At 42.1% G+C, this 144,179-nt stretch overlaps 3 protein-coding genes across 6 annotated transcripts; 1 reads left to right on the forward strand and 2 right to left on the reverse strand.

The window, feature by feature from the left end:
• Positions 1 to 7,268: 7,268 nt before the first annotated feature.
• On the reverse strand, positions 7,269 to 8,613 carry LOC122698756 (uncharacterized protein FLJ30774-like). Its single transcript, XM_043910253.1, has 2 exons — positions 8,216 to 8,613; positions 7,269 to 7,978 (listed from the first exon to the last, which is right to left on the reverse strand). The coding sequence occupies exons 1-2, from the start codon at positions 8,574 to 8,576 to the stop codon at positions 7,770 to 7,772; spliced, it is 570 nt and encodes a 189-aa protein (XP_043766188.1). The 5' UTR covers positions 8,577 to 8,613; the 3' UTR covers positions 7,269 to 7,769.
• Positions 8,614 to 8,778: 165 nt separating this feature from the next.
• KLF7 (Kruppel like factor 7) lies at positions 8,779 to 105,584 on the forward strand. 4 transcript variants are annotated; one of them, XM_043910250.1, is made up of 5 exons: positions 8,779 to 8,903; positions 9,119 to 9,358; positions 49,636 to 50,269; positions 95,234 to 95,357; positions 103,235 to 105,584. In XM_043910250.1, the coding sequence occupies exons 2-5, from the start codon at positions 9,257 to 9,259 to the stop codon at positions 103,284 to 103,286; spliced, it is 912 nt and encodes a 303-aa protein (XP_043766185.1). In that variant the 5' UTR covers positions 8,779 to 8,903; positions 9,119 to 9,256; the 3' UTR covers positions 103,287 to 105,584. The 4 variants fall into 4 exon arrangements, with proteins under 4 accessions (XP_043766185.1, XP_043766187.1, XP_043766184.1 ...); XM_043910252.1 differs by having other exon boundaries at positions 8,789 to 9,358; positions 49,636 to 50,064; XM_043910249.1 differs by having other exon boundaries at positions 8,793 to 9,358.
• Positions 105,585 to 127,982: 22,398 nt separating this feature from the next.
• LOC122698947 (ubiquitin-conjugating enzyme E2 variant 1) lies at positions 127,983 to 128,660 on the reverse strand. The gene has a single exon (XM_043910621.1). The coding sequence runs from the start codon at positions 128,627 to 128,629 to the stop codon at positions 128,186 to 128,188; it is 444 nt and encodes a 147-aa protein (XP_043766556.1). The 5' UTR covers positions 128,630 to 128,660; the 3' UTR covers positions 127,983 to 128,185.
• Between the last annotated feature and the right edge of the window lie 15,519 nt (positions 128,661 to 144,179).

Here is a 144,179-nt window from a genome sequence, read left to right on the forward strand (position 1 = left end):
CAAAATAGGTGCTCAATAATTGCTGAGTAAATGAAATGATGAAGCTTTAAATGAGACCCTCTGGGCACATCTTAGTGGGTCCACCAGAAGTGAAACATATGAAGTTCAGTTTTGCCAGCTTAAAAACCAAATGACTATGTTCACAGAGACAAGATTCTGTGCATTAGTTCACACTAGGCAAATTTACAAGGAACTAGTTTATAAATAAATCTTGATCACCACTTAATAGGAGCTACAGCTGGATTGATAATGAAGTGAAGTGAGGTGAAAGTCGCTCAATTGTTTCTGACTCTTTGTGACCCTATGGACTATATAGTCCATGGAATTCTCCAGGCCAGAATACTGGAGTGGGTAGCCTTTCCCTTCTCCAGGGGGTCCTCCCAACCCAGGGATCAAACCTAGGTCTCCCGCATTGCAGGCAGATTCTTTACCAACTGAGCTATCTCCTTCTTTCCTGATACTTTGGTACTTAACTTCTGTCTTTTCTTTAATGCTAATAGTTTTCTGTATTATGTTTCCTGTGTTTTAATATCTTTATTCATACTTCCCCTCTGGAAGTATAAGAAATAATAAAAAGTAGGTAAATAAATAACATTGATACCACATGTTTACTAAGGGCAATCTTATATAAGTTAGTCCACTCAGAAGACCAAATTACAGATCACAAGGTTGCCATGGTAAAGACAAGTCAGAAAGGGGAAATTCAAGGTTGACAAATCACTTACTTTCAAGCTGCTAAAGTAGATCTTTTTCTATTCTGTCTAAGTGATCTTTAAAGGTCATTTAGCATCAAGGCATCCTCTGCCTCAGGTCAGTATACAAGAAACTCAAATTTAACAAATTCCTATTCTCCAGCTTTCTTTCTGCTAAGGCTGTTACTAGTTCCCAGAAAAGTCTGTTATTACATCACTTTGTGAAATGTTACAATAGTCAAGATTACAGTCTCTCTTAAAATGTAACAAATGTAACAGTGGCTGTTTCCTGATAGACCAGGTAGCACTTTGTTTTAAAATATACTTTATCTCTGTATACCATATTTTTTTTCTCTTTCTGAGTTACTTCACTCTGTATATTAACGTGTATATATGGAATCTAGAAAATGGTATTGATGAACCTATTTGCAGAGAAAGAATGGAGATGCAGAGGTAGAGAATGGACTTCTGGGCACAGCTGGGGAGGGAGAGAGTGGGACAAATGGAGAACACAGCATCAACATATATATACGATCATGTGCAAAGTGGATAGCTAGTGAGAAGTTACTGTATATCACAGGGAGCTCAGCCTGGTACTCTGTGATGACCAAGAGGGGTGGGGGTGGGGTGGGGAGGAGGAGAGGGAGGCTCAAGAAGAGAGGATATATGTATAATTACAGCTGATTGGAGTTGCTGTACAGTAGAAACCAACACAAACTGTAAAAATTAAAAAGAAAAAAGTTAAAGGAAACTAGATACCCCTCAAAAAATACATTATCTCTGAATCACCCTGTAAAGTGGGTTCTTTGACAACGTATCTCATACACTTTATGCAGATTTTGGTATTTTAATTAGAGAATTTTGGGAGGAGCCTGAGATCTTCCTTTCTCTTTCAACCACATTTGACATCATTTGAGATAATGCCATTTTCTCCTGCTTAGGCCAACCTAACAGAAGCCAGTGTAAACAATACAATGCCCTAACAATACTGGGGAAAGAGTAATATTGTTTTTAAATTTTACTAAAAGTATTTTGCATGATCTTTTAAAAGTTAGTTTTTTTTTTTTAAAGCTTGTGTTTATTGTAACAGATATTTGATTCTCTATAGGGAGATCAGACAAATGTTCCCTAGGAATTTATAATCTCAAAAGGGTAATAATGTCCATGAACATGGGGAAAGGACAATAACCTTTGAGAGGGGTTTAACATGGACCTACACCAAAGATCAAGAATGGATGCTGCAGAAAAGCGAAGGACACGATAATGCATGGCACAAAGGAGCCAGGTCGAATCTCACATTTTAGGCAAATTGGGTGGAGCGAGAAAGTCTCTCTCAATTATACTGAATTTTGGTCTTCATCAAATGGGATTTCCCTAGTTTCCCAGCAAAGAGGAAGAACATGTCATATATGGGACTAGCTTGAGTGAAACCAAAATGTGGTGACCCTGATGACTGCTTAGAAAAATCTTCGAGCACTGCAAAGCCGTAGGGGGAGATGATGAGAGCTGGGAGACGGTTTGTGAAGTGTCCTGAAATGGACACTGAGGTGTTTCCTACACATACCTCCCCCATTCTGGGCTGCATAAATGGATGGTTAGGGTATCTGCCTTCTTGTTGTTCAGTCAACAACATTAGTTGTTGTTGCTAAGTCGGGTCCGACTCTTTGCAAGCCCATAAACTGCAGCATGCTAGGCTTCTCTGTCCATCACCATCTCTTTGAGTTTGCTCAGACTCATGTCCATTGAGTCAGTGGACATGACTTGCTTACTCCTGAGAAAAGCAGTAACCAGTATTAAAAACTGTGACTCAGCTGGTTCTCCTAACCATTCAAATAAGCATCCTTCTGGTAAAGAAAATTCAGTGAAATTCAAATGAGCAACCAGTCAGCAAGAAACTGCTGCTGACATTATTAATCTTCCAAACTACTCAGATCTATCATTCACATAAAAACTCATCATTGGGCACTTGTGGAATAGGTATCCCTCACTTAAAGGAATGGGCATTGTCAGCAAAGTTTGTGGTCCAGACTTTCTATCAAATCAATCTTATTCTCCCATTGATTTCCGTTACTAAATCTGAGATGCATTCTGCTGTTAAATCCCATTAAGTGTATACCAAACCCTTTGGAAATGGCATGTTTAAAAGAAAAATGATAATATCCTGAAAAACACTGACAGTGATATTTATATATTAATAGTAATGCTGGGCTGTATTCACCATGTCACAATAGAAATTGTTCAGGATGAAACATGACACAATCCTATAAATTGCCTCACATACTGCAAAGGGCAATAATCCCTAAAACATGAGCAACTTAATTTTTCACTAGCTTCACAACTGCCTTGGCATTTCTATCATTACATAGCCAAAGAAATCCTTCTTTTCATTATTTAAAATCTTTTCTCATTTTCTATTGGCCTCTTTTCCAAAATCATTGTCCAGAAACCCCTGAATAGCTTGTGACTCTATTCTCAGATGGGGAAAATTAGCCAGACTCGATCGTAGTGGTTTGCCTGCTGGGATTTACCCATCACTGGAGCATCTCCTGGAAGGAATGTTGTTGAGGGAAGCGGTAGCTCTGTGAGAGCAGGACTAGAGACTTCAAATGCTTTTTTCTCATGTCTGAGATACAGTTCAACTATCTGACATTGGTAAAGTATATGTGCTTACCATTCTATTTTCAACCCATGCACTTTGTATAATATATGTTAAATAACCAAATGTTTTACATAAGATATGCTGAACGACTGAATGTTTTGCATAATATATGTTTAACGACTGATTGAATTTAGATGATGATTTTGCTTTTCATTAGAAAATATTGACACTTCTGAGTGCTGGTAGCTCAGGCTGGAAAAGTGGCTGTAGACATTAATCTTCATAGGCATTACCTAGCAGAGGTCATAATGGCATTACATGTCCAACAGTCTAAGGTCTGGACAGGAGATTCCTGACAGTGATTTCTTGCTGAATTCTTGAATTCCCTACCTATATCATTATGGTAAGTCAATTTTTATTAAGCAATAAATTGACTACTTGAATCAGAGCAACATGCCCATCACTGGTGATGTACCTCAGGTGTCCCCTTTAATTCCTTTAGTATAATCCACTGCAGTGCAGACTCAACATTCAGGGCCGACTTTAACATCTGATTAAAAAAAAGAAATGCCTTTATTAAACTATGACATACCCACAGAATTCTGAAAAGTCAATGGCAAGAGGCTACATGTTAATTTACCAAGAATTTTTTTTGTTTGTTTCTGTTGTTTGTTTTTTTACTCATCATATCCACAAACCTCAACATGTAAGTGTCAAAACTGGACACACCCAGGGAATCAGACCCATACTAACTAAACTCACAAGGAACACATGTACAACTAAAAGGATGTGTGTGGACAAAAACAACCAGAACTGTCACAGTGACCACCAGACTCTTGTGGTTGTAACCAGCACATTCTTTCCCTGGAGGCAGAACAAGTAGGAAGCCAAATTATGAGCTGAGAGTAAGTAAAGAATAAAAACAAGAAGAGATGTGTATTCTCAAGGAATATTCTGTCCAAAACATGAGAGGCCTGATGAAGCTGCCATTTTTTTTTTTTCAATCATGAAATAACTCTCTGGTTGTATGTATGTATGTCACTGTGTGTATGGCCACATACATTTTCTTTCAGATTCAAATTGCCTCTCACAGAGTCTCTTTGGCACTCTTTGGCATCTCTATTTCCATCTCCTTGGCACTCTTGTTTTCTCTGATACAAGCAAAGCCTGCTTCCTAAGTTCACATTTTCTTCCATTATAGTAAGACTGTAAAGAGAAGCAAAAGTCAATACTATATGAAAGTATTATTAATGATATGGCCACTTATACATTACTGCCCCTTCAAACATCTCTTTTAAACACCACACTCCTCGCCCCTCCCCCCATGATGGTAAACATTTATAGTACAATGCAAATACACTCAATTCTATTACAAAGTGAAGGGGCAAGTCTTGCAAAAGGTACAAGATCAATAAAAGTGAGATCTGGCAAAGCTGGCACATGAGGATTTACAGAGTTAAACAAACAAATGAAGGTAAAATCAACTGGGATGACTACATGGGTGCTTCAGAAGAGAATAGTTTGAATATCAAAGGATTAACTGAGACCCTTGGGAAAACTGAAGAAGCTCTCACACATTTTTACAAATGTTTTTGATTATCCTATTTTTGATTATTCTCTAACAGTCAAACATGAAATAAAGCATGTTGTTAGGTGCTTCATATTGTCCAGGAAAAATTAAGCCAACAATCCTCATCTTGATGTACTATTTATTCATTCCACAATTTGCATCTAGTTGTACTTATAAATTTTGTCCAATATAGGATAGAATGTGTTTTAAAAATGTTGAGTTTTATTTTCAAAAAAAGTCTTGGCAAACCTTTTTTCACTAATTGCTCTGAAATTTTGTCTCTGCTTTAAGTAGACTTACTTTAAGGAAGCTTTCTCAGTGCTAATCACACTAGGATAATAAGCACTTCCCGTACTTACGGCACATAACTTTTCTGGTAGTAACAGTCCGACATCTTGATTGTTTCTATTTACATATAAAATTTTTACTATTTTGGTCATCAATATCCTCATAATAAAATAAACATTATTTACTCTTAGGTGTTTCCTATACGATGATTTTCAAAGGGTGATATTTTTAAAAGTATCATCAGTGTCTTCTAAGGCAACACATGTGGGGGACGTAGACTTTGGAGTGAACTTGGAGTCAGACCTATATTTGAATCAGCTTTTGCCACTGAGACATGTGACAATGGGCAAATTATGTGAACTCTCTGAATACCCTTTGATATTTTCATCTGTGAAAATGGAGCAATAATAGCTCCCTCAAAAGACTGTGGTGAAGATCAGACTCGGACACGTTTAAAATGCCAGGTATAGAGAAAGCATTCAGTATGCAATAGTTCTAGCAGTGCTACTTATTTTTGTTTTGTTTCTTGACTGCCAAAGTTCCCTTGTGATCTTAATTTGTTGATTATTTTGTACCTTCCGATCCTTTGCATGTGCTTTGCAATGTGAACCAAGTGTCTCTAAGCTGTTAAAGTTAGCTAAACATGACTAATTTTGAAAACGTGCCTTTAGGAGAGCCTTGTTGGAAAAAATCTCTTAGAATGAATTCTAGAAACTTTGAAAAAAGTCATAATGAGGGTTTTAGGATTTACACTAAAATTTTGGTTGAATTCTTCTATTAGTATGACAATTTACATGAGAAAAACTTCAATGGAAGCCTCCCTTTTCCACACTGAAGAAGTTTTTTATAAACAAATCTTGACTTAAAACCAAGAAACCCAGTCTTTTACCTTGCAGAAAGCCCCATTCAGAACACAATCTTGGAAGTCAGGTGTTCCTAGGTTTGAAACCCTGTTTGACTGCTTCCTGGTTGTGTAACCTTGAGCAACTTAGTATTTCCAAGCTTGGGTATCTTTATCCATAAAGTTAGGGATAATAAAAACACTTACCTTGGGATTGTCATGAAGATGAAAGGTGAAATTGCATATAAAATGTTTATGTGCCCATACAGCTTGGCACATCATGCTTAATAAATATTATTTGCAAAATCTTTGGACTCCTAAATTAACAGGTATGTCATATTTTGTTCAAAATGGTAATAGCATAATACAAAAACAAAAAAATTTCACTTGAGTTTCCAACATCAAACATTAGGTTCTTTGGTCTTCCCTTGCCTTTTGCCTCCTGAGTTTCCTATATTTGGCTTCCTTTTCTTCCCCTATTACTTTTGAACATATCTTCTGCCCCAGTATTTCTGGGTGGTCTCCTCCCTATCCCCACCCAATCAGAATAGCATGTGGGGGGGGGGGTGGAGGGGAGACAGTATTCCAAATAGGTAAGAGGTTTCTATCTTCCTCCTTCCCTAAGACTCTGGTATATCCCCCCATGAGCCTGATTAGTTCAGATTTATGTACTCAGCTAAAGCCATGAGATAATAACAGCTAACATTTAGTATTCATCTAATAGCATCAGATACAGTATGTCAGGTGTGTTACAAACATTATTTTAGGACATCTTAACTGTTCATAAGGATCAGGCAAGTAGATACCACTATTCCTGTTTCTGAGAAAGGTAGCCAGAGGGTCTGAGCCAGTAATTGGCTCAAAGACACACCGCTAGTAAGTGGCACTATCAATGGTCATAAGGATCCAGTTAATGCATTAATTGGGGTGTGATGGCTCTAACTGGTTTTCTGCTTACAGGAAAGGCCCACATAGCCTTCGCATACTGGCCCTTATATGTGCGCTATCATAATATCACCTTATTTATGTAGGACTTTTAACCTTTTTATACCACTTATCTCCAAGCACCACGAATGTGTATACATAACACTAAATGCACCAAGATCCTTGTGCATTTCTTGTACATACACTTGCAGTAAGCGCACCAATTTTATACACATACACTGGATGCTGTAGATTTGACCAAGAGAATTCAGGACATCAAAAAGTAAATAAACTTTCCTCAACTCAACAATTCCTGTTTAATTTCCTCTGGCAAATATTGAATTTCAAATTGTGTTCGTCCTATAAAGTAGAATCTTTCAAATATTGTGATATGGAGTTCCACATTGTCAGAAGGAGACAGTTGAGAAGGGCGATTAAGACGGATTTGTTTCTTCCATTATGAGTTGAATTAAGCTTCTCATTTCTAAGTACCAAATTCTGCAATCATTCCAAAAGTGGAAGTTCAGCTCACAGTGCATTTTGGGGAAGCTTCAACCACACTAACCATTTAAGGTCAAACAAACAACTGGTCAACCCTAGCAACTGGCATAGTGTAGAGCTTTCAGCTAAGAGTCTATACATCTCTATATGTTAGCTGTATCGAAAACACAATCTGGGTTCTCCTCTCACCACCGCAGCTTGGCTGTCTGACACTTTCTCTCCAAGTCACAAGGGGGGCCTCACGTTTAAGACCCCAAACAAGTTGCCTGCTCCTGCTAGCACCTCACATCTACCCGGACTCCCTCTCTTGTCTTTAACACACACTTCTTGTACTATGTCCCCTTCCAATCAACTCTAACTGGGACTCCGACCCTCGCCGGGTCCCCAGCGTTGGGGCTGGGCAGGGGGTGGGGGCGCGGCGGCGCGCGCCGGGGCGCCGGCGGGCTGGGGGCGGGGCCTGGCGCGGGGCGGGCCCCGGGCCGCTGTCTGCGCGCCGCTCCCCTTTGTTCTGTTCCATTGTGTGGCACTTCCTCCTCCGGCGCTTCTTCTCTGCACCCTGGTAGCTGGTGGGGAATTCGTGAAGGGGTTTTTGGTGACTTTCCCCCCCGCCCCGCTCCGGTTTATTTTTTAGGAAGTGTGGAACTCTTCTGCGCTGCCCCTCCCGCGCGGTTCCCCGCCCCCGGGCCTGGGAGGGAGGCGGAGTGGGAAGTGGCTGGCCCTCTTCCCCACGCCGGCTTCCTCGTCCTCCCTCCCTGCTCTTCCTCCAGGAGGCATCCTAACCCCGCATTCTGGACTTTCACCTCCTGACCGGCCGCGTCCACGCCAGAATGGCGATATGCGACCCTCTCCCTTCTGAGGGGCGCCGGCTCCGGCCGCCCGGGGCTCCATCTGGCACCAAAGCGAAGGTCGAAGGCCGGCGTGCGGCCCGAACCCAGCCGCCTCGGCGTCCCGGGAGCCGGCGCGAGTGTCGCCGCGACCCTCCCCGTCCCTCGCGCTCACGCTACCGGGCCGCTGTGCGGCCGCCTCAACCCCCTTATATAGCCCTCTAAAAATAGCTCGCCTCGCACCGCCTTGTAAGGCAGCGGGGAGATTCGCAGCTCGCCAATCGGCGCCCGCCGCCAGGGCCGAGCCCCGCCCCAGGTCCCGCTCCGCGCTCCCCATTGGTCCTGAGTGACTTCATGAGCCCCCTGTTTACCTTACATGGTCACACGCGGCCTAATGGACGCCCTCCTCCGAGATCCCACGGCTGCGCGGAGAGCGGGGCGGAGGGAGGGAGTTTGGGGAGGGGGGAAGAGCAGGAGGAGGAGAAAAGGAGGAGGAGGGGGAGAGACTACAAACTAGCAAGGATGGGGTGGGGGGTGGGGAGGGAAGGAGAGCGGGGGGGAGAGAAGCGATCGCGAGAAAAAAAAATGCAACCTCCCAAAATAAAGAGCAAAGATTGCATTAGGAGCGAACAGCGCTGCAGAAATAGATGGCAGCTTCGTATCAGTGAGTTTGCATCCCCCTTCCTGATCCACGAGCTGGAGTGATTAGAGCCCTGGAAGGGAATTGTTACTCCCGTGGAGAAGTCCCCTTTTCCTGGCAGCCGTCTGCACTGTACACGCTGGATGCTTCTCTCCATCCACCCCACTCAGTCTCTCCTCTCTCAGCTCCTCTCTCCCTCTCTCCTGCATTGATTTTTTTTTTTTTTTTTTCCTTTTTAGTTGACTGAAACAAAACAAAACAAAAGGGCCACTGGATGTCTGCCTTCTTGGGGGGTGAGCCAGACAGACTGACAAACAAACAGACCCAACTGTGTTCGGGGGAGGGTTTCTCCTCCCGTTTTGCCCGGCAGCAGCAACATGGACGTGTTGGCTAGTTATAGTATATTCCAGGAGCTACAACTTGTCCACGACACCGGCTACTTCTCAGCTTTGCCATCCCTGGAGGAGACCTGGCAGCAGGTGAATGATTTAAATTACTTGTGTAAATCGTGTGGTGGCGGCGGACTCGCAGGGGCTGCGTTGGTGTGGGCTTGGGGTTGAATTTTTTTGTTTGTTTGTTTAATTTTTTTACCCCCTTTTTGGCTGTCTGTTGTTGAAAATGTTTTCGGAAACAGTCATATGCTTACCTCTCCACCCACCCCCTAACCCCGTATAGTGTGCCGAGCTGAGCAGCCGGTCCGAGCTGCCTGCGTTTCAGTCACCAACACACATCCTTGTGCACATTTTGTTGGGCTCACTGTCCCCCAACAGAGACCTGCCTAACTTCTGGGGTTCGGAGGAGCCGGGTGGGAAGGTGGTTTGGGGCTTAACGAGCCATCGCAGACAGCTACCGCGTCCCTACATGCTCTAGCTGTACCTACTTGGTACCTTAAATCAGGTTCATCTCTTTCAACTGGTGCTGACGGCCGTCAGATGCGGGGGGGTGGGGGGGCGGTAAGAGCGAAGCGGGGTGTTTTCCTAGTAATTAGCGAGTGTCAATAAAGAATAGGAACTTGATTTTGAGATTAGAAGGTGGGCAGGAGGACGAGGAACCCAGTTATAAAAGGTACTCAAGGATATCTTGGAGGAGGACGGGAAGATACATCTATCTAGTGCTGACCATGCATTGTAGGTTTCCCCAGTGCAAGATCCACGGAAAGAGATCACTCTCTGCGTGTGTCCTTGCTTCCCTCTCTCGGTTGGTGCCCCTCTCCACTTAGCACAACCTCCGACAAAGGGTGGTGTGTGCTTCCATGCCTCTGACTTTGTCTTAGAGGACTAGTTAAGAAACTCCTAAGATGCTGAAGGGCACCAATGCCAAGTTGGCTAGATGTCCCAAGGAGGGGGAAGTGGGGCTGGTGACAAGTTCACTGGGCTTTGTGAAGTGGAATAATGAAAGTGCTGGTCAGTGGAAAGTGCTAGATCTGCTGCAGAAACAGTGGTTTTTCTCAGTAAGGATTGGGAGCTGCTGAGGGGACATTCTTCAGGAAAGATGGTGGATGGGGGGAAGGTGGAGGGACACGAGTATGCTTTAGTATTCTTTCAAAATTCTACAATGTGTATCATGGAAAGTCCAAGAAGACAATTCAGATTTGCACGGTGGAAGTGTGAGCGTGCACAGTCCGTCTTGGAGAAACGTGCTTGCCCTTGGGGAGGGCTGTGAGAGGCTTGATGTGTGGCTGCTCATGTAACTTCTCTGCTTCGTGACAGCAGCTTGTTAAGGCTAATGAACGGCTGGATTTCCTCTGCCAGGATCCAAAGCGGGATTTGCCGGCTGGAGTCTAAGGATGTAACAGTCGCTGCTTTAGCCAGTGAGGTTTGGTTTTCGGTGTAAGGAGGTGATCCTCTGTACCATTGTTACTAATTGCTGTTACTCCCCTGATTCTTCCAGGCTGGAGTTTCTCCGGATACTGGTCTCTGGTGTCTGTGAGTCCACACATGCATTCCTGCCTGAGGATGCTGGCAGATGTGTTTGACTTTGTCTTTCTCTAAAGGCACACACAGCGCACACTTTTTTTTTAGCATAAGGCATTTCTCCAGTGCATCCTTTCCTCCATCCTTGATGAGACTGCCTCATGAAGGGTCTCACTGGAGCTTTTTCCTCCTTTTATTTCACATGCTAATTAAACCAAAAGGTTGCCAGAATTTCATTTTCAGAAATAGTCTTCGTTTCACACTGTCAGCCCACTGGTGTTGAATTGGTTGCCTATTAACAACTGTCTAGACTGGTTAGGGAAGAGAATCTGTTGACTTAGGCAGCCCCTGTTTGTGACTAACTGTTAAGTAGGGTTGGAGGAAAGAAAGTTGGCTTTATTTGTTACAACGTTCCCTCCTGATGAATCACCCAACTTTGTTTTCCTTCAAGTTTTCACAGTAGTAAAGCCTGCTTTTTGGGGAAGGCCTCTCCAGAGGAAACCTGCCTTTCTAGATCTGGTTAGACCATCCATGAGAACATCTAGATCTATGAGGAAACATCATTGGTTTGATAATTAGAGGATGTATCAGATCTATTGTTTCCTCAGACGCCTTCTCTGCTTTTCTCTCCACCTCCCAACTCCGCTCCTCCTCACTTCATCTCACCGCCTTCAAGGAACCTCTAGCTTAGTTTCTATCTGTGGGCAAAGGAATTTCAGCCCACTGCACCTCCTTCCCTATTTCTTGCCTTAATCCTGTCCTACTGCCTGTTACCCTCACCTTCAGATCGTTTACCATGCTCTTTCAGAAGCATGCTCATCATCCATACTGAAATGTAACTTGTGAGAACACAGTCCTAAGTGAGCTGTCACTCCAAGGAGCTTGCTTCTCTGGACTCCTTAGTCACAAATGCTTTCTGTAAAGATGACTGGGACCCCCAAGTTCATACTGGTGACATACCTCCAACTTCTATCTCTTCCTCTCTCCCTACGCCCTCCCCTGTGCCGCTTCTGAGTATAAAGGAGGGGAATGTGGTTACATGCAACTGTTGGTTCCAAATCAACCATCAGATGGTGAAATTGTAAGTCTCCTTTGCTCAAATCAGCTCAGGAAGGTTGCTACAAAGAACCCCAGGCCGGAGGAAGTTTCCTGATGCTCTGGGGTAATCAGATTTTAGAGGTCAAATGAGGAGCAATTATTAGATGTACTTCTGAAAGTGAACAGTGTACCTTGAGGAGATGAGCGAAATGCAGAGATTCCAATAATCTGATTTGGTTCGTAAGAAAGACTGGCTTGGATGATAAACCCAAGAACATCTGTGCATTTGAAAATTAAGGATGGAGGTTTTATTTTAAACTTTTGCCTGAGATAATTGTCCTGCCTAACAGTCAGTGAGCTTGTCATGGATCTCCTGTCACAGGGATCATCATTTTGACATTGGGTTTTGGGACAATCATGTCTTAGCCACATCCAGTGCCAACTCTGAAAATCGTTGCCGGTATAATTTTTAAATCCAGATGGACATCCTACAGTAACAGCTCTCCATTCCTGGGCTCTGACTGCATACTTAAGCACTTGGCTCAAGTAACATCATCCCTGCCTGTCATATAACTGTAAATTACGCTGTGCTTATGTGGTCTATTATTTTATGGAATTCAGCTGACGCACAACTCCTAAGGCCACCAGCCTTAAGCCCTTCAGAAACTTGCAGGAAATTTTCCAAGAGCTGTCTGAGCAAAAGTAAAAAAAAAGTCAAAGGTAGGACAGAAGCTAGCGTAGTGTATAGGGTACCACCTGATGATGGATAATGGGGGACCCATTCATGAGCTCTGTCGCCATCAGAAATCATGATTTTTCTGGATGCGCTGCTGATTTGGAAGATGAAGAAGGATTTAATACAGTATTGATGGTTATTTTTCTTTGGGAAGCTACAAACACTTTTAGAATTTGGATATATTCTTCACACCTGGACTGCTATTTCATGAGTGCAGGTCAAGTAATGATGTTCTAAGTCTTATTTACACTTAGCCTTGCTTCATGCCATTGAGGAGCATGGTGTGTTTACTGGAAAACTCTTATGGAATTATGTTTGTTGTTAATGCTGATTCATAATTGGCAGATGGGGTCAGTTGCAGGCCTCCCTTGTGCTCAGAGAAAATTTTCCACTGCTACTGGAAACAAATAAATAAATCATAGAACATTCCTCCCTCCTCCCCCACTCTCCCATTGTTTTAAACTAATGGCATACTTGGCTACTGTAAGAACTGCAGCGTCCCCATAACACTGCAGTTTCATCTTGGTGACAGGCACCCTGAACCACTTTTTGCAAGGGCCTTTGGTATGAAGCATCTCTAGGGGACAACCTACAAAAATGGTTGCCTTCCAAGAACAGCCTCATGGTGCAAGGGATAGGGTTTGGTCTGTGAGCTACACTGCTTCTCCTGCACAGGGATCGTGCCTTTGCACTGCCTTCTACAGGCCTGAGCAGCCAGGTGCTGGCTCAGCCAGAAGGACAAAGCAAACTGCAGGGTCCCTGCACCCGCAGGTTTGCCTCTGTCCCCAGTTTGCAGAAAACCTTGTCGTGAATTAGAATTTCTTGGCAACAGCACCACCCAGGGAAATCTGTAGACACAAAGGAGCCTTGCTAACCACACTGAAAGGATAAAATAGCTGGCTTTTTATTTATTTATTTATTGTATGTGATTTGTGCGTTCTTTAGTTACCATAAGCCTATTTTTTTAAAAATTTGAAACAGTGACTTGGCAGATGAAAAAAAACAATTGGAACTGCCCCTGTTACCCAGATTTCCTTTATAAGGATGCAGTCACTAAATAAATGTAGCTTTACAAATGAAAGCACATGTGAATGCCATCAATCACACACTTAGCCTTTCTTTAACAGATTTATTTCCATGTTCTTCTAAATAGATACATCTCTGTGTAGATTTAGGGTCTCTCAAACATGATCATTAAGTCTACCTATTTCAGTTTGGTATTTTAAAGTGAATGAGTGTTACAATGCAGATTTTTTTTTTTTTTAACTACATCTGTCTTTAGTTGCGGGAGAGGGGGTAAAGGAAGTGCTGACTTCTTTGTTCTCCATGTAACCCCCACCCCCACTCCCTACCCTGAGGAGAATGCGATGTTGGGGTCCAGTCCATTTAAAGGGCAGAGCAGAAGATGCACTGTGACACCTCACCCTGAAATGATTTATGTATGGGTATGTCAGAGACCTTCAGTGTTCAAAATGCGCTCTTCCTCCCTCTCAGCCCATTCTAAATATAAATGCCAGTGGGGGCTATTTGCCTCTCCACTTAAATGGAAATAGTTTAGAAAGGGTCCTAATGGAGCTTTTAGTTGCCATTCTCTTATAAATCTTCAGATTCTTCTCCCATCAGAGAATTCCCGCATTTTAACTTTCTGAGTACGAGAAGGCAATGCAGAGTTCTTTAATCAGCCTATGCTTATTGGGGAGGGAAGGCAGTTTCCTCCAGCCAGCCCCAAATGACTCATGTTGATAGGGTAGCTGGCCACATGGGGTGGCAGACACCCCCTATCTCTGCAGTTTGGCAGTAGCATGCCAGGAGTTTTCAGTCACCTTCACTGGCCTCCATGATTGGCAAATGCAGAGAATGCCTCTGTGATTCTGGTTCACTCAGTCTATCAGTTAGCATGTATGTTGGGACAGAGATTTGCTGAAAGTTTAGGACAGCTCCCCAACGTAACCTGAGCAGTGCCAGAGGGTGAGCGGTGGAGATGTATCTCTCTACAAATAAACGCCTGTTTTCCCAGATCAGCTGAGTGCTTCCTTTGCATGAACAGGTAGAAATATTTTAACCCAGGTTGCCAGATCTTACCAAGAACAGTGATTAGGAAGCTCTACAAGCACTAAAGGTGTTAAAGTCAGTGGAACAAGAAACAGCAGCTAATCATTAATGTTACACGCAACATCTGCAAGTTAAGAAATACTCCTCTGCCTGGATACATTGTGTGCTTATTTTAGAACATCACAGGCCCACAGGAGAAACTCTCCTCATTCAATTTAAGTGTTCCCCAAATCAGGTCCTGCATTACTAGAACAGGTTTTTGCCTAAAATTGGTCATCATCGTGTTCCTCTCCCTTCTTGTTCTTTCACTTTTGTTTTCTGCTGGAAATTTGGAGAATCCTTTCTCCTGCCTTGGTACCTTTTTGTTTTCCTCACTTGGTATTGTGTTGTGACCCTGAGAACTTGGTCCTGCTGAGTGTATTGTGTCTGCTGCACTCTCCATTAGAGCAGCTTCCAGCTGTCCCCATCCACCACGTGCGTGACATACAGAGGGACAGCTGAGGGTCCGCAGCAGCTTCGAGATCCGTCTAGGATCAGCCTGCTTGACATGGGAGTGACTTATGATTTCATAGTGATTCACACTGCTGACTGAGCTGGTCAAGGCGCTCAGTCACACCTCGTGGGCTTTTCTCTATTTATATGAAAATATGGAAAGTATTTCACAGTCAGTACTTCATTCCTTTACTTTGGTTATGTGCAAAATACTGTTTGGGTGATATGAATTTGAATTGGCTATAGGCTCTGCCCTGTCTGAGCTTGACTCCAGTAGGGGAGAGTGAGCGTGTTCAAAATTAAGTCATGCACTATTAGAACACCATTGCCAAAAAAAGAGATTTTAAGTCCAGTATTTGAGTACTGACCCATGCCTCTCTATATAGCCTCACCTTGTTACAATCTTGTTTATAGAACATACTTGAGATTTACTAAGTTCTGTTGTGCTCTTGTTTTTTAGCTAATGGGGTAATGGGGCTGGTGGCCCTTTGAGGGCAGATGAGTAGACAGTGTGAATACACATGTCCGTAATGGCCAGGAAACAGCATCCATGTCTGTGTCATTCGGAAATGATTATAGGTCATTAAAATAATTAATGTAGAGCCCTATGCAATATCTATTTCTGAATATGGGTTTATTGACATTTCCTAAGGGTCATATTGAAAGTCAGGCCCCCGGCCTGGTATCAAAGCTAGATGCAGATAATCTTAGAATTTCAAATCCTGAAAGAAGGCTCTTGGTTTCTTTAAAACACCAGGCTAGGACCAAGTGCTTGTTGAAGCCAAATGAAACACTGAACCTTCCAAGGTCCCCCAGCTGTTGTTAACATGGATGGCGGTCCTAGGCCCCAGACTCTTTCAGATGTCCACATGATCCATTTGTTTGCTTTTCATCATGTTGTTCTGAATATATTTTGAGTTACTTCTCATCTTTCCTCCTCTTTCCTTCCCTGTCTCCCCTTAAAAGGAGGCAAGAAAATCCTGTTTTTACTTTGAACAGTACTTGTAGATGGAATTTGGGGATTGTCTGGGCCCTAAACCAAGCTATTGAATATCTTGGAGACAGCTTATGTGTGTCATTTTATCTCTTTTCCACTTTTAATAATGTGTGGTAACCTGGAAAATGTACGCTGTATTAAAAAGACAAAACAAAAGCCCCCAATTACAACTCCAGCCCTATGACAAAAAGTGCTGTCACTTAAATGATAACAAATGGAGTGAGAGTAAGGAGGTGCATTGAGATGGATGTGGTAGGGAGCTGGATGGATGGTGGAACTGGGGTTTTATGTGGAAAGCGTCAAGTGCAAAATGGTGAAATGCTTTGTCTCTGACAACTTGCCAACTAAGAGACTGCGTGAAACTGTAGCAGTTATCATGTGCCAATTCAGGAAAAGCTTTTCTGAAGTGTTTTAAGATTTCTTGAGAGGGTTGGATGGGCAGTGAAGTTGTAATGTTTTACAAATTTAAACAAAAAATATTGCACATTGTGATAAGCAGTTGGGAAGAGAGTCACTTCTTTGTGTTTTTAAAAAAGTCCTGTGGGGCTGGAAGGATGAAGCTGGCCTAATTTTCAGTGACCCTAGTGAGGAAAGGAAACTCGGTGTGCTCTTCACGCTACTTCCCTGCAACTTTTGGCCGTTCTCCACCCAATCTCTGGTAGTGATGATGGTGAAAATTCTCTGTTGGAACTTGCCTCACAGACTGGCTTCACCTCTAAGATCTTAGAAACTGAAGTTTGCTTCCCAAATGGAGACTTCTTTATTTTGTCAAAGCTGTAATCTACATGTCCAACTCCGGTATCTTCCTGAGTTCAGGCTCACAGTTTGGAATTGGAAACATGGGGCTGACACTAAAAACTTCTGGGATTGTCCCATGATGACCTCAGCTGAATGTATTCCCAAAGTGTGAGCTCATCCAGTCTGTCCTCCTTTTCCTGGCTTCCCTGTTTCTTTTACTAATCTCCTCTCTTCTGGGATCCAGGTTTGAAGGTTCTATCGTCTTTGGCTCCTCTCTTTCCCTTGACTGTAATTGCTTGAAAAATCCCCTTGATTTGATTCTTACAGTACTGCACCTAGTCTGCTTTCTTCTTGCTCTGCCATTGCCCCAGGACAGCCTGGCCACCTCGCCTGGATTGACTTTCTACCTCAATCACCATGTTTGAAATTGTCAGTGTTTCCCTCTTTTGCATATGATGAAGCCAAGCTTCTCAGAGTCACAATAGTCCTAGACTGAGCCTAGGTAGTAGTCACAAGTCTCCCCCCTGTTACCATGTGAGCTGCCATACAAATGGGATGATTGTACTTCTTCTGCTTCTGTCTTCATTTATGTCATTTCCTTCAGCCTTTTCCCTTCTTTTTCCTTTTCCCCCGTGAGTCTCTTTGTCCAAATTCTACCCATCCTTTGACTTTCAGATGGTTGCCACATTGTCCAGGAAACTCCCTCCCTTTCCCTTTGCCAACAGTAATTGCTACTGTTTCTACACTCTTGTGTAGAACTTTCTACTTCCTCATGATGCTTTTCAGTTCTGTCCTGTAATATAGTTTTTCTTTTTTCCCCATTACCCTGTTCTTCCAGTTAGATTGTATGATTTGGAGCAAAGTCCATGCCTTGGTTATAATTCTGAGAATAAACTTTTAATACATAACCCTTCAGGTTCTTAGAAAGCCATGCACATGGTAGATATTCAGTGGATATTTAGGACTTAAGATATGACTGTGACTTAAGATTTGCCTATGTGTGCAGTGATGATTCACAACTGTGGTTGTACCCCAGAATACCAATTATATCAGTATTCCTTTGGGTGGAACCCAGGCATCCGTGGTTTTTTGTTTTTTTATAATCTTCTGGGTGATTCCAATATGCAGCCAAGGCTTTGAGCTATTAATCTATGGAAGGTAGATATCAGATATATCAGAATTGTAGTTGGCTACTCCTTATATGGAAATATTTTTTTTCTTGTATAACTTGAAAGCTACGTGTAAAAGAGGTTTATAATAAAGCAGGGTAGTGGTGGGTATACTTTATCCAGCTCCTTGGTTAATAGCAACTGTCCAAGTGTTGTTTGATCTTTCTTGTTTTGCTTTCCCTTACCGTAAAGTGTTGAGTACAGTCTCATTTAGCTTACATTTCCTCTGACCCACTAGAGGTTTGCTTAACCTGGTCAAATTCCATTTCTGGTACCTTTGTGGTGGTGGGCACTAAACTCCAGCCGTGCCGTGCTTCAAATAATTCATTCTCGGCAGGCTCTCGACCATGATTTTCCACTTACCTCAGCCCGCTCTGTGGTTTTAAAGGGATGGATGCATGCATGAACATCTGTTGGATGATGCTAGATAGGTATTAGGTAGCAGTTCAACAGATTTCTTCCTGACTTTACTGTTTGCAAGTCGACTCTGTTTATAAAGAATTTCAAAGGACCTATGTTTCTAGTAAGAGGAGCAAAAATAAACTGTAGAAGAATTGCCACTGAGGACATTCAGGCAAGGAGGCCGCCTCCTCGTCCATAGAAGGCTTTAGCTCTTGTGGTAATGACTGTGGGCATGTGGTGATGTTCACAAAGAAACCTTAGAAAGGCCTCGATTTCAAACTGTGATGTTTGCAAAAATGTATGTACTGTAGCTGCATCCTTTCATCTATAAACTGTCTTTGATGGGGGTATGGTTGGCAAGAGAGAACATCAGGAGAGGAGCGCAGAGCTCAGGGTTGAAGGATATCTTTTGGAAAGCTCAACCCAGCTGTGAAAACGGCAATTAGCCGTGGAGCAATCGCTCGGCAAGGGAGTGCCTGCCTGCTCCTGACCCTGCGTTCACGCTCACCTTCCAGAGCTCAGGTTGCGGGAATTCAATGGACTGGTCACAGTGCTGGCTCTTATTTTTGGAGAGGCGGCAGATTTGCTTGGCATACAAAGGAGTGGAAATAGATGGCCCCATCCCTCCCTTTTGAGCTCTTAGTGTTTGTTCCTAGGGCCGCTGTAGACCCTGTTCAGAGAGCACAGCTCCTGTCTATGGGGTGAAGGATGTCTTCTGCAAGGAGCCCCCTGTGCAGAGCTGATTCTCCCGTGAGCTCCCTCAGACGCTGCTTGCTCAGTGTCACACTGAGTCTTTGGCTTTGCCTTCTGCTTTCCAAGATGACCCGGCCCTCCCCTGTGCATTTACCTCCCTGTATTAAGTTTCTTTCTTTAATATGGACCAAGAGATGGTTTCCTCTGTGTTGGGGTTGTTCATGTTGGCTTGTAAGAGTCTAACAGACATCTGTATTGAGCTTTTGCTCTCAAGGACTCAGGGTGTTTTGATCAGGATCTCTTGTCGCTGGCACCTTCTTTCTGTAACTAAGGAACAGGCAGATATTACAGAATTTCCCATTCAGAGGTGAGAAGAATGGGGCAGAGGAAGATGAAGCAAGTTGTCTTCGTGCGGCTGCAAAGCAGATGAGTTGCAAAACCCGTGGTGGAACATTCTTTCCTCTTCCTTCTTTCAACTTGGCCATTCTATCTATCACCATAGCAAGCATCGTAATAATACCTATGCTAAATTGCTTCACTCGTGTCTGACTCTTTGTGACCCTGTGGACTGTAGCCCACCAGCCTCCTCTGTCCATGGGATTCTCCAGGCAAAGAGTACTGGAGAGGGTTGCCATGCCCTCCTCCAGGAATAATATCAAATAGGTATCAGATACTTCCTAGAGATGATCTCATCTGAGCACGTTATATACATCATTTCATTTAACCCTCACGTCAACCTGGTGAGACACATGTTCTGCTTAATCCTCCTTTTACAGATGGATACATTGAGGTGAGAGGTGACTTGCCAAAAGTCACACAACTTGGAAGACTGGCTGAGCCAGATTGGGCTCAGAATGAGAGCAGGCAGTATGCTCAGGACTCTGAATTTCTACATTTATACCGACTCCTTCTTAGGAAAGAGACACCAAGGCAGAATCCAAAGGTCATGGCTTGGGACTCAATGGAACTGTATGGATTTGAAAGCTTTCTGGCCTGTCTTCTTTCTGGGACTTGCTTTTCTCATCTGAAAAAGAACTGGATTGTTCTAGGGCTCCTTAAAGGCTCAGATGGTAAAGAATCTACCTGCAGTGCAGGAGATCCAGGTTTGATCCCTGGATCAGAAAGATCCGTCATAGAAGGGGATGGCAACCCACTCCAGTATTCTTGCCTGGAGAATCCCAGGGACAGAGGAACCTGGTGGGCCACAGTCCATGGAGTCACAAAGAGTCGGACATGACTGAGTGACTAACACTTGTGCTAAGGTTTCTTAAGGTCTTAGTGTTTGTATTAGTCAAATTACATGAGGTGTTGAAATCAGGCAGAGTTGGAGCCTTGAGAAAGTCACCCAACACCTCTGAGTCTATACTGTCGTGGGTGGAATGGAGACAGTAATGCCTAAGTAAGGGCAGACATGTTGGCTCTCTGGCCCAGTGTCTGGCACATAGGATCCACTCAACAAATTTTTTTCCCATTTTCAACCATCCTTCCTTCCATTGAAAACAGTGCAGAGTATCACAATGCTCTTTTTCTAAATAGTATCAGTGGTTTCTCTAATGCCCTAGTCATCTTGAGTGTCTAAGAGAAGGTGAATGATGGAAAGGCATGGTATTTTCTTTATCCATCCCACTAGAGCAGCTTTCATGAAATCATTCGCGCTTACTAGTGGGGAAATATTTGCAATATCCATTGCCCCCCCAAAACTCAGCCTCCTTTGATACCCTTGAAATTTGCTTGGCTTGCTCACGCACATGTCCAACTCCTTCCCTTTCTTTCCAGTCTTACTTATGACTTTTCCTAACTTTTTCCAGCATGTGGATATTTTTCTTTGTGAGCCAGAATTAGGCACATATACTGTAATACAGTGCCAGTTACTACACCTGCCTTTTCTGCCTTACCTGATGACTGAGCTTACAGCAGCTTATGAGAGTGAATCAGGTTTTATGAGATCTATAAATATCTCCGATAGGATTTTTATTTCATTTTCCCCCTTCAAATAAGACATAATGGAAGCACTCACATACACAAGGAATATTCTTTCTGTGATAAAGTGGGTGTTTTTGAATTGGCCTCTGAAAAGCAATAATTTGATGTGGTTGTTCATGTTGGGAGTTTTATGGGGGAGGGGGAAGAATCATGCATATGCTGCTATAAAACTCAAGGATTATTTCCTCATATTGAAGGTTTAGCCCAGTACCTATGGAGAGATTTATGTCAGAGACGCAAGCTGTGTGTGCAGACTGCATCTCCTCTTTCTGAGGAGTGTCTGTGTGTTTCTTAGACACAGAAACCAGGGAAGGAAAGTCCCATTGGCTGGCAGAAGGGGGGGCTCCCAGAAAGAAGATTTCCAGTTCTTTGTCTCATCTGCTTCTAGCTGCCCCACGGGAGGATCTCGTCATCCTTCTCTGGACTTCATGGATTTCCTGGGGAGATTTCACACCACTTAATATATCTCAATGAAATTTTTTCCCTTGGAATTTCACTTTTTTTTTTAAGGAGTCTTAAGCTTACCCAATTTTTTAAAAAATGTACATTCCCCAATACCAAGAATGGAAACGATTTTTCTTACCTTGCTTTTTGAGGAGTATCTAGAAGGAACCTTGAGCAGTAACTTTAAAGAATCCTTTAAAAATAAAACCGTGTGGGTTCTATGTCCCTCGTTTTTACTGCCTGGATGATAGAAGTCAGGAACTCCACCTGCCATCTTACTCAGGACTGTTGTGACAAAGATAATTATGGACTTAACACTGGGTTTTGAAAAACTGAATATCTGACTCTGACTACTTAGGATTTTTGTTTTGTTTTTTTGTACAACCTCTCCTTGCGTACATCTTCCCCCAGTTCTCAGTAGCTTTATGTTTTAACTAGATGATAATATAATTTGGCCTCTGAAAAAATAAACCATGTGAACTTAGTACACCTGACCTAAAGGCATGCAGGATTTTTGACTTAATGTCATTTTCATTTTTTTCCATTTAACATCATCTTGGTGTATAATATAATCCTTGCATTTTGGCTCTGCTACACGCAAAGACTATTGCGTGCTTATCATCAAATGATATGACTTCTCTGGTCCTCAGTTTCCTCATGTGTAGACAGTAGGGTAGAGTTAGGAGCAGTCAGATGATCAGATACAAACAGGAAGCTCCTAGGCTAAACTGGCTTCAAGAGCTGTTTTATTTGGCCAGCATACCTATTTCAGTTTTCTTTTTAATTGGAATGCTTTCAGACACATCATGCACTTTTCAATTAACCTTGTCTCCACTATTTCTACCTTGCTTTGTTTCTGATCTCTAGCCAGGTGAGCATGCATTTGAGTTTGTGACCCCCAGACTGTTAGCTCTCCAGTCACCTTCCCCTCCAAAAATGCTGTGATTTGGGGGACAGACTTTATTTCTTCATGAGTCTCAAGCTGGCTTGATTTCTGTTCTTACTCGGAATCCATTTTCATTCCTTTTTAGACTTCTCTGCCTTGTTGAATGTCTTTGTTTGGAATTCTATTTTATAAAGCAGATTCCAAATTGCATCTCAGTTTCTCCAAGTCATCCAGGTTCTGTTGTAGATCATCGAAATCTGGGTTGGAAAGACCATCTGGTGTACCCCTCTCCCCGCCTGGGCTGAGCAGTTGCTGCCTAGCATGTTTATTCCTTATTGGTATTTGCGACATTTTCCAATTTGGAAACTGACTCTAAGTTTCCTGAACTTGCAGCCTCTTCTTGGTGGAAATGGGAGTGAAATGAGACAATACCAAAAAAAAAAAGAAAAAAAAAGAAAGTTTTTCTGGTCAGATAACCCTCATTAACAAATGACTGCCATTGTCTGGGTTTCTTTTGTCACTCATGAGACACAACTGATCACTGGTGGGGAAAAGTCCTTTTTGTGGAAGAAAAACGTGTATCCATTGTTGAGGTTTCATAGTCTTGATATAGAAGCATATTGTATAGAACCCCATTATCTGCTTTAACTGCTAATTTTTTGTGGAAGTGGATTTTATATGACTTGTTTCATTGAGGAAGTGATGCTTTTTGTGTGAAGAACTCTGGGGCATTATAATAAAGTACTTTCCTGAGAATCAAGTAATTGGCTTTTTTTTTGCCCTTGGCACTCAAATACTGCCAGCAAGGCACTTGGCCTTCATTTTTCTAATGCTTTCAGGATGCTATTCTACATTTGGGGTGTTTAAAAAATTTTATTCTTTTGTATTGGCTCCCTGATATTACTGAAGATATCATTTAGGTTGACCGGCTGGCGATTTTCAAGTCATTTTTTTCCTGTTAAAAAAGCCAGTCATTCCATTGAATTACTTGATGCTGGGCATACCTCCTTTGCTACAATCTCCAGCTGCTTTTTCTTTTTAAAAAACTCTGAGTGTTAAGTAAAGGTCCAGCGTCACTATCTTGTTAGCATATATATTAATTATTAATTTTTAAAAACTTAATTGTTGTTTATCTTACTATATGAATTGACAGCTATTAAAATATTTCTGGAAAGTATCTTTAGAAAGGAAGAAAGAAAGGTAGAAAATAAAAGAAAGAAGAAAAAAGCACGCAGACTTTTATGTGGCCCTCAAATGTCCTTGCACAGTTCTGTGAAAGAGAAACAGAATGCAGATCATTTGTCTTCCTATCCAAGGTGTGTCTTTTCTTCTAGTTTCTGCATTCATGATCTCTTTTTTTCTGTGCCCTATTCATAGAGTTTAAGATTTTACAGATATTAGAATCTGAGGATTATTAGCTATCTCATCGCAATCTCTTCTCTTTCTCCTCGATTTGCAGATAACCTGCCTGGGCTCTGCTGTAGTTTCAGTCGCAACCCCGTGAACTGCAGCACGCCAGGCTTCCCTGTCCTCCGCTGTCTCCCGGAGTCTGCTGGAAAGCCTGAGCTTTAGAGAGTGCTATTTAAGTCCAAGCCAGTATTGGACCTTCAAGTAATTTGCTTTACTTGAAATACTTTATTTAAAAATTTTTATTGTAGTATAGTTGATTTGCAATGTGGTGTTGGTTTCAGGTGTATAGCAAAGTGGTTCAGATATATATATACATGCATATACACACACATACACACATATACACACATACACACATATACACACACATACACACATGTACATTTTTAGACCCTTTTCCATTATAGATTGTTATACGATACTGAGTGTAGTTTCCTGTGCTATGCAGTAGATCCTTGTTGGTTATCTGTTTTATATACAATAGTTTGTATATATTAACCCCAAACTCCTAATTTATCCCATTTCAATATCTCAGAAGCCTTCCCATGGTAACATAATGCATGGTGAAGCATGGCTCAAGGCAGGGCTTCTCAAATGTGAGCTACCCTCTGTGGGCTCAGGAGCACAGCGTTAAATAACAACAGAATCACCTTGGGAGGCCTTATTATTATTCCCCTTTCAGTTTTCTTTCAGTCCTTCTGACTAACTAGGAGGAAGTCTCAGCTTTGTGTCCTTAAGGCTTGTTAATCTTTTCCTTCTCTTCCCCCTTCTTCTCTGTCCTGTCCTCCACCCCTCCCTCTCTTTATTCCTTCCTTTTTTTCATTTTTCTTCCTTTCTTTCTTTTTAATGAAGAGAAAAGAGAAACCAAACCCAGAGTTTTTGACAGTCAAACATCCAGCTAAAAGTTAATATTTATCATTTTGGTTATATTGTTTTTAATTTTATGATTGATTTTTATTGATGATCATTTATAGGAAAAGTATTTTAAAATGTATGCAGCCTTAAATTTTTACTGTAGTATAGCTGGTTTACAGTGTGGTGTTAGTTTCAGGTATATAGCAAAGTGGTTCAGATATATATACACACATACACACACATATGCTTTTTCAGACACTTTTCTATTATAGATTGTTATAAGATGCAATGCCTTCATGAGGCATTGTAAGTAATAGGGAAATGATTATACAGATGAAATGCTGATTTGGTCAAAATGTATGAAAGTGGGATGAAATGAAGTATGAAGAATACTGATGTGGTAGAGAATTCAAGGGACTTGGAGTCAGAAAACTGGAATTTAGTCCTGACTTTGTAAATATAAATCAGGGCAAATAGCTAAACTGCATTTTCCCATCTGCAGTGTGGGGTTTATAATAACAGGATTATTATAATCAAATGATATATGACTGTGAAAGTGCTTTGTAAACTGTCATATGCTACATAATGTTATTGTTTTCTATTCTGTGGTAGCGGAGGCTTTAGTTTCAGACTTAAACTAGCGCTCTCTGTTGACTTTCTTCTTCCTTATGATTTCTATTCAGTGTTCTGAGCACGGATATAGTAGCTTCTTACTTGTTCAAGTGGGGCTCTTGTCCGTTACTTACAGCACTTTGAAAAATCTTCCTACTAGTTTTCTGACAGTGGGGACATAATTTCTAATTTCTTTGTGTGTGTGTGTTAGCTTTTAAATAAATTTTGAGAAAGTAAATTTAGTAAATAGTTTATAGTATGTCAAAGCTTCTAGATTAAAATAATACATTTGGCTTAATTGATTCTTTTCAGATAAATTTTTTAAACTTAAAATATTTTATCACACTCATGAAAGAATTGTGTGTGTGTGTGTGTGTGTGTGTCTGTCTGTGTGTGTTGATGCCCAGAGATGAAGGGTTTTGTGTAGAAAGGAGAACCCTGGGGGCAGTTTGCTCCTGAAAGTAGAAGTCTGTGTGGCTAAAATGACTCATTAATGTCTGTCACATGTGGTTCGATGGTAAGATGGGGACTTGGCCTGGTTAGGAAGTCCTGGACTTACCAGGAGCATTCAGCTGACTTCCAGAAAAGCCTGGCTTAAGCTGCTCGGGGATTGGAGTGACAGAGCAGCACTCAAGTCTCACGGACGTGGACTTTGATCCCGCCCGAGGCAACCCTGGTCAGAGATAACTGTAGATGAGAAGGGAGGTTGATCTCTCTGACATGAGGACCACACTGACTGTGTTGGTCAAGCTCCATGAACTCTTCAACTCAGGATGCTCAGATCTCCATGCTGCTTCAGATGGGTGCCACATTGACAAGAATTTGGGAGCTCAGAGTGTGACGTCCCAAGGCCCTCTCTCATACTGCCTCATCCGGAGCACTGGTGGAAATGAGGGAGTATCTGGATCCCTGTCTAAGAGAGGGCCACTAGGGTTTTAGCCCATCCCTGTTTTAGGGGATGGAGTAGCTCTGTCCTTGTTCAAAGACATGCATTTAAAGCGAAGGCTTGCAGGAGCAGCCCATGTGGTGGCTTGGCACAGGCCTCTCTTACTCTCTCTCATCTGGGCTGGATGGCAGACATGGCCCTCTTCTCACCCTTGAGAGAGTTAAGGGGCTCCTTAAAACTCACAGCTCCCAGTTTGCTCTTCTTCAGACTTTTAAGTGGAAATGGAGATGGAGAGGGACAGGAATCTACTTCTGTAGGGATTTGTCAGGACATACCTTTGGCTCAACCTCCCACATGAGAAATTTGATTCTGGGGTCAGGAATGTGACAAAACACTTGAGTATGCAGCTGGATTTTTGCCATCAATATGATTTGCAGGGAAGTGTGGCCATAAAATGCTTGAGATCATGAATTGGATGGACTCCCCATCTGGAGAGCCATACCTTTCTCTGCAAACTTAAATATTTATGTACTTTTAAAGTTTAGTTCTGATTTTTTAAAAGAGGATAGAAACTTACTCAGCTATTAAGAAAAAAACAAACAAACATAAATTGCTTCAGATCTACTGGTAACATTTTCAAGTTTGCAACAAACAGTTTTATTGGAAAACAATGTTTTGTTCTTTAAAGAAAATCAAACCTGTCCTAAGACATTGCAAGAACTGGCCGATGCTACAACCCTAGACAATGAACATGGCGGAAAGAAGCAGCAGAGGCCGGGGCTGATGTTGGCACATTGTATTTTCAGGTTCTTCCACTGTGGTTTTCCCTGTCGAGTGCTAACTTATTTCATTTTAAAAATGCTTTTTATTTTGAAATAATTGCAGACTCACAGTAAGAAATAATACAGAGTCCTGTGTTCCCCACGAGGGCATCTTACTCCATAGCCATCAGATGACTTAGTTCTTTTTGAGGGACTTGCTCTGAGGGAGTGGGGTGGGTGTGGTAAGTGGGGATACCTTGGAATACAGGGATGATGTTCTTATGGGGCAAAAGGGGCTATGGGCAGAAGGCAGGGGGAGTTGAGAAGGAATCCAGGTCATACCTCCCCAGCTTGTTTGTAGCTGGGGCCTCTCAGCTGTTAAAAAGTCAATTAGCTTTTGTGTAAATGAGAAAAAAAGAAATAAAATTCTCTTTCTCTCTCTCTCTCTCTCTCTCTATATATATATATATACATACATTCAAATAAAAGGATATACTTATTGACAGTTTGAGGGAGAAGGAGGAGAGGGTGCTGGGAATTAGAAAAGGAGATTTTATTTTTTAAACCTTTTCTGTTCTGTTTAAATGTTTTTGACCTTCACGTGTGTTCATTACTTTCAGTTTTTTAAAGAGCAATCCGGTGATGAAGTGATGGGCCACTTGAATTTTCTTTGTGATTTTTTTTTTTTCTTTCAGTCTTATGTTCTTTTAAAAAGAATACCCAGCCTCTTGAGAGGATCAATAATTTGGACTGCTGACAATTGTCTGTAATTATAGCATGATTGCTCTTCTTTTAGTGGGGCCAATAAATTAACTCCACGTCTCCCCTCCCCAACCCATTTGAGAAAATAGATACAGGAACCAGGCAGATTAGAGGTTAAATATCAGGTTTCAAGTGGATAAAACTGGATTGGGACCCAGTTGGGAAGTGCCGTCTCATCCTGGCGTCCCAGTAGCTGCTGCGGTATCCTCTCCCCACCCCCACCCCATGGCTTGTAGGCTGCTCTTCCAGGGGAAGGAAACGTGTGTTTAACTGAGCTTTAGGTCGCCAGCACCGCACCGCCTACCTGGCCCCTCCGGGCTTCCCCCACAGCAGGGGGCAAAGCCTTCCAGTAAGGGGTTAGGATGACGAGAGAGGAGCATGGGCTATAATGTTCTTTTCTTTTTTCTTTTCTTTAATCTTTTCTCTTACAGTATCTTTCTTGGGCAGGAGTAAGGGACAGTGATAAAAAGAAGCTTGGAAGCTTTACTTGCAGGACATCCTGGGAGATACTTGGAAGAGGGAGCCCCCGTGCCTCTGAGGAGTTCCAGCGGAGGAAGGGAGGAGTCCAGTACAGCACGGGGACAGGCTCCAGCCTAGAAGGAAGACAGGAAGCAGCAATGATGGTTTTATCTTGGTCTGACCCAGGGGAAGGGACTCAAGGGACCGTGTGGTCCTAGGCCCTGCTCCTTGAGGAACACTGGCCAGAAAGGGACTGGGAGCAGCTAGGGAAGAGGAGTGACCCAGGGTGTGTTCAGTTCTAATCTGTCCTGAATTCCCCAACCTCACCCTGCAAGTAAAAAATGGAGAGAATTTGAGGACTGCAGGCAGGTAGCCTCAAGGAAGAGTTGGTGGGGGTAGAGAGATGAAAGCAGAACAATCCCGTGTCTCCAAAAAGGCTGGCGTGGAGACTGCTTTGTCCCTTACCTGTCCACCTGTCCATCTGCCTCTTCTTGGCCACTTCACATCAGAATAGAACTCATCCTAGTCCCTGAAGTCAGCTGGCTCTTGCCGGATCAGAGTCTGTCGTCCACCAACAAGGGGTGAAGGGGTCGGAACAGTCATACTCCTCCGTAATTAGCCATTGGGATGCTTGAGAAGGAAGTAGGGAATGCTCAGCGTTTGTAGTTACACTTCAGTTTTTTTCTGTGATTTTCGTTTGGTTCTCTTTCTTTGTGATTGACTCAGTTTCTATCTGATTTCTCAGATAACAACTATTATCTCATGAATAGTTGATAGTTGCTCTTCTTGTGAAGCCAGGAACCACCTATGTTGCTATCCTGGTGACATCACTCCCTTGGTTCCTTTTCTTTAATTGATTAATTTAATTCATCCCTCTCTCCTTCTCTTCCTTCCTCTCTTCCTTTCTTGAAGGCTTTTGATATGCCAAGCATTGTACTTGGTGCTGAGAATGTATTAATGACCCAAACAGATACTGTCCTTGCTAAGAGTTTAGAGGTGGACCCACAAGCTAAATAAATGTGGATGTATGCATTGTGATTGGCATATAAGGAAAAGAACGGGGTGTCAGGAGAGAACATTTCTTCAGTGACTTTCCTGGTCACATCTGAAATAGTTAAGGAATTTTCCTGCTCATCTCATAGCTTTTTTATATACTCCCCAAAATGTTCTTCTCAAAACTTTTTCCTGGAAGTGTGTAGTTGACACTCAAAAAAGAAATCTAAAATGGAACAAACATTTTGGGTTTAGTATACTTATGATCTTTATTTCATTTATTGCATGTATTTCATTTATTATGAGTCTCCTCTTGAGTGTGTAAATTCTCTTCTGTGTGTGTAGCTGGAGTTTTAATCTTGCTAAACGAAAAAGCTGTCACACTCCATATACTATATGTATTGTCAGTGTTTGAGTAAGTGTATTATCGTTCGAAGGTTTTTTTTTTAAACCTTATCTTCTTTTCCAATAGATTTATTTTATTCCTTTCATAGGAAAAAGTGAGGGAAGTAAAGAAAAGGAAAAGCTAATGGTCTTTTCATGTCACATAGCAAATCATGGCAGGCCGGAGATTCTGACTAAGCATGTCAGTTAAAGCTTTAATGGTATGTTACTATGCAGCACTTCCTTATAAAATCTGTATATGTAAAAGCAGTAGGTAATTTATGGTCATCAGTGGTGGCAGTGTTAAAAAATATAGATATGATAAGCATTCTGTTCCTTAAGTTCTGCCCTAGGACTGATTGGTGAGTTGCCATTGTGTCCTGTTGAGTGATATGAATGATACCGATGAACATATCAGGTGATATTTGTTTGATTCTAGCTAAAGGAAAGAAACCTTTCTGGAAAGAGTGATGCTTCTTTAACAGCAAATGGATTGAATTGATGTAAGTATGGTTTGCAACAAGGGATATTTAACCTGTCTAGAATCAAATGCCAGAGTCAGAGACGCTGAAGACAACAATGACTTTACAGAGAAGACTTGCTTAATCTGCATGATTGGAGGAAGGCTTTGGGGATAAAGACGTATCTAAAAACTTACTTTGCTTACCTTTGTGCTGTGTGCTTAGTCGCTCAGTCGTGTCCGGCTCTTTGCCACCCCATGGACCGTAGCCCACCAGGCTCCTCTGTCCATGGGGATTCTCCAGGCAAGAATACTGGAGTGGTTTGCCATGTCCTCCTCCAGGGGATCGTCCCAACCCAGGGATCAAACCCAGGTCTCCCACATTGCAGGCGGATTCTTTACCGTCTGAGCCACCTTTCAGCCTTGTAGTGACAGTTACAGTCATACCTGAAGGATGGTGGTGGGATACTGTAGAGACCACGGTACAGCCTCACATGAAGGGAAGGATGAAATGCACCCTGTTCCACAGGCGTGCATGAAATGTGCTGGTGACGCTGACTTGGTGATAGAGGCAGTTGAATTAGGTCATGTGACCTATGCGAGGGAAGCCGTGACCCAGCTGGTTGGGAGTCCTAAAGCAAATCAGAAGGGACACAAGGATGGGGCTGGTGGTTTCATTTCCATGCAGGTATAACAGAGGCTCTGTGTTCTCTTCTGCTGACATTTGAAAATGTTCATTTTGGTACTTGTCCGTGACCCAGGAAAACAAGGTGAAAAATTAGCAACAGTGGGATGCTCTAAAGCTTGTGACTGAACATTTCTGTGATGTTTTTGAAACTTGCCTTGGGTTAGCCCCTTGGCGTGACTTTTTGGAAGTCTAAACCAAACAATAACTCCTTGTCATTCAGACCTAACTTGTCTCCCTCTGTGACTTCTCCTTGACCAAGGGCATGATTTTTATGGGAGTGGAGGAGGTGCTGTATCAATACTGGGTTCATCTGTAGAGCTTAGACGAATTTGCCTCCCGAGAGTTCAGACTTTAATGAAGCATCCTTTCCCTTGGAGCCAGCCTGCCTTTCTGCTGTCTTCACTCTCCACTAAGGCAGAGAGCAGAGCCTTCTCTTATGATGTTGCAGAGTTAATAATGCTGCTCTATTGATTTTGTGAGCCGCTCAGTCACAGGGGAATGTGGGGGTGGGGATGGGTCCAGCGCTCATAGTATGCTTCCTCCAACTCTCTTTCCAGCCTGGAGCTGTTGTTTTGAATCTGGAAGCTTCTCACCAGGGCTGGATTTCCAAAGGTCAAATGTGCCTGCACATTTTGTCCTTAATGAGTTAGCTCTGCCCTGGAGCCCTCCCCAAACTTGCCAGCGTTCAACCTGAGCGTAGCAACAGCAACTTCATAACCAGGTCCAATTGCTTGACGCTCCACCCTTGAGAGGTGCCAAAAGGAGCCGCTCAGTGTTACTGGCCAGGAGAATGTGGTCATAAATGCATGTCTACAGGAATGGGTGAGGTTTCCTCTTTGCTTAGAAAGCCAGAAAAACATCAACAGACAGGGGCTACAAAGGAGAAAAACACATCCAGGCGCTGAACCTTTGGTCCCCTCACCAACAAAACATTTGATGGTTTTAATGAGGAAATTCCACTTTTTTTTTCCTTAAAAAAAAAAAGGGAGATATACTTTTTAATCATCTCCTTTTTTCCTCTTGTTGTTTCTCTTTTATTCCATATTTTGTCTTCTTCCAGCTCTTGCTTTAAACCTGGTGTACACAGATCAACCAAGGAACTGATGTTTCTTTTTCTTGATGATGAGAGGTTCTTAACTTATTGTTGATCATTTTGCCTTGGCTACCAGGAAACTCAGGGCTGAATTTCATTGTGTGCTTGATATAATAGCATTTTTTAAGCTAAGATTTCTTTTAATAATATTTATCTCTTCTTTCACTCTCATTTGAAGGCTTCTTATATGTGTGTCTTAAACTAGGAGTATAAATCTGAAATGGAAAATGCCTCAGATGACTTTGTAAAACATTGGGTTCAGAAGTGTTACTTGGTAGCATTAATATGACCATTGGGCCTCACTAGTATTTTTTGAGCTCTTCGCCTTTCCCTGAATTGTCCTGGATGCTCTAAAGAAACAGCCATGGCTGTTTAGTAAATTACACTGGTAAAACTCAGCCCAGAGCAAACAAGCGGCGTCATTTTCAGCCAAAGACTGTGTTTTCTAGGCCCTGGAGTTGCGTTTGTTGCCGCCCCTTCATAGCTGCCCCGTGTATCAGGACCATCAGTCTGCTGACCCTTTTTCCAGGCACACAGCGGGGCTTTCGTGTGTCTGCCTGCTCTTTCTAGAATGCTATTATTCCCTTTCTCCACTTAACAGAAGCCCACTCATTTTTCAAGGTCCGGCTCCAATGTGACTTTTTCACGTGGCCTTTACCAACCTCTCCAGGAAAGTGAGTTGGTTCTTTTGCTGTGATGCCATAATATGTCGTTTGTCCTAATTATCAGTCACACACATACTCTCTTTAGTTGGACATATTTCTAACCCTCTGTCCCTGTTATACTGTGGGCGTCTTGTAGGCAGATATTGAGCCCTAGGACTCCCTGAAATCTCTAGCAAAGTGTCTGATGTAAAGCAGAGATTCAGTAAATAATTGTTCAGTTAATTTAAAAGAAGGACAAGACACAGTACCTGCCCCTGAAAGGCCGACAGAGTTCAAATGGGTGTAACCTGCATATATGCCAGCAAAGTTCTTTCTCCCTGGCTGTTAGCCTGCTTGACAAAGCTACCAGTTTGATCTGGTCACTTCTGAGAAGAGCACAGAATGATAAGTAATAGTGGCTCCTAATCAAGATTTTTTTTTTTTAATTCATTTAAGAAGAATTTACTGAGAAACTACTGCTGATACCTAGCACTGTGCTTAGCCCGAGGGAAGTTTAAAACTTGGTGCCTGGCCTCCAGGCTTCTATAGATTTGTCCGCGCTCACCCTCCCCTGCTTGACATTTCATGGCGACACCTCTGCACATTTCCCTTTCTTGTGTCAGGATTCTTCTCGAGAGCAGGGATTCCAGCTGTGTGGTGCTGGGCAAGGGTAGCTGAGCAGAAGATGAATGAAAGTGCTGCTCATTTGTGATTTCCTCCAGATGGGTCTCTCCTCAAGTAAGCAATTTCATGGAAAAACTCGGTGGAAGGTTTACTGCAGTTCCCACCCATCTCAGTTGTCATATTCTTTACACTAAATCCTGGCCCCTATATGTGCTTGAGTGTGTGAATCCTGACCTAGATTTATCAGGAAGGGCACTGATACCTACTCAAAGTGTGTGTGTGTGTGTGTGCACGCACATGTGTGTGCATGCTCAGTTGTTCAGTCATGTCCGATTCTCTGTGATCGTATGGACTGTAGCCCATCAGGCTCCTCTGTCCATGGGATTTCCCAGGCAAAAATACTGGAGTAAGTAGCCATTTTCCTCCTTTAGGGCATCTTCCTGACCCAGGGATCAAACCTGGTTCTCCTATGGCTCCTGTATTGGCAGGCGGATTCTTTACCACTGAGTCACCTGGGGATCCTTAAAAACAACACCTGTCTACCCCAGCACCTCAAGGACAACTATGTGGCCTTGTTTCCTGGGATTTCACCTGGGAGATTGGGCAGAAACTGCGGTCTACAATCTGAAATGGAGATACCTGAAGACTCCTATAAGCGGAGGGATCAGAATAGTAAAGTTTCATCTTCCACATGCTTTGCTTCCTTTAGACCAGCAAAGATTTGGTCATGGGAACCCAAAGACCAAACAGGAGGGGACTTGAAGAAGGCCACAAAGTTAGTTACATGGGAGGAGCTGGTTAAAGTCCTCCTGACTTCAGTCTGTGTTCTCTCTGTGACCCCACAGTGCCTTTGATATCTGTAAAAAGTCCCAAAGTGGAAAGGTTTTGATATCCAAGATTGATTACGAACCCCATCCCAATAAGATGCTTAATTACTTGATTTTTTAATAAAGATGGTCTTCCATGACCACACCTTTCTGAATCACAATAATGTTGCAGCCATCTTTATTCTTAGCTGACTACCAAATGATTATAGACAAAACCACTTTAAAATTAAGGTTTAGTTTCCATGTAGGGAGCAGGGCCAAGTGTCTGTTTTACCCTTGAGTTAATTTGCTGTCCAAAGTTTGATAGATCTCCTTGGTTAGAGGCGTGTCACCTGAGAAGAGGTATTGGCATCCAGGATTTTTACACAGGAATGAAATGCTTGCTGTTCATCTGTTTTGCATGCTGCTATTTTTCCTCCTCTTCTTGCTGCTTCTGTTCCTTCTGTGTCCTTTTTCAAGCTGCATGTTTTATTTGAATCTTATACAAAAGAAATGAGTGATTGATAGTACTGGTATTGAAAATAGCTTAAGGTTGAGTATTCTGAAGGGCACTGGTTGAGAGGGATGTTGAATCTGGTTTAGTCAAATATGCATTTTTATGTTTATTAAAACTAGGAAAATTTTTCTTTAATGTTGAATGGCAGGTTCAACTACCCCTTTTAAAAAATGTATCACTTAGAGTTTCCATACATTTGTCATTAATCCAATAAAAAAATAAAGCTGGGTTCTTAGTAAACCATAGTTATAAATTTTCTTAGTTCAGATCTTAATGATACTGATTCCATTTCTTTCTGTCTCATTGATGACACTTGATGTTGACAGATTGGAATGACTAAAATTCTAATTACTTTTAACAATCCAACCAAGGTTTGGAACAGCCAGAGAAAACTCAGAAATTTCCTGATAAAGGGTGTCATCAAAACTAAGACCTCTTGTTTCCTTCTTACCAGGAGAAATTACACAGAAATTACACAAATAGTTGAAAAGCTTGTGGAATGAAATTTGGGTATTGTGCTTACAATTTGGGAAGATCCTGAATCTTTGTCAGGAATCCCATTCCTTCAAGCGTACTGCAGATGGTTTGTTGAACTTTTCTATGTTTTGAGATCATGATAGAGTGTTCAGAGTTGGACCAGAAAAAGAGCCTAAGGGAAAAGCCGAAGAATCCTTTGGTTCTGTTTCTGGTTTTGTTGGTAGTATGGCTATAGAAGTATGGAAAACCCAGTTTTATTCACCAGAAAGGCTTCACCATTAATAGGAAGGGGATTTTAATCCTTGTTGTCCTCATAGGAGGACTTTAAGGTGACATGAAAACATTGACAACCATTTTCAGAAGCTTTGCACAAAGCAGTTCTCTATAAAAAAGTTATATGTCATTTCATGTGGATTGGATTGGAAAAGACCCAGTTTCACCTGGCTGCTGTCTTTATGATTTGTTCCTGATTCTGTCAGCCTGTTTTCTAGAGAAAATGGAGGGTTTCTATGGATCTCTGATTCTGTTAATCGTGGGTTCAGAGCTCAGAGTGTGTTTTCAAGAACGACATAGATAATACATCCCTGCCTCAGCAAAAGTAATCCTTTCATTCATATAGTTGTTTGCAAATCCTGATGATGTGGACGTCATTTTTATTTTCTTTTTCCAAAAAGCACATTCAAGAACTCAATTTGTTGAAGAGCAAGCCAAATATGACCAAATTTTATGACAATTGCAAATATAGACACAACATCAGAATATCTCCTTAATTAAGGCTGTGGCTCTGCTGGGGCCCACATTCCAGGATTCTCAGTTGAGAAAACATGTTTTCTTTATAGGGGAGTTTTATTAGCAGCAATGTTCCGGTATGTGATTCAGGTTAATTAATGATGTAGTCACACTGGTGTCTTGCCATAAGTTTTATCCCAGTAAGCAGGGCACTAGGAAATCTCATTGGCATATCCTGTCATGCCAAAATGGAATCCTTAATTTGAAGCATTAAAATACATCTCAGTGAGGTCTGTCAACAAGGTAGTTTAAGAATTTTTAATGTGGATGCCACCTTACACTGAGATTTCATCCGCCATAAACTATTAAAAAGTATGTGCATTGATGTCAGTGAATATATGCCATTTTGAAATATTTTGTTGGCTGATATGATTGAGATCTCACAGACCGAGACCACCCACAAGCTCTGGTGGAGTTGACCTTCAATTGTGTGAGGAGATTTGTACCAAAAACCACCTTTTCCCCATGAGAGTTTTTATTAATTTTAAATCACAGTGGCGTTTTAAAACTTAATTTATGTTGTGCATATGTAGCAACCTTCCTTGGAGGTTGAAACAACAAAGCAACTGGATTGGAAATTAGATTTTCCCCCTTATGCTGCTAATGTAGTTCTTGTTCCATTGGGACTTCCCCTTTGCATGGGCTGATGATTTCTTTGAAACTGTATGGAAATTGGTTCAGACAGGAACAAAGAGGAGAGGGGATGGCAGTGATGATTCAAATTAGTGTCTCTTCTTCAATGAGAAGAATGTGCGCCTGAAAGTGCATGTCATGCAGTACCAGGCGAGCCACCTAGGGTTAAATGAGATGCCAGAGCTACTGGAAACCAAACTTCAGGGCCTCAACACTTGATTCTTCCCTGTCAAGTTGGGTTGAATTGTTAATTTGAAATCTGCAACATGGGATTGTGGTTCAGAAATGGGCCGGGCACAGTTTTTCTTTTCTTTACTTGATGGAAAACCATCTCTTCCTTTCTCTCTCATCTGTTCCCAGCCATCATTGAAAGCTTCCTATTGCCTAACATAATAAACAAGAAAGAGAATGTTTCTGGGACTCTGGAAACAATGATGAGTTTAGGGAAAAGCATCTGAAAGACATGAAAAAGAATTACATTTCATTGTCAGTGACACGTGCACATGCTCACATACACAGGGACCCTGTACAACTTATATTCAATATTTTCACCCTTAGCTCTTGCCTAGTTCAAACACCATACCCTCTTAATTGGATTTTGGCTTACTTCCAGGTTCAGTGTTTGAGGGCTCTGTATCTCTGAGATGATCATCCTGAAATAAATAGTATCTCTCAGTAGAGATATCTTTTTATGTAAAAATCTTAAAGGGAATGGAGAGGAATGAAATGTTTTGTGTTTAGGAATTTAGGGGAAAGTCACCAGAAGGGGCCAAAACAGGAATTTCCCAGGACCTCACATATGTAAGTGGAGAGTGAGGCTATTTAAGATGGCAGAAAACAGGATCCTCGCTGCCTGTGAAATTGGAATGCACTCTTTCATGGAAAGACCAGTGAATATAGGGAGACTCATGTTGGTCACAAATGGATGTGACCCTCAAGGGCTGCAGAGACCAGTGGCCAGAGTTGCCTTTCCCAGGGAGCCCCTTTTGGGTGTAGAAATGGGAATAGATGATAGAAGATGCTTGAGCCTCTACCCTCAGTGTGTTCCCTCAGGGCACCAGTTAACAAGCACCTGTTGCGGAAGCCAGGAGAGGAGGGTGGGTTTGTTCATCTGAGTGACACTCTGAACACATGATGCAATACCGACTTCTGAGAAGAAATGCCCTCCTTGCATCTGTTTGAAATGGGCAAGTGTGAGGACCCAAGACTGATCCCTTTGTCTTGAGCAGAGACTCTGTTCTGCTCAGTCTGATGAGAATGAATCATCAGCACGTGCCTTCCCAGTGCTAACGTGTGAACGGAGGAGAAATGTTGACGGAGCCCTTTGACCTCGTGAGGTAGACTTTTTAGAATAGATTTCTTGGCTAGAGAGACCAGCTATCATTCTCCGTGGAATTCGGCATTGACTAATGGCTTCATTGATTCCTTTATCCATTAAACTAGTATGTGTAGATGGCTTTTCCAGGCCCTGTGCTGAGTGTGGAGATTCACTGGCACATAAGCTGGCGGTCCCTACTCTGCTGGAACTTCCTTAATAGTAGGGAAGAAAGACAGTAAACATGAAAACAAATACTTTGGATCTTTCCAGGGCTTGGCAAGTAACTGAAAAGCAAATAAAACAGGGTAGTCTGATAGAGAATGAAAAGGATGTTTGAGTAATTTAGGCAGATCAAAGGACTCTGAATAGGTGGCAGTTAAACCAGAACATCATAGGTTAAAAGAGAGCAGGTAATAGCAGGCACTGTGGCTCTGAGCTTGGTGTGTTTGTGTGCATGGGAGAAGGGTTAGAGGTGAGGAAGGCAAGACAAGTTCACGTAGGATCTGATTGGCCGTGGCACGTAAGTGTGACGGCAGACCACTGAAGGATTGTCAGCAAGAATTTGAGCTGGAAGGAGTCTTTGCGAGGAGGAAGTGAACTCATTTTGCGGAGAAGGAAGTGAACTCTCTGCTCAGGGCTAGTAGTTTAGTGGGAAGGGGAGAGGCAGCATCAGAAAGGGAGACATTGAACCTGATTCCCAGACCAGGCTCTTTTACCAGCAAAAAAATAAGAATTGAACATAGCAGCTTGTCCACTTGTGTTTTTCTGGCGTCTCTTCCTGGTGGTTTCCGGAGGCCAGAGGAGAAAAGATGAAGTAGCCAGAGGAAGAGGAACATTCTCTGAGATGAGGAAATGACTTTTACTTCCTACACAGGACTGCCCTATGGCCTTTTAGGAATCTAAATATGCCTCTCATTTAGGAACGCTGGGTGTATCCCAGACAGTAAGCATTTAAAACTTTATTTTTTTAATGAAAAACATTGAAGAGACAATATCACCTTTAATTATTAAAATACTGTGGAATCCTACAAGGACTGTTGTTGATTATATATACATGCATCTTGTTTCTGATGTTCTTTTGGTGAAGGAGGAAGAATTTTTGGCTTTTATCATACTCTTGGACCCCTGCCTGACCAGAATTTTGCTCAAATATGTTGACATTTTGATGGAATTGTTTGAGAGTTGCTTCATTCACTTATTCATTGCCTCATTCATTCATTCAACAAGACAAACGGATCATGAGACAAAAACAAGTCCAGGTGTCTTTGAGGAGTCCACATTCTAGTGAAGATTAAATGCGAGTGAGGCCGATACCCATGGTGAACCAGAGGATTAGTTTCACAGTATCTGGAAACATGGGTTAGTGAGTGTCATCAGCTTCATGAGTCCCTTGTGAAGAGGCCAAAGACCACCTTTTTTCTGGGTTCTCAGCCTCCTTCCTTTCACCAGCCACTTGGGCAGCAGAGCCACATGTCTGTTCCTTTGAACCTGTTCTCAATGAGCCGTTCCCACCTTTCACCACTTTTACCCTTTCGCCACTGTTTCATGGCATCCTGGACCCTCCAGACGAGTAGGTTCCTAAGACCCCGAATCCATTCACCTGGTAGGTGAGAAAACAGCCCCATGAGGTACGTCACTGAATCTTTTCTGCTCGACAGCGTTGCTTTCCCTTGATGATTGTTTGCTGTTCTTCTTTTTCCTTTCCATGCCCTCCGTGTTCTTAGACATGCAATAAAAAGAACACATTATACTGGCTGCAGCATCCAGAGAGAGTGTTTCAGGCCCTGTTCTAGGCACTTGGCACTTGAGAGTGTTGTAGGTTTTTTTACAGATGAGGAAACTGAGGCAGAGGGGTGAGTAACTTGCCCAACAGTGAGTTGAGCTAGTAAGTAGCGCAGCCTGATATTGGACCTCCGCAGTCTGTCTCCAGGGCCAACTCTTAACCCCTTCTCTTCTGCCTTTCAGAGCACTCAGGGCCAGTTTCTTTAACTGGGGTGAGCAGCCCAGTGGCACACTCACGCTGCCACCTGAAATATATGAGAAGTGGATTCCAAGTACCTCAGCTTAAGTAAATGTACAACCTTGTATGTCAGGAAAAGCCGCTCAGGGTTTGGTTTTCATTCTGGTTTTGGTTGTCATTTTTGCCGTCTGAGGAACAGAACAAACATTCCTTAGTACTTCCACCTTTAACATGCCACAGTGGAAGTTCTTGAAAACTCTCTCGGTTTTGAAAATATCCTCTGTGATCACCAATCACTAAATTGCATCTGCCACTGAGGGCCCTGATGAGAATTGAACCTGATGTTCTCGGGAAATTCAAGCTTTGACTGGGTATGTGTATGTGTGTACATTGCACACATGGGCAATTGTGCTTCAGGGTAAAAAGAAGCAATCATATATGTATATGTAATTTTTATGGGAGGTAGAGAAAGGATATATTTAATTTACCCGACTGAGGAGGATATAACAATTGTCCAGAAGGGAGTCCATAAAATGAGTTTGCTTTAAAGAAAAAAAAAAAAAATCCCAGTAGCCTGAGTCAGCCTGTGCAAGTGATTTGGGAGAGGAAGGGGAGATGATGTCATGGGTTCGGCATGTTCCCATCTTGGCCACTCAGTGTGGAGGGGCCCGGGGAGTTTGGGGAGGGTGTGTGCATGTGTGTGCAGAGTTCACGGGAGCGAGTGGGGGAGTGAGTAACAGCGCGTTGTGAAACAGCATTAATAACCCCTTGTCAGACCTTTCTCTGTTACTGTGTTTTTCAGCAATTTTGGTTTGAATGAAGGCTCTCTAGCCAATTAATGTTTATTTGTTTCCTTTGGCAAGAGCCTTTGGGGGAAGGGATGAGATTGGGGAGTTGAAACATTTTTGTTTTGTTTCTGCATTTTGGAAGAAGAGGCAAGTAATGTGAGTCTGGGTTTTCAATGAGGGCTCCCCTGCCCACCCCGCCCCTCAGCCCCAACCCACCCCTTTAAGAGGCAGGAGGCAAGACGTGGCCAGCTGGTGCCTTGAACCGACACAGGTGCAGAGGCTGTGGGGGGTGGGGAGCCAAGAATAATTACAGGTTTTTGAAGCATCAGGCCCCTCCTGACACAGGCGCTCGTTGCAAAAACTGCTCTTTATGGAAAATTAGTGGTGAAGCTGAGCAACTGTCAGGATCACTGTTGTTCCCAGGAAGCATCACTCCTTGGAGGGCATGCCTTCTCCCAGGTCCATGAATTCTTGTGAGTCGCTGGGAAAGGACTTAAAGCAAGGACTGTTGGCACTCCCCTACATGGGGATGGGCTTTTCCTTTAGGGGTATCTCTTCTGCAGTTTTGTCTTTCTTAATCCACACTCTCAACCCAGAGCCAGCCCTTTGCTCTAATGGAGGATGATTTTTAATTGACTATTATTAAGGCATGAATTTTATTTTGTCCATGAAAGTGTGATGACTGAAGCAGAGACATCTCATGAAATTTCTTTTCAAGCTGTAAAGTAACACATGGGATTTCCTCCAGTGTGTGAAGGGCTAAATTGAGGCTTCGTTGGAAAGTATGTTGATAGCGGACCCAAGCATCTTCAGTGTTCTAGCTTCGATGAGCAGTGGTGTCTCTCTACCACTTGTAAGTTGAATTTAGTTTTAGTTCAGTGGCCAAGTAATAGCGAGTGACTCTCCTAAAGGGCTGATGGAGGGTAGTTGCAGTAATTGTGGACAGAAGCCAGAGTGATAGACTTCTAATTGGTGCGTTCTGAAAAGTAACATGTGAAAGAACAACCCTGAGCCAAGATAGGAAGACCTCTTATGCATGGGCCTCCTTATCCCTAGTGGACACTTAATTTTAAGGATTACAGACACTGTGAAGGAAAGTGCTATTCTAAGTTGTTGGAGGTTTGAGGAGCCTTCCTTCAAGGAGCATAAGACCTGGATCCCAGCTCTGCTTAGGTTATGTGACTTTAAAACTCGCCTTAACACTTCATTTGGATTTGTGTTGAGTTGTTTTTTTTTTACTGTACCACAACTAAGACATCCTTGGGAGATGAAACGGGTATTTGAGGCTGTTTATTTCAAAGACATTACCGTCTCCCCAAGCCTTTAATCTGGTCTCCTTTCTCCCCAGCCTCCCCATGGAAATATATACAACAAATACTTTTTTTGTATGTTGAAAATAGTTTGGGGAGTAGAAACACTGAAGAGGTTTTGGTAGAAATTTCCCAACTTTCATGTTTGTTTAGAATTCAGTTAATTTTCATAGTACTGTCTCTCAGAATTTACAAATCACTAGAGGGAAATATTTAATTTGGTTTCAGCTCCAGCAACCAGTTGATGTGAGAAACAGTGGAAAGGAATGTGATGTTACAGTGATTTCAGCACTGTGGTTATTTCGTGGAGTGAGCAGTTCTGGTAGTGATGTGTAATTCTGTTGTACCTCTGGAGTGTGCTATTAATGTGGGTTCTCTTCTTTTTTTTTTTTTTTTAACCTAATAACTGAAAAATGCAGTAAGAGATTTTCACTTACGCCATATACTTGCTTACCCACAATATCTAGATAGAATTTATTCCCTCCTAACCTTCTACCCTAATGTTTTCCCACAATGGAAGTCAAGAGAAAGTGGATGTTGGTTTAAAATCATCAGAGAAATCACTTTCTAGATCTTACAAGGTTAATTCTTGTCACCGGTTCACACATCCTGCCTGCTGTGAGTTAGGTTCAGTGTTACCTTCTCCTCCTCAAACCTGCTTTGAAATGTTGAAACCCAGGAAGATGGGCAAAGAGTTGAGGTGCTTGTTATGTAAGGTTCTCCCATATGCTTACTGAGCTTGTCAAGGTGCTTCCTTTCCCTCTTCTAGTTCCTGAGAAAAATGGTAACAGAACTCTCTGGTCGTGCTTTCCACTTCCTTTTCTAAACTCTGACCTAATTTTAAAAGACTAGAAATATGACAGAACCATTACATCATATCAACCTTTGAAGGGAAAAAAAGAAATCACAAAGTTCCCATAAATATCAACTTTGCAATCCTATAGAGTTTTCAAGTTGGCTGTAGGAGTTAGAATAATAAAGATCTTGCTAAAAAGTGTAAAGTGTGAGCATAGTGAAGAGTATGTTAGAAAGAATGAATATCGTGGAAGATGGCTTTACAGAAGAAGGCCAGATTACCCTGTTGCAAGTCGCTTTGTCTTGTGTCGCTTTGAATTTCCATTCTGGGATGTGTGTGACGATTTCAAATCACAGAAAAGTAATTAAGCTTTGGGATATTCCCAGGAGAAAGGTAAGAGGTTCTTCTCTCTGTTTCTATACTTCAGACTCTTTGGGGACTGTGGCACCATGGTTAATAGCACGTGACAAAACCACACATAATAAATGTCACAGGGAGGGGCTCCCACGGGCAGCCATGTACACGTCACCTGGGTGTGCAGTTACCTGGGTGAGCATTCTTTCTGGGAACCAAAGTTCACCCCTTTCTTTCTAGAAGCATCGTCATCATCATAACCATCAACATCAGCAGGTCAAGGTCTGATCTCAGAAGAAGCATGATTTTGCAGGTTTCCGCAAAGGAGAATGCTGTGTCTCCCCATATTTTTGCATCTGTCTTCTTTCCCCAGATTGTTTTATCTGTTTGTATTTTTAACTCTTACATTTTTTAGAGGAATGAAGTAGGTGGGATACTTGGAATGAAGGGCAGATGGCTAACGGGAACGCAAATGACTGATGATTGATTATAAACATAAGTAGTAGTAGGTGGCATTTTATTTTGATGACTGTATGTTTCCAGAAAGAAATCATTAGCAAAATGCAATTTCTTTTATTTCTTTTTTACTCACTAACTCAAGTATATGTGGATCCAAAGACTACAAATAACTATTCCTAATGACACAGCTATTGAGCCGTGCCAAGAATATTGGACCACTGACTTTGTCTTATGTTCTAATTAAAAGATACAGAAATATTTACAGTGGTGGTGATGGATGGGGTTTGTGAGGTCAACTTAATTTTTAGAAAGTTCTTAACAACTCCACACCACTTCAAATACTTAGATATATCTCCCATCTGAGATAACAAAGGTAGAATTTAGCTCTAAAAGATTATTTTTATTGTTTGAGGCTTAAGTGATTTAAACAATATGATTATTGCTTTTAAGGAGATCATAAATCTTAATAAACCAGACATGTCACCAATTTGTGGCCCCTTAGATTAATTTTGGAGATACTGTTTAATTGTCCAGTATTGAAGAGGAATGTTTTCCAACACTTGGCAGCCAGCATATTTTCTTAACTGTATTTCCTAGACCAGGCTCCTTAAAGAGATAGACTTGATGTTGAACTTTGAATGAAAGGATAATTAGTGGGGGAGAAAATAAAAGATTGTGTCAAGTATATGGGCATGAGGGAAAGTTACGGAGAGGAAAAATAGATGAGGGAAACCCTTTAGGAGAGATGGCAAAAGTGCCTGGAGATGTTTGTAGTCTTCCCTGGCAAGTTCGTGTAAATTATAGTGAGATAAGGACTGGTTGAAAAAGAGCCATTTGGTAACCTTGGCATCATCATGCCCACATGTGACATGTTTCTTGCATACTTCTTGATCCTATGAAAGTAACTACCTCTTGATCCTCTGAAAGTAACTACAGCAGGGAGATTTTGGTGAACTGAATTTGTGCTGCAAGACTTAGATTAGCTTGTTTTCTATCAACTTCTGCCTTTGGATCCTATCATAGAAGTTGCAGATATGGCAGTAATAGATTTGAATTTTTTTTCTTTTTTAGAGACTAGGCCTCGGATTGAGGCTTCCTTGGTGGCTCAGATGGTAAAGAATCCACCTGCAATGCAGGCGACCCAGGTTCGATCCAGTATTCTTGCCTGGAGAAGTCCATGGACAGAGGAGCGTGGCCAGCTACAGTCTTTAGGGCCACAAAGAGTCAGAGACGACTGAGCGAATAACATTAATAACACTGGGTCTTGGATGATGGTTTTTAATAAGCATGTTTCAGCAAGAGGGCTCTGAAGAGAATGGAGAGAGCGTGTTAAAATATTTCAGAGTCATCAGTTCAAAACCAAATTCAGGTTATATTTGTTAGAAAACTCAAGCATGCATTTTGAAATCAAGATATTAGAGAGCCTTCACAAAACTCATCTGTGGCTCATAAATAATAAGAAAGTCACTTTGCACTTGGGCACCTTTCCTTCTCACTGCTGACTGTAGTAGATTTTTGAGATGGTGAAGGCTGATACAGTGTCTCAAGCCTTAAGCTGTACTGTCAGCTCAGGCTGAGCAAAGCCTCATTTCTCCAAGGTGAGGTATCAGACAGCCATGATTTATGTCATTAAATTGACATCTGCTGACTCCAGTTTGGAGTTTGCTGGCTAGAGTGTCTTTGGGACAGAGTAAATCTCTGTTTCTGGTAGAAAAACAAATATTCGAACTCTTATCAAAATTGACAATCTGGGGATGCTCCTAGTTTGCTGATGGGTATTTCTTTTTTCTTTCTTTCTCATTTGAAATTATTTAGACTTAACAAAAGTTGAACAAAATGTACATAGAATTCCTATATACATATTCCCAATTTACTTTAATGTTACATAACTATAGTACAAGTCCCCTGGAGGCGGGCTTGGCAGCCCACTCCAGTATTCTTCTCTGGAGAGTCCCGTGGACAGAGGACCCTGATGGACTATGGTCCGCAGGGTTTCAAAGAGTTGAACACTACTGAAGCAACTTAGCACACATGCACACATGCATGCAGATCTCTGGTTCTGGTAGAAAAATAGACATTCGAACTCTATCAAAATTTGCAATCTGGAGACACTCTGGTTTGCCAGTCAGTATTTCTTTTTTCTCTCTCATTTGAAATTATTTACATTTACAGAAGTTGCAAAAGTTGTACATAGAGTTCCTATATATATTTTCCTAGCTTACCTTAATATTACATAACCATAGTACAGATATCAGAATAAGAAATTAACATTGATAAAAATACCATGAACTAAATCTATACACTTTCTTTGAATTACATTGTTTTCCCCACCCCTGTTCTTTTTCTCATCCAGGATCTATTGAAATAGATCAGGGATCTATTGCATTTAGTTGTCTTGTCTTAGTTTCCTTCAGTCTGTGACAGCTTCTCAATCTTCCTTTGTTCCTTATGACCTTGGTACTTTTAAAGAATACTGGCTAGTTATTTTGTAGAATGGCCGTCCGTTTGTATTGGTCTGATGTTTTCTTATGATTAGATTGAGGTTATTGAACTTTTGGCAAGAGAGGCATAGAGTAATGTTGTGCCCTTTTCAGCCTATCATACCACTGGAATATGATATCAATACACTGCTAAATTTCATCATATGGTTAAGATGGTGCATGCCAGGTTTCTCTGCTATAAAATTATTATGTTTCATCTTTATAATTAATAAATGTCTTATTGGGGGGGATACTTTTAGACTAGACAAATATCTTGTTTCTCATTATACCTTCATCTATTGATTTTAACATCCATTGGTGATTCTTGCTGGAAGTCATTATTTCTTTGTTATTTGACTAGTAGCGATCTTCTATTTCCATCAATACTTCTGTGTTTATTAAATGTCATTTTACTATAAGGAGGAGCTGATCTGTCTCTTCCATTTTTTTATTCAACCATTTTTTTATATCACTGTGGATTCGTGAATATTAGTTTTATTCCATGGGTTAGAATCTGTTATTATCATTATTCATCTTTATTGCTCGAATTCCCTAGATTTGAGCTTTGAGAACTCCTTCAAGTTGGCTCATGTGTCTTTTTGACATACACCCATCACTTTATGATAACTTTTTACCTTATGGTACAACAAGATACTCCAGACTCATCTTTATTTTCTTTGCCTCAGGCCTTTCAATCAACTTTCCCTCCTGGGTTCTCCTTATTGGATAATGATATTTAGAAACCAAGATCTTGATGGCAAGTGTGCTCACTATTATTGGGGTGTCTTTGCTTGTGGATTCTTCTGATTGACAGAGCCAGGAAATACATACATGTATACACATACATACAAACACACCTTTATTACTATATGTATCTCTGTGTGAATATGTATTGAAATCTCTGAATAAATATTGAAACCACAAATTCCAATTAAACATCATAGGTGTTTCTTAAGGGACTTCTTGTAATTATTTTTTTAAAATATGAGAGATAAACTATCTCTTTTGCTTGGAAATAATCTAACAATGAAATAAATACTCCTCATCCTTAATATTTTATTCTCCAGCACTCCTGATGAGTTTCTGATCGACAAAATCTTCTTTCCTAAAGAAAAAAAAAAAATCTTTTCTATCTAAGCTTCATCACCAGCAGATATTACAAGAAATAGATTTCTCAAGACAACAATATCCCATAATAATTTCAGAGGGCTATCCAGCATATTTTGATCGGTTCTCATGCTTCTGTAGCTCTCAGATGGAATAGAATGCCTTGTATTAGGATTGCAAGAGATAGCCTCTCTTCATGATCCAGATTTTCCCATATTTAAGTGATGAGAAGTATCTCCATCCTTAGGTGACTAGTATGATCTGTGTGTTCTGGGATTCAAACTAGGGCATACTGGGAAGGTTAATTTTTATCCTCCCTGAAGAGTGTGTAAATGCATTTATAGGATCTCAGTTCCTCAGAACTCTGAATATGAAGAGATCTGAGCCTCCTATTAGTAACAATCATAATTTCTTAGTGACTTTTGAACCTTTGAGCTAAAAACTGTACAAGAGTATATGACATCCAAAAGCCCTATCCATAGATACTGGTGACTGTGAAATAGTTCCTGTGTGTGAGGACCTGTCTCAAGGACCTCTTCTAGCCCATGATTCAGCTGACTTCCCCCTGGAACATATTTGTGCCTCAAAGGTCTGGTTCTACTCTTTGAACAAAGCTAAAGGAGCATTGTGTTCTAGAAGACATGTATTAGTGGTCATATCTAGCTTCGGCGTAGTCCAGATTAAGGTCAGCAGGTAGCTTTTGTACAGTGGAGTGGAATAGAATGATTAAAAATAATAGTATAAAGTTGATTTATCTTTGGTTGATAGACATTGTGTACCTGATGGGTACCAGACACTGTTCTTGGTACGTGATGGTTTAAAAAGGGAAGGGAAGGTTAAAGGAGGTTTTGTGGGGGGGGGGGTAATATAATTCAGAAGTGAATTGACTGGGGCTGAGACTGGGGGTTTTAATGGAAAGAAGTAAATGATAGTTTTTAGCAATGAGATGGGAAAAGGAAAGGAAAAAATCTGTGAAACATAGAATTCAAAAAAGGGACAAATAAGGATAAGAGAAATTTCTAGACCTGAGAAGGTGGTAGTATTGGTTTTAGATATAAAGTGGTGGGAAGCTACTCAGCAAGAGCTATTATTTAATCAATACGCAAAATAGAATCAAGCTTAGTTTTCCAATAAGCTTTCCTTGATTAACACCTCCATAACATAGAGTACAGAATTCATTGTCCACTCATCCCTTAAGAACTTGTCAGCATACTTTATTGTTATGTTATTTGTTATCACTTTGCTTGTAAATTCATGTAAATTTTAGCTTGTAATTGTTTATTCTGTGTGTACGTCACATGAATCTGTTACTATGTCATCCTCTAACACAGAAAGCCTTGCACCTTGCTGTGAACACAGTAGTTGAATGAACACTTGTGACATGAATATTGAATGAAAATTGGAACCATTCATTAGTTTATACTATTAAAAATCAGCAGTGAGACCCAAAGGTGATTCATCATTAAAAATCTGCTTTTCTTATTCAGTAATGCAGTTTTACCAGAAGGCTGATTAAAAACCAATCTTTTGAAATGTCACCAAAATAAAATCGTTGACAGATACAACACAACCAGGTATATCATTAAAATTTATTCTTAACAGAATAAAAGCCTAGAATCACAACACTGGTTGAAAACATAGAAGTGCTAGAGAGCCAGAGAATTAGGAGCTAGTCAGATTTTAAATTAGCCAGCAGTGTTTCTTTGTTGAAGCCCCAGAAGTTAGAACAAATTGAACTGGTGGCGTATGTTAGGACTGGGCTTGCCAGGTGGCACTAGTGGCAAAGAACCTGCCAGCCAGTGCAGGAGACATAAGAGACACGGGTTCAGTCCCTGGGTCAGGAAGATCCCCTAGAGGAGGGCATGACCCCCCACTCCAGTATTCTGGCCTGGAGAATCCCGTGGACAGAGGAGCCTGGCAGGCTACAGTCCATAGGGTCACAAAGTGTCAGACACACCTGAAGTAACTCAGCACACGTAAGTTAGGACTATGGTTTTCTACCAGATTCTGAAAGAGCAGGGTTAAGTGAAGAGCGCTTTCAGATTATAAACTTAAATATCCATTTTTGCCATAAAACACTTCTACCATCTTACAAAGACTTACGAGCACCATGGATGAAAATTTGTTGAAACTCTGAACTTTTCTGATTTTATTTTTCTTACCTCACTTCTTTACCAGGTGAAAACTTTATATTGAAATAGATTAGTGTCTTTTTCTTTAACAATTCAAATAGCTGTGTTTGAACTTATTTTTATCACGTAGACAGAGATGTCAAACTATTGTAATGGGACTCAGGCTTCTTGCCACGCAATACGTAGCGATTGTGCTTTGTGATTTGCCAAAGTCTGTTTGAAAGATGAAGTTGGACTGTGGGGAGTCTTACCTTGCTATGAAAACCTCATCTGATTTTGTTTGCTTCATGCTTGCATAAGGCCTCCTAGGGAGGCTTAGAGCATCTCACCTACTGAATTGGGTTGTGGGATGTGAGGTCATTTTAACATTGAATATTCTCAGGGAACTTGATGGTGTGAGACAGCCCTTCTGGGTTTCTAGTTCCCCATTAACTGTAGTAGTTGAGCTCATATGATGTAACCCTTGTGAACCCTTCAGAAGTGTCCAGGGAGAAAAATAACAAGGTCAGACCCTTCACCAAGAAAATTTCAGATACGGGCCAGGAAGCATCCTCTGTTCCTTCCTGTAGATTCCTCCTCAGCCTGTCAACATGTGGTCCCCTGGTGTTCTTTGCTTCTGATGGCTGTTTCTCTCCCTCCCTCCTTGCCCTCTGCAGACATGCCTTGAATTGGAACGCTACCTGCAGACAGAGCCCAGGAGGATCTCGGAGACCTTCGGTGAGGACTTGGACTGTTTCCTCCGCGCTTCTCCTCCCCCATGCATCGAGGAGAGCTTCCGGCGCTTAGACCCCCTGCTGCTCCCCGTGGAAGCGACCATCTGCGAGAAGAGCTCGGCCGTGGACATTCTGCTCTCTCGGGACAAGTTGCTATCTGAGACCTGCCTCAGCCTCCAGCCAACCAGCTCTTCTCTAGACAGCTACACAGCCGTCAACCAGGCCCAGCTCAACGCAGTGACCTCATTAACGCCCCCATCGTCCCCTGAGCTCAGCCGCCATCTGGTGAAAACCTCACAGACTCTCTCAGCCGTGGATGGCACAGTGACGTTGAAACTGGTGGCCAAGAAGGCTGCGCTCGGCTCCGTCAAGGTGGGAGGGGTGGCAACGGCGGCGGCAGCCGTGGCGGCAGCTGGGACAGTTAAGAGTGGACAGAGCGAGAGTGATCACGGAGGGGTAGGGGCCGAGGCGTGCCCCGAAAACAAGAAGAGGGTTCATCGCTGTCAGTTTAACGGGTGCCGGAAGGTTTATACAAAAAGCTCCCACTTAAAGGCCCACCAGAGGACTCACACAGGTAGTGGTACAAGTTGGCCGCACGTGGTTTCTTCTTTTTCCTCCTTTAGCCTCGTGGGGGGACGGGCTGCTCTCTGTTCCGAGACGTGGCATCCATGCCAGCTAGGAGGTGTAGAGAGGCAGGCGGGCCCGGGAGGGAAGCCAAGTGACTCACCTGTTAACCTTAGGATCTCCAGGTGTCCCCGGCACCAGACGTGGGTTTGTCCCTTGCTGGCTTGGAGATCCTTTCAGAGGGCAATGCCAGCCTCAGTGTGGTATCAGACACTGCTGAGGATGCCCGACAGGGGTTCTGGTGGTGTGACTCACAGCCGTACGTGATGTATGCACCTGGCACTTCCCTGACACTTTTTGTTGTTTTATCGGGGTGATTCTGCAGTTTTGATCAACACTGGAATCTGAGAAGTTACCTTGGAGAGAATTCGCAATTGAACAAGGTAGCCAGGGTGTCCCTATTTACTCTTTTTCCAGCATCCCTGATTTTTCATCAAAGTCACCAACAGCAGGAGGGTTTCAGAGTTCATTAGATGTGATCATTCTATAATTAATTGGCATCTCCTCTTTTGCATTGTTCTCTGGCGCGTGCTTTATGGAGAGATGGCAGAATTGCTTTTTAATGAGCTTGTTACAGCGAAGTTGCTAAAGTGATTACATTGCTATGTGTGTGGTAAGGGCGGTGGGGACCAGCAGGGACTGTATAGTTTACTCAGGACTTCCGTGGTGACTCCCCGGACTCATAGTGATCTTGGGAGCGATGGGATAATTTAGAAGAGTGGGGTTTGTGAAGAAAAGAATGAGATTAGCATTTTCCTTGAATCTGCTCTTTGTCCTCTGCTTTGAGGTAGAAACTTAGGGCTGGTGTCTGTTCTTGGGGTTAGCATTGTAGGAACAATTACTGTCATTAGTGGTTTTTAAATGAGTCCCTGAAAGGATATTGCCAGTATGTTTTTTTCAAACTGCGTGCACAATACCAGCTGAACGGGGAAGAGCTCCGAAAGTGTAAGTAGCAGAATCAGAGTGTTGCTGGGAGGAAATGGGTGATTAGATCCAGGCTGGGAGATGTGTCTGGAGAGAGTTCTTCTCCTTGGGCTTGCTGCTTGCCTTCTGGGTGCTCTGTGGTGACTTGCAGAGTGTGTTACCAGAGAGGTGTGCAGTGCACGGATCATTGGTTGGAAAATGGGGAACCCTAGGTTCTAGTCCTAGTACTGTCACTAACTAGCTTTGTCATCTTGAACACAGCCCTTTACCTCACGGGTGGCCTCATTCTCTACAGCTGCCAAACAATTTGGCTTTTGAGGCCCCTTTCAGCTCTAATGTTCTTGGGGGAGGCAGTTTTGGGAAATGTCTTTGTGTAGAACAGAGGAGCTTCCCTGAGGTAGGAGTGTATAATGTGTGTCTTGAAACCATCACCACCTTGAATTTCAAGGTCATTCCCATGGGAGGATGATAGCGGACAGTGTTTCGTCACAGCATAAGACTTAGGCATGTTTTCCTCTCATTTCAAACTGACTTTTGCTTGTGGTCCTTGCTTGGTTCATGGAAAGTTATCCTAAGGTTACTTTTGAACTCGTGGCTCAGGTTCAAGTCCCACTCATGGTTCCTTTTGGAGTTTGAGTTCGCGTCCTCCAGTCCACATACTTCAAGGCAAAAGCTTCCTGCTGCTGTCAACTTTTTCTTTTTTTCACCTGTCTGGTATTGTTCTGGAGGTTAGTTTTATTTATTTGTCTTTCTCAAATCAGTGAGTAAAGTAACTAGAAGACATTGCAGGCTCCCAGGATTCAGCCGTGACTCATCTCCTGTTCCCCCCAGGAAACCAAAGAAGGCAGGATGAGGCGAGAAGGTTGAGCTTTGTTGGGGGTATGGAATTCATGGTTATGAGCACATTTTTCAAATTATTGACATGAAGACAGGCTATGTCCTGCCTCGTTTGGAGGCTGGGCATCTCTGGGGAAGCAGAGATTCTTTTGGGCGGGCGGCGGGGGGTGGTGAGTCCAGAGCATTTGCTTCTTTTTCCTGTCCCCTCTTTCTAATGGATGTGTTAGGAGGATAACTCTGAGAAGTGATGCATCTTCTGTGCTTTGTTTTTTGGGCATTGTCTACTCAGAGTGATTATCAAGGTGGAGCTCATTATGTTTCCCAGCACCTGCAACCACTTGCCCTATAGTGGATTAAAGTGGAAAGAATCCTCCCTGTGGGGAATTTATCCAAGAAGACACCTTGCATTATTGGGAAGGCAGCACTGCAGGGCAGTTAAGAGCAGGGCTTTGCAGTCAGGGAGACTCAGGTTTGAATTCTGGCTCTACAGCTTTCTAGATTTATGACCTGGATACCTGATGCATCTTCCCTGAGTCTCAGTTTCCTCTCTGTAAAACAGGGATAATTTACCTCCTAGATTGTTTTGAAAATTAAATGAGTAAATATATGTAAAGTGAAAGTTGCTCAGTTGTGTCCGACTCTTTGGGATCCCATGGACTGTAGCCTGCTAGGCTCCTCTGTCCCTGGAATTCTCTATGCAGGAGTACTGGAATGGGTTGCCATTTCTTCCTCCAGGGGATCTTCCCAACCCAGGGATTGAAACCAGGTCTCTTGCATTGCAGGCAGATTCTTTACCTTGAGCCACCAGGGAAGCCCAAATATATGTAAACTACTTGGCAGATGGTAAGAGCTCATTAAAGACAGTAATAGGGTTGGTTGTAGTCCTGACTATTGCTGATGATATTGATTAATGATGATTTTGTGGAAAAAAAGAAAAACAGCTTTATGTAAACTAGAAATAAACCACTTGAAGTTAAATGCCACTAAAAAGCAAGAAGCTTTTCTTTCCTCACTTCCGTAATTTCAGTGTCCGGGTGGTGATGCACGGCCACTCGTCATAGAAGATGCAATTGGACATGCAGACATTGACCCATTGAAGTTGGCAGTAATGTAGAACACAGCTTTCCTAAGACAACACAGGAAGCAATGACCTTGCACCCTCCAGAAGCATTCTGCCAGTAAAACCTTCTGCAGAGACAAACATGGAGGGAAAAGCAGGTGCTGTAAGAAAGAGAAATAGACAGGAGGGGAGGCAGAGGTGGAGATGGGCGATGAGGAGAGGGAATCTGAATTAATTTGGATTAAATAGATGAGAATCAGTATTTATTTGGAATTGGTGTGAAGGGGGCACAGGGGAACTGAAAACAAAAGTGATAATTTATGTGGTGTGGATGAACTAAGAATAATGAAAACAGCATGAAGGATGGAATCAAATTAAGTGCAAACATATCAAGGAAGTGGACTAGCAAAAGCATGGGGGCAAAGGTATATGGTGATGAGAATTTAGGTTGGAAGCAAGGCCACTGATAGAAAGAAATGAAAAAGGAAGGGCTGCTGACCAAGCGTTGAAATGAAGCTCTCATTGGATTCAGAGCTCTGGATTCAGGCAAGCTGTTTTAACACAGGGCTCACTTTAATTCAATGAAAATATTTTCTTATCTTTCAGCTGGGGAAGTGTTTTGGGACATAAAAAGAGAGAGAGAGAGAAAAAAAAAGATCCAGAGAAAGAGAGGAAATACTGGCATTTTGTTCTCTGGAGTTATATATATGCTCTATCTCTTTTATATGGTAATATGTTGAAAAAGAGACACACTTGCAAAAATGAAATAAACTGTGTGGGTCTCAGTCTATGCATAAAGAAAGACAATACGTTGTTGGTAACATGGATTTCCTTGCAATGAATAATTTTTAAAAGTGTTATTCATTTCATCTTTATATAGATAGATTTTACTGAGCTGGAAAAGATATGCTGCTGCTGCTTCTTTTTTTGTCCTTCTGTGGCTGTTTTTTTTGAGGATGCTGAATCCTTCAAACTTTTTGCCCTGGAGGATGTTAGGCAATGAGGTGATTTTTCTTTTTTTCAGGTAGCAGATGTTCAAATTGGAAGCTAGGGCACAAATACTAGTTGCCCAAGGAGCTGAAGTGAGGGATGGGGGAGCCAGGCTGGGGGTGGCTGAAGATGAGGCAGGGGCTGGGACAAAGGGAATATTGTGAAGTAGCAGAATCTAAGAGAAAGGAAGCATATAAAAATGGACATATGGTTTATTCATTGGGAAGAGCACTTAGTGCTGACATGAGAGTAAAAATGTCCTTTAGCAGCCAAGCCATTACAGACCTTTCTCTTCCACTCTGTTTTCTGGTCTTTGTATGATATGTTTTTCTTTCTCAATAAGTCAACCATTATGTTCACAGTTTTATTCGTCTTCTTAGAGACAGCTAAATAATCCTAAAATTTTGTTGCAGGGAAATCCCTCACTTTCTGTTTTTAAAATACCACTTTATTATGTTTATTTTCAGCAAAAATCAATTTGTTAAAATGTTGGTAGTTTCTATTCAAAAAAAACAAAGAATAATTTTCCACATTTCTTCTTGATCATTTCTGAGAAGGAAAAAAAGCCTGTGATTGAAATGGAGCTTTATGTTAAGTGAGCAGACGTCTGTAATATGAAAATTCATATAAAATCATGTTCACATTTACACTGTTAAGATGAGTCATATTGGTAAAGTCAGGACAAAGGCCAGCGGTAAAATCTTTGATTCTTGGTCATAGAGCAGGGAGCAAGGAGGCCATGTGCTGTCTTCTGCTGCTTGGACAAGGGCTCTCCATAGACTGGAGTTGCTTTTGCCTAATCCATGGGTGGTGATAGAACATTCTAGGTTTTGCACTGAAAGATATAAAGGTATCCTTTTTAGGTGAAAAGATAAAATGACTGCAATTTACTTAGCATTTGATACCTGCTTTGAGGCAGGTCATAATGAATCATAATGTCGCACAATCTCTAAGTTTAATTAGGATTTAGGGAAATTGTTTTTAAATGGAAAGGTGGCTAAAAACATTATGAACAAAAAGATGGGTATCAGTTCAGTTCAGTTGCTCAGTCGTGTCCAATTCTTTGCGACCCCATGGACTGCAGCACACCAGGCCTCCCTGTCCATCGCCAATTCCTGGAGTTTACTCAGACTCATGGCCATTGACTCCGTGATTCCTTCCAACCATCTCATCATCTGTCATCCCCTTCTCCTCCTGCCTTCCATCTTTCCCAGCGTCAGGGTCTTTTCAAATGAGTCAGTTCTTCGCGTTAGGTAGCCAAAGTATTGGAGTTTCAGCTTCTGCATCAGTCCTCCCAATGAATGTTCAGGACTGATCTCCTTTAGGATTGACTGGTTGGATCTCCGTGCAGTCCAAGGGACTCTCAAGAGTCTTCTCCAACACCACAGTTCAAAAGCGTCAATTCTTTCAATTCTTCTATGCTCAGCTTTCTTTATCGTCCAGCTCTCACATCTATACATGACTACTGGAAAAACAATAGCTTTGACTAGACGGACCTTTGTTGGTAAAGTAACGCCTCTGCTTTTTAATATGCTGTCTAGGTTTGTCATAACTTTTCTTCCAAGGAGCAAGCATCTTTTAATTTCATGGCTGCAGTCACCATCTGCAGTGATTTTGGAGCCCAAAAAAATAAAGTCTCTCACTGTTTCCATTGTTTCCCCATCTACTTGCCATGAAGTGATGGGACCAGATGCCATCATCTTAGTTTTCTGAATGTTGAGCTTTAAGCCAACTTTTTCACTCTCCTCTTTCACTTTCATCAAGAGGCTCTTTTTCTTCTTCACTTTCTGCCATAAGGGTGGTATCATCTACATATCTGAGGTTATTGATATTTCTCCTGGCAATCTTGATTCCAGCTTGTGCTTCATCCAGCCCAGCATTTTGCATGATGTACTCTGCATATAAGTTAAATAGGCAGGGTAACAATATACAGCCTTGACATACAGCTTTTCCTATTTGGAACCAGTCTGTTGTTCCATGTCCAGTTCTAACTGTTGCTTCCTGACCTGCATACAGATTTCTCAAGAGGCAGGTCAGGTGGTCTGGTATTCCCATCTCTTTGAGAATTTTCCACAGTTTGTTGTGATCCACACAGTCAAAGGCTTTGGCCTAGTCAATAAAGCAGAAGTAGATGTTTTTCTGGAGCTCTCTTGCTTTTGTGATGCTCCAATGGATATTGGCAATTTTATCTCTGGTTCCTCTGCCTTTTGAAATTCAGCTTGAACATCTGAAAGTTTACGGTTCAACGTACTATTGAAGCCTGGCTTGGAGAATTTTGATCATTACTTTGCTAGCGTGTGAGATGAGTGCAATTGTGTGGTAGTTTGAGCATTCTTTGGTATTGGAATGGAAACTGACCTTTTCCAGTCCTGTGGACACTGCTGAGTTTTCCAAACTGGCTGGCATATTGAGTGCAGCACTTTAACAGCATCATTTTTAGGATTTGAAATAGCTCAACTGGAATTCCATCACTTCCACTAGCTTTGTTCATGGTGATGCTTCCTAAGGCGCACTTGACTTTGCATTCCAGCATGTCTGGCTCTAGGTGAGTGATCACACCATCATGATTATCTGGGTCATGAAGATCTAGTTTGTACAGTTCTTCTGTGCATTCTTGTCAACTCTTCTTAATAGCTTCTGCTTGTGTTAGGTCCATTACCATTTCTCTCCTTTATTTTGCCCATCTTTGCATGAAATGTTCCCTTGGTATCTCTAATTTTCTTGAAGAGATCTCTAGGCTTTCCCATTCTATTGTTTTCCTCTATTTCTTTGCACTGATCTCTAGGAAGGCTTTCTTATCTCTCCTTGCTATTCTTTGGAACTCTGCATTCAAATAAGTATATTTTTCCTTTTCTTCTTTGCCTTTCGTTTCTCTTCTTTTCACAGCTATTTGTAAGGCCTCCTCAGACAACCATTTTGCCTTTTTGCATTTCTTTTTCTTGGGGATGATCTTGATCCCTGCCTCTTGTACAGTGTCAGGATGGGTATAGTGTTTAAGAGATAAACAAAAGTGCTTTAATGAAATATTGAAATATAATTTATTTTATTTATTCAGTAAGCACTTATAAAAACTTATTATATGTCAGATAATGTTCAGAGTATTAAGAAACAAAATTCAACTGAGTAAATTTTAAAGATCTCACTGGCTTTATTCAGTGATTCATGAATTGGGCAGCATCTCATCTAGCATTTATAGGGAGGAGCTCTGAAATGCTATGAGGGACTTCCCCAGTGGTTCAGCTGGTAAAAGCGTCTGCCTACAATGCAGGAGACCTGGGTTCGATCCCTGGTTTGGGAAGATCCCTTGGAGAAAGAAATGGCAACCCACTCCAGTACTCTTGCCTGAAAAATCCCATGGATGGAGGAGCCTGATAGGCTACAGTCTATGGGGTCGCAAAGTCAGACACGGCTGAGCGACTTCGCTTTCTTTCTGATATGCTATACAAAGTGAAAGACTTTTTATAGGGGCAACCTGGACAAGGAAGTTATACCAGCAAAGAGCTGATGGTTTGTGACAGGGTCACCTTCCTTTAGGGAATGGTAGGGGTCTGTGAGTCAGATAACCTCACTAGTTCTGACCTGGCCATTCCAGATTGCCTGATTTAAGATTCTATTCCTGGGAGAGGCTGAATCTATATTAAATTTGTAAGTTTCAGCTTGGTGAAGTAGGGCTTAGCACAAGTGACTCCATTTTGGGCCAGTTGTGTCTTTTTTAACAATTCCCCTATTTTGATCAGACTTAGCCTGAGATATGTGATAAAAATTTAAAGCACCACATGCCACTCCAAGCTACTGCTCTGAAGGTCTCCCAGTTTTTGCTGATTCTCTGTGTGCTATTCACAGATCATGACTTCAGGTTCACCTGTTTTAAGTTGGTCATTCTCTTCATCCGTTTTCTGCCATTTCTTTCGTAGGGTATCGTTTGGTGGTCAGTGGCTGCAAACATGCACTTAAACATGCATTTAAAGTGCATTGGGAAGACTGTTAGGATTATTATAAGCAAGACAATTCTCAGTGTCTGGAGTGCACTTCAGAGCCATGGTCCCCAAGACCCAAGCCAATCAAAATTAAATATGTCAGAGAAAGGTCTTATTAAAGCAATCACTTTTTAAAGCCGAGTAGCTTGTTCCGTGATTTTATGAAGCTGAGTTTCAGCTTCCCCAGAAGGGTTAACGCAGGTGCAGCAAGTGGTGTGGGATGCAGCACAGACACCTTCTTGTTAAGCTACGAGATAATCAACGGCTGTCCCATCCTTAAGAGCAACCTTGGTCAGAAAGTCTAAGAATTTTTCTTGGGCAGCTTCAGCAGTGGATTCTGCAGTACTTTCAAAAGTTAATGATGGTTTCTGATCATTTGTACTCACTCCTAACCAGGGAAGTAGGGTTTGATCTGTGAGTTGGTAAGATCCCCTGGAGGAGGGCATGGCAACTGACTCCAGCATTCTTGCCTAGAAAATTTCATGAGCCTGGCAGGCTATAGTCCATAGAGCTGCAAAGAGTCGGACATGACTGAAGCAAGTGAGCGTACACACACACGGGCATAGAGAGACAACCGAAGAGGCATTGCCTGGTTACACGCCAGCCATCAAGGCACGCATAAGCCCAAGGAGAATGATCATCAACACAGACAAGATTAATCATGTTGGGGCACAAACCATTCCTACTAATGGATTCATTTGCAGGAATTTGTTACACTTGCCCATTCAAACCAAGGGTCAGTTAGGTTTTGAGTGCATTTGGAAAGTAAATCTCCTAGCTCAAAATAGAACGTTGTTCTAAATTTCTGGCAAAGATGGGTGCTGCTGGTAAGATCTTTTCATGACTGGGGAAGAATCACAGATAATCATAAGAACCTGGGAGTGCAGATATACTGTGATTTCTCTCGGTATTATGTCTAGTTGTGTCTAGTGCACCTATAATAAGAGAAAAGTAAAAACAAGGCACTAGTTGTTCTGGCCATAAAAATCAGACCCCCTAAAATGATTTCTAAGGGAGTTTCAGTTGTAGTTTACAGGACATTCGGAATAGATGAAAAAGTGGTCATAGGGAAAACCAGTGGTTCTCTAGCATTACGGATAAATTGGTATTTTTAATGGCAGAGCCAGTAGTCTAAAAGCTTATCCACCTTAGTAATGTCCTGGGAGATATGGATGATAGTGTTGTCTTTTTAGGACAATGCCAAAGTAAAAGAAAGAAAAGAAGAAAAGGTTTTTATTGTTTAGTTAAAGTATGAAGTCTTGATCCAGCATCTTGGGTGGAGGCAGTCTACATTGATTTCAGCTATTTCTCTCCCTAGTCAGTTTTATTTGCAGGTCTCCAGAGTTTGCCCAATTCTAGATGTCATGTGGAGGCTTCTTCAGCTGAAAGATACGTACTCAAGGTTTATTACTTTCTAGTTTTGTAGCAGTGTCAGTGGTCAGGAGCACTTGGTAAAGTCCTTTCCATGAGTCTCATTTTTGCAAAAATATTAGAGTAAAACAGTAGCTGTCTGTAAGTTACAAAAGACTTTAAAATGCCCATTGTTGCAGATCTGATGCCAACTAATTTGCTAAGGAAGTATATTTATTTCTGTGATATACAGCATTTTAAGATAATAACTAAAATTGTGACTGATAGTATTTTGCCAGAACATATAAGAGTTCCAGGAATGTTATACAGTTTCTGGAACACTTGTAACATATACCTATACAAGTACAAAATAAAGAAGACTTAATATTACTTATTTGACAGTGCTTCTTGGTTAATTTAACATAGTAAATAAGCCTATTTAGTTTAGCATCTTTTTTTTTATAAAGAGAGAGAACAAATCTCTTGAGATGTTCCAGAGGCCTTCTAGAAAATTCCAAAAAAGTTTGAAGTCAAGAAACTTCATTTAGAATTTGGTTTGGGGGAAGTTTGTCAAAAATATCCATTTAATAAAATGATAGTAGATATTGTTAAAGGCAAAACAGAAAGTTACATAATTGTGAGCAAATCTTAGCTCTTAATCTTGAGAAGATTGGGTTTTCTTAAGTGAAAGACCTGATGAAGACAATGTGAAGCACAGAAAGTTATTTTGGTATGACATAAAATCTTCACTGTTCAGGCAGATTACTTAAAAATGAAAGAAAATTTCACAGTCTGTTATCAAAAGTAGACCAAAAGTCCAACAAAACCTTAGTAATTTTAACAGAGAAAATAAAATTCTAATTTTGCACCAGTGTACTTTTGATAGTAAAACTCATTTTTGAACAATTAAATAAATTTATTTTAATCCTAGCCATCCTGACTACACATAAAACCAAGGTTCCTCTTACACAAACTGTCTACAATTTTGTTCTGTTTTTTCTCTCTTATTCTAAAACAATGAGTCATTTTACTTTCCTTACCTACTTTTCATACACAGTTATTTCCCTTGACGTTTATTTTTCTAAGTAGTTCTAACTACATACATGATTAGAATGTCTCTTAGAATGGTTAATTCATAGTGAAAACTGAGATGTAGGAAGCTGAGGACTATCTCTTACATGGGCATGCTGTGGATTGGCAAATTTAGAAATACACATCATAATTTCTAGAAATACACGTCATAATTTCTAGAAATACATGTCATAATTTCTAGAAATACATTCCTCCTCATAATAAATTTTCCAATGTGGTAAACAAAAAAAAAGTTTACTAATAAACCCAAATATCTTAAGTTTCTCAGTAATAGGAAGCCAAAAGTAGATAAACCTACATTCAGGACTAATGTTCCAATATTTATTGGGAAACAATCTAGGTATTCAATTCAATACTCATCATTTAAATTAACATAGAAAAACTCTAAGATTTCAAGTTACCGAAAAAATTGGGGGAATATATTTAAATAAACATACCATAAACTATAGTTATTACTGGAAAGTGAAAATACTTACCACACTTACATCTATTCAAATCACTTGTTCTTAGTAGTTATGTTTAGATTACTCATGAAAATTTTAGTACACCAAGTTATTTTTCTTGGTGAAAAATTCTGTAATAGAGATAACCCAGGTAGAATAAAAATGGTATGGCTGCATTATTTTTCAGTGTTGATAACTTTATAGACATGTCTATTTTAATTAAACCAACAAACTTAAACTAGCCTTTATTTAGTGGAGATAATCCTAGGTCTTGTGAACTTGAAACATTTAGGATAGTTTTTTTTAATTTCTGAGACTATGCTTAATTTATGTAGCATTTGTTTGTTTTAAAAGCAATTGAATAAAGCCCTTTACAAATTAAAAATTTTAGCCTTACTATCCAAAGGTAGTATGTACTATACCGCACATCTATAACACATATACAGATGACCTTTGAATAATGTGGGGTTAAGGAGAGCTGACCCTCTGCATAGTCTAAAATCTGTGTATAACTTATAGTCTGCCCTCTCTCCATGGTTCCAGTATATCCGCAGATTCAGCTAAGTGCAGATCATGTAATACTGTAATACCAACTATTGGAAAAAACCTACACATAAGTGGATCCACACAGTTCAAATCTGTGTTGTTCAAGTGTCATCTGTGTGTGTAGATACACATAAAGACAGATCAGTACAGTTCAGTTGCTCAGTCGTGTCCTCCTCTTTGCGACCCCATGGACTGCAGCACGCCAGGCCTCCCTGTCCATCGCCAACTCCCGGAGTTTACTCAAACTCATGTCCATTAAGTTGGTGATACCATTCAGCCATCTCATCCTCTGTTGTCCCCTTCTCTTCCTGCCTTCAGTCCTTCCCAACATCAGGGTCTAGCTTCCATTCTCAAATTTTAGCCACAAATCAAGTACAATAATATAAAACTCACTAGTTATATAAAATAAGTTGGATCCAAATTGTGTATTTGCCAGGTAAAATAAATTACGGCTCAAATGGCTAAAGCTTTTTACTAATATTGGTGGGGAAGACAATTAAGGTTTTTCATTTGTCTAAGTTCCAAATAACTACATACCCCTCCCCGCTTTTTTTCCTTTAATAGGAATTACCTCCCTGGAGTTTTCATTTAAGAGATGGCCTAGATAAGATTTCCTAGAGATGACCAGGTAGAACATTTACATCTCAAAGCCCAGGGAAAGAATGCAAGTTCCTCCAAGAAGGACTCTTGTTTCCTAAGGCCAGGATTGCAGAACCTGCAAGTCTTTTGAGATGAATAAGAGTGGTTTGGGGATTGGACTTCATATTGTTTCTAGAGCTGCATTTCTGGTTTTGCAAAAATTTGTAAGATGTAGACAATTGCTTTTAATTTCTATTTCTCTAAAGAAGTTATAGCCTAAATGATTTTATTAAGGGGTTGATTTGCTTATCCAACCACATTATCTTCAATTTACTTTTTTTATATTGGGGAGAAGATTTCCAACTAAAATGGAAATGAAAATCTTTGGAACATTTTAGTAAATCCTTCCATAAAACCATCAGAATTTTGTTTTTTTAATTTTTTTCCTCCTTCTGGGTACATGGTTTCATTTTATCTTAGGGGAGAAGGTTTAAAATGTTTTTTCCATCAGGCTGTGAATATCAGCTTCTGGTTTGGCCAACATCTGATCACAGAGCTACTTAAAAAGTGCTTTCAAATATCTTGTCAATTTTCAGCTGAAACAAACAATAAATATAAATAAATAAATACTGGCAGTATTGAATAATCCTATGGACTCAAGAGGTGTCCCCAAAGAGAGTGCAAAAGATATACCCTCCCAAGATGCAGAGCCAAAGATAGCCAAAGGAAAAAAAGGAAGGAAAAAAAAAAAAAAAAACAATTCCCCTGAGGACTGGCTATATACTGGAGCTGCAGATGAAGTTCAACCATATTTCTGTCCAACCATATCTAACTGCAAATGGGGATATAACCTACATTTTCTGCCCAGTCATATCTTGGGGCACCCAAATTCCATGGTAGATCAGTCGGTAAAAATCTGCTTGCAGTGCAGGAGACCCCGGTTCCATCTCTGAGTCAGGAAGATTCCCCTGGAGAAGGAAATGGCAACCCACTCCAGTATTCTTGCATAGAAAATCCTGTGGACAGAGGAGCCTGGCATGTTCCTGGCAGGCAGTCCGTGGGGTCGCAAGAGTCAGATACAACCTAGTGACTAAAGGGAAAGTTGTTCAGTCGTGTCCGACTCTTTGTGACTCCATGAACTATACAGTCCATGGAATTCTCCAGGCCAGAATACTGGAGTGGGTAGCCTTTCCCTTCTCCAGGGGATCTTCTGGAGTGGGTAGCCTATCCCTTCTCCAGCAGATCTTCCGGACCCAGGAATCAAACTGGGGTCTCCTGCATTGCAGGTGGATTCTTTACCAACTGAGCTAGCTGGGAAGCCTAAACCACCACCAAATTGACAAACCAAGCTCTCAGGATGAAAAACAAGACAAACAAGAAGTTAACAGCTGCCCTTGGGAGAGAAAGAATCAATAACCAGTGTATCTGGATTTAGAAAGGAAAGGACCAGGTGAAATTTCAGTTTCCTTTTTCATCTGGACATAACAGGCATTCAGGAGGGCTGAATCTGTTAAGAATTCTCACCCTTTGCTGATCTCCCAGTTTTCCCATAAACCCATCTGCAGGCTTCGCTGGTGGCTCAGATAGTAAAGAATCTGTCTGCAATGCATAAGATGCTGATTCCATCCCTGGGTTGGGAAGATCCCTTGGAGAAGAAAATGGCTACCCACTACAGTATTCTTGACTGGAGAATTCCATGGATAGAGGAGCCTGGCAGCCATTGTTGTAAGATATTCATAGCTTCTGGAACCATAGTTCTTAGACATAAAATAAGCAGGTGTGCCAGAATGTAGTGTACTCAATTCTTTGGAACTTAAGGATCTCAGTTTTTTTAGCTAAGCTGTGGGTCTCTTGGAGCCAAAATAATACCTGAGAGGAATGTGGCTCTGGATTGGGGATTGTGTGGTATTTTACAGCCTACCTTGTTGTATGGAAGTTTCCTTGGAATTGGCAGGTGACCTGGTGTCAGCCTAACCCATTTTGTGACCAGTTTGTCCTAACACAAGAGTCTTTTGAGGTAGGTGACAAGTTCTTTAACAGCTTTTAAGTGCTCGACCATACCCATCAATTTTGTGACTTTGGTCTTCTGAGATTCCCATTAGCGATAGTCTTTCAGTTCAGTTCAGTCACTCAGTCATATCCTACTCTTTGTGACCCCATAAACTGCAGCACGCCAGGCCTCCCTGTCCATCACCAACTCACGGAGTCCACTCAAACCCATGTCCATTGAGTCGGTGATGCCATCCAACCATCTCATCCTCTGTCGTCCTCTTCTCCTCCTGCTCTCAATCTTTCCCAGCATCAGGGTCTTTTCCAATGAGTCAGTTCTTCGCATCAGGTGGCCAAAATATTGGAGTTTCAGCTTCAACATCAGTCCTTCCAATGAACACCCAGGGCTGATCTCCTTTAGGATGGACTGGTTGAATCTCCTTGCAGTCCAAGGGACTCTCAGGAGTCTTCTCCAACACCACAGTTCAAAAGCATCAATTCTTCTGGGCTCAGCTTTCTTTATAGTCCAACTCTCACATCCCTACATGACCACTGGAAAAACCATAGCCTTGACTAGATGGACTGTTGTTGACAAAGTAATGTCTCTGCTTTTTAATATGCTGTCTAGGTTGGTCATAATTTTCCTTCCAAGGAGTAAGGCTGACTTTATTGTTTGGGGCTCCAAAATCACTGCAGATGGTGATTGCAGCCATGAAATTAAAAGATGCTTACTCCTTGGAAGGAAAGTTATGACCAACCTAGACAGCAGTAGTCTTTACACGCACATTAACATACCAGCAGTAACCAAATTGATGGTACAGCAAGCTGGCCAAGAGAAAGCTTTAGGTGCACACCTCCAGCTATTCCCAATGAGGAACTACAGGCTAAACTAACAGACCCTAACAAATGGGGACTGTGGACTAGCCAAGGGCTAGGGACATGAGTGACCCACCGAGGCCTGGCCTGGGACCATGGACTAACCAAGGGCTGAGGACTGACGCCCTGTTAGAGCCTCCTGTCAGCTCCAGGGCATCTTCCCCACCCAGGGATCGAACCCAGGCTTTCCGCATTGCAGGCGGATTCTTGACCAGCTGGCTTCCCTGGTGGCTCAGCTGGTAAAGAATCCGCCACATTATGGGAGACCTGGGTTCAACCCCTGGGTCGGGAAGATCCCCTGGAGAAGGGAATGGCTACCCACTCCAGTATTCTGGCCTGGAGAATTCCATGGACTGTATTGTCCCTGGGGTCACAAAGAGCTGGACATGACTGAGCGACTTTGACTTCACTTCTTTACCAGCTGAACCACCCGGGAAGCCCCCTGTCAGTCTAGACTGGCCCATTAACCCTAGTGTGGGAAGCAAATTAGATCAGGAGCTCAATGCAAAGAGAGTGGACCTTAGAGCCCAGAGGAACTTAGCCACAGCCCTTAGAAATGATAAGAAAGATAAAAAACTCAAAGTTTACAGGTACCAGCACCTGTGTTTCTTGTTCTCTGAAACTGGCTGAAGTTTCGGCTGAACCCCACCACTGCCCCCAAGTTTGTTTTTTTAAAAAAATTTGACTGAGTAAATTTACAATCTTACTGGCTTCATTCAATGATTCATGAATTGAGTGGCATCCCATCTAGCAAATAGAAAGGAGCTCTGAAGAGCTGAGCTAAATGTGAGACTTTTATAGGCAGAAGATGGCTGGACCAGGAAGTTATACCAGAAAAGAGCTGATTGTTTATGGCAAGGTCATCTTCCTTGCAGAAGATGGCTGGAGTCTATCAGGCAGATGACTTCACTAGTGCTCACCAGGTAATTCCAGATTGACTGGTTTGAGATTTCATTCTCTAAGGAGGATGAAACTGTACTTTGTTGTTGTTGTTATTCAGTCGCTCAGTTGTGTCCAACTCTTTGCGACCCCACTGACTGCAGCATGCCAGGCTTCCCTGTCCTTCACCGTCTCCTGGAGTTTGCTCAAACTCATGTCCATTGAGCTGGTGATGGCATCCAGCCATCTCATTCTCTGTCTCATTCATCTAATTCTCTTTTCCTGCTGCCCTCAATCTTTCCCAGTTTCATAGTCTGTTCCAGCTTCATGGTCTTTCCTCAGGAGGCCAGAGTATTAGAGCTTCAGCATCAGTCCTTCCAATGAATATTCAGGGTTGATTCCCTTTAGGAAACTGTACTTAAGTTAGGTATTAAGTCTTGGTTTGATGATATGGGGCTTAGCACAAATGACTCCATTTTGGCCTGCTGTCTTTTTTCTAAATAGAAGTTTTTTTTTTTTTTTACAAATATAACCCTTTAAGCCATGTTAATCTAATGACACTGGTACTATTCTCATTTCAGAGGAGAGAAAAATGAGACCAGGAGAGGTCAAGTAACTTGCCCAATATCACACAACTCCTAGGTGGTTGGGCCAGGATTTGAATCAGATCCTGTTTGATTTTGTTTCTCCATCTTAAGCTTTTAACTTCTTTGCTAAGTCATAAGGGGAAATGCTATCAGTTAGATATTTTTCTTAATAACCCATTATTTAGAGGAAATGAGGAACTTATAGTTTAAATACAAATTGACAGTGAAACTACTTTAAGTATCTTCTAAACAGATAAGAACTGGGAGGATCCTTAAACATATTGCCTCATCAAGTGACTAAGAACCAGAACAAGGAAATTACGAAGGAATGATCTTCCGTTTCCAGTCCCATTATTGTTACTGCAATAGTTACTATTATTATGGTCATTACTATGAAACCATTTTTTTTACTTTAGTGTTAAAGAGACTCTTATAACATTCTCAATTCACTCATTAAAATGATAAATGTTAGTACTCTATTTATATGAAATAATATAAACAAGCATTATCACCTATAGGGAAAACTGAGGACCAAAAATATGTAAATACCTTAACCCAGGCTATACAACCTGCCACTGAATTAAAATTTGTCCCATGTCCCTTAAGCTTACATTCTATTTAGTATTAATATAGTTTAGTAGTATTTTTACTTTGTTCACTCAGCCATCTTACAATCAGGTATTAAGTGCCTGTAGATTTCAGGTGCTGTGCCATGGAATAACCAGCAGTTAAGATAGGAAGGGCCGTTCAGATAAGGAAGGCTAAAGAAAGACAGGGCATTAAATGAGATTAGGGCTCCTGTCAGTGGTCAGAAGCAGCATGGATGATTCTGAGATACAAAGTCACTTTTCTCCTCTGGAAAGGGTGTTTTTTATTGATGCTGTTCATCTTTTAAAATTATGCCAATGTGATAATACACTAATTTATATAAATAGAAGCCCTAATTCAAGGTCAGGCATATCAGCAGGATAAAATTAAATACCTCAGTCTGGAACGGTAGGGGGCCCATCGACCACTTTCAACCTCCTCAGCGCTATAGATAAGAATTCTTTGAATTTATACAATAGCAACTGAAATAGGGCAATTTTAAGACATTAAAGGGCCTTTAATATGCTGAGACACATGGCTGCTAATGAAGTTTATCCATGTGTTGAGGCAGAAACTCATTAAACCCCTATTACGGGATGGAAACTAGCATAAGGGTTAACTGTTCAGTTCACAAGGTGGAGAGAGTTTAATAGGAGGGTTTGGTAGTTTGGATTTAGCATATTCAGGGGCTTAGGAGAAAGAGTTTGGAAGAAGGGGTGTGAATGAGGTGGTGGAAAACAATTGATGGGAGAATCTTAGAGTTTCACCATATGATGATTTAGCAATATGCCAGCTCTTACTATTTATGAAGATAAAATTCAGGTAAACGTATATTGAGTCAAATGGCTTAAACTCAGCATATACACAACAAACACTTTTATTTTATTATTATAATATAGTAGGCTCTGTAGGATGCCTATTCCAGATGTCCTTTTAATGGATAATTGGTAGTCACAAAGTAAATAAACATGTTAAAATGAGAATTGAAGAGAAAGGAAAAACCGTGAAATAAATACTGCACCGTAGACAGTATTTATGGAACACTCACTGTACTAGACACTATTCCTTCCCCATCTCTGAGAACCTCATTTTTTGATGCAAAAGCCTGAAATATGGTTTCATAAAGTCTAAATATAATATTTAGAACCTGATTTCAAAAGAGAGCATGGATTGGGGTTGGGAGGTAGGAAAAGGGAAAAGAGGAACCTCATTTTAGAAAAGGCTGTGGAAGTAATGGAATGTTATAAATTCTAAGATTTAAAAGTTAGTCCAGTTCTGTTTGCTTGAGAAGAGGAAAAGAGGGTCATGAGAAGTTTGTGCCAATGAGGGCTTGCCATTGGGGAGACCAACTTAGAGTGTTCCCTTTAATAAATAAATAATGTATAGAAGTTGTTTCTAATATAATAAGAGTATTAATCACCATGATCATCAGGGTTATCCTGTATATATTATAGTGAGAGGTTGGGAGAAAGTTAAACGAAGCCTTTGTAAAGACTGCAGGTGAAGAGAATATTGTTAAAATCAATTGGTGGTAGGCAGTAGTTCTGTCTCCTGAAGCTGAAACAGTAGTGGATTGATTCTATTTGAATCAGGAAACCAGGGGGAGTTTAAGAAAGTCATGTGTGATAAAACCAAAACCCTTTTTTCCTTTAAACTTTGGAGTAATCCTTTTGAAAAAAAATTAGTTGAAATACAAGGACAGATGAAAAAATATTTGTTAAATAATGTGTCTTTCCTTGAAAAATATACATTTTCAATTCTGTAGAAATTATAGGTGAAGTCCCATAAATAGATCATGAGGAAACAGGCTTTTCATATAAAGAAGCTGATTCTGGGCAGCAAATGGAGCTCTGGGAGTCCAGGCTACTTTGGTTATATGTATAGTGGGACTCAAAGTCAGACTCCTCAGGTACCGAATGAAGAGGGTCTGGCCATTTCTAACAAGGCAGTTTCAGTTTGTCCCCACACTAATGGAGGTGAACTCGCTGGCCTTGGGCAAACCTGTTTCCTAAAAATTTCAGTTCCTTCCTTCTTCATGGCCCACCCAAGAATCTTATACTTGATGCTTTCCTATACTGAGTCACTTCCTGCCTTTTTGACCTTCCTTTGACCTCTTTGGGGCTTCCGAGGGGGCTCAGTGATAAAGAATCCCGCCTGCCAATGCAGGAGACTCAAGAGACTAGGGTTCAATCCCTGGGTCGGGAAGATCCCCTGGAGGACGAAATGACAACTCACTCCAGTATTCTTGCCTGGAAAATCCCATGGACAGAGGAGCCTGGAAGGGCTGCAGTCCACGGGGTCACAAGGAGTGGGACACGGCTGAGCACAGAAACACCCTCCTTTACATCAGAAAGGATTTGGTGCACTATTGATTGATGGATTACATATCCATTAACCAGTATTTTATAAAATAAAAATGAGAAATCTTTTACTACTTTTTTATTCTTCAATTCTAGGAGCCTCTTCATGGAATTTCAGGAATCTACAGGCAAGTAGGCAGACAAGATGGGGGAGCTGTTAGAAGCTGGAGCAGCATTCTCCACTTCCCACTCATTCCCTTCCCCCTGCTACCAGATTTTCTACATTTTCTAAGAGTAACCTATTTTCAGCCATTTAAAAAAGTAATATATTGAATGTTAATAGAAGCAAGACCATTCAGAATAATCAAAAGGTAGTGGCTTTTTAACGTGCTGGCTATTTGGGCCACTGGTGACAGTCACTCCCCATTTCTGCAGTGTCCCCATATTTGGTTGCCAGTATAAGGACCTGACTAGCTTATGTAATGGAGGTCAGCCCATTTGAATTATTTAAGGGTGTCTGCAGAGAGAATACGCTTTCCGCAGTCTGTCCCATATTTCTCACTTTGTCTCCTCCTTTACCGTCTATGCTTATTGAGGTAGGTGAGTTGGGCACAGATGCAGGATTGGACCCAGTAAGGTTTTAGAGGTAGAAGACTAGGGCACCCCATTACTAGTTCCTTATGGAGCCTAGGTCTGGCTTTGTCTTCAACCAGGCCTGCTTGGCAGACTTTCTTCCTTTTTGGACCTTGGGTCTTTTCCTTTCTTCCCTTCAAAAGTTATCTGCATTCAGGCTATATTCCTTTTATTTTATTTGCAAGATAAATAGAACTTACAATTTAAAATTCATGTTCTGCAAGTCACTCATCTGGTTTCAGCAGACATATACTTTAGGCTTCTTTTGTTGTTTCTGTCTTTAGAGTGTATCTTCTCTCCATTACTGTAATTGACATTTAATTTATGGAATTCAGTAAAGTGAAAATTCCCTGCTTTAGGAAACAGGTTTGACATTTAATTTATGGAGGTCAGCTTTATGCATACTGTTGTCAAACAAACAAGGTAAAATTTTTAAAAATCCCAAATTTATTGGGATAGAATAGTTTCAACCATTTCACTAGTGAGCTAGAGCTGACAAAAGCCATCAATCCTTTGGTGGTGGGCAGGAAGCCAAACACTGTCCTCGGTGGGGAAGGTTCTTTTCCTTCATGGGAGAGCATTGCCCAGTTAAGTGTGTTACAGTGTCTAACATCTTCTTCTGGAGCCTTTGTGGTGTTCATAACAGGAGAATTTTGTAAGAAGGATGATAGCTTGTTCTAAGAAGACACTGTTATGTGAGAGAGGGTCTAGGAGTCTAATGGATGCCTTAAATAAAATGTAGACTCACATAAACTGTGCCCTGATGACTAAAACCCAGGAAAATGGTTGATGCCACTACATGTCCTAGTTTATAAGAAGCACAGCATGCAGTAGAAAATATTTTAGAATAGTGGTGCAGAAGGCATGTTTAAACACTTTCTGTCTTCATTTTGTATGTTCATGTGGTTTAACATCACCTCACTGGAATTCATTAGTGTGATTATGAACCTACACATGGTGTTTGAATCCCCTTACTGCAGTATACACGCTCTTCATCTGTACTCCACTTCTATTGTAGCAAGGAAAGAATGATTCCACATGTCGAATTCTCAATTGGTCATGAGCTTATTGAAACCAGTATCGGTATTTTAAAAAGAGCAACAAAAGATACGTCTCCCTTCTCTGATATAGGTAATAAGACATTTTATGTTCCTCATGCTCAGGGGGGAGTGTCAGAAAATCAATATGAATAAATTCCAGGTACACAGAGGATTCAACCTATTCGAAAATGTAGTGTGTGTTAGAATGACGGTATGCATTATTAAATGTTTTTTGCTTCACTCACATGTAAATATTAGCATGAAGAAAAGGTACCGTAGGTTGCTTAAGAGTTTAGGCAGAAGGCGATTTGCTGGCTTTTTTGTTTTTTTTTCGTTCTTTGCTGTTGTTGTTTAGTGTCTCAAGGCTTACAGCTAATCTGAATTTGAAACTAAATACTGTCATTACAGGAGATTTTTTTCTGAGTTCTTCCAATTTCTCTGGGGACAAAATAATGGCTGCTTGAAGCAGTGGAGAAACAGTAATTAGGGCAAATAGTAATACTGTGCATGATTGAGGAAAATGTGAGGAAAGGAGGGAGAAAATGCAACAGACAGACTTGTACAGCCTGTTACTAGGAAACCACATCAGCATTAAATACAGTGTGCTAATTGGCTATCCTTTTTCTGCCTGGGTACCAGCCTGGGCCTGCTACACAGCTGTTTCTGCTCCTTCTGGTTGCTAGGTAACTGCATCAATTTTTTTCTCCCTCTTTGTATTCTGGAGGCTAATTGGCTACTTCTGCTCCTGGTGTTGCTGCTGGGTACCAGTCTGGGCCTGCTGCTCTGCTGTTTTCCAAAGGGATTTAATGGGGGGAAGGGAGGAAAAAGGGAAAGAAAGATATGCTGGCAATTAATGAAGCATAAGTGCAAATTCTACACAGTGTCTGGCACCTGCGTCCCCTCAGCCTGCTTTCTCAACTAAATCCTTTTGCTGTGAAAACACATTAGAATCTTGAAGTCTTTCTTCTGCTTACCTTTTGAATATCGTTTAAAAGAAACAAGACATTTGAAGACTTATTACTTCAATGATGGATTTGATCTTCTTAAGAAAGAACTGGCAAGTCATTACACATCTATAGTTGATACGGGCACTAATAGAATTTGTGCAAACATGAACTTTCCTAGCTTAGTAACAAAGCTGCATCTTTAACATCTTAAGGAGAGTGCCATTTTATCTCTTAAATGGACCAAATTTTTTATAGCCATTCTTCTTGATATCACACAGAGTATAAAGTAAGAAATCAAATGGACTGAAAGCAACTATAGGCTTTTCCCAACTGTTTTATTCATGGAGAAGGAGTAGAGAGAAGGTTCTAGACCCATGACTTTTCCATTATGGATATCATTCGTCTGATGTGTGCAGCACATGTTCTAAGTGCTTTTTGCTGATACATTACATCTACATAGAAATAAATATGTTTGCATACCTTATTTTTCTTTCCTTATAGGAAACAAACAAATGTGGTGCAAAGTAAACCTAGAGTCAGTTTTGTGATTTTTTTTTTTAAGTATAATTACTTTCCATATCATTGCATTTCCTAGCTAAGTAGAGGTTTCTATTTCATCATTATTGAAATTCTCCCTGGAAGTGTGGGAAGGAAGATTCTTCAGAAGTGAAGCGATGCTTCAAGGAGGTTTCACTTTAAATGGTTGAGAAAGTGTACGTAAATTGAGGCCCCTTGAAGAGGCAACTTTGTCCCCCTGGGAAGGAGCTGTTTTATTGAGAAAACTCAGAGCATGTTGTGTGACTGTGCACAGAAATAGTTAGCAAAGGCAACTCTTACTCGGCGCTAATGGCTGGTACTGGCTTCCCATGCTAATGAGGTCTACCCTCCACTGTTGAGAGTGAAGCAGAAGCTCTATTCTGAGCAGCAACCCTGTCACTGGTAGATCAGACCAGACTCTATGGAATCATTTCTGCTCAAATTATCCTTAAAATAGGTAGAAGGCCTCACACAAGGATGATGGAGAGGAGAGTGCAGTGTTCATAGTTCTTAGGGCTTCCCCCATGGCTCAGCGGGTAAAGAATCTACCTCCAGTGCAGCAGATATACGAGATGTGGGTTCGATCCGTAGGTCAGGAGGATCCCTGGAGGAGGGCATGGCAACCCACTCCAGTATTCTTGCCTGAAGAATCCTATAGACAGAGAAGCCTGGAGGGCTGTAGTCCATGGGGTCGCACAGAGTTGGACATGACTGAAGCGACTTAGCACACACACACACATACCAACACACATAAGCATGCTTTGGGGGTTGAGGGAAGGAGATATTCCACAAAGCCATTTCAAACTTTGCATTCTCCTCAATCACAAAACACCCCTGCTTTGCTAATTCTCATCTGCATACAATATTACTGCTTCCTGTATGAGGTGCCTCAGTTGACAGACCTGGAGAAGCGGAATCTGATGGCTGCTAGCCACCCAGCAGGGCTGCTGCTGTCCCAGATCTTGCTTTTGTGCGAATCAGAAAAAGGTGCCCTTCCATGGAGCAGGTGCAACCTGCTTGGGTGGCAGAGCTGGCGTCAGCTCCCCTCCACCCTTCAGCTGGACATCCGGGGCCCACTGCCTCGCATGGCTGCCTCCTCACCACAGGAGCTGATCCACCTGGCCGGCCTTCCCTAACCCTCCATGAACTTGAGAAGCTAATGAGGTTCCGGCAGGAACATGAAAGTCCCATGACTGTTCAAGGGTGGATACTGGGACCTTCTCTTCAGTGGTTTGCTTCCAAGGTGGTGCAGTGTGGCAAAGGATCTGCCCACAGTGAAGGAGACTCAAGAGAGGCAGGTTCCATCCCTGGGTCGGGAAGATCCCCTGAAGTAGAAAATGGCAACCCACTCCAGTAGTCGTTGCCTGAGCCTGGTGGACTACAGTCCAAGGGTCTCAAAGAGTCAGATGCAGCTGAGCACGTAGGAAACTCTAAAAGTGGCCGGCCATTGTGTGTGAGAACAAAGCTTTCAGCCCAGCCACTGTCCCCAAATATGAGATCATTAGTTGCCTAAAGCTGTGATTCTCAACTTCGGCCCATTTCCCCCCTCTGGGGACATTGGATGATGTCTGGAGATACTTTGGGTTTTCACATCTTCGAGGAGGAGGGGGTTGCTACTGGCTTCTGGTAAGTGGAGGGCAGGGATGCTGATCAGTTCACTACACAGCGCAGTTCCGTACACAGGACAGCTTCCACCGCGGACCCTCACTGGGCCCCAAGTGTCCACAGGACTGAGATTGAGAAATCCTGGCCTCATGCAACGTTAGCTGGCCTTCGCTTCTTCTCTTTGGGCTCCTCTGCACCACTTGCAAAATATTTCTTCATCCTTTTAAGATTACTGACCAGGTCTTGCCTTCCCTTTTGTGCCTTTTTTTTTTTTTTTTTTTTAATGTGGACCATTTTTTAAAGTCTTGATTGAATTTGTTAAAATATTGCTTCTGTTTTGTGTTTTGGTTTCTCGGCCGAGAGGCATGTGCGATCTTAGCTCCTCAGCCAGGGATCGGATTTGCACCCCCTGCATTGGAAGGCGAAGAAGCCCTGACCACTGGTCTGTCAGGGAAGTCCCCCTCTTGTGCTCTTTTAAAAATCGACTAAGTATGACTATTGTATAATTATTTCTTTTGGGTCTTAGAAGATGTGCTGTCTCCCCTCCCCCCTTATGCTATGAGGGAAGTCTTTCCACCTCTACCCAATGCTTAACTTCCTTAAATTAACATTCATTACTGTAGCTGCTCACAGGCAACATCCCCTCCCTTCTTGCTGAAGGCTTCTGACCTGTAATAATTTGAGATTTTGCTGAGGCAGGGATTTAAATCACATGGGCTGCCAGGCTGGTAGGTGGGAGAGAGGCTTTTAGCCAGGAAATGGGTCCATCTGAGCAGGCACTAACTATAGTTCTCTACCCGTCCTCTCATGTACAGCAGTCTCGCCAAATTGTAACAATTGCTTCCTTATTGTCAAAGAGAAGGTTGATTGTTAGGGCTGAGAATAAATATTTTTAGTCAGAAAGTAGACCAGAATTTTACTGGGGAAACTGTATTGCACTGGTGCGGTCTATCTCAGTGCATTTCCTGTCATTCCCTGTTGGGTTCACACCAGTGCCGTGAGGAAAGTACCATGAGGAATGTACCGTGAGGCATTTTGAGTTCTCAGGGAGAAAGGTGCTACCTGAGGTAAAAGGATTTTAAGTGGCATTATCTAATGGACACCTACTTCAGGCTTGCATTTTGTCAGGAGACGTGAATTATGCATTGGCCCTTTCAGCTGCATTCACATGCATAGAAAATAACATTGTCAGACGTGTCATCCCCAGATACAATGGACAATATGCTATTATAATTGTGTGGCATTGTCCTTGCTGTTTGGAGATAATACTGCTGACATTATTCCTCTCATACATGTGAATGTGGCTGTAGGGAAGACGTGACATCTGTGTCTTTCACACAGATTAGCTTATCCCTTGCCACTTGGAGAGATTGCGATTAGTGAGCTAGCCTCCTGGGGTCATGGTGAGTGCCATGTTTTGGATCACAGTTGTTATCGGACCTTAGTTTTAGGTTCAGTAGGGAATTAGTAAGATTTATCTTGATGACCTGAAGAGGCAATGGTTATTTAGTCAGCTCCCCAGAGCAGATGTGCTAAAGAAAGGGTAGGCTGAGACATTCCTACTCAGATTGGAAGTGATGAAGGCAGGCGGGGACCAAGCCTGGGAATGGTTGCCTGCACTTGATTGCTTTATCCAAGGAAGTGAGCAGTAAGATATCACTTACACTGATCGTCGTAGCTCACCAAGTGCTTTCACTTACCTCATTTTATTTAACCCTCATTCACCTGTGAGGTGTTCTCATTCCCATTTTATAGATGAGGAAACTGTGGCTCTGAGAATGATTTTTCAAAGATTTCTGTGATGAAGCCTAGTGCGTACCCCATTCTATTTGTCCTTTGGAAATCAAGTTTTTTTGTGGGGCTAGAGGGAAGGGACTAAATTCAGACAGAATATAAATAAGTTTAGTTGTTCAGCAAAGTAAATGGCTTAATACTTAACCATCCTTGTCTCACACGTATGCTTAGTAACTGACGAGTTATCTTGGATCCTATATGACAAGTTTAGAATAGTTAAGAAAACTGAATAATTGTCTTATCTAGTGAATTACCTATATCTACCAAATATAGATATTCGGTCTTGATTGAACTTAACGATCTTTGACCTTGGTTTTTGGGTTGTTTTTTTTTTTTTTCCTATTTTAAGAAATAAAGCTAGTTTTGAAGAACCCAACAAATGCAAGGCATTGATTCTCGAGATGATAGCTCAGTACTAATACACTTGCATATTTAAGAAAATTTGAGGAGAGAAGTAAATCATAAATAGGAACTTCTCTCCAATCCCTTAAAAGAATGCACTTTAGCAGTCCTCTTTCCTTACTAAACTGGAAAATCCAAGTGGAGGTGCCTTAGAGAAGAGGTGGGAGAAGCTATGGATAGATAGATCTTGGTGTGTAGGTTGCACGTTGCTGTCTTAGGCGTATCAGGGCTTTGCTTGGGGAGTTTGAACAAATAATTTTTGCTCTCATTTTATTTGTATGATCCTCGTAGAGTTAAAAATAATTGTTTATCTCTTTTTTTTTTTGGCCACACTTTTTGGAGGATGTTTATGGATGTGTAAAATATCTTAAGGAGAAAAACACATGGTCGATACAGGAATTAGAAATCCCCTAGTCAGCAGAGATCCCAACACAGGTGAGGATTCTGCTGCTGTGTGCAACGATCTTCCCTCTGTATTCAGAAGAGCACATGGTGGAGAAGAATAGCTGCTTTCTAGCATTCTGCCTTAAGGATCTACAGGAACCTCCGAGTGACAGGCACTTGCATTGTCTTCCGGAGATCTGAAGAATGAAATGGTTTCAACACTGAAAGACAAATTCCTGGAAGGTGGCGGGAACAACACACGCGACCCCGGAGGGAACAACACGCGTGACCCCGGAGGGCTCTGCTTTTAGCGGATTGTTTGGCTCTGCGTTTTCCTTTGTCTGATCCTGGGTTCCTGAGCATCTTTATATTTTCAGATTTACTTCCCCCTTCTATTTATTCTACCTGCCAAAGAATTAAGCTAATAAATCATTAGAACTGGCAGGGCCCTCATCCTCACTTAATATGCATCTCTTGCTTACTTAGAATTTGCCGCTAAGCATTAGCATGCTTTCTAACTCATGTGTGTTTTTCCAGTCCCCCACAATCAGATCTTGAATTTTTTTTGTGATTTTCCTTGGTGTCCATCTTCTCCACGAAGAGTGGTAAATAAGCAGTGACAGGGACTGGAAATAATCCTTTCAACTGAGGAAAACCTTTCATGCCTCCTTCCCACTGCTGTCGTTGCCGAGTTAGGAGAGCCATAGGCACCAAGTTTGCAGGATCAATTACAACGAGCTCACTGTTAAACATTTTTTTTTTAAAATCTGTTGTGAGAAGAATAAAGCAATAATTAAAATTAACTGAACAGCTTTTGCTCTATTGAGGCGTTAAACCTTTGTGTAAACACAATCATATTGTGCAAACATGGGTCTTTTCACTTGGCTGATTTAGACAGTGAAACCACTGAAGTTTTGAGGTCTCTGGGTCAAGGGCCCGTTTTGACACGGTTTGAAAGGTCACCTGCTCATTTGTGTCTCCGCTGTGCTGCACACAGGGCCGGGAGCGGGTCTGATTCCTTCCCCCACCCCGCGGCACAAAGAGGAGCCGGCTGGCATTTGGCAGATTGTGGGTCTGAGACCAGCACACAAAGCCGGAACGCTTCCCACGGGGCGTGGGGGTGTGTGTGTCGGGGGGGAGACAGTGGTGCCTGCCCGGCCCCTGGGGCCCAGGCAGTGAACTGGTTCGAGCGTGGAGAAAACAGTAGTTATAAAATATAAATGTGTTTATTATTACACTGGGCCCCATGCTATATAATTTTACACATACTCATATCAGTGATTTATGGCTGCAGCTCTGTATGGAGGCGAAGCTTGCTAATTCACCCAAATTGATAGGGAGGACTCTGAAGATGATCAAACTGGAAGAAGCAGTAACTGAGAAAAAATGGTCTCCTAAAACAACCAAAAAAAAAAAAACGTGGCTGCTATGTTAGAGGCATCCTTTGTTCATTTATTTTGATAAGCAGAGCTTCGCCTCAATTATTCACGCTGATGCTTGCTCTGAGAGGAGTGTCCCGCACGTGTCCTGGCAGCCTGGCTCAGTGCTGGGCGCTCTGGGAGATTAATGCCAAAACACTCAGCCCAGCTTTTCTTCAGCTTTTCTTGAGATGGTGTCGTGCTTTCATCTGTGAGAGGTGAAGACAGGTGTGGGGATGGCGGGTGTTGAGTGTGTTGGAGGAGAGGAGAAAAGAGGGGAGGTCCCAGCCCCAGTTTGGGGCACTCCTGTGCAAATCAAATCACCCTGAACCTTCCCAGGGTGGGTGGTGATTTTCCCATCGAAGGGATGAGAAACAGAAGCCTGGGAGAGCCCAGGGGTACCCAACTAGTGAGGGGCTGAGCTGACTTCTGAGTCAGAGTCTGACTCCGGAGCCCATTCTGCTGCAATATTCTGCAGGGTTTTCTAGGAAAGAAGCCAGGAAGGGGCACAGGAGCAAACCACCACCCCTCCCCCCCTCCACTGCAGTCCATCCCATTTGCTCTGCATTCAGCCCATTTCCTGATCTTAGCAGCAATTATCATCATTTCCTACAGCTTTCCCAAGTGATTCTTGTCTTGGCAGAATCTTGAGTTACTTCTTCTGGGAGCTCTTCAGAAGGAAAGCACTTTGGAACAGCATGCGCTAGTTCCCAAGTACTCAGAGCATCCATGATTCATGCCTCCTGCAGAGGAAACTTCATGCAGACAGAATGCTGAGGCCCTGGGATGACTGGATGGGCCGTTTTTTCTTGGATGTATAATTACTAGAGGGTGGTACCAAATGGCCCACCCACTCTATTCAGAGCAGAGCCTTGGGAAGCATCCCTGTACACAACCTTTTGTTTCCCCCTTATTCAGTCGTTTTCTATAGCTTGTTGGCACTACTTTCTAACTATGCTTTTTATTTGTTCAGCTCTCTGCCTCTCTGCTGCTAGGAGTAGAGCCATCCATGTTCCAGCCACCATCTTCTCTCTCCCAGATGGTTGTAGAACATCCAAGAGGGTCTCTCTCATCATCTCATTTCCCTCTGCAGCCCATTCTCCATTTTGTAGCCAGGGTGATATTTTAAAGATTCAAATCTGATTGTGCTCTATGCCTCTGCTTAGCAGCTCACCATGGCTGCCATTGTTTTTAGGATCCTGTCCAGATTCTTAAACGTGGTGTATGAGACCACTGTCTGATAGAAATATGTAATACAAACCACGGGTACTTTATTTAAAAAGTAATTAACTATACTAATTCATTTTAGCACTAGTCTTTAATTTCCACATGTCATCAATATTAACATTTATTAATGAACACTTTACATTTCTTTCCATAGTAAGTCTTTGATAGCCAGCATGTATATTACATTTAGAGCGATCTTTATTCAGATTGCTCACATTTCAGATGCTCAGGAGCCAGATGGGATAAGTGGCTTCCAAACTGGACCAAGCGGTCTGGCCGCTGCCTGATTCTCTCTCCCCATTGTGTCGCCCTCTGCCTGCTGGACTCACACTCCAGATACCTATCTTTGGCTTTCCAGGCTAGATGTGGGAGATGTGCCAGAAGATAAGCGTTTGGGGAACTAGCCCAACATGGAGCTTTCTTCAGTCTATCTTTGAACCTGCAGGGTCTTCAGAAAATCAGAGGTGTGGGTTAAGAATGAAGTCCTCCCTTGTCATTGGCCTTGGGGTTTTCCATTTTGGTTTATCTAGGGCTAAACTGATGCTTTTTTTGGGAAAGTGAAGGGAATGAAATGGAAAACCACTGGTACAGTTGACAGGTGGTATCAGCTTTGACTGCCTGTCCCACACAGAGGTCCTGCAGTGAGTAGTAGCGTCATATGAGCTGAAGATGAGGCCATGGCACCTAACAGGAGTGAGCGAGGGGTAGTTCACACCTCTGGCTTCTAGTTTCAATAGATAATATTCCTTCATTTATTCATTTAAAAATAGCTAGAACAGCTATTGTGTGGGTGCCTCTAAAGATTTGTGACATTCTTTCCAGTTGAAAGATTTATCAGAAAATATTTCCAAAAGGAATATGAACATTTATTTTTATTGTTGACATTTAAATAAGAGGCAGAGTGAGACAGAAGCTATCATGTGGACTCTGAAGGTGAGATTGCCTGGGTTTAAATCTGTGCCACTTTTAAGCTGGTGAACTTGGGCTTAATTTCTTAGACTCTCAGTTGCTCATCTATAAAATGGGGGAGGATAATGGCCTGTATCTCATAGGGCTGTTGAGAGGATTAAAGGAGAGAATAGCCCTTAGTGCCTCGAAGTGACAACACCTAATGAGTGCTCAGTAAATATTAGCCAATAGCCTGTTTCCCCAGGATTTTTAAACCATCATCATCAATTGAGGATTGATAGAATTGGGCCACAAGTCTTGGCTTAGGGTGATCATTCAAGATGTTTTCTCAGGGAAGATACATTTATTGTCTGTCTGTATATACAAACGTTTTGTGTTTTTTTCCTCTCTCACTTGGTTCTCTACTATATATATATACATGAGGAAGGGAAATAGAGACATCTCATCAGGGTTTGATTCTGCCATGCATGTATCCAGTAGAAAACGTTGAACATATTTCAGTGGATGAGATGTGAGACATGGTGAAATGTATACCATGTATTAGTGGTATATGGACTATGAGCTATTTTTCTATTAAAAAAGTTTTGCTCTTTGGTCCAAACACTTTGTCTTTCTAATCAATGACACAGTACCAGTTGAGAAGTGGGGGCTTCGGGTGATATCTCTGATCATTAAAAGAAAGACTAGCCTAGGAGGTGGTCTGCTTGTAATACTGTTAACACTGAACTCTAACCATCTTAGGTAGAAACTGGTGATTGCTGGCCTTTTACTTACCAGGATGGTATGTCTGGGCACTCAGCATTGGTATGAGCCACGTTGCATAAAGAAGGAAGTTTATTTGGGAATATTTTAATAATAACTTTGTTTCCATGGTGTTTCATAGTATACAAAGCACTCGCCCAGACGTCATCTGTCTCAGACTTCATAGTAATCCTGTGAGGCCAACACCAAAGAAATTAGCCCCATTTGACAGAGGAAGAAAGTGAGTGTGTGTAACTTTCTAAGATGAAATAGTAAGTAGGAAGAGTCTGGTTAGAACCCAGGTCTCCTGATCGCAAGTCGTGTATGTGTGTGTAAGTGTGTTATGTGTGTATTTTACACTAAACTGTACTTGCAAGCATGATACTCCATTTTCAGAAGTTCTGGCAACCTTTCTGAATTAAAAAAAGCAAGATTGAGCTGTAAAATAAGGTTTGTACTGTGGGTTTTCCTTTTGGGCATGTATCGTTTTCATTCATTGGTTTCTGTTACCCTTTGAATTAATAAGAACATAAATGAAGCTGTCTGTGACAGAGACCTAAGCTAACAGAGATTTAAAGAAGATGGAAGATTTTTTCCTTTTTCACATAAGAGTCCAGGCTCCCAGACAGGTGTTTTTGGAGAAGCAGTCAAAAGCCCAGATTCCTTCTGTCCTCTTGGTCCCCACCCCTGGGATTTCTGCCCTCGAGGAATAGCCGATATCCATGCAATTCAAGATGGCTATTCCCAGGCCTGCTACCCGGGCATCTAGTTTTCTTTTTTTTTTTTGTTGTTGGGGGCAGCCATCTAGTTTTCATGCAACTATTTGGAAAGTGGGAAGGGGAAAGGATGTCCCAACCTTTAAAGTACAACATGGGGTGGCACTTGTCACTTCCACTCACATCTCACCAGCCAGAACTTAGTTATACGTCGACATGCAACTGCAAAGAAATTGGGAAATGGAATCCTCATTCTAGGTGGCAAGGAGCCCAGCTAAAATCTGGGGAGTCTCTTATGATAAAAAAAGGGGAGAATGAATATAGAAGGACGACTGTCTATTGCCGTTCTGCCCTTAGTCTTAAGAATAGTCTCTTTTAAAGACATTTAAGCATGAAGCACTTGAGTTCAGGAATTCTAAATGTATAATAGGGTAAGAAAAAAAATCCTAGTGCATTTTAGTTTGTGGCACATTGCACAATCCAAATAACTGCAGGAAAACTAGGTTCCTGTGATATGCCAGAAGTTCTGAATGGAAATTTAATTTACATTTTGCATTTATGAGAATATTGCATTATTGGCGTAATATGAAGTGACTGGGAAATGAATAACTTTGAGATAGTAAGCCTGTAGGGTCAAATTAACCTCATCTTAATATTCTTGCACATTTTTCCTTTCCAAAGTATAAAGTCACATTGCATTGACATTTTTGTCCCAGGATGAAAATTTAGTAGGAGAATGAAAAGTATTTTGTAGCTATGGGTTTAGCACAGACAAAATTAAGACTGTTTGAGGTTAGGGGTATATAGGCTGACAGATTGTGTGGGGGTGTTTTTACATATGTGGGTGTCAATATGTTTGTGCTGAATTGTTTGCAGATTTGAGGGGAGGTGGTTTTGTGTGTGTGTGTGTTAATATAGACTCCACGGGTAGCTTCAATCATTGTGTTTTCTTCCTAATTCCTACTACAGAGCAACAGAAAGAGAGTGTAGGAGGATCTAGGTTACAGAGTTTTGAAGGAAGGTTTGAATAAGGACTAGTCATAGGATGCATGTTTGTTCAGTCGAATTCAAGAGTGTGTGGAATGTCTCCAGTATTCTAAGTCTTGGAAATACTAAGGTGAATAAACCCAGTCTCTGCCCTTGAAGAGATCAGTCTGTGAAGCTGCAGCATGTAAACAAATCCCTCAAGTAGTAAAATAAGACTCTTCTAAAAGAAGTTACAGGAGCAGAGAGGAAGGGGTGCCCACCTCTATCAGAGCTGGCATAGAATCACTTCCCTGAGAAGCCTCCTGAGAGGGGGTGGTGATGTGTCATCAAGGCCCCGAAGGGCGTGGTCCTTACCTCCGCTCCAGGCCATTCTTGCAATTCTTCACATCCTCATCCTTCACCTCAGCTGTGACAACCCTCTGTTCCTCGTCTCTGGCCCTTTGCACCTCCTGTTCCTGCTCCCTGAAATGCCCACTGCCCTTGTTCCTGACATCCTTCAAGTTTCAGTGAGACATCTCTTTTCTGGGAAGCCTTCCCCGGTGGTTCTGCAGAGTCTTGGGGCTGACCTTTTCCACACATCCACACGCTGATCAGACACATCGGACCTTGTGTCATTTGTGTGCACTTGTAGGGCTTCCCCACCTGGGAACTCTTCTGACACAGAGACCCTTGCTGCTTTAATCTCCAGAATTTTCATTGCTTGCTGCATATTAAAATCAAGAATTAATATTGGTTAGATCCATGTTGTCACACTGAAGAGGCCAATGGTATTTTTCACCATCAGTGAGTTAGACCAGAAGTCTTGCTATTTGACTTTGCCTGCTCACCTGCAAACAGAGATGAGGTGTGTTGGAAACAATGCATATTAGGGTTTGTTCATCTGGAAGACAGTATGTTACTGTTGATTTCTGACTGATCACTGACCCATTCATTATCAGGTGTCATACTGAGTGCATATCGTGTGCCTGAGCTGGTGCTGGACGGTGGGTGATGACAAAGAGGCAAGTGAGAAAGCATCCAGCCCTGTACCCAGACACACATTGGATACTCAGTTGAATTTATTGAGTTGGAGGTTGCTGCTTTAAAAGCAATTTCCAGGTAATGTGGGTAGGGAAAAGTAGGGCAAACGATCAAGGCATAAAAAGATAAATATCTACAGGAAATAGCAAAAAGTGGCCAGAGAATGAAAACTCAGACAAAGCTATAGGTTTCTGAGGGGGAGAAATGCTTGAGCTGGGGTGATGTGTAGAAGACAGACACTTCCTGAGAAGAAGGCATCCCAGTAAGCAGGATGGGCTGGGGAGGGCTGCTTGGGGATGTTGGAGAGTGAGGGGTTTGTGGAAAGAGTAGTGGATAGATGAGGGTAGAAAAGGAAGTCAGATGGTTTTGTGGACATTTCTTCTTAAATCCAGGCAGTGATATTTGAAGAGCATCTTGTTTTGGTTATCAGTTGTCAAAATAAGAAACTAATATTTTCCTTTTGTGTTAGTCTTTTCTTAAACTTCATACCTGGATAAAGTGTATATTTGGGATGCCTTATCTAGTGGGAAAAGTCAGTCTCTGGACAAAAAAAAAAAAAAAACTGGGGTTAATCTTGGAAGGGAGTTAAGTTATATAGACAAATTGATGTTTTAAATCTTGACTCAAAATCTCTAGGGAATTGGATTCATATCTATTCAACTTGAATGGTAACTGGTCCAGGGGAGGGCCCATATCTCCATCATCTGTATGTAAATGATCAAATTTGGGCTTTTTGAGGATTGATAAAGTTACCTTTTTGTTTATTGATTTAAGGCAAATTACCTTATCAAATATTGATTTGCTTAGACCACTTCTCTACCATCTCTACCGTCTACATTAGGGAATAACAATTAATGATTGCATTAGCTTAATCAGAACAAATTCAAGATGCTGACACTAGTCTTTAGATAATTACCAAAGTCGGATCTAACATGGTTTTTGGATTATCCACTTTTACGGGTTTTCTATACCACTGGTTCCTCTCTTTTCATGTATACCACCTGTGTAGCAGAAAATTAATTCTGTACTCTTAATAGTAAGTGTTTTGAGCTTATATTATCCAATTTTTCATTAGGAAAAAAAGAAAATTACAGTTTTTCTAAGACAGTATGACTGCCATGTGTCTGGGATCTGGTCAGATGTGTGGTAGCCTCCCCTCCCAACACGCTGGTACTGGACCTCCATATCTCTAATTTTGCCATGGCTCCCAGATACACAATCCTCCCCACTGTCCTCAGGCTCCCCCAGATCCTCCCCAATATCAGGCCAGGTCTACTCTCCTTCAAAACGCTGTGCTCCACAGTACTCTTTTTCTTACTACTTCCCTCCATGCAAGAAGAATAAATTCCTGCCGATTTTCACTTGAAGTTTTACACCTGAGTTCCCAGCCTCTGAAGCATACTGGATCGTTGGTGGGGAGGGGTCCTGTTCTATGTTGGTTTGCTTCTGAAGGGTACACTCTTGTATTAGAGATACTGTTACTCTTAACAGTGGCTTGGTGATACTTTTCATGTCAGTTAAGCTTGGAACATGTTGTTTATGGCTAAAGTTACACTGTTTTCCTTGTTATTTTTAAAATTAAATTTTTTTAAGTGATTAAAAAATGAATAGCCATGGTTGTAGTAATAGACTGTTTCTGCATGTATCCTTTGCAATCATGCTATCTTTATATTTGAATGCAAAAATTGAAGATTGGCCATGAGTTTGAAATTCATAGGTCTTAATCAAATTCCTACCTAAATATCACATTGAATTGTGGGAACTTGATTTACAGAGTAATATCTTTATTGCTAAATGGAAGAAATGTCCTATGAATTAGCTTCAAATAATTCACATGGTGTAGTTATAGTGACATAGAAAGAGACGAATGTTTTAACAACTTTTCAAATCTAATTTCTATCTAGCTTTTAACTTTGTTGTAACTTTGGTAATCACTAAAATGTACTTCAATTTCCAAATTGGTATTAAACTTTCTTTGAATTTATCCTTAAAAAGCTGACAAAACTATTTTTTAAAATTAATATTGGGCAATAACAACCAAATTAAACCAGTGAGAATCAAAGCAAAATAAGAAAAAAATACAGAAAACATTAACCACGTTGCCAGGAAATAGTTTAGATCCCCACGAGTAAAATATGAGAAACGACTTGTTTTAAAGCTTGAGCACATATAATTTAAGGTATGAGTGTTGAGGTCTAAATTTTTAAATGAGTTTATAATCGTATGAGAATTATTCTCTTAAGAGTTGCAGGGGTTTGTTTTTGTTTTGTTGGGGGAACGGAATTAATTGTACCTCACTGAAACTATTAGAATACTATACACATTTTGATGAAATTTTAAAAAATCAATTTGACTTTGAGAATATTATGATATCCCTAGCCTTAGGGGAAAGTGAAAGTGGCTCAGTCATGTCTGACTCTTTGTGACCCCGTGGACTATGCAGTCCATGGAATTCTCCAGGCCAAAATACTGGAGTGGGTAGTCTTTCCCTTCTCCAGGGGATCTTCCCAGCCCAGGGATCAAACCCAGGTCTCCCGCATTGCAGGCAGATTCTTTACCAGCTGGGCCCCAAGGGATGCCCAAGAATACTGGAGCGGGTACCCTATCCCTTCTCCAGCAGATCTTCCTGTCCCAGGAATTAAACCAAGGTCTCCTGCATTGCAGGCGGATTCTTGACCAACTGCGCTATGGGAAACACACTGCAGTATCTAAAAATACTTATATTGGAGTCGCAGGTTGGACACTTGGAAAAATTCTAATTGCTGAGGGCTGTACTTGCTCCAGCATCTGTGATGGTTGCCAGTTTCATGACCAATTCACTCTTCCTTCAGCATTTCAAACAGATTCACCAAGAATCTAACAGTTCACCTCCAAAAGGAATGTTTTGGAAAAAGTGTGTTAGTTGCTCATTTGTGTCTGACCCTTTGTGACCCCACGGACTGTAGCCCACCAGGCTCCTCTGTCCGTGGAATTCTTCAGGCAAGAATATTTGGAGTGGGTCGCCATTCACTTTCCCAGGGGATCTTCTCCACCCAGAGACTGAACCCGAGTCTCTTATGTCTCCTGCATCGGCAGGTGATCCTTTACACCAGCACCACCTGGGAAGAAGTTAACATTTATTAAAATGGAATCTGTCCCCAAAGATTTGTTTCATCCTGTGTATTTCCTGGCTGTGTTGCACAAAGCTTGGTGGGTCTGAGGAGTGGTTCGGTGTGATGCTTGGGCTCTAGCGTAGGTCTCGTGGAGGAGCCCTTGTGCCCCTGCCTTGCACAGAGGTGACAGTAGTCTCTGTCCCATGGTCTTCCCTGGCCTCCTGCACATCTGTGAATTCCCTTTTGATATCGCCATCATCATCATAACCTTTTATCCATCTGGGACTTGGTAATTGACCAATCACTTCTATGTACTGGATTCTACTGAATCGTCATAATGACAAGGGAAGCAGGACAGATCTTGTAAAATATCTTTTCCACACAGTTAAGGACAGTAAGTCAGGATGAAGAAGTTAACTGACTCTACAGGCCATATTGCTGATATGTAGCAAAGCCAGAATTAGAAGAATCTGTTTTTGGATGCCTAGTCCATTTTTCTCCACCAAACCAGTGATTCAGGTTTCACTGGGACATCAAGGGATGCCTACCCTGATGGTCCTAGAGAGTCTTAGGGATGGTCTCCTCTGCACATCCACGCACAGACGTTTATCAGACACATTGGGTTTGTATTATTTGTGTGTACACGTGGGGTTTCCCAACCCGGGACCTCCTTTAATGCTGAGACTTTTTCACTTTAATCTCCAACACTGTCATTGTTTGGTGCATCTTATTAATAGAATCAACAATTAAGGTTGGTTGCATCCAGATTGTCACACCGAAGAGGTTGATGGTATTTTCACCATCAGTGAGTTAGATCAGAAGTTTCATTATTTAACTTGACCTGCTCACACGTGAACAGAGATGAAGTGTTTTGGAGATGATGCATGTTAGGGTTTCTGAATCTGGAAAGCAGGGTAGTAACGTAGCTTTGGGGCTGGGCATTGGGAAGAGTTTAGAAAGGATGAGCCCTTACACTTGAATTAATGGTGGGAATTCCACATGGAAGATATATTTTAACCTGTACTGTCCAAAATAGAAATATATGTAAGCTATATATGTGATTTAAATTTTTCTAGTAATCACATTTTTAAGAAGTAAATAGAAATACTGGTAATAATTTTAATAATATACATTATCTAACCAAAACAAAAGTGTAAAATATTCTTTACATTGCTTCAGTTTTTAAATTTTAATTAAAATTAAGTTAAATTAAAAGTTCAGTTCTTTAGTTGCATTAGGCTCACTTTAAGTGCTCACAGCCATATGTGATTCGTAACTACTGCACTGGATACCACAGTTGTCAAGAGTTGTGGGATTAAGTCAAAAGCCTTTCTCACCCCTCTCCACATTCTGAAATAGGAGCTATACCTACTTAAGGACATAAAGTTTAAATTCTAGATTATAGATTTTTTTGTTTGTTTGTTTGAGGCTTGCAAGGAGCCTTTATTTATCTAGCGCAAAGTATACACTATCACAGTCTTCTCTGTTACTTTTACTAAAATAGTTCAAATCAATGTTTTTACCACACTATCAAAAAAGTTCTATTTCTTTTTCTCTCCCCAAATCAAAGTGGTTCAATAGAAGGTAGAAACGGGCACAGGAGTCCAGGGCTACCGGCACTGCCCGGAGCCGGGGAGGGGTCGGCCCGGGGTAGATTATAGATTTTTAAACAACTGTTTTAAGGTGGTGATCCAGGCAATGAAGGGGCTTCCCAGGTGGCACTAGAGGTAAAGAAGCCACCTGCCAATGCAGGAGACATGAGTTGCAGGTTCGATCCCTGGGTTGGGAAGATCCCCTGGAGGAGGGCATGGCAACCCACTCCAGTATTCTTGTCTGGAGAATCCCATGGACAGAGGAGCCTGATGGGCTTCAGTCCAAGAGGTTGCAAAAAGTCAGACACAACAGAAGCAGCTAAGGACACATGCACGCCAAGTGATGAGGAGTTAACATAGCCTAGGGCAGTTTTTATTTTACTAGTTGTTTCAAAAATTTAAAAAATAGAGTAAATGTTTGCATGCTCTGTAAAGTGACTAGTGCTTTTTGTAAATTCAGTAACTCGGGTCATAGCATCTATTTGGCCTTTTGGATGAGCAAGTGATTAATGAATGAAAAGAATCAACATATAGCATAAATAAAAGAGTATGTGTTTTATTTTATGTAGTCATTATAAATGCTTTTCAAATTATGGAAAATAAAGTCCTTGTCTCATTTTCCCATCAGTCACCTAAAGAAAGTATTTAAGATTCATTTGGAATCTAAGAGGATCTCTGAGACAATTTTCCAAAGCAGAGTTAAGAACTTGCAGTATTTTCTTGTAGCAGATACCGCCTGATAAGGAATTGCCAAGCTATGGAGTGATGTTTACTAGTTACTCTTTTTCCAATGTTAAGAAAGCATAGTGACATTTTCTCTCTCAATGTCTTTATTCCCCAGGTAGCTTAAATTCTCTAGTGCTGCTGAGTGTAATGTGAAAGCAATTGATAGGTCTTTGCTGGTTCCCTCTAGATGTACTTAGTAGCAATATAAACCCATTACAGAGTATTCTTCCTGCTTTCCATTTTGCTTTTCTATTTCCTGATCCGCAGAATTACAAATTCCTAATCCAAGTCCTAAGGGGACTAGGACCCTAACATGCCCAGACAACAGAAATCTAGTAGCTACATTTTTTTAAAAAAGAAAAGTAAATAAATGAAATTGGTTTTAACTGAAACCCGGGTACGTCAAGGTCCTAGTGTCCTCAGGAATTGGATTAGGAACTTGAAATTTTTCAGATCAGGAAATGAATGCAGAAAATTTGCATTAGCAATGTTTATTTTCAAGAGACTTTTAATGCAAGATTCTGACACCTGTTCATACTTCATGCTACAGTCTTTGTCTTAAAGGCAAATGTATAGTGCAATACATTTGACATATCACTTAGGCTCTCCCAAACTCGTCTTCAGTGAGAACCTTTACAAATGAATTCTGTAAAATGACGCACGTGGTTTCCCAGAGGAGATGTTGCTCAGGAGACCGATCCCAGGCGTGTGTTGAAGGTTACAGGAAGATTTTCAGGATACTCCTTTTTTTTAGGCTCAGGTGGATAGGGAAGAAGTGGGGAGTGATCTATGATGGTGAAGGAATACTTAATCCATTGTAGGGTTTCACACTGTGGTCCCTGACACAGAGGTATGGCTGGGTTTAAACAAGCCAGCAATCATTTTCTGCTCTTAAGTCAGGTCAGATCATAGAGACTGAGATCGCTCCGACTGTCCTGCTCCTCTGTGTGGTCTTGGGTCTTCGTTGCAAATCTGAAAGGATGCTTCATTCATGCAGTGTGTTCTGCCGGGTTGAGCCAGGCCCCGCTTTGGTACGGTTGGTATCACAACGAACCAAAGAGATGACTGCGTGAAGCTTATACTCTCCTAGGGGAAGCAGACAGTACTGCACACAAACAATATGCAATCTCATTTCAAAGCGATTCAGTTCAGTCCAGTCGCTCAGTCGTGTCCAACTCTTTGCGGCCCCATAGACCACAGCACACGAAGCCTCCCTGTCTATCGCCAACTCCTGGAGTTTACTCAAACTCATGTCCATTGAGTCGGTGATGCCATCCAACCTCTGTCATCCCCTTCTCCTCCCGCCTTCAATCCTTCCCAGCATCAGGGTCTTTTCAGATGAGTCAGTTCTTTGCATCAGGTGGCCAAAGTATTGGAGTTTCACCTTCAGCATCAGTCCTTCCAGTGAATATTCAGGACTGATTTCCTTTAGGATGGACTGGTTGGATCTCCTTGCTGTCCAAGGGACTCTCAAGAGTCTTCTCCCACACCACAATTCAAAAGCATCAATTCTTCAGCACTCAGTTTTCTTTACAGTCCAACTCTCACATCCCTACATGACCACTGGAAAAACCATAGCTTTGACTCGACAGACCTTTGTTGGCAGAGTAATGTCTCTGCTTTTTAATATGCTGTCTAGGTTGGTCATAACTTTTCTTCCAAGGAGCAAGCGTCTTTTAATTTCATGGCTGCAGTCACCATGTGCAGTGATTTTGGAGCCCTCCAAAATAAAGTCTGTCGCAACTGAGTGGTCCCAGCAGAAGACAGAATCTGCTGCTGCTCAACAGAGAATGCCCCAGGGTAGATCTCCCTGAAGTGGAGACAGTTGAGCATTGACCTGACGGCAGTGAGGGGGCAGGAGCATTCCGGGCAGAGCAGGGAGCAAGTGCCAAAGCCCCGAGGTGGGAGCAGCAGGTAGGCCTGAGTGATCGAGTTGGCCAGGGCGGATCGTGGGCATTCTATACAACAGGACCTTACAAGCTTTTGACTTCTATCCCAAGAGCAGTAGGAAACCACTGGAACATTTACATTTTAATTTCTTCTTAACCTTTTTTGGGTCATGAACTTCCTTAGCAGTCTGGTGAAGCCTGTGGAACCCTCTGCAGAATAAATGTTTTTCAATGCATAAAGTAAAATCCCAGAGGGTGTTAAAGAAAATAATTATATGGAAATAGAAAGATTAAAAGTCTCCTGTAAGGGACATGCATGCTCCAGTTTATATTTTCAAAGGGTTCTTCTGGCTGCTGCAGGGAGAATAGACTGTAGGGACCAAGGCTGGAAGTACAGACACCAGTGAGCGTGGAGCTAAGATCTTCTCATTTACCCTGTAGGGCCGTGGCCTCACAGTTGTGCAACACTGTCATTTTGAATGCAGGAAGAAAATTTGATAACTTCTGTTTATATTTGTGTGTGGGGCAAGGGGGTTAGGTGCTCAGTCGTGTCCAGCTCCTTGTGACCCCATGGACTGTAACCTACCATGTTCCTCCATCCACGAATTCTCCAGGTGTTTCTAGAGTAGGTTGCCATTTCCTTCTCCAGGGAATCTTCCCAATCCAGGGATCGAACCTGCATCTCCTTCATTACAGGCAGATTCTTTACTGCTGTGCCACCAGGGAAGCCCCTGTTTATATTTAAATGACCCTAATTCTTTTACATTTCTATATTGCGTGTATTTTTATAACGTGAGTTGGTGATGGACAGGGAAGCCTGGCGTGCTGCAGTTCATGGGGTCGCAAAGAGTCGGACACAACTGAGTGACTGAACTGAACTGACTGTGTTAGGACATTAGTACATTTATATAATTTGTGGATTAATCTACATGTATTGGAGGTGCATGTTCAGAAGGCAGTGGTGACAGTATTTTTTGATCAACCAAATGTGATGATCATGATGTAGGGAGAGTTACTCTGTAAAAAACTGAATAAAAGGCCATTCTGCTTTGGACCACATTGCATTTCAGAGGCCATTTTGTGGGAAAGCATGAATTCATGCCCTGCAGCATTAGTAAGCTTTAAATGTGAAATTGTATTCCCCATTCTATTTTTCCTGTCCCTCTGATTTCTGAACTCCCCCTGTTTCAGGCAATACTCCTTCATTTGGTTGAGTTCTTTCCTGGTTATTTTAAATTTTTTATGACCATCTGCAGAAATGGCAACTTGTGGGTTAATTAATCAGACATTGGAAAAATAGCTTGACGAATCACTATAGCATAACTTGGCTAAACTGGCAGGGCAGAGGGGCTTGTCCTCAGTGTTGTTCTGTGTAGCACCTGCTGAAGCAGGAGACAGTGTTAGGTGACACAATTCAGAGCCAAGTCCAACTGCGTGTAATTTCTGTCTTTGCAGCTGCAACAGGGACACAGCCACTGGAAGGATGCTGTAAAATAGCTACTGGGGAGAGGGCGCTTGGTTTGTGCCAGGAATTAACAGAGCATCCACATTATTTTCTGGGAAATAACTAAATCCTTGACATTATTTGTCAGCATAAAACAGAACGAAACTAGTTTTAAAAAATTCAGCAAGGGAAAAAGCAAACACTTAGAAATTAAAAAAAAAAAAAACAAACCCAAAGACATCCACTTTAATCTCCATTTTGTCCCTGTCCTTCCTGTGTCCTTCAGAGTGTGGTTGCCTATGATGGACGGGCCTGTTCGATTGTGGGATTGATTTTGGGGACTGGATGTCTCTGCTTGTTGCTGCAGAATGTCGTGGCATCTCCAGAGGCCTCGTTGTTGCTTTTGAGGTGTGTTAGGTCCCCAAGGTTCCAGGACCCTCCAATGTTACTTGTACGTGAAGGCCTTTGGGAGTAAGGGGCACTTGGAATTCTGAAGTCTTTGGTGCTTCAGTCTCCTTTTCTTGTTGTTGTGTTTGCCAGATTGCCCAGCAGTCACAGAGGCTCGCGGGTGATCAATAGCATTAGGTAAATGATGCCACCAGGCCTCTCTGGTACTCCTCTCTCCAACTGGGGTCTCTTAGTTCCCCTTTAAGATCCCACTCATTCAGAGCAGATCTAAAGGACATGGTCTTTCTGGTCCATTCTCCATCAGTATACTGACGTAACACTTCAGACTTAAAAAGACTCTCCCATTTTTCAATATTTAGGTTGCCCAGAGTGATTCCAGGCTCAGCAGCTGGAGCCTGAGTCCTGGAAGTTTGTATTGACCACCACTTAGACCTGTCTCTTCAGCCGCCTCTGAGAATACAGGCGAATGGGGAGGGATGGGCATTCAGATTAACTAACCATTTGCCTTGCGCCAGGCTCCAGAAATGCCTGATACACAACGCCTTACATCAGCCTCACCATAGACACAGGAATCTCACCCCCATTTGACAGACGGGGACCCTGAGGCCTGGCGTCTGTAACGAACAGAATAAGATCCCAGCTGTGCTAACTCCGAAGCTGACCTGACCCCATCACGCTTCACCTTCTCTCTCTAAAATTGTGGCTGTAAGGATCCAGAAGGTGAACTTTTAACACCGCTTAGTGATTTTTTTTTTTTTTTCTGGTTTCCAAAACTGAATGGGTTTCCTCCTGTGCCTCTGGCCCTCCTTCATGTCCTCTTGGTTCAGTTGAAAAGAGATACCTGTAATTCTCATTCCTCTTCTCCATGGGTCTTACAGAGCAGCAGCTCACTAGGGCACCGATTTAATGAAATAAAATTTTCAATCCTGTTTGGTTCCATTCTAGGTGATACAAATAAAGAATTGTGAACACTTTGTAGTTAGATTTAAAGGGAAGGAGAAAGGTGGAAAGAAGAAAGTGGGTCAAGTATAGTATCTGGGCAAGGTCTCCTAACTGCTGCCTAGTGAAGGTTGAGCTATTAAAAATGGAGAAATAGTGGGGCTGCCGTACAACTTTGGCACTTGTGTATCTGGAGATTTTGGGTTTGGCAGTTTATACCATTTACCAGTTAGGTTAATCATATCTATGCCAGGCATTGTTCTGATAAATATATAGTGCATGGGCACATTAATTTATCCTCTCCCTTTGAGGTACATACTACTATTATCTGTAAAAGAAGACAGAGGCACAGAGAGGTTTATCATCTTGCCCAAGGATAGATAGTTAAGGGCTGAACCAAAAGTTGAGCCTAGGAAAGTTGGCTTCAGAGAACTGTTGACCTCTATGCTAACCGGCTTGTCAGTGACAGGGTTCGGTAACTCATGATTTCCAAGATCATTTTTCTTCTTATTAGAACCAGCCCACCATACAGTTGGAAGGGTAAATATTTGTCATGTTTGGCGACAGACGTTGATGGGTTAAAAAAAAAAAAAGGTCTTAGGAAAAGTCATGTACTTTCTCTCCCATATTCCTCCATCTGTATTTACTGAGCAAAAAGGTCACTTGAGCACAGAGCTGGATTTCATGCTTCTAAGCAGCTTCAACGTGGCTGAAACCTTGCTCTACAAATTGACTTTAAAAATATTTTGTAATAGTGTGTATCGGTCTCAAATATGAATGCGCTGGAGTCGTTAAGTGATGATCTTCTTAAATGGGACTTTTGTGACTATATTTTACATAAATACCAGGAATCGTTAAGTGATTTTTTTGTTTTTGTTTTACGCTCAAATTGTAGCCTTTCCTCATCACTGTCCATCCACTCACATTTACTGGAAGGAACTGAGGTTCTGGGAGCCCTGAGCTCTTTGCCTTGTCAGTCAGCTGCCTGGCTACACTTTGTGGTAGAAGGGAAGAGAGGGGAGAAGCCTAAAAAGGCTGAAATGGTAAATTACTCTAGGTTCTGGAGAAAAATAGAATTAGAAGCATTTGTGGTTCTGATGAAAATAGCACATTTCCTTTCTGCTTGGAGTGTGGGGGGTCAGAGTGCTCCAGAGGATAGAAAATAAATAAAAATTGATCCCTCTCCAGTCAAAGGAAATGCTTTGACTCTGGGAACTGAAATGACAGCTCTAGATTTGAAGATCTTGTGAAACCACTTTTGAAGGTTAAAAAAAAATAACAACAACAAAAGCACTAAGAGGCTTTAAAAAAAAAATCTGACACACTATGTTAGGAAATTTAGCCTTTCAGGAATGATTTTATAGCCCTTTTCCAAGACTGAAGAGTAGGTAACAGACCCAGATCATTTTGTTCCTGTCACTGACCATGGTCATTCCATCTCTCCTTGCAGGTGAGAAGCCTTATAAGTGCTCATGGGAAGGGTGTGAGTGGCGTTTTGCACGAAGCGATGAGCTTACAAGGCACTACAGGAAACACACAGGTGCAAAGCCCTTTAAATGCAACCACTGCGACAGGTAAAGAAACTCAGCAGCTGGCGGGAGGGGAAGGGGAGATGGTGAAGTGGGTGGGACGGTGGGGTGGTCGTGTGCTCCTGGCTTCCTCACAAGCCTCTCTCGAAGAGACTCGGGCCTGGGGGTGCCTCTTACTTCTCCATGGAGAAAACCAGTGAGATAAGGGTGCCTCCTTGCATACAGTCAAGAGATGATACGGACTCTCGGGTCAGTTACATGAGTATTTCATGAACACCAGCACTGTGATGGTCTCTAGATATCAGTGAGACCTAACTCCTGCCCTCAAGGGGATGATGTGACAGATCATTTTAGTATAATAAGAAAATTAATAGGCTAGAGAATGGTCACCGGTAGTTTCTGATCTTTTTATTAATATCAATCGATTTTTCTCAATGTGAGAAGTAGAAAGCCTGCATGAAGGAGGGGAAATTAGTTATAAGACTTTCCTTTGAAGCATTGTTAGAAGTGAATTTACTGAAGAGAGTTCCCATTCTTTTGGGGGGCCAGAGCCATCCTTTCTTCTTTGAAAGTAGGTACAAAGGTCAAGATGGTGAGGCTTTGAGAACTCATCCTATAATTCAATTTCAAACTTTCAGCATTTGAGAGTGGAAGAAAGAGCACGTAGCAACAGACACTACACAAGTAATAGTATCTGACAGCCCTGGCATTATCAACCAATAAACCCCAAAATGGAGACTCTGCAGGCCAAGGTGAAGGCAGGATTAGGTTTAGACGTAATCAAATAATGGGCTTGCATCTGAGCGTGTTATCCTTCTAATCCTATTTCTGTGTTTAAAAGGAAGCTTAAGAAAATTAACCATCTTTTTAATGCAATATTAAAGGTCTCAGTTATGATGAGAAAAATGCTTCTAATACGATAAAAGCCCTGAAAGCCTCAGGGTTCCCCGGCTCAGCCCCTCGCTTGCAGGGTGGCAGGAGGGGTGTGCAGGATGTCCGCAGAGGCCTGGCTCTCTGGTGGAGGAAATGCGATCGCTTTTGCATCCTGCCTCCCCCAGCCCCCTCACCAGACCTTCCTCTGGTGCAGAGCAGGACAGGAGTGGCCACGTTTCATGGGTGGCCAGTTGCCTTGGTGCTCCTTTAAGATGCTTAGAAAGAAGCATTCACGTTGTTCCTCCCTTTTTTTTTTTTTCCTTTTTCCTGAAGAGCCTATTTTCCTCTTATCTTCATTCTTGAAGAACTAAATAAAGCCCCCATGCCTTCTGGAGCCCAAAGATAACCTCCCACCCCAAGGCTGAGGAAGTACACTCCATGAAGCTATTGTCTGTCTGTCCCTTAGAGCTCTCTTCTGTTACCCCCAAATACAACCTGTTTGTCATTTCTGTCCCATTCACCTCAGAGTCCCCCTGAATTTATAGAAATCAGCTGCTATTCTCCTATAGATTATATTTCAGTGATGTTGCTCCTTATTTGAAACTTTCTCTTGATGCCTATATCTAACCCTGGTTACTAATTAAAGAAGCTATATAGGTGGTGACTCTTTGACCACAGTCCTTTGAGGAAGGGCATTATATCAGTGGGGATGAAGATATATCTATCCTTTGTGAGTTATCAGAGTGTGGTGGTAATAGGTACACATGAGTTGTCCTTCCCTGAAAGATGGTGAGGCTATTGCTTTGAAATATGGATATTGCTTTGAAATATGGATAGCCATAAGCCTTGGAAACAGGCGAAGAATTCTTACAGGGAAACTGCCAGACTCAGTATTCCTCTTAAGTCAACTGAGTTATTAAGCAGTATGCAACTGTCCATACTGGAGAAGGGGATGACAGAGAATGAGATGGTTGGATAGCATCACCAACTCAATGGACATGAACTTGAGCAAGCTGCAGGAGATAGTGAAGGACAGGGAAACCTGGCATGTTGCAGTCCATGGAGGCACAGAGAGTCAGACACAACTGAGCGACCGAACAACAATGTGTCTGTCCAGCACTTGACTTCTTAGGATTAAACCTGACTGATGTATATGGAGAAATAATTTCAAACTGACCGGGTATTTCAGTGTAGGAGATGTCAGGGATGGGTAGTTCAGTTAGTCTTTTGCTTGATTTTCCTCATCAAAATACACTCTGGCTTCTAGAGCTAGAAGTTTGCTGAGCAGATGGTACCAACTGTGACATGGTATTTGGGGCAGCTGGCAAGTAGCTCAAACTTCTGCAGCAGGAGAGTCGGTGCCTTTCACCAGTGTCAGAAGCCAGGGGGTGGAGCCTCGTTAGTGGCTCCTGACAGGCAGCACCTTGTACTTCAGCTTCAGGAACTGTGCTAAAAATAGAGCAGGTCTGGGAGGTGGCGTGGGGAGCTGGAGTGGTCCCAAAGTGATGGAAGAAAAGCCTGGCGTGACCGCGGACTTGGCATTCCCTAGAAGACTTTTACCTTCAAAAAAAGAGTACGTTTATAGCCCTTAGCAGAGCACTGGATCCTGTTGGTGCCTCAATATGTAGGAGCCTGAGAAATCTATCTCTTGCCTCATATAATTGAATAATCAGGCTACCCTATGGGCATGCTTGCTAAGTCACTTCAGTCGTGTCCGACCCTTTGCAATCCCACGGACTGTATAGCCCACCAGGCTCCTCTGTCCATGGGATTTTCCAGACAAGATTACTGGAGCAGATTGCCATTTCCTCCTCCAGGGATCTTCCTGAACCAGGGATCAAACCTGTATCTCTTAGAGGTCTCCTGCATTGAAAAGTGGGTTCTTTACCACTAGTGCCGCCTGGGAAGCCCTCAGACTATGCTACTTAGAGGCTGAACTAAGTAAGATTGGGGTTTCTTGACCTTAAAGCAGGTACTAAATCTAACTTACACTTTTATTTTGCCTATAGGGTAAATTAAAAAATACATGAGTTCTTGTTTGTTTTGCTAACATTTCAAATTGCTTAAAGTCACAAAAATCTCTGTTCCTGGCTTTGAAAAATTGGAAGATCAGGTAACAGTGGACTCACATTCCCAGGTGGCCATGATTTTCTGGAGCTGACTGGTCATCACTGCCTTTGGTAATGGTCCTATGATTACTTATTTCTCTCTGTTCCCCCTCCCTCACCACGGTCTCCCCCATATGAAGGCAGAACATCAGTTGCCGCGTAGCATGTCCAGATATCTCCTCTTAATGAAGAGCAACATTTCTTTATATTCAGAGGTAGAATCAGATGGTCTAAAAATGCTGTGTGTTTCTTACTCTTGACCCATTGCACCCATTTACTTTATCTGCCTGACCTTAAAGACATTCAATTTTGTGACTTCAGGTCTGGGGAGGAAGCAGTGAGGTGTTTATGCTATCTTACATCAAACTACGCAGTACAGCCCACTCAGTGATCAGCTGCTTAAAGGGATGATTGTTGTTTCTCAGCCCACAGAGCAAGAGGCTGCTGATGGTAGTAAGCAGGGCTATTTCCCCAAGTAGCCACATGCAGCTATAACCCAAGGAGCCTGCTCCCAGCGTAGTACCTCCAAGACCCTAGGAAGTTTAGAGGAGGCGTTTTGATCTTTGATCTCTTGGTCAGCCCACTTATAGGTGGTGAGAAACATCAGCCTGTATCTAGCCCTTTGGTGCCTGGTGCATTGCTGTTGGCCTAATGCCCATGTGACTTTAGGGGGCCTTTTTCATCAGCAAGAGAAATGACAATAAGGGTTTGACTAGTTCTCTGCAGTAAACAAATTTGAGTCACTAAGAACTTTCTTATTTAAGGTCATCTGACTGCTGTACAGTCCTAAATACCCTCTGGGGGTATATTACCCTTAGAATTACTCGATTCTGCATTTCTAGATGCAGAGTTTATCTATTACTTTTTACTTTACTGTTCCTATGTGGAACTCAGTAAGTATAATTTAATAAATATAAATTAATCATGACTAAGTATCCTACTGGTATATTGGATTTAAATAAGACCTCAACGGTGAGGGACCCAGTCTCATTCTAAATCCATGCACTTTCTAGAATTTTAACAAATAATGATGCTAGTTTGATTCAGGAGGGGTGCAACCATATTTTATACCATTTTAAAGAATTGGTTGGTTTTCCACTTTTTTTTTTCTGAAAGAATTTAAAGAGTAAAGATAAATGCTTGTACAGATTGCTAGGTACCCAGCACAGGTTAAGCAGTTGGTTAAAGGAGAATGGAAGTGTGGAACACATACATACTGAGTGGTTATTTCAAATGAAGTCCTATGTCAAGAATGCTGTTGTCCCATGTGACTTCCCTGGTGATCCAATGGTTAAGAATCCACCTGCCAATGCAGGAGACATGGGTTCAACCCCTGGTCTGGAAAGATTTCCACATGCCGTGAAGCAGCTCCTGAGCCCCATGAGACCTAATGCTCGTCTCTGCAAAAAGAGAAGCTACCACAGTAAGAAACCTGCATACCTCAACTGGAGAGTAGCTCCCATCTGCTGCAACTAGAGAAAGCCCACGTGCTGCAACAAAGGCCCAGCACAGCCAAAAATTAATTAATTAATTTAAAAAAATACTGCTGGTCCCGTATGTTCTCAGGGTGTGGAAAAGAAAAGAGAAAGGTTTTGTACTAGTAGCAAAGACTTCTGCTTTGCTCCTTACCATCTCGAATCCCCACACGCCTCTTTTGGACACAGGGTTCTTGGTACATGCTCTGTGGCTTTCTCGCAGGGCCTTGCTGCTCAGGCTTGACCAGATTAACTTCTGGATTCATTTTCTAGACAATGTTTCCAGTTGTCACAAGTTTAGTATCACCCTTATTTACCTTTACAGATTTATCATATTACGGTTCCTTGGGTTAGAAGTCAAACACAGATCTCCCTGGGGGTAAAATCAAGATGTGGGTTGCTCTCCATTCCCTTCCTGAGGCTCCCAATTCCTTGTCTTTTCCAGCTTTCAGCTTTGTCCATGTTCCTTGGCTCCTGACCTCATTTCTTCATCATCAGAGCTATCGAGTCCTTTTCACGCTTCCATCTCTCTGGTTTTCTCTTTTAATTCCCTTTTCCATTTTTAAAGACCCTTGCAGTGACATTGAGTCTACCCAGATAATCCAGAGGAAGCTTCCTATTTGAAAGTCAGCTGACCAGCAAATTAATTCCACCCACAACCTTAATTCCCCTTTGCCTTTGAACCTAACATATTCACAAGTTCTGGGGATGAGGTGCAGGTGTTTGGGGAAGACCATCCATCAATTCTGCCTACTACCAATTCTTTAAACGGACCGTTCAGCTTGACCTTCTGCTCAGCCTGAGAACTGGGTATGGCTGAAAGCATGGGCTCTGGAGTCAAGGCTGTTGGGCTTCAGATTTTGGCTTTGCTTCTTTTTGATGAATATCTCATCTGGTAATGGGGCTAAGAATGGTACCTTCTTTATAGAGTTCTTGTAAGAATGTTAACTTTAGAAAGGAAATACCTACAAAAACAACTTCCCGACTTAGATCTTCTTTCTCAATGCTGTTGAGATGAAGGAAGAAGAGAAGGAAGAAAGGGGGAGGGGAAGGAGGAAGGGAAAGGAAGAGAAGAGGCAGTGGATAGAACTAAGTGTGCCCTCGGCCCAGGACAGTCAAATACTAAATTCCCTGCAGGCTGTACTACTTTTTCTTACACCGGTGACATCAAGTACTTGCTTTTAAAGAAAATTTATCACTGTTTTATAGTAAATCAAATCCCCTTTAGATGCTATGCTAAGGGATTATTCAAGTATCTTGCTTATACCAAATCAGAGCCCGAAATAAGCACTTATGGTTAGAATTACTGTTATTCAATATGTTACTGGATTAGATCACTTTCTACTCATTTTGATAATTTTTTTTTTCATTTTACTTTGTTCTGTTTCACTTCATTTTCTTGAGATTCTATCCAGCATGTGTGTCTGAGAAATGAACACAAACATGTGTGGAGAGTGTTGGGGTCAGCAGATAGGGCCAGGAGTTTTCTCTTTCTTTGTTTTAAGAATGAACAAATACAGGGAAATTCTGCCCTGAACAGGAACCCTTGCTGACCTGAGCAGGACAGCTTGCTAATACACCAACTAGAGTTTTGAACTGGAAGGATGTCTCAGGCAGTGTCTCAGGGGACCTCGGAACTTTCTCCCAGGTAGGACGGAGACCAGTTTCTAGGGCTGGATCTGAGGGAGAACTCACACCCAGAGCTCAGAATGACTGCTGTCCGATGCACTGACCTCCCTGGGATTCCAGCCCAGGAACCTGAGACTGTATGTAGGCCTCAGAGATGCGGAAATGGCCACTCTATTAGTTATAAGTAGAGAACCCTGACTAAGTCTTGAGTTAGCTTTCAGGGGTTTTTATTAGCTCCTATAACTAAGAAGAACAGAATTCGATTTGTCTTCACGCTTGGCTGAGTCCAGGTGCTTAGATGTCGTCCTCAGGACTAGAAACTCTTTTCCTTCCTACCCCTTCACCCGTTTTTCTCTGTTGACTTCATTCTCAAATAGGCTCTTTCCCCCATGGCTACATGGACACCTGCAGCTCCTATCTCAGTGTCTATGCCCCAAAGAGCACGTCTCTCTTCCAATAGTTTTAGCAAATGTCCCAGAACTTGCTCTCGTTGACCTTTGTGGATCACTTGACTGTCCCTCAGCAGATCACCGTGGCCATCACTTCAGCCTTAGGAGGCGGGTTAGCCACATACAACTGAGAATGTGGGAGAGTTACTACCCAGGGCAAAATCAAGTGGGTGGTATTAAAAGAAAGGGGAAGGAGTGAAAACAGCCACTGCTTTAACTCTGAGGCCGCCCAAGGGATTCAGTGGTCGACCTTGGGTACCAGAAACTGTACAAAGAGTGGGTTTACACATCTGTCTGGGTTCTCACCCCATGACTGCCACACACTGGCTGTGTGACCCCAGCCTCAGGGGCCCTACCACATGCATGCCCACAAAAAGAGTGTGAAGATTTACCATGGAAGGTTGCTGAGGATGTTTTGTTGTTTCTGTTCAGTCTCTAAGTTGTGTTTGGCTCTTTGCGACCCCATAGACTGCAGCATGCCAGGCTTCCCAGTCCTTCACTCTCTCCCGGAGTTTGCGTAAACTTATGTCCATTGAGTCTAGGGTGGTACTGGAGAAACACCACGCACATGCCCGCATATGACACCATTATCAATAAACATGAGCTTTTCCTCCCTTTGAATGTGGAGTGCCTATACAGACCTGCAGATATCACAGGCAGCATTTCTGGGCCTCCATTGTAAAACTTAAGACTGAAATCTGGGTGTTGAAGCGCTAAGAGTGTCATCATTTGATAGTACAGGCTAATCGTTCTTTGTAGTGTATGAGCATGACACATATTGTTTCCAAAACACTTTTACATTTGTTTCTTCTTTAATAATGACAATCGCAATAATAATAGTTAATATTAATCAAGATTTTACCATGTGCCGGGCAATTTTCTAAGCAGTTTACATAGATCATCTTACTTAATCCTCACTACCCATCTGTGAAGTAAGTGCTCTCGTTTTCCCCATTTTATTGAGGAGGAATTAAGACACCAGGCTTCCCCGATGGCTCAGATGGTAATCTGCCTGCAATGCAGGAGATCTGGGTTGGATCCCTGCATCAGGAAGATCCCCTGGAGAAGGGAATGGCTACCTACTCCAGTGTTCTTCCATGGACAGAGGAGCCTGATGGGCTACAGTCTGTGGGGTCGCGAAGAGTCGGACAGAACTGAGTGACTAAGACTTAAGACCCTGAGAGGTTAAGGTGCTCAGTCACACAGCTGTTGGAGGAGGTGAACCCAAGCAGTTTGACTGCTGAGCTCACCTGCCCGATAAACCTTGTTTCTCAATATACACGCACTGCCTCTCTCTCTTTTAGGGCTGATCATTTGCTGAGGGGTGATGGAAGTTGAGTTCTTGATGCAGATCTCTCTAATATCCTTGTTTTTCTTATCTTCCCTAGGTGTTTTTCCAGGTCTGACCATCTTGCCCTCCATATGAAGAGACATATCTAAAAAACCTGAAGGCCAGAGTTGCCATGGCGTCGGCCGGCCGTTGTCTGAAGGAAATGCCATGAGGCGGGGGCTGGACTTCAGGCGGGGATCCGTTGCCTCGCAGAAGAAAGTTCTCACTTATTAAACCTCTGTGTACACAGACCACACACACACACAGACACACACACACACGCACTCACACATAGACACACACACACAGTCATGCACTCAGCTATATTTAAAATATATACGTCTATCTTTATGCCTTGCCCTAGCCAGATGGTAGAAGAAGAAGAAGAAAGAAACCAGGTGAACTCAGCAAGGCAGTCTGGCTGCTTACTTCAGCACTATTGGAATTATTTCCCGCTGTTGCCAATGGAAATCAAAGAAAATGGATGTGACGTCTCTACAGGTGGACGGCAGTAAGAGGGGCTTATTTAACTTGCTTCTCAGTGCAACTTGATAGGAGAATACAACGTCTTAAAGTTGCATATGTGTAGCACTAATGTTTCTTTTTCAATAGTTGGGGGAAAATGACCTAGCAAACCAAATTGCAGTTTGGTAGCCAAAATTAACTCTCGGTTTATTTGTCCTTTGTGTGTGAAAAGTCCTACTATTCCGTGCGTCCGACTTCCTCACAGAACTGTTGATCAGTTTTGGTTCTTAGTACTATTGAGATCTTTCCAGTCGATACCAACGGCCTTAGCGGCGGCAGACTCCGGAATAACACCTTACACCTTTCTGGCCTGCATTTCTCTAGACTTCACTCTCCAGGTCTCCAGGGAAGAGTGTTCTTTTCTTACTTTTTGACTCTTGCACACCATATGCACTAGGGATTCTGGAAACTTCTAGCATGACTGCAAAGTGGCCAAGAGAATAAAGTCCTTGATGATCAATCACAGTGTATCCCTTGAGCCTCACCTTATTGCCAGTGCTAGATTTTTTCTTTTTAATCTCTCTGTTTTTTGCTAACGAAAACTTGAAAAGCTTATTTGGAAGCTTAAATGTTTTATCTTTTCTCCATGGACTAAACCTCTCCAGGACTCTCTCTCTCGTCACCTGGATGTCCAGCTCTCGAAGCAGCCAATCAGATGGGACATCACACTCTTTTCATCCCCCTTGAGGCATCCTGACCTCAGCTCATAGTGATCAACCCCATGCTGTGTGTCACTGCTCCCCTAACAACCAGTTTCAGCATAGATGTCGCTAGTCTCAAAGGGCAGCTGCATATTGAACGTAACTCTGGGTTATGACCTGACAAAAAAGCCAAAAATATCCCTCTTTCCAGGAATGGGGAGAACGGAGGATGCCTCCCAAGTCTAGTGGCTTCAAAAACCATCACTCTCTCTTCCTGTCTCATACCCACTGAGTCATGTCACCCCACTTGTTAAAACACACAATTCAAAATGCTGTTGTGGGAATAAAGGGTGGACATTTAAGGAAAGGGTTGAGATATTTCTCTCATGGTCTATCTAAAAGGAGAGACATATTTCTGATTTTTAAATTTTTTTGGCTAGGCCCACCATGACGTGTGCCCTAGAGCACCTGGGATCAACAGAGGCCTCACTTTTACTCTGCAAGCTGACTCCGAGGGGGTTCCATGCCTCACTTTCCATCCCCCACACACATCCAATATCGGTCTCCATCATCTACCCGCATTCTTAGCTAGCTGGCACTGGCCTCAACTCCAAAGACTGCCTTTAGGACCATTAAATGGCCTATGCAAGCAAGCGGGGTGGTTATTAGGGTAGATTGTATATTTTGTATATTCTGGGACCATCCCTTCAAGACACGTCTAAAAAAACAAAAATGGCATTTGGTCCGCCCATGGTTGCTGCTCCTTCATACCAGCTGGCTCCTCTCCTGCCCTCCTTTGACTGTTTGACTCATTGACTGTTAAAATGCTACCCCATACCTATTTGGGATGCAAAACTGAAGTCTTTGAAAGGAAATATAAGAAACACAGATTCATTTATGACAGCAAACTTCAAGATCCTTGGCATTTGGTTTCTCAGCTTTCTGCAAACTTTGATTTCACTGAAATGTTGAAACTACTCGTCTGAGGGCAGAGGAGCCTCCTTATCACAAATGCTGTAGCTGCCAATTGGACACTTGGGGCATTCTGAGGTCTGGCCCTTCAAGTTCTCTTTCTCTTTTTTCCTTTTTTTCAATTTAGACCAAAAACAAAAAAAAAAAAAAAAAAGAAAGAAAAAACCACCCTAAACACACACACAAAATCTGCCCATTTGCCAGAGGCAATTATGTATATGTTAGTCAGAGGGTATTTAAAAAAATCAGTTTTATTCCAAAGATTTAAAACTAGACATGACTTAGAAACATTTCTGGAGCACTGCTTGCTGACAATCTCGTAGTTCTCGACTGCATTCGAGTGCGTTTGTAGCCAGTCCATCAGGGCGGACCATGGGATTATAATTGAATGTGTGGCTCATCCTTTCTGGATGAAGGATGTGTGAGGGACCTTGAACCTCAGCTGTATTAAACTGTAGCGCCTCCAGTCAGTGCACTAGATGAAACTTTAGACACCCCAGATTTTGTTGGTTCATTGATTTCCCTTTCTAGAGCAGCCTCCAGCATGACTGCACGCACAGTCCCAGTGATGGCATTAGCCATAGCTGCCACGATTTACAAATGTTCTCTCCCCCGCTGGAGCTGCTCTTGCCTCTCGAAATGCTATTATTAAGGGTTTATAATACTTAATTTAATTTTTGAACTGACCAATGCAAGGCTCTATTAAAAAGAAAGTTTAAAAAAATGCAAAAGAGTAATCATTGCTTGTTTGCTCCCCGTTGTCATCTGTGGTCTTGAAAAGATCTCATTTGAATGTGACAGAACAAAGGCCCTTGGGTCTTCATCAGTGTCTGAAATATTGGGCAATTCCTCTCTTTTATATCAGTGAATTCCTTTGTAATCTGCTCCTGACCTTTCTCCAAGCAGGGTGCACTGAACCTCGATGGTGGGGCTTGCTGGCTCCAGGCATTTGTTGACCGAGAATTGGCCTGAGAATTTGGTGGGTGCTAAGCGTATGGCTTTGAAACTGTTCTTCTGTAGCTCAATTGACACCTCTGAACGATAACCAGTCCTGTCTGTTGTGGGGTGGGGAGAGTGGTAGCCCCAGTCACTTGGGCATGTTATCAAGTATCCATCCTCTCTGAAATGGCAGAGATGGTTGGAAGGAGCCTGCTGGAGTGAACAGGCTTTCTGAGAAATAACCTGAAGCTAGTTTGCTTCCAAGAGGACAGGTTATTCAAAGCAGTGATTTAGTGGACAGTTGAAACACATTAAACCATTTTCTTGTTTAAATTGTTAACTCCCAGCATTCCAGGAGATCTCCAATTTGAAAGGAAAAACCTGTCATGGTGTTTCTTGTAGTTGTCCTCCGAAACACGCTTTATCCAGGGTTCAGAGTGTAATGTATAGAAAAAGAGTGTTTCGAAGCCATTGACAGTTTTCTTTATTTCAATTTGTGCTTCTTTCTCCTACCACATGACTGTAAGTCAAAGATGTGGAAACCTGAAATTATAATACTGCTCCTTGTTACTGGCCCTGCCCCACTGATGGTTCATTGGCCCAGCTTAATGCCTGGTGGTGATGAGTATTATGTCCAGAAAAAGAGATGTTTGGATTCTATGACAAAGCTGCGTTTTATAAATATATCGGAGACCCCCCCAAAATGAACTTCATGCTGACCATTTCCTTCTCCTCTCTGTGCTCTCCCTTGCAAAGCCCTTCAAGTATCCCCTGTCCACCCCATCTGCACCTCTTGTGCCCTCTTTACATCTTTGATTGCCTGACGATAACAGGGTAAAAAAGACAGCCAACCTCACGCATGATTAGTAGAACTGATTCCTGTGTTTTAAAAAAAATCTTCTTTGAATCTAGAAGCCAGAGAAGATTTTTTTTTTTTAAGGACTTCAGTTTGGGATAAGCTTCCAGATTAGCCATGTCTATTTGCATCAAAGGGGAAATAAATGGGACTTGCAGGGCTGCTCACCCAGTGCATTCAGGACGTCTGCCTGTAGCCCCAACTCCTGAACTCTATGGCAAAGTCAAAAGACGTGAACTCAAATGGCAAGAACAACAGAACTTAGTGATTAATGTTACTGGTTCATAATGGTTTCCTGTATGGAAGTCACTTCATAAAATATAAAACACAGTGCAAAGTGAAAAATTGCTTCTCTTTTGCATGAGTTGGTTTTAGGAGAAGGAAGAAGGTTGGGAAAGGCGGAGATGCAACATATGTAACTACAAAAACCAGGTTCATTGTTTCTTTTTTGTAAAAAAAAAAATTCTTAGGAGGTCCAGCATTTCTGGCCACAGTTTTGCACCCAGATCTTTGCCAAAGTGAAAATTCATTAAGTAGAACCTGGTTGACATCTACCTGGGGACGCTTTCCCTGGCATCTTCCGGAAGTGGCCACTGCCAAGTGGGGGGTGGAGGCAGGAGGAGAGAATTTGCATTCCAGCTCTGGGTTGTGTTTCGGTAAACATGGTGATATTCATTGAAAACTGGAGGGGCTGTTCTGAGTGTACATCAATGCCTCTTTGATGGTCTACTTTCCTCAGTGAGGATCTTTGGGAATACTTGAGATGGAACAACGAAAATGTGTCAAAGGAAGCAAAAACTCCTTGTAAATGTGAGATCCCATGACTAACTGCCTGAGGCTTCAGGGTTTTCTCTTGCTTTTAACACTCGCTTAAATCTCCTCTGTTGGTTCCTAATGGATCCCGGTAAAGGGAAAAATAAAGCTGCGATTTAACTTTCTTACGTGCACCCTTCCAAGGTAGTACTGTATTCTTCAGGTGTTTTGCATTTACGTATAAGTGCTCGGGAAACAGGTATCAAAAATGGAGAGAGAAATCCCAGGCCGTCACTTCACAAATATCCCAAACGAGATACTCTTTTTCAAACAGGGCTCCCTCTCAGCAGTCACGAGGGGACGTTGATGCGTTCTTTGTTGGGGACTGTTTATACAAGTTTTTTTTCAACTGTGAGCTTTGGAATCGTAAACTGCTTTGACTCCAGCTTCTGTCTACTGCCATTAAAAAGGACCCCACATCAGAATAATGAGGGTGGTATGTGTGCACACAGCTAGACACGTGTGCACATGTACCTAATGTACCTTCGCAGAAGGAAAACAGTTAGGCTACTGACATTTACGAGGAGTAGCCACCAGTGCCTAATATCTTTTGGGGGGATGGATGCTTATAATTGCCAGTATATTGAAAACACACTGGGAGTTCCACATAGAGGGGAGGGGCTGAGGGTGGGGAGAGGGGACATTTTAACCCTAGGCCTTTGGACTCCAGGCAGAATGATTTCTGCAGATCTCGGTCCTGAAAGGCTTTGGGGCTCATTGGCTGGTCCTCAAGCTTTTTATTTTTGTTTTTCTCAGCATGCATTTTCGATCTGAACCCAGACTTAGTTGAATTTCTTTATCTTTCACTTCTGCTTCATTCCAGGGAGGAAAAATACACCTGTTATGGCCAAGATCTCCTTGATAACACAGAGGCAAAAATAAATGTTTAATGTTTTTGAAGCCTCCCCCTTCCTTTCCATAAATCTCCCCAAACTCCTTCTCTCTTGCACCCCCTCCCTCCTCCCACCACATGGCTTCCTAGCCACCACCGCTTTTCTTTCAAATCTCTCGTATCCTCTTAACAGTTGCTTGAAGAACTTTGTTTTTGCACTATACATTTTCTTTTTGCCAGATGTGTCTAACAAGTGTGTTTGGAGAGACCTACTCCCAGCCCCCACCCCTCCCCCACCTCCCTCGGTCACATGCTCTCAGGCCTTCTCTGGTATTTATAATATATCACAGAAGTACCCAGTCTTATAGCCCTCGGTTATGCCTTTTTTTGACATTTTATTTTTTTTAAGCTTTTTATATATATATATATAAATATATTACTTTGTCAAGTTTTTTTGCTGTACAAAAGTCTTAAGATTTAAAACTATTATTTGTATTATATGATGGTGGTATGTTAATGTTACAAAATTATTAATGAAGAAAAAATTTATTTTTGTTACTGGTCTGTTTCATAATTCTTTTTTAAATTGGTATATTGTAAGATATCTATGCAAAAAATGTTATGTGACGCATTTTTATTTAAGAATGTAATATGTGTAATAAACAGTAGAATGTGTTTGGCCTTGGAATGCCTTACTGTATTTCTCCTTAGCTTATTTCATTGGAGAGGGAAAAAAAAATCCTCAAAGAGACTAAAATGGGCCCTTATATGCCTCATGAGAGTTTTCTTTCTCAGAGAGAGAAAAGGAAGGCGAAAGATTGTATTAGGTCATGTTTCTTCGTTTTGGGAGGCTGTTCGGTGTGTATGTGTATACCCGCGTGTGTGTGTGTATTTTATGATTTCAGTGAGGTAGCTCAGAGCCCAAATAAGAAGGAACACTGAAGGCAGTTTATTTCTTCAAGGAGAGGAAGAGAGCAAATGGTTGGAAGTTATGAAAAGCAATATTTTAGAATGAAGTGGATTGTGGGATGTTATTTGTTTTGGGGGTTAGGAGCAACTTATTGAAAGCAGTTTATTTGGCGAGAGAAGGGGAAAGATTGTTATGGGATGGCATTAAATACAGCCATTGGAAACGATATTGGAAATGATAACTTGAAGCAGTTGGTGGAGGAGGGAAGAAGAACAGAGGTGAGTGAGAAGAAATAATTGAGGTAAGGGGTCGGAGAGTCAATTTATAGGGGAAGATCAGTGACAAAGTGGGGACGAGATGGCTCACCAGAGATAGAACCATGTATGTGACCAGGCATAGTACAAGAAGGTAGGTGCAAACATAAGCAGCCTCAAACACTGAAGAGGAGGAGCTGGAGAGCCTGGGAAAGATTCTCAGAACAGAAAACAATACTCACTAAAATTTTTCTTCCATACACTTCCAGGAAAGAACATCCACGTTAGCACGAAGGCAGAGAACCTAGTTGATGTTAGACTCCTGGGACCCCTCACAGAGCGAATCTCTGAAAAAGTGCTATCATTAACTGGGAGCAGCAATGAAGTCCTCACTCATCACCTACCCAGGACACAGGGCTCTCAAGATTTCTTTTCACACTTTGGGTTTACAGAAACAATTACAATGGCGAATCACTTCTATCCCTCCTCAGATGAATCTGATGAGAGAATTTTCTATTTTCCCATTGAAGATCATGACTATAGTGACTGAACTTGCTGCGTGGGGCACAGGCATGTCTCTGAAGGCAGGAACACGGGTGTGAGGAGTGTTGCAGTGAGCTGGGAAGGGAAACAGTGATTGTGGCCTCACTCTAATAAAACTGAAGGGAAAAGAACAGTAGATGCTTCAGGGGTCAGGAAAATGATTGTGACAGTTGTAAACATCTGCGCTCACATCTTTGAAGTACGCAGGTGAGCTGGGCAACAAGGCAACCGGACAACTCAAAGCCTTCTGACGAAAAAACTACAGGCTCCAGTGGGGAAAAAAACACTGGCCCCAGAGTCCATGGCCCTATCTCCTGGTCCTTGGTCATTTAGTAGATCCATGATTTGTGAAGTCATTCAACCATCTCATACCCAAAGTCATTGGCTTAGAAATCAGTTTGTTCAAGGAAGGATAGGATAACATTGCTGTATTACCTAGAACAAGGCTTATTTTTCTGTAAGAATGAGCCTGACATATCAAAGCATATCAAATTGAACATTTCAAGTGGGGGACAACATACAGTGTGCTGAGATAATAAGAGGGGAAGCTGGTAAGTCTAATCTTTTTGCCATAAGGAAAGGAGATCGTTTACATAATTGAATATTCTAGGTTCAGTTCCGTTACTCAGTCGTGTCTGACTCTTTGTGACCCCATGGAATGCAGCACACCAGGCCTACCTGTCCCGCACCAACTCCCAGAGTTTGCTCAAACTCATGTCCATTGAGTCAGTGATGCTGTTCAACTGTCTTATCCTCTGTCGTCCCCTTCTCCTCCCGCCTTCAATCTTTCCCAGCATCAGGGTCTTTTCAAATGAGTCAGTTCTTCGCATTAGGTGGCCAAAGTATTGGAGTTTCAGCTTCAGCATCAGTCCTTCCAATGAATGTTCAAGACTGGTTTCCTTTAGGATGGACTGGTTTGATCTCCTTGCTGTCTAAGGGACTCTCAAGAGTCTTCTCTAACACTACAGTTCAAAAGCGTCAATCATTCAGTGTTCAGCTTTCTTTAGAGTCCAACTCTCATATGCATACATGACTACTGGAAAAAGCATAGCTTTGACTAGACAGACCTTTGTTGGCAAAGTAATGTCTCTGCTTTTTAATATGCTATCTAAGTTGGTCATACTTTTCTTCCAAGGAGCAAGTGTCTTTAATTTCATGGCTGCAATCACCATCTGCAGTGATTTTGAAGCCCTCCTCCATAATAATTCCATTGTTTCCCTATTTGCCATGAAGTGATGAGACCAGATGCCATGATCTTAGTTTTCTGAATGTTGGACTTTAAGCCACCTTTTTCACTCTCTTCTTTCACTTTCATCAAGAGGCTCTTGAGTTCTTCGCTTTCTGTCATAAGGGTGGTGTCATCTGCATATATGAGGTTATTGATATTTCTCCCAGCAAACTTGATTCCAGTTTGTGCTTCATCCAGGCCAGTGTTTCTCATGATGTGCTCTGCATATAAGTTAAATAAGCAGGGTGACACTATACAGCCTTGATGTACTCCTTTCCCTATTTGGAACCAATCTGTTTTTCTATGTGCAGTTCTAATTGTTGCTTCCTGACCTGCATACAAATTTCTCAAGAGGCAGGTCAGGTGATCTGGTATTCCCATCTCTTTAAGAATTTTCCACAGTTTGTCGTGATCCACACAGTCAAAGGCTTTGGCATCATCAATAATGCAGAAGTAGATGTGTTTCTGGAACTCTCTTGCTTTTTCAATGATCCAACAGATGTTGACAATTTGATCTCTGGTTCCTCTGCCTTTTCTAAATCCAGCTTGAACATCTGGAATTTCACGGTTCACATACTGTTGAAGCCTGCCTTGGAGAATTTTGAGCATTACTTTGCTAGCATGTGAGATGAGTGAAATTGTGCAGTAGTTTGAACATTCTTTGGCATTGCCTTTCTTTGGGATTGGGCTTCCCTGGTGGCTCAGAGGTTAAAGTGTCTGCCTGCAATGCAGGAGACCTGGGTTCGATCCCTGGGTCGGGAAGATCCACTGGAGAAGGAAATGGCAACCCATTCCAGTATTCTTGACTGGAGAATCCCATGGACGGAGGAGCCTGGCAGGCTACAATCCATGGGTCACAAGAGTCAGACATGACTTAGCGACTAAACCACCACCAACAGTATTATGAGTCTTTCTGAGTCTGAATATTCTAGATGACTGAATTTTCCATATTTAGAGATATAACTTTTGTTTAAAATATGTCTAAAAATACATTACCCACTTCACAACACTTCAAGCATCTGTTTTGGTCATATAACATAAATTCAGGTATGACTACAGATGGTCAGGTTGTCTGACCCAACACTAAATGACTCCAGTCTTAACAATGAGTGATTCTACTTCTTCTGTTACATCCTCCCTATTTGTAAATTACAAGTTCTTTGTGTTTCCCTCTAGCAATGTTTATCTTCTCCTCAATGCACAGATCAAGAAAGCAAGCTTGGTAACTTAGTAAGTGCAAAAAATAACTATAATTCTAGTTTCACAGGCAACAGTCACAAAGTGTACCCTGGGCAACCTGGGGAGTAAAGCGAATAGGTTTTGTGACGGCTCTAATCTGAGGTTACATATTTGATTGGAAATTCTGTGCTAATAGAAAGGAACCTTGTAAAAAGCAAAGCTCAGTGGAACGGATAAATAATTTTGTATAGTTGGCTCATCTTCAACTTAGGATTATAGGTTTAGAAGAGAAAATGTTTAAAACTTTTAATTGAAAGAGAATTTTGAGGTGACTGGTGAATGATGATGGTTTTGGGGGTTACTCATTGTGAACCAATTGGTGATTCCTTCTTCAGCATTAAACTTTTTATCCCTGCTGTTCAAAACTATTGATATTGACTCACTTGAATGTAACCTATCGTTTTCTTAAAAATTCAGCTTAACCATCATATGGTTAGATACCACCCAACTATACTTAAAAATACTGAAACAACAAAGAGCTACAAGAGGTAGTGGAGAACAAGATTTATATTTGATCAGAACTTTCCCTTCTCATACACTGCATATGAGCCATGCAATAAGACTGCATGATAACGGCATAGGTATCATTCACTACCATGGCCCTTTGCCTTCACAGATAGAGACACTGGGACTCAATAGATAGAGGGCACGTGACTTTGATAGAAGGCCCACAGATAAAGAGCATGTGACTTTGTGAAGGTCCAGGGGACAGCGTTGGCACATAGGTCTTCTCACTCTGGATTTTCCTCTACCCCTTACTCTTCTTTGGTGACCCAGGAACCAAATTGCTGCTTCTGCATGTCTAGCCATGTCATCCTCATTGACAACAATGACTTAATTTCCCAATTTCCTTCCCTTTAGTCACAGACAGTGACCTATGCTGCTGCTGCTGCTAAGTCGCTTCAGTCGTGTCTGACTCTGTGTGACCCCATAGATGGCAGCCCACCAAGCTCCCCGTCCCTGGGGTTCTCCAGGCAAGAACACTGGAGTGGGTTGCCATTTCCTTCTCCTATGCTTGAAAGTGAAAAGTGAAAGTGAATTCGCTCAGTCATGTCTAAATCATCACTTGCTAGAATTGGAACAGATCTTGGTGATCTCTTTTAATGCCACCATTGTATTTGAGTATACTGGTGCTCCTAGAGGAGGAAATGGCAACCCACTCCAGTGTTCTTGCCTGGAGAATCCTATGAACAGAGAAGCCTGGAAGGCTGCAGTCCATGGGGTTGCAAAGAGCAACTTGGCAGGCATGCATGCACGTACTGGTGCTCAGAGAGGTTTTTTAGCCTCCCAGTGTCATCCAGCACACCCTTTGCAGAACAGGGGGCAACCCAGGGTTGTTGATATGCAGTAATGATCAACTAGCCTTGGCCATGCTTCTTAAACTTTAGTCGCTTGAATACAGCCTTTGAGATTCTTGTGATATCCTTGCACAAATACTTCCTTAATATTTTTCTTCAAGTCAACCCCATTTTTAAAATCTTAAACATCTATTTTAGCTTTGTCCTAAGCAAAAATTTCCTTTGTCTAAGTAAAAACACTGATTTGACTGTTTCCCCTTTAAATATAATTGACAATAAATGTATAACTCAAAAATAAAAAATTCACATAATTGTGTTATAATTTTAAGACTCAATTACTACTGGCGGTATTGGAGAGGCATCATTCTGTGCCATTCTCTAAAATCTATTCTGTGCCATTTCTCTTTAGCTAATTATTTAGTCCATATGATGCTCCTTGGAGCACATTTCAAATTGAATCTAAGACTAAGTGCATGTGAAAATTTAATAAAGACTGATTTGATGACTGGGAAGTTACTTAAGGACCCAGAGGTCTCTTAGGAGGAAGAAGATAATGTAGCTGTGAGTGGAGTGAGAGTGTATTCTCTGCCTTGCTTTCCCATCCTTGGAACACCATCTTCCCTCATTGAAAGGCGCTTTCAGTGGACGGGCTCACGGCCAGGTCATGCCATTATTCTGGGAATGGAGCCCTGAACATCATGTGTTGACCGCATCAAGGAAATCACCCTTTCCTTGTGTCCCCCAATGTCAACAATCAATGCCTAGAAACAAATGCATGCTATGAAATATGGCATCAAAGATGCGTTTAACTCCACGGCATGTTTCCTGGGATTCCCTGCCCACCACATGTATAGGCACATATACACATGATTCAGCCCCCAAAATATTCTTCCAAGTGGCTTTTGGGAGCCTGGTATTCTACTATTGAAATCTTTTTATTTGCCTAAACACTTCTTTATTTTAAAATTTCAGCCAGTCAGGAAGAGGTAACTCTATCCATGATCTGTACTTTAACGTGAATAAGTGCATTCTGTCATTTCACAAGAAAAGACTTCAAGTGCAAAGAAGATGAGCAACATGGGGACCATGGATAGGAGAGTAGGTGGCTAACCTCAGGACTCAAGAGTGGGGAGGGGGGAAGCAGTCAGTCAGGCAGTTCTCTGTCCATCACTGCAGAGCTACAGGGTAGGCAAATGACTTCACAAAGAGAAGGAAGCAATTATTTTGTTGCCAGCAAAGTCTCCTATGTGATCAAAAGGAGAGTTTACAGGAAATTGGGTCTGCAGAACTAAACATAGGAAACAGCTACCAGCAAATTTGTGGCCTCTCGTTAAATACAACAGCAATGAGAGATTCCTGGTTGCTGGGCTTGATTCTGTTCCTTGAAGCAACTACTTCTGGAGGCCTGGTCTTGTAAGCAGAAAGTCAAGGTCCCTTCATGAAGAAGGAAATGTACTTGAGTCTCTGTGAAAATAGTTTTTAAAAAATCGTCATTAACAGACACTAAGAGACAAAGCAATAATATATTTTCTGCATTTCTACACCATACTATGTTCTTAAGGTTAAGCTTGCAGACTGTTCTGAGAAGTACATGGTGATGGGATTACCTTTCAAAGAGCCCAGGCTGTAAGAAATAAGCACCTAATCATACATGCTCTGGTGAGCTCATAGAAACAAAGAAAGATTTGCCACTGGAAATCTTAAATGAGTTGACTCAGTGTCACATCCATACAAAGTCATTTTCTATTCCTGCTTAGAAATATCTAATCACACTCTATTTCTCATGTTAATATGACTATATTAATGAATGGCCAAAATTTGAATATTGTCTTTGGTTCATGGAACTTTTAATATCTTTCTGTCTCCAATCTTTATGTTTTTCTTTTCATTTTTGTTCCTATTTATTCTTTTTTCCTCTTTTCTTTCTCCCTCCTCTCTGCCTCCTAGTATCTGGTGTTAGAAAGTAGCTCCCAAGCCCATATTGGACTTCTCTCCGGTGCTGTCCCAAACGCCTGGCCCATCGTCCCATAAGTTCCTCTTTCCTCCTCCCCTTCTCCTACATACCTTTGTACTGTTACTATATCCCAGTTGGATGGGGTCCATTTTCAGCATAATTTAAGATGGCGCTACTAACAGAATGGTTGTGGTTGTTTTCCTGGTTTCCTTGGTACAGTTAGAAACAGAAAACTGTAGGATGACATGGAAGCTTCCAGAACATCCTCATTTGTTAAACACTGTGATCTGCCAGGCAGTGGGTCAGTGACTGGTATGTGTGTATTGTGTAAGATCTGTCAGCCATATACACACCCACTTGAATGTTTCTAAGACACATGTGCAATAATAAAATAATAATAAAATACCTACTTGACGAATCTTAGACAGTCAGGATTGTAGAATACCAAATATAAATTTTTCCCATTTTGATTATGCAATATAATTATCCCTCCCCCACCCCTAATAGAAGTGTTAATCGCTCAGTCATGACCCCATGGACTGTAGCCTGCTAGGCTCCGCTGTCCATGGGATTCTTCAGGTAAGAATACTGGCATGGATAACCATTCCCTTCTCCAGGGAAATCTTCCTGACCGAGGGCCCCACAGTAGAAATTGACTCTTAAATGTACACAGAAGCTGTGTGTGGTGTTACTCAGGGTGCAAACCAATGACCACCTACATCAGAATGACCAAGTGTGCTTCTTAAAAAGACACTTTTCTGAATCTCTTCCCAAACTTGAATCACATTCTTTGGGGGTAAGCCTGGACGTCTGCGGTTAGAGAGGTTTTCTTAAGGTCATTTTCAGAGCATCTCAGAGTCTGAGAAACATACGAAGCAAAGCCGCATTTAAAAGTAGATGATTTGCCATTATGTTCTTAGTTTTGATTTTTAAAAAATATGGATTTTCATAGGTACCTATGACTCTGATTTGCTTAGAGTGTGGTATGTTTGTTCATCACACTGCATATGTTTGAGGTCTGTCACAGTAAGGACAGCCTGTCTGTCATCAGTTACACTGGGCGACTTCCAAGGAGGTAGCAGATCAGATTAAGTCCCAGGAACCCTCTCCTGAAAATGTGTTGAGATGGAGGTCTTTGGTAATTCTTTGGGAAAGTGCATTTTGATTTTGCTGGTTTTGATTCAATTCTCTCATTTGGCCTTGGCAGCTCATGCCCCGTGTTGAGACAGTCCCTGGCAGAGTTCCTAACTGGGGCATAGGAACACCAGCCTGTTATTAGGACCTAACAACTTACCCACTTTGGGCTTAAGGCCTCAGTCTGGGCCCTGTCCGTGGCTTTCGAGACACCAACAACACCCTCTCTGAGTCAAGCCTTATTTGTTTCTTAAACCGTTGCAGCCTTTACGCCATTGAAGTTAATCCATAGAGTAGAAGCCTCCTGGGACTAAGGGCTTGGAGGAGCCTGTAGGAATCCACTGTCTGTCAGCAAAGCCCCATGAGCTAAGCCCAGTTTCCCATCCAGATTTTATCAACTAAACTAGTGGAAGGAATCCATGTCACAGTTGGAGAATATGGGCTTTTCTATATTCTGAGAAAGTTGTTCTAAAAATAGACCCGTGGAAGACCTAGCAGGGAAAAATAGGAGCAAAGAAGGCATTTAAAAAAATGATTGTGAAATCTCTTCCTGAAAATGTACAGATACAGATTCCTGTTTATCTTCTTCCTCTGACCCGCAGCACCCCACCGATGGGGGGGGGAGTGGGGGGTAACTCAGGGAACAGGAAGGGGGAAGGGAATCGCCATAAATCTGAGCTGATTTGGAAAGGGAAGGATGAAGCAGATACTCAGCAATCAATAAAGCAATGACTTGTTTTGCGGTAAATGTTTACGGCTCTGTTGCTGGAATGAAATCCTGCTGCATCAGAACATGGACCATTAGAGGTGAAATGAGTTTACCTAATGCCCGCGGTGTGTAATTGGTATGCATCCCTCCTCCACAAACAGCAGCCCAACGTCCCTGGCTTCCAGCTAGAGAGAAGGTTCTAGATGATTCTTGACATCTTCTTTACCCTTGTATTACTTCAGGATTCCACAGAAAGAGGAAAATGACCAATGTCTCTTTCCTTAGCCCTTGCTTGCAGGACGGGATGTACAAATGGCACTTAACACTTCCTTCCACTCCTGAAGGTGAGGAAATACAAACAATGAGAACAGGAGGTGGTTTGTTCCTCCACTGCCTACACGCAAGGAGTGAGGCCTTGCTCAGCCTAGAGGGGAGAAGAAGCCACACTTGTGTTTCCTTATCATGCAGAGGGAAGGGTGTGAAAAATGCTTTGATGGAAAGAGGAGTGCACTAATTGATTGTTAATGACTACGCAGCCCTAAATGTCTGGAATTTGGTTTAGATTCAATGTAATTTGACATTTGCCAACCATTATTAAATCCCTTTGATGGTCTCCCTGCAGCAGTGAGGAGCAGCTGACTGGCTCTTGGGGCTGGAAAACGAGCCTGGCTGGGCACCGAGTCAGCGGGGTATCTGGAAGGCGGCCACCGTCACCCAGCTCCGCTCAACCTCGCCAGCCGTTCACGGTTCTGGCATCCCCGGTGCCCTGTCTTCCCCGCCCCTGTCCTGTCTCCGCAAGCTCTCTTCCCTCCCGCTTACCCTCGTTCTCCAGGTCCTATTCCCTTTCCAGCTCCAGCTCACCTGCCCCTTTAAAAGCAAACAGTCTTCTATTCTCTTGCTTTCTCTTAACTCAAAAGCCAGCCACTCTCTGGAAACCACAAAAACAGTAGAATTGTATCAACATTAAAAGATGAATAAAATTTTGTAGGAGGATTACATGAAAACCCACTGTGGGAAGAATAGTCCCTGAGAGAGCGGGAGAGTCCTAGCCTCCTTCAGATTTCATTTCTGTTTTCCTTTGCCTGTTTGCTCTGTCCTTCCTTCCTCAAACAAGCTTCTTTGCTTCCTCATCCATTGTATACTGTCCAACGTCCCGTTCACCTGAGCCACCGCCAAATATTAATAAAATTCTGTAGTTCCAGCCTCGGCAGAACCTATCCCCTGGCTTCCCACAGGAACTGACAATGGTCTCAGGGTCCTAATTCTAATTTCCCATGAGAAAGAATTTAATTGGTCAGGCTCGGATCTAGGGCTCATCACTAGTGGCATCAGTTGCTGCTGGGGTGGAGTGGGGAACAGAGGCAAGGCATGTAGTGTTCACTTTTCCAGAGCTGAGAGTGGGGAGGTAGACAAGATGGCAGACCCGGTGCAATGTCCAAGAGCCAACCTCTTCATTTTGGGATCAACTATCTCAGAGTATCCAACACGACCTTGCAAACAATTCTGTTTTCTGTGTCATAATTTTTAATATACTCCGACACTTGCACTGACCCACTTACTTTACCAGAACCAATCCTTCCCCACCTACACTTCTGCCAGATCTCCTTTCAAAAGATTTAAAAGGCAAAGGGAGGGGGGAATCAGAAGACCTTCAAGACAGATCCATGAGAATTAAGAGAAGAGTTGCAGCAATGAGAGGGGAAAATCCATAATTCCATGACAGCAAAGACAAAGATGGATTTCCGTTTCAGTTCATCTCTGAAGCAGTGTGAAAGGGGTCCAGGCAGAAAGTCAGGAAACATTTTCCTGGTTCTAACTATGCCTCTGATGAGCTGTGTGGCCTGAGGCAAATCACTTAAACTTTCTGGGCCTCACTTTTCTTTTCTTGAAAAATAAAAAAGAATCAATTAGATGAATTTTTAAGTCATTCCCTCTTCTTCAGTTCTGGGATAATATAACTTCAAGAAATATTTGATAGAGAAATTATAGGACAGCCAAAGAATTTGATTGGTTCCAAGAAGGTATTCATCTTTCCATTCATTCTTTTAATTCACTAGGCAAAAATTAGTTTTTCATGTTTTAATTCATTTAATTAGGGCCTTCCATGGTGGCTCAGATGGTAAAAGACCTGCCTGAAATGCAGGAGACCTGGGTTCAATCCCTGGGTCAGGAAGATCCCCTGGAGAAGGAAATGGCAACCCACTCCAGTATTCTTGCCTGGAGAATCCCATGGACAGAGGAGCCTGGAATTTTTTAATGCTAGCTCATCTCTGGGCTAGGCTGTAGATGTGCAAATGGAAATATGCAAATATGATCCCTATACTCACCAAAGGCACAATTTAGCACATTAAGGAAAGTCTTTATCATCTGCATCACAATATTTCTGAGATAAACCTTCTTTTATGTAAATACAATGCTGTTTTCTCCTGTAGCACTCTTCATACATTGATGATGTATGGCTTCTTTTTCTTTGTCTAACTGGGCTAGAAGCCTTCCCTCTCTCAGTGAGACGCTTTGAAACCCTAACACTCAGCTGCGAAGGAAAAACATGGCCATGACCAGATAGGGAAATTTCCCTGCTTTTCCATTTTCTTCAGTATCAGGTCTTTCTAAGCAGACTTTCTCTTTAGGTTTGGAATTTCCAAAAACAGCGGAAGCCTTTATGTTGAAGGATAAATATAAAAGCATTGTGAAACACCAGCAGACAGTAATTACGAATTATCCCCCATGTGGACTGTCTTGGTCTCTCTGAGCCACTTGAAGATCATTTCAAGAATTACACAGATGAATCCATGGCAATGATGGGAGTGGGGCCTGGTGAATGTTGCCTACTCACTAGGTGCTGGAGGCATTATTGGTACTAACAGAAAGCTGACATATTTCAGGACAGAATTTCTTAGTGTGTGTTGCTCAGTCATGTCCAACTCTTTGCAACCTCATGGACTATATAGCCCACCAGGCTTTTCTGTCCATGGAATTTTCCAGGTAAGAATACTGGGGTGGGTTGCCATTCCCTTCTCTAGGGGATCTCCCCCACCCAGGAATGGAACCCAGGTCTCCTGCATTGCAGAGGGACTCTTTACCTCTGAGCCACCAGGGAAGCCCATGGAATCTAACTCTAGCACTTGAGAAAGTGGATCCACTGCTCACATTTACCCCAAGACTTGGATCAGGGGTCTCTGCTTTGGGCTCAGGGAAGGAGCCTCTCTCATCCCTCCTCTCCTGCAGCCACCCCAAATGTGTGCCCCTACTCCTCGGCCAGCCCGGATTCCCCATCCCTGGGGGGACCAGTGTTTCCCAGGCTCAATCCTGCTCTTCATCCCCACAAAGCGAATCAATGTGTTCTCAGAAAACACAACCCTGGTGGAAATGTTTGCCATTTTCTTGGCTAAGTGTTATTTTTTCCATACTAGAGGTCTGATTTCCTGCCATTCTTGGAGAGTACCGGGAGGAAGAAGGGTCAGGAAGCTGGGCCCAGAGGGGAGCAGTGATTAAGCGCCCACTCATTTCCATCCTTTTCCTTCACAACTGCGGGAAAGGACTCTGCGGTGTTTCTGCATTGGTTATTTTTGTCCAGAAAAGGACAGTGTCTTTGTTAAGAGATCCTAGATGAGATGCACAGCAGACTCAGCATTTTCCCTTTGGTTCTGTCACTCACCAGCAGTGTGGCTTTCCTGAGCGCCGTCTCCCTGGGCGAGTTTCCTCAGCCCTTAAAAGGAGACAACACCAGCCTGAGAAATGACTTGGATTTCCTTCCAAACAAAATGTCAGGCGAGTCTAACATACTATTATTATTGTAAAAGGCTTCTGTCTTGGGAAGTAGCACTCAGTTAGAGGTGAAGAAAAGAGAGGGCAGCCTTGAGAAGGGAAAGGCCCGGGACAGGGTCATGGAAGAAATATTCTGAGACATTGTCTCCTCCAGCCCTCCGCTCTCTCTAAGAGGAACTTAAGAGTAGTTTTCACCAACCAGTCACAGGCTGCACTGTTTGCAAGAGTAAATCTGTTTTAGTCTAATGGACCTGATTGATTTGATTATGTAGATTTTCAGTTACAGCTCTCCACTCATGTGGTTCAGTGCTAAAGAATCTGCCTGCCAGAGGAGACTTGGGTTCAATCCCTGGGTGGGGAAGATCCTCTGGAGAAGGAAATGGCAACCCACTCCAGTATCCTTGCCTGGGAAATCCCATGGACAGAGGAGTCTGGCGGGCAACAGTCCGTGGGGTCGCAAAGAGTTGGGCACAAATCAGCGACTGAACAACAACTCCACCCACAGGTACAAAATACAGAGAACGTGATTTATCCAAGTGTTCACTAGTGATATAATGAGATAATGGAGAAGGCTATATACTCTTTTGATGATTGTTTTAATACCTTGTCCAAAACTTTAATATATTATCTCGTTTAATGTTCATAATAAACGTGTAAGGTCAGGAGAACAGATCTTACCCAAGTCCAATTCCCCATCTCCTTTTTGCCTTTTGACTGAGGAAACTCATGCCCCAGGGAGCTTGAGTGACTAGCCCAAAGTCAAAGAAGTGCTAACCAAAAATCAGCGAAGGGGTACATGACTCTGAACCAAGGGAGGGAGAGGCTGTAAGAAGGGGGAAGGGTGCCAACCCCAGGAGCAGGTGGTAGAGATTTGACCCATGAGGACCACAATCGCCCTTGAGGCTGCATACTTGGGTGCTCTCCCATCTCCCTCTTATTGCATTTGGATGCCCCTGCTACTTATCTGGTCTTGCCCCCACAAGCTCCACAAGCTCCAAGTCACCAAATCATAAGATTGTATCCAGTGTCAAGGTCCTGGAGCCTGAGTGATGGTTGAGTATCCTCAAAAGAGATAACAATCATGTGAAAGCCAGTATACTGGCTGAAAGAGTAGAAAAGAACCATACTTCACTCTTGTTAATATGATTAATATGGAGCCTGTTCTGGAAAACAGACTGCTTCTCTTGAATAGTAAACTCTCAGGGACCCAGATTCCTGGCATAGAAAGGAAAATCTATTTTCCGCCCAGCTCATAGCACCTGAAATGTAGTAAGAGTTCAGCAGATGTTAGCTGTTCTTATTAATATTATCATGAACAACTTTCCCCCAGGGGGATAAAGTCGTCAGCCTAGAAACCTCATGACTGATATTAGACCGCAGGGCTGGTGATCATTACAATAGTAGTCCAGGACTTTCTATGGGAGGGCAGAGGGAAAGGGGGAGGAGAGAGAAGGCAAGATGACTGGCAGCCTGGGCTTCTCTCTAATGAAGAGGCTCAAATTGATACTTCAATCATTTCATCAAATGAGATGGTATCCTCAAGTTCAGAGTCACCCTGGGAGAACTGAACAAAGCCATTCATCAAACAGTTTTAAACTTGTGTTCTATTTTCAGATCAGACTGCCTATGGTTCCCCAAGAATAAATATTTTTCATAAATCTTTAATTATCTTGTGAGATTAAATTGCATTATAATCCTATTTAACTCTGATTAGGTTAAATATAAACACAAGTTATGGGATTCAAGATGTGCTAAATTTTTTAAAGATTCTGAAGCCCCATTTTGACTTTCCTTCATTTTTAAAAATATCACATAGGTGCTCCCAAATGTCAGAATTGATTCTGAGAGTTCCTGGCTAGAAATTATCTAGTTTAGTGATTTTTAATGAGAACACATCTGAGCCTCTAGGAGAAATTCTGGAAAAACAATGCCCCACCCACCCCAAAAGTCTGATTCAGGAGGTCTAGGTGTGTCTAAAGCTGCACCGATTCTGAGTTTCTGGATTCTGACCTCCAGTTTTGATTAAGGTCCAGTGATGGGGTCTAGTAGGCTCCGCCACGTCTCGGTCCAGGGCTCCTCCCTCTAGCTCACGAGCAGAGTGTCAGGTACCGATATATGACCTGGAGGGCCTGCGGCAGGTGTCTTTGCGCTTTTCCAATATTAGCAAGCCAGTCGTTTGTTTCTTGCCTTCCTTATTAAGTCAGAGCCCCGAAGCAAGACACAAGGCGAGGGGGCCTCTTAAAAGCCATGTGTATCTGATTTCAGAAACAATAAAAGGAAAAAGCCGTCTCTCTCTCTGGCTTGAAACTTGGTTTGGGAGGCTTCTGTCCCCAAACTTGAATTGCTGATGAACTGGGAAGCTTGCTTTACAAACGGACTTTAGTTCCTAATGCCACTGGGCACAGAATAGTGAGAGGTGAATTTCCACTTTCTGAGAGCTCAGCCACCACCACTCCCCCCAGCCCCAACTCTTGTCTTGCCCTAGGGTCACCCCTCCGGAAGAGGGGCTGAAGTCAATAGGCTCAGCTTCTCCCCTCCAGGACACATAGGACAGCTGGGCTTTGTGCTCCAGGAAAAGATGGGCATTTGTTGCTGCGCCTTGGATTCCTGAGGGAACGGTGCAGGACACAGATGCTGCCAGGAGAGAGGGACTGTGTGGAATCCTTGTGCTCTCAGGGGGTCATGGCACATTAGCATTGGTCTTGGTGACTCTCAAAGGGACAGGGCATTCTGTCTCCAGATTTCATTCAAATTCTGGACTTCATGTCTGCATACTTGACACTAAATCATATCCTGCCTCATGAAATCGATGATTGTGTCTTCTGTTGTCCTGTAACTTTGTATGAGTGACTCTCACCGCCCGCATCCGATGGTGGGCTCCCCCAGCAGGAACTGTAAGCTGTTCGTCTTTGTGTCCTCACAGGCTACTGCACAGCGTGGGTGCAACTGATTTCAGATCAAATGAATAAAAGAGTTCAGGAATTAGTTCCAGTTTAATTCCTAATTGCTAGCACTAATAATATTAAGTCACATCCAAAGATGTGATCCTTAGGCCTTGTCTTTAGTTGGCAGAAAAGTGAAGATCAGGAAAGCAGATCATTGAATACAGCACTGTCGTTAAGGGTGGGACTTTGCCAATAAATAAGTCCGGGCTTTGTCCATTATCAAGGAATCTTCAATGGACATCACTATTTCAAGTTCCTGAAGTTTCTTGAATATTGGAAAAATGAAGAAGAAAGATAAGAATGGATGGTAACTGAGGTGGTAGGCTTTGGATTTTTCTTACTTTTAGTCCAGGCTAGGTTTACATAGATGATCTGTCAGTTGCTGAGGGCCTGAGGAAGTGGCACTCTGAAACATAACTGGTAAGAGTGTAAATCAGTATCACCCCATGCAGTCAAGATTGGCACATTTAATCCATCAGTTCTACTTCTAGAAATTCAACCTGAGGAAGTAACAGGACAAGTATGCAAAGACAGACATTAAGGAAAGTGTTGTGGTACAACTCTACACAACCTCATGGACTGTAGCCCACCAGCCTCCCCGTCCATGGGATTTCCCTCCTCCAAGGGATCTTCCTGACCCAGGGATCAAACCCGGGTCTCTTGCATTGCAGGCAGATCCTTCGCCATCTGAGCCACCATTAAGAAACTTCATGAAAATTTGAAAATATTACAATTTACAATATTACAATTACAATTTACAATTACAGTATTACAAAATGTATAATTACAAAAGAAACAATACAAATGTCCACTAGTGGGGGATTTGTTAAGTAATTTATGATATAGCCATACAATGCAATATGATGCAGCTCTCAAGAAGGTTAAGTAAATTTTAATACTGTATGTCATTATTTATAAGATACCTGTTTAATATCTTAACATCTATGAAATTAGGACATGTCTTAGAATCCATAAAGGGCTTCCCAAGTGGGGCAGTGGTGAATAATCTGCCTGCTAATGCAGGAGACACAAGAGACATAGGTTTGATCCCTGGGTTGGGAAGATCCCCTGGATGAGGAAATGGCAACCAGCTGCAGTATTCTTGCCTGGAAAATTCTGTGGACAGAGGAGCCTGGCTGGGTTGCAAAGAATCAGACACAAGTGAGCACACACAGAGTCTACAGAACCTGCTGATTATAATCTATAGCAGTTTTTCCTTCTTACATACAATGTGCATAATCTTAGAGTCACAAGCATCTTTCACTCAATGAAGTGTGGCATATTGACATGGAAGGATGGCCATTGCACATGAAGCTGAAAAGGGATCCTATAGAACACTACCTAGATAAGATCCCATTTATGTTCATGCTGCTGCTGTGAAGTCACTTCAGTCATGTCCTACTCTTTGCAACACTGTGGACCATAGCCCGCCAGGCTCCTCTGTCCATGGCATTCTCCAAGCAAGAATACTTCAGTGGATTGCTATGCCCTCCTCCAGGGGATCTTCCTGATGGAACCCAGGTCTCCTGAGGCTGCTACATTGCAGCATGATTCTTTACTGCTGAGATACTGGGAAATCCCATTTATATTCATATGTATGTTGATTTCCGGAAACATGCATAAAATTCTTGACAGTGATGGTCAGGTTAGGGTCATGTAAGCTTTAGCTTTCTCTGTATTTTGGGGTGATAATTTACAACATTCATGTACTATCAGGGAGAATAAAATATTTTCAAATTTATCCATTGCTTTGCCTTTTTTTTTCCACTCACTGTAAGAACTTTTGGATGGATTGCTCATGAGTCCGGGGAGCAAAATGTCTCTCTCTCCTCCAACGACCATCAGCAATGTAGTCATGGCCACAAGGCTATGGTTCCTGGCTCTCAATGATGTGATCCCAACAGCTTTTTGTGCAGGGAACCTGCAAGGCTGTATTATGTTTAGTTTAACAGGATTGGCACCACGTCTTTCTTATAACGACAGCAGGGAGGTGTTGTCAGGGGACCTGCTTGGTGAGAGGAGGAAGAAGAAACAAGGTAGTCATTTGAGGAAAGAAGCCACCTATTCTGACAATGGAAAAAAGAAAGATGGAGAAGAAAAAAATAAGGCATTTAGAAGCTAAGTTTGCCATTATCTTCTGATTCAACAGCTACCTCTGTTTGGTAAAAATGTAGTCAGTAGAGTATTATTACCTTTACCAGGACTGCAAGATTGAACAGCAAATGCTTCAGAGGAGAATTCAGAACATAAGAGTGATCATTTGAAATTATTAAGGCTTTTTTTTTAAACATTTAATTGTATCATATTATTTAAACAACCATAATTAGATGATAACCAGAGTCACTTAAATTTATTTAATGTGTGATTTTTAAATTCCGAAGCATTGTGCTAAGTATAATGTTATTATCAATTAAATTAGCATTCTTACCACTTTTGCTCTCCATAACTTTTCAGCTGCTATTATCTGGAATTTTAGTAGCATCTCATCAGTAAAGTCTCATTGTGGCTGGCCCGTCTGTTCCATTAATAATTTCTTAATTAAATGAGATGACAGCTGTCCCTCCTTGTCCTCACTACCTTGTCACTCTCTTTCTTTCCAAAGTAATTTTTTTTTTCTGGTCTTTCTTATTTTTTTTCCCCTACAGACAGGCTTAGCTCCTGTTGTCGTTCACAAATGGATCTGGAATTTCTTCTCTGATCCTCACTCCGCCTACCCCAATCTGTTCCCTCTCTGTCTTCTTGATTTCAGTTCCATATTCATTTCTCCCCTTCAAAAGCTTTTCTCACTTTTTGCCATCTCTCATCCTTTCAGTTGTCTTCTGTTTCTTTTCTGCTGAGCTCTCATTTTTTTCCCCTCAAACAATTTAATCATGTTACCTTCCTTTTCTGTCTATTTCTCTGTGTACTTCACCTTATGTTCTAAGTATCTGGTAATAGGAACACAGTTCTTATACAAAGAGACAAAATTAGTGCCAGCTTCATCATGGAAACCCCTTATGACCTGGCAACTGTCAGCATCATATAAACAATCCCCACTGCAGCCATCATTTATTTATTCAATTCCAAATATTTTTCCCCTGGTGATTTTTCTTAATGAGAAATGGAGAATGTTAACTTTGGATCAAGTATTATACTTGATATCAAAATATAACTCCCAAGAGAATGTATTCCATAAGTAGTTCATCTTCTAGGATTGCCTTTTACTTGAGACTGTGTTGTCATTGTTTTTTTTTTTTTTTTTTTTTGTTATAGCACAACTTATATATTTCAAATGGACAAAAAAATTAGTATCATTTACAGTATCTTAAGATAAACTGCCTTTGAATGGGAGCTTTCTTTCCAGTACTTTGAGGTCTACAAGACGAATCTAGAAAATTTACTACTGTGGAAAATGAAGACTGCTTAAATCGAATGGGGGGCAGGGGAGGGCCTGTGGTTTTTCTTTTTGATTAATTGCTGTAACACTGTCCTTCAGGTGGCTGAGGGAGTTTCATATTTTCTTTAGACATCATTAGGCGCCGAAGCTCTTGCAGGACAACTTTGATGCTATATGAATTCTGCCATTTTGCTAGCACTGATATGGCTCTTGGGTCCACCACTCCATTAGAACTATTAACTCCATTCATATTAATTTTTGTTACAAATCTTACAAAGGGGGGTGCTTCTGGGTATTTAGGTCCACATTCTATTTTAAGGCTGTATATTCGGTTTTCATAAATTGTTCTTGGAGGCCCAATTACCATCCCTGTCCATCTGGTAAGTGTCATGTCTTCGTCATCTTCTAGACCCCAGCTAACTGTGCCATCTCCTACTCCTTTCTGGCCTTCTTCGAGTTCTTCCAACAGTCGGAAATTGCGAGGGACTTTTACTCCCGAGCCCGTGGTGGCTGCCATCTTGCGTCGCTGTCGCTCAAAGGCCGGCCCCTTCTTCCTGTCATTGTTTTAAAGTCTTTCCTCTTGTTGATAAATAAACCAGCTATGAACTTTTAAAAAACACATATGATTATCTTTGATTTGAGAATAAGAAAAGTAACTCTGGATTCAGCTTTTATTTTATCCAAATTGGCTTACCCATTTCTGAATTGTGTATGTAGAAGCAGAGATAGACCTAGAAAAGACCTTAGTGGTCCTTATCAATAAAATGAGAAAATAGAGCTTTGGACTTGTACTGTGCAATACAGTAGCCAGTAACCACATGTAGTTATTTAAATTGAAATTTTAAAAATTAAAATTAAACAGAGTGTTCTTTTGTCACACTGATCATGTCTCAAGTACTCAATAGCCACCATGACTAGAGGCCACCAAAGTGGACAGGAGAGATACATATTTCTGTTTCAGCGGAGTGGTCTATTGGACTGCACAGGTTTTGACTATACAGGGCAGAGGTTCAAGAATCTGGGACTCAGTCTTCCTGTAAGCTGAAGACCCCAATGTCCTATAATAAAATTTATTTTGTGATATTGTCTTACAGTATAGGAACCTGAGAGGTCGTGTACAAAGGGAAACTGAATTAAATACAATTTCATATAGTTAATCGCTCATGAAAAGATGCTTTTCAGCTTACAAAGCATTTTCACATACATCACCATGTTTGATGCTCACAATAACCCTGTATGGTAGAAAGGACAGGTGTTTACGTCTTCATTCCCCAGAGGAGGAAGCAGAAGCTCAGAGAAATTAGAACTTGCCCAAAGCCCAAATCCCTTCTTACATACCAAGACATCAACCCAAGTCTCCTGCTCCAAATCCCTTGATCTTTTCATCATGTTGAAAAGTACCAGAAGGATGAGTATTAATTTTAAGAATGTGTATTAAAAACATTCTTGAAGCCAGGTGCTGTGCCGAGGGTTTATGTGTGTTATCTCATGTAACCCCCAGCTGGAGATTTAGTTTTAAATGTTCGACTTCCTACCTTATCACCTCTCCCCTTGAAAGTCTGGTCAATTTTCACACTTACAGTGTCTAAAGTAGCCTCACAATAGCTTAGATCAGAAAAGACAGATTAGAGTGAAAGTCACCTAGTCGTGTCCGACTCTTTGCGACCCCGTGGACTATAGTCTGCCAAGTTCCTCTGAAGAAGGGAAGGGCTACCCACTCCAGTATCCTGGCCTGGAGAATTCCATGGACTGTATAGTCCAAAGGGTCGCAAAGAGTGGGACATGACTGAGGAACTTTCACTTTCACTTTGCATGTTCACGCTCTTCTCCCTGGATCTTTGTCCAAATGCCACCTTTTTAGGGAAGGCTTTTCTTACCATTCTGTCTAAAGCAACCTGCAAGTCCACAACTGAGTCTGCGCTGCCCTGATTATCTCCTTCACAGGGCTGTGTCACAATTACAATGAGCTCATTCACTGATTTATTGCCATGTTTATTATCTGGGGCCTCTGTCACCTGTGTTTTCTGAGCTATCTTTCTGAACTTTGAACAGTGCCTGGCATATAATAGGTGCTCAATAAAATTTTATTCAATGAATAAACAACCTTGGGAGCAAGTTCCATTATTCATTTCACAATTAAGGAGATGGAGGCTTAGGTAATAACTTGTCGATTGTTGCTTACTGAATAGGTGGTACAGCCAGAAATTGTTCCCAAGTATATCTGACAACAAGGCCTGCTCTTCACCATAGATCTATATTGTGTTATTATTTTAAAATATTTCTTGTGTTCATTTACTCATTCATTTATCAAACATTTATTGAGCATTTATAAAGTAAAGACCAGTTACAACAGCCATGTCAGGCAAATTCTGGCTCTTGAAAAATGTGATATATTCCCTGTCTTCATGTAGCTTAAAATCTAGCAGGGCTTTTGTTAAGGTGAAACTTGATTACCAGTTCCTTTTATGTATTTATGAGATCTGCTTAAACCTTCATGTACTGGTTATAATGAAAGAATCACAGGAATGGACAAGTTATTGAAAAGTCATTTCTTTGTCCTCTTCCCCTCCTATTCCAGGTGACAAGGCTCTCTCCTTTCATATAATTTTCTTAAAATGGAGGTTTAGCAAGATACTTTAATAAATGACTGAAATTAAATATATACAACTCATTTGGGACCATCAGAGTGGTTTGTCATAATAATCCAAATGATCAGTGACCCAGGTGTGATCCCTTAAATTGGCACTAAAGAAAACCCCAAGAAGAGGCAGAATGAACACCGAGTTGGGAATTGAAAACCTGGGTTCTAGTTCTGGTTTTATCCCTAAATGAACTTTGGTCAAGTCATAGTCCTTTAAAATTTCTTTTCTCATCAACAAAATAGGTGGGGCATGGGGGCGGGGAGGTGAGTTTATCTACATCATGGCAAAATTGTGTGAACCCAATGAAAGAGTTAATGTGAAAGTGCTCTTTTTTTTTAATTTATTTTTTAATTGGGGCAAAATTGATTTACAATGTTGTCAACACACCATTTGTTTTTGCTGTACAACAGGGCAAATCAGCCATAAATTATACATAAATCCTCACCCTCTTAAGCCTCCCTTCCCTCCCTTCATCCCACCCTGTTAGGTCATCTCAGAGCACCAGGATGGACTCCCTGTGCTATACAGAAAATTCTCACAACACTATTTGCAATAGCCAGGACATGGAAGCAACCTAGATCTCCACTGACAGAGGAATGGAGAAAGAGGATGTGGCACATATACACAGAGGAATATTACTCAGCCATAAAAAAGAACAAATTTGAGTCAGTTGCAGTGAGACAGATGAACCTAGAGCCTGTTACACAGTGTGAAGTACGTCAGAAACTGACAGTTTTCTTTGCATAAAAAAGCTAGAAGGGCCACACGATGCGCCTCTATCATTTCAGAATCTCATTTGCTCCTCAGAGGATGGAGAAGGTGGATGGGTCAGAGGTACGAAGGGCTATAGGACTCTGTTCCCCTTTCCAGCCTCACCTTTTCGCTCCTTCATGTCATGATTTCAAGCCCCCAAAACTTTCGACGTGCTGGTCCCTCTGCCTGGAATGCCCTTTCCTCCTTGATGATCCTCTTGCCATTTTTTGAGACTCAGCTTGAACCTGACTTTCTCTGTACAAACTTTCTGATACCCTCTGTTTTTAAAGCCATCTGATATAGTTCTCTAACTGAGTTCCTGTAATGACAGTGTCATTATCTGTGCGTAGATCATGAGATTGGAAGCTTCGGGAGGGTAAGGATTGTCCATTCTTCATGGGATTGTCTTTCCCACCTTGCTCTTCTAGTGACAGCTTGTTTCCCCTATAGCCATGTGGTCGTCAGAGGGTCCTCCATGCTAGTCCAGTGTAGTCCCTCCCCTTTACCTGCATGGATGGATGGATTGGGAGTGAGTGCCTTCCTGACGCAGAGTATCCCATCTTGAAGGGCAGAATCATTTTGTTCAGGTTGAGCTCCTGGTCCAATCTGGGAATTGGAACTGAGGAAAGGAGCTCAACCTTTTTTGGTTGTGAAGCAGGAAGCTTCAGCATTACTGGCAGCCATGATTTCAGACATGAGAGCAAAACAATGGGAGTCTTGAGAAAGAGAAGGATGGAATAAATGAGCTGAGAGGAAGAGAGCTGAGGTGGGGGGCCCCGAGCTCTTCCATCCCCGTTTTCAGAGTTCTAGAAGTCGTGTTCCACTCCTAGGTTTCCACAAAGATACTTTAGTGTTCCTATAATAAATTATGTTGCTGTTTAGTCACTGAGTTGTGTTCAACTCTTTTGTGACCCCACGGACTCCTCTGTCCATTTCCTTTTCCTGGTGATCTTCCCAACCCAGGGATTGAATCCATTCTTCTGCATTGCAGGTGGATTCTTTACTACTGAACCACCAGGGAATTATACCCCAATCCTTATCATGAATTCTCCTTTGTGTGCAGACCACAAGTGGAATTTCTGTCACCACCAAAAATAAATAAGCAAACATAAACATACAGAACTAAATAATGCAGACTGCCTCAGACGTCTCTTGACTCCCAGTGTTGAACAGTCTTGTGTTCATTAGATAAGTCAGTCCATTAAGTAATCCTTATCCCAATTCTTGTGCCATATAGTTTTCACAATACTGAATAAAAACACCTGGTCTTATATCATTCTCTCAGAAACTGCTCCAAATGGTGAATGTTACAAAAAGTTGGATAATTACTATATTTCCCCCCTTCTGTTTTATCTTCCCTTCCAGCGTAAGTCTTACCTTCTCCTTGAAGCTTTCTGTGACTTACCCCTGCCTGAGATTGTAAAATTTCACATTTGTTCATTTCATTTTGCAAAGATGCACTATCCTTTTGTAACCTTTACATTCATCCCCACCCTTCCCCTAGTCGATTGCCAGTATCCTCAGAAAGTTACCTTGACGTATTCTTTCATTGTTGTTGTTTGGTTGTTAAGTTGTGTCTGACCCTTTGCAACCCTATGGACTGTAGCCCACAAGTCTCCACTGTCCATGGGATTTCCCAGGCAAGAATAGTGGAGTGGGTTGCCATTTCTTTCTCCAGGGGATCTCCCTGACCTAGGGATTGAACCTGTGTCTCCTGAATTGGGAGGCAAATTCTTTACCACTGAGCCATCAGGGAAGCCATATATTCTTTAATAAACAGGTGCTTATAGGAATGTAATTTGAACAGACTAATTCACTGACTATGACAGTTTCCTCTATGATACTGGGATCTTAGAAGAGGGGAAAAAAAGTTCTTGGGAAAATAAGAAATGTTTAGTCTAAGGAGAAATCTTATCTCCTTAGGATGTTCTAAAGTGCAAATATGGCCCATTGTTTACCCCCGTGCTACAAATCAATCTTCATGGAATTTCTGGAAGCCTTAGGGAGAGATTTTGGATGAAGGTATCCTACACAGTGTCTCCACCGGGATCCAGAAGGCAGGCACCAGCCACTTCCCAGAGACCAGTTCTTGCCTTAGGCACATTTGGATGCCACCCATCAGGCACGCTGGCAGGTCTGAAATGGTCCCCGTAGCGCAACGCCCGATGTCTGGGTCTTGTTGACAGGCTCACAGAGCTGGGGAATATGTTTTAATTTCAGGTGATGCTGGAGCATTGCCCAGTTCTGAAAAGCAGATTTTTCTGTTGAAGGCAGTCTTTCTCTTCCAATTTCCATCCTCCCAACTCTAGGTGCATCAAGGCCAAACTTGCAATTCAGAGAAAGAAGAGCACCAGAGGACCCAATGGGATTTTTATTTCTTAACTGCTTGTGCTGTGAGAGGTCGAAGCGGGTAAGGGAAGAGTGTTTGGAGGAGGCAGAGTAATTGTCACCTGGGAAGCCAGTTATCCACGAACTCCAGGAAATAAAAATGAAAAAGCCCTTTTATATCAATCCCCGTCTCCCCCTGTCAGGGCAGAATACACCAGTAATAATTGCTACTGAGGTGAGCATCTCAAAGCTGAGACATCATTTATTCCTCTTTCCTTTGTCTTTCAATCCACATTAAGGTTTCTTCAGCTTTCTCCATCTGCTAGTTCTCTTTTTAACAATAATTGATATAGCAGGCAACTATCTTCTGTAAGGTTTATCTTTGAATTTGTTTTTTTTTTTATTTCTTCATCCTTTTATTTATATGAAAATGCTGTATTTTCATAAAAACTGCATTTTCCATCGTTCTTATGATCACAGTGTTCAGTCATCATGGCATTTGTTAGCTTTGGGTGTGAAAAGATGTGCCCATAGGGCCTCTCAGGCACTAACACACATGTACCACTCACCAGTTTGTGAAAGGGTCAGCAAGAATATCCTCCCACTCCCCTTTCCTCTCTTCACACAGTCAAACTGAAAATATGGTGTCTGCTAAATGCAGAAATCTAAACAGGAATTTATGGATAGGGTCACCTATATCTACTGATTTTTTGATATTCAAAAACAACCTTTTGTGTACTCAAAAAAGAAAAGAAAAAAAAAAAGGACAGCTAAACAAGCAACACCAGTGTTGTCAAGAAACCAGTGAGTAACAGTAGACCAACCTGCTAACACTGGTATTTCTCAAGTCTTTCCCATTGCCCACTTTTCTGGAAGAAGTGTTGAAGGCAAGTAGCTAGTGGGAGAAACAAAATCAAAGGATTTCCATCCACCACAGACTGGGTAAGCTAGCCCCCCACCCCCCCAGTAGAAAGTTGACTGTTTTTATTTCTGGACACGCCTTTGAGCTGAAGGGCCAAAAGCATTTGGTACACCTCAAAGTAAGCGGGGGGTGGGGGGTGGTGGAAAAGGGTGGGGGTGGGGGTGACAGAGAGGGGCGGAGGGAGGTGGCTTGCAACTTCTCACCAGAGCTTGCTTCCCGGAGGCCAAGGCGACGTATTCACATCCTGCGTGACCATTCTGGACTTCAGACTTGGCAGGTTGTCATTGCTTTTGCTCAAAACCAGACCCTGAGAGGAACATGAACTTGATCCCTGCCATAAATCAAGTTCTAATACAGGGTGAGAGTCTCAACCCCTCTGCTCCCAGCTGCCCCTCCTGGGGCAGTTCTCCACATGCCTTCAGTGCTATTGAAATGATTCAGACAACTGGGCTCTTATTTTTAATCCCTTGGTCCCAAAGGTACAATGGTCGGCTAATTTGGTCCTTATTCCCGACACCCCCTCCCCATATTTAGACAAGGAAGGGGAAAGACAAAGAAAGAAATGCTTAGGCAAATCAGTCTGAACACAAAGCTTAGGACAAAACGGAAAAAGGAAAAAAGAACCAGCAAAGAGGATGCAGCCCTCGTCTAGACAATCCCCCTTTGTTTTCAGAAGCCTTTCTTCCTTCACTCTTATTAATTTTTCTCTGCAGTTTATCTCTCCACCCTTGGATAGGGAAAGATCAGAGCCTGTGCCCTGGCTCCAGAGGCAGGTGGCTCCCCAGGCAGCCGGGACCTGGGGGGAGCGCCGGGAACACACTCCCCGACTGCCCTCCTGGAGTAGAGGGCAATTTTCTCATCTCTCACAAGCACCCTGAGGGAGATTAATGGTCATCCTCAGTTTCAGGCATTTGTCCCTTTCTCTGTGTCCTTGACACATACAAAAGATCCATTTTCATGCCTCTAAGCAGAAGGAATAAGCCCCAAAGGTTAAGGCTGGCAGTGGACAGTATTATTCAAAGACAGCTGCCTGGAACCCTTAATGATTACACTCTGGAGTTGCTGTGTCTTTGCTACTTGGCATTGGTTGTTATTGAAGTGTCCAGAGGGGTTAGAAACTAGCGACTTGAAATGAGCATACTTTCAGGTCAGTGTTTTGCTACTTGTTATATGCAGGACCTTGATCAAGTTACTTAAACTGTCTCAAGCCTCAGTCTCCACATCTAAAAAATGGGAAGGATAATACTACTACTACTTAGCTCAGAAGATTTTTAGAGAATAAGATGAATTCATGTGAGTGACGTGCTTAGTATGGTACTGGCTGCCTGTAAGAACACCACGAGCCAGGGTTGTGTGGAGAGGAAAGCTATTATTACTGATGTGTTTGTGCTATTAACTTTAATTATTGGTAAGGTGATCTGAAACATGATCAAATTGTAATGTGTATCTGTAGCCAATGAAGAGGCTCAGAAAAAAACAGACTGGGCTGCGATTTCAGGGTCCAGTCAGGAAAACAGAAACCATTTGAAGTATTTTAAATGAAGGGAATGTAATACAAGATCAGATGATGCAGGTGGTGGAAGAAAGGACAAGCAAAAACAGAAGACAGGGAAGCCACCCAGAGATGAAAAATAGCAAGAAGCTGCTGCCACACTTGGGGCTGAAGAAACACAGGGGAAAGTCGATGTTACAGAGGCCAAAGGGCTTCCCTGGTGGCTGAGCAGTAAAGAATCCACCTGCAATGCAGGAGATGGAGGAGACGCAGGTTCGACCCCTGAGTCAGGAAGATTCCCTGAATCTGCTGCCCTGGAGGAGGGCATGGCAAGCCACTCCAGTTACTCTTGCCGGGAAAATCCCATGGACAGAGGAGCCTGGTGGGCTACAGTCCATAGGGTTGCAAAGAGTCGGACACGACTGAAGAGACTGCGCGTGAGCACAGAGGCCAGAAGCCAGGGGTTCCCTGGTGGGAGGTGGGACCTCAGAGGGACGGGTTTTCAGGAGGGCAGCTTGAACCACAGTGGAGTTCAGCCACTACTGTATACTGCCACCTGAAGCAGAAAGACAGCTTCTTCCCGCCTTCTACTCTCCCGGGCAGTAGAACCTGGCCAGAAGCCTAGTGATGAGGCAGCTTGGGAAATGTAGTTTGCGGACTCATCGATGACTATAGACTCAACAGAGACGCATCCCAACCTCGGAAGAGAACACTCTTCATGGCGGTGAGGTTGAAGAAAAAATTACTTGATACACTGAGAAGAAACCATTTAGATTCTGAATTTCAGCTTTTAACTGGAGATGCCTAAATATCGGGAAGTTTGAAACCAGGTGATGATTTTGTGATGAACGTACCTGAGATATAAGATATTAGGAACACAGAAAAGGAGGCAAATTGAAATTCCACACCTTTGGGGAAGCTTCTTTTATTCCTTATCTCTCTCTCTCTCTTTTTTTTTTTTCTTATCTAAAGAGCTCAATCGGCAATCATTTCAATAACTTTCACCAAAAAGCTCCATTATTTTTTTATTTTTTAATTAGAGGATAATTACAATACTGTGATGGTTTATGCCGTATATCAACATGACTCAGCCATGGGTATACATGTGTCCCCTCCCTCTTGAACGCCTCTCCAACCTCCCTCCCAGCCCATCCCTCTAGGTTGTCACAGAGTACCGCACCAGCTTTGGGTTCCCTGAATCATACATCAAACTCCAACTGGCTATCTATTTTACATATGGTAATGTATATGTTTCAATGTTATTCTCTCAAATCATCCCACCCTTTCCTTTCCCCACTGTGTCCAAAAGTCAGTCCTTTATGTCTGTGTCTCCATTGCTGTCCTGCAAATAGTTTCATCAGTACCATCTATCTAGATTCCATGTATATGTGTTTATATGCAATATTTGTCTTTCTCTTTCTGACTTACTTCACGCTGTATAATAGGTTTTAGGTTCATCCACCTCATCAGAACTGACTTAAGAGTGTTCCTTTTTATAGGTGAGTAATATTCCATTGTGTATATGTACTACAACCTCCTTATCCATTCATCTGTTGATGGACATCTAGGTTGCTTCCATGTCCTAGCTATTTGTAAACAGTGAGAAAGCTCCATTATAATTTATAAGTGCTGGTTGTGTGTATTATTGATCAAACCACAACTGACCACTGCAAGAAAATGACTTTGCCACTGCCAACAGTGACTCTCTGACACATTAAAGAGTCCAAAGAGGAAAGAAAAAATCCAATATCTTTGCTTTCTGCAGAGTTGCTTTCAGGCTGGAGGATGTTTCTTTGAAAATGTATCAGTCTTAAGTATGCAAGAGGGCACTAGGTAAAGACTCAATCTGATCCATGCAGGAAATGTTCACCTAGCGTTTTGGCTTCATCTCTCTATCCTAGACCATAACACTTGTTTCTTATAAAGCGCCAGGATCTGGCTCTCTTCCCAGCACAGAGAGGACTCCCTAGCCATTTCATTACCAGAAATCACAATGATCATCTGCCTAACTGGGAATAGCATATCTGAAACACAATTATAAGTAAACTCATGGAAAGTCTAGGTGGCCTGGTGATGACTAATTAGAAATATTACTGCCTGGCACCTCACATCAGGTCATAACTCAGGATCATCACAGATACTCATCATTTTCAGAAGTACCTCAATTACCATGAACATGGCTGGAAGGAATGAAGCAGCTGATAATATCTTCAACTTGGGTGTCCAGGAATTGAAGCACACAAAGGTCCAGGGCATTAGGATCAAAGGCACTGGTCAAAACATTTCCTTAACTCCACGCACATGATAATGATTTGATCTACTGTGATTTCAGCTCTGGGATTCTCACCCAGTCGGAGTGGGAAGAAAGTAACCCTGAAAAATGGGACTGCTCAGGACTAGAGCAGCACTCAGTAGTTTAATGATGTCGTCAGACACACACTTCAGGAGAAGTGAGCTACAGGAATTTCCCAGGCTATGGAAAGCACTGGAATATGGCTTTCTTTGCACCTGAAAATAAAAGTAGGAAAAAAAAAATCGCCTACACAGGACTTCTGAGGATCTAGCCTCAAGTTCACTGATTCTGCCATGGCCAAGTCTCTCCTCTCTAAGGCAAAACAAACTAACCACAAAAGCAACTGCACACGTTTGCCATGACGGAAGAGAATATGTCAAAGTAGATTGTATGTGTTTAGCTTTATGATCATGCAGTCATGTGACAACAGAATGATTTCTTGTTGTGTTTTATGTCTCAATGTTGGGCCAAAGCTTGCTTCAGGTTAACCCGGGAGACTGAGGACCAAGAGGGCAGACAGGAAAGTCAGGTGCCATATCTAACGTAATCCAAAAGATTAGAATCAAGAACCTTGACCATCAGTGGCCCAAGCCACTGTAGATTCCCTTTTTCTAAACTGCAGGGATCATCAGAAGTGGTGGCAATAGCATTGTGTAGCAGCATCACTGAGTCACTTCTGGAGCCGCCCAAGGACAGCCATGGCGGCGTGTAAGTCTAGCCATCCCTGTGACCCAAACAAGGGTAAAGAATAATAAAATGAAGACTTAGTATTGGCACTCCCCATGCATTAACTATAAGAGAAGTGTCCCCAAATGAATTGCAGTCTTTTTGAAAATGATGCTCTAGGAAAAAGAGCAAATATTGACACTTCAATAATGTTTGCCCAGCAATCAGTGAGCTGTATACAGCACTCAGGGTATCTATGTTACTGGAATCAATTAGGAAAATGGAGAATTGATATCCTCCAATGAGAAATATATGGTAACTGCTGACATTACAGATAATGTCAGCTCTGCAAATCATCTCTGAAGTCATAGACCTACCCGACAGTTGTCATCGATGTTTGGGGAACCTGTCTGAGAACACAGCTTACTTCAGTTATGTTGCTCATTGCTCTCACCAGACACTGTCTCCCCCAATGTGCAGTTTCTAGCCTCTGCAACCAATTCCTTCTATTCATGCATTCACTCATCTGTTCATTCATTTATTCAGTAAGCTTACTGACAGCCTGCCTTGTGGTAGCACTGTTTTAGGACGGACTGTCTCCGGTTCCGGTAGGGTGACGGAAACAATGGAAAAGTGCAAAGTAAGGTATTTTCATAGGAAAATGAAAATGAACAAGTCATGTGAAGGCCTGAGTAAGGAGCATTCCAGCTAGTGGACCAACAAATGCAAAGGACCTGGGGTATATTCAACTGCCTTCTCTTTAACCTGCTGGTGTGTTTCATTGTTCTCTAGTCTGTGGCTGCTTCTCAGACTGGTTGCTCCTATCTTTCTTCCCTTTTCCCTACCTTCTTCCTTCTTTCTTTTCATTATTTATACTGTCAGAGGTCATTTAAGAAAGTCTTATGGCCAGGAAGATCTTACATCATAAAGCCTTCTCTTCCCAAACAGAATTTTGTTGTCATTGTTGATCAGATGCTGCTCTTTCTTCCCACATAGATTTTAAGTTCCTTGAAATAAGGACACACCGAAGTGTCTTACATTTTTATGGATTTCCCGAAGTGTCTAATATAACCAGGAGCATATAGGAGAGGCTCAGGATAATAAATGTTGCCTCAAACTAAAATGTTTCTAGCTGGAGAAGGTTGTTGAGATAAATTTGCTTGCCCAGGACATTTTTTGACTATCCATTCCTGGTCTCTCTCTTTCTGTTATTTATTTGTATTCAGTTTATCTCCAGAGAACTAAAATAAAAATTTAAAGCACTCTGAGGAAGAAACACTTAGATGTTGCTAATGGTTTTTATTTAGCTGCATTTGGGGTATCAACTATTATCCTGTGAAGTAACTGATGTAGTCTTTATGGATAAAGGCAGTCCAGTAACAAGCAAATTTATGCAAGGAGTATATAAGTACAGTATAATCAGGCTGGCCTAAAGTTGAAAGATAAAGTTCATTAGCTGGTCTTAGTAGGAAATTATTCCAAAGAGTCAACCAGCGATTTATAGTATGTTTGGGAAAAGCCCTAATCCTTAACTTTTGGAACCAGAGAAAATTTTTCTCTGGCTGTTCCTCTTTTGAGAGAGGAAAGATATGACCCTGGGTGAGACAGAGGGGGGCGTTAACATAAATTCTCAGTCTGTGGCTTTCAGGATCACAGCTTTAGCCACCTAACCTCAAACTAGTGTAGATGAAAAGGGTTTTTATAGCAGCGGGCTGGTGCCATAGTGATAGGATGGTTGCTAAGGATGTCATTATCACTCTGATTGCAGGAATCGGCGAGTTAATTGGCATGACCTCATTCAAGTCCTCAGGGCCTACCTGTTCACAAATTACAAAGGAGACAAAAAGTTGATCTTTTTATAGTGTCAGGAGGCAGCGCCTGTTAACATTTAACATAGCATTTGAAACAAGATATAACACACATTATTTATCTACCTGTTACCTTTTTCTCACCCTGTGTCCTCCTTTCTTCTTTTTACTACAGGGAATTTAGACTTGCCCTTCTCAAAAAAAAAAAAAAATTACTGCACTATTGTTCCTATTCCCTCTAAAGGAGGGGGAATTTTTTTTTTTTTTTTTTTTTGGTCTGAGAATCAGCCGTTAAACTGAAGAAGGCTCAAGGAAATGAACTGCAATGTCTTATAGGAAGAAAAATAGCACTATGAACATGAAGAGAAAAAAGAAGGCCCAGAATAATGGAGATTGATCGCTAGATCTATCTATGGCCTCAAATAAAACTGATTGAATTTAACATGTTAGGTTACAGTTAAAATGCTTAGTTGTTTCAGTCAGGGTAATATAGTTTCAAATTTTCATAGGGAACCATTTATTTATTTTTGCATTTGTGAGTCATTTAGTCATTCCCTTGTGAGTGAGAATACATTTATTTTCCAACTCCCTGCTGTTAGGCGTTCTATTAATACCACACTAGTTGAAATAAATGGAGCAGTAGAAACTGTTTGGTGGTGAATTTGTTTTTCAGATTTTTTTTTTTTAATTGCTATTTTGGTAAGTTGGTTTCCCAACCTCTTCAGTGGTTTAAATAGAGTCTTAACTTCTCACCCTGTCCCCTCTCTGGCTGCACATTTGATGGTTGCTTTGCCTCAATATTGCCAACTTCGAGGCAACCTGAAGCCTTTTAACCCAAGAAATGCATAAGAGAGAGGGTGTATGGTAAAAGGATTCTAATCAAGCAAAAAGGCTGTCAAAAAATATGAACAAAATGACAGCTTTCTTAAACACAAGTTTTCTCTCCACCTCTTTGTACTCTACCCCAAAGGAAAATCCAGCCTAATAAAGAGGAAAATTGTCTCTCAGGGTTATAAGGAAGTGCAAGGGTCATGTTTTCCAGGATTCTAAAAGGGGGTTTTCAAATGTACTTCAACTGTGCTTAGCGGAGTAAGGTTTGCTCATGCGCCTTTGGAGTAAAGCTGAGCAAAGATAATGTCCTTGTTATTCTGGACAGCTAATTACTGTCAGTAATATTATTTGTAGTGAACACGAAGAGAGGTAAAGGGGGTGGGTGGCGTGGGGGGGCGTAGTGCTGGGAGACGGCTCCGCTGGGCTTGGAACCACATCCAGCCCTGATTCCACGGAGCCGCAGGAGGGCTCCATCGGGGACACGTTCAGAAAGGTCCCGAAGGGGCACTGGAGGAAAGCACGCGGATCTACACACTTTCCGGCACTGGCAAAGGTCAGGCAAATAATCGAATCACCCTTCCTCAGCTTTCATTTCATCGACAGCCCTCGTGAGGATGGGGAGGGGTGGCCAGCGCAGGGCGGCGGTAGGTGGCCCCCCGCTCCTCCCGGCGAGGGGAGGGGCTGGTCAAGGACATGCCATTCCATTCGCTGCTCTCTCGGAAGCCTTGGGAAAGAACAAAGAAAGACTGACAAGGCTACAGACATGCTAGGCACGTGCGTTCACAAACACACACACACACACACACAGGCAAGTACTTGCAGTAAGGAGTCAATAGGAGCAAGGATAATTTATGCCGAGCCTGGAAACGCCGAGAGAACACCAACGCAGAAATGTGATGTGGGGAGCGGAAAGAGAAGAAAGACAATCCCTTGCATTTCTGAGGGTCACTTCTCTAAGATCTTAAGTGACACCCGTGCCTGAGATAGGTATAAATGGGGTAGCAGCTGAAACTGACAAAGGAGGAAACTGAGGCTCAGAAAAAGGAGGTGAAGCCTTCAGGGACACCGATCAAATATCCAGGGAAGTAAGGACTATACAGCTCAGATCTGTGAGCTGGTGTCCTGAGGCCACAGGATCCTGAGCAGGTGGCAGCAGCTAAAAACATCTGGGTGGAAGAAGGATGTAGGGTGGGGAGCCCATGGGGGCAGGCTTCAGTCTACTTCATAAAGACACTTGCATCTTGGTGAGGCTCTGGACTATCTCTGATTTCTTTCTCTTGTTTTATGAAACCAATAAAGTGAAGTCAGTGAAACATTTTACTGGCAGCTCTGGGTGTATTCTAATTGGCTTATAGTTGGAATTCCCTGTTATTGCCAGGGAGAAAACAACTGGTCCAATTCCCTGAAGATGATTTAGGGGTAGATTTATGAGGGGGAGACAAGAACAGGGGTAGAGACTCAACTTCCTAAAGCCATTTTCTTTGATTGGGGTGGGGAGAGTTTTGCCATCATTTCCTGCCTACATTCCTCAACATTTTAATCAAGGTCCCTCCTTTATTCCCATTGTCATCAATAGATTTGAAATCCCCAAAGATCAGCTTTCAGGGACTACCTCATCCAGAGGTGGACCATTAACCAAGACAAACCTTGGTCACATTCCACCTCTGTCTGCTGGCTGGGAGAACTGGGTTTTAGTGTTTTCCCCATCCCAGCCTCCTCAAGGTTAGTTAATGACGCTGAAAAGGAACTCACAGCCTCTGCTGCCCAGGGCCACAGTGACTTTGCATTATGCTGGGACAATGAGAGTAGTGTTTGTGGCTGAGGCTCTCACAAGCAAATGTCACTGAATACATTTGGAAGGGACATGCTTAGCTGGACATCACCATGCTATAGGAACCAAAACCAACTGGAAAAGGAAGAAAAAGTGTAGAAGAGTTTAATTTCTTCAACTTCATCATTCAGCGTCTGAACTTGGACCTAGGTTCAGGTTTCAGCTGAAGTAGATTTTGAATCTTGTTCAGGTTATTTCATCTCTTTTGTGCCTCAGTTTCCTTATCTGTTAGAAAACAAAGCAGACATAGCATTTGTACCTAATTTACAAGTGTGTTATAAGCACGCAACTATATTATTTGTGTGAAACAATTAGCACAGAGTCTGAAACATAATTAATACTTGACAAATGTTAGTTTAACAGGCTTTACTCCCTATGTGTTCGTCATGTCTGTTACCCTTTTAGCTCTTCAATTTGTAGAATTTAATACTGTACAGGTAGAGTCATCCTGGGGCTTCCCAGGTAGTGCGAGTGGTAAAGAACCTGCCTGCCAGTGCAGAA

Source organism: Cervus elaphus, chromosome 8 (genome assembly GCF_910594005.1).
Source record: "Cervus elaphus chromosome 8, mCerEla1.1, whole genome shotgun sequence".
In the NCBI taxonomy this organism is placed as follows: Eukaryota; Metazoa; Chordata; class Mammalia; order Artiodactyla; family Cervidae; genus Cervus; species Cervus elaphus.

Excerpts from the sequence above, each read along its gene's own strand:
- LOC122698756 (XM_043910253.1), bottom strand. The coding sequence starts at position 8,576 with ATGGGGAGCGCGGAGCGGGACCTGGGGCGGGGCTCGGCCCTGGCGGCG. Across the intron at positions 7,979-8,215 it reads TGGACGCGGCCGGTCAGGAG|CTACCAGGGTGCAGAGAAGA; the intron begins GTGAAAGTCCAG and ends ATTCCCCACCAG.
- LOC122698947 (XM_043910621.1), bottom strand. The coding sequence starts at position 128,629 with ATGGCAGCCACCACGGGCTCGGGAGTAAAAGTCCCTCGCAATTTCCGA.
- KLF7 (XM_043910250.1), top strand. The coding sequence starts at position 9,257 with ATGGACGTGTTGGCTAGTTATAGTATATTCCAGGAGCTACAACTTGTC. Across the intron at positions 9,359-49,635 it reads TGGAGGAGACCTGGCAGCAG|ACATGCCTTGAATTGGAACG; the intron begins GTGAATGATTTA and ends TGCCCTCTGCAG. Across the intron at positions 50,270-95,233 it reads CCAGAGGACTCACACAGGTA|GTGAGAAGCCTTATAAGTGC; the intron begins GTGGTACAAGTT and ends CTCTCCTTGCAG.